The sequence below is a fragment of the Akebia trifoliata genome, chromosome 8 (genome assembly GCF_017979445.1).
Source record: "Akebia trifoliata isolate Shusen 1 chromosome 8, ASM1797944v1, whole genome shotgun sequence".
NCBI lineage: Eukaryota > Viridiplantae > Streptophyta > Magnoliopsida > Ranunculales > Lardizabalaceae > Akebia > Akebia trifoliata.
In genome coordinates, this window is record NC_141382.1 from 43,423,347 (window position 1) to 43,567,525 (window position 144,179).

At 34.5% G+C, this 144,179-nt stretch overlaps 10 protein-coding genes, 1 non-coding gene and 1 pseudogene across 14 annotated transcripts; 9 read left to right on the forward strand and 3 right to left on the reverse strand.

Annotated features, from left to right (window-relative positions):
- The first annotated feature begins 4,090 nt into the window (after window positions 1-4,090).
- Window positions 4,091-7,484, forward strand: LOC147396991 (pentatricopeptide repeat-containing protein At1g80270, mitochondrial-like). The gene is made up of 3 exons (XM_086452354.1): window positions 4,091-4,616; window positions 5,605-6,091; window positions 6,408-7,484. Exons 1-3 carry the CDS (start codon window positions 4,582-4,584, stop codon window positions 7,290-7,292), a joined length of 1,407 nt encoding a protein of 468 aa, XP_086308480.1. The 5' UTR covers window positions 4,091-4,581; the 3' UTR covers window positions 7,293-7,484.
- A 1,652-nt stretch (window positions 7,485-9,136) lies between these two features.
- Window positions 9,137-12,808, forward strand: LOC147396992 (pentatricopeptide repeat-containing protein At1g80270, mitochondrial-like). The gene is made up of 3 exons (XM_086452356.1): window positions 9,137-9,312; window positions 10,276-10,852; window positions 11,374-12,808. The coding sequence occupies exons 1-3, from the start codon at window positions 9,272-9,274 to the stop codon at window positions 12,619-12,621; spliced, it is 1,866 nt and encodes a 621-aa protein (XP_086308482.1). The 5' UTR covers window positions 9,137-9,271; the 3' UTR covers window positions 12,622-12,808.
- Window positions 12,809-15,246: 2,438 nt separating this feature from the next.
- On the reverse strand, window positions 15,247-42,254 carry LOC147396993 (DNA gyrase subunit B, chloroplastic/mitochondrial-like). Its single transcript, XM_086452355.1, has 21 exons — window positions 41,992-42,254; window positions 41,734-41,881; window positions 40,277-40,357; window positions 40,069-40,182; window positions 39,856-39,912; window positions 31,958-32,059; window positions 30,801-30,951; window positions 30,561-30,637; window positions 28,834-28,944; window positions 22,473-22,543; window positions 22,175-22,316; window positions 21,989-22,087; window positions 21,717-21,845; window positions 21,284-21,398; window positions 20,515-20,582; window positions 19,296-19,409; window positions 19,100-19,216; window positions 18,973-19,026; window positions 18,776-18,881; window positions 15,757-15,887; window positions 15,247-15,547 (listed from the first exon to the last, which is right to left on the reverse strand). Exons 1-21 carry the CDS (start codon window positions 42,147-42,149, stop codon window positions 15,479-15,481), a joined length of 2,214 nt encoding a protein of 737 aa, XP_086308481.1. The 5' UTR covers window positions 42,150-42,254; the 3' UTR covers window positions 15,247-15,478.
- Window positions 42,255-55,398: 13,144 nt separating this feature from the next.
- On the forward strand, window positions 55,399-69,496 carry LOC147396994 (uncharacterized). Of its 3 annotated transcripts, none has more exons than XM_086452358.1 (5): window positions 55,399-55,547; window positions 55,632-55,720; window positions 64,255-64,867; window positions 67,682-67,857; window positions 68,594-69,496. In XM_086452358.1, exons 3-5 carry the CDS (start codon window positions 64,259-64,261, stop codon window positions 69,078-69,080), a joined length of 1,272 nt encoding a protein of 423 aa, XP_086308484.1. In that variant the 5' UTR covers window positions 55,399-55,547; window positions 55,632-55,720; window positions 64,255-64,258; the 3' UTR covers window positions 69,081-69,496. The 3 variants fall into 3 exon arrangements, with proteins under 3 accessions (XP_086308484.1, XP_086308483.1, XP_086308485.1); XM_086452357.1 differs by having other exon boundaries at window positions 55,400-55,547; window positions 55,632-55,715; XM_086452359.1 differs by lacking the exon at window positions 55,399-55,547 and having other exon boundaries at window positions 55,554-55,720.
- Window positions 69,497-72,063: 2,567 nt separating this feature from the next.
- On the forward strand, window positions 72,064-81,381 carry PYD2 (pyrimidine 2). Its single transcript, XM_086452360.1, has 13 exons — window positions 72,064-72,271; window positions 72,359-72,514; window positions 72,691-72,742; window positions 74,085-74,354; window positions 74,481-74,692; window positions 77,554-77,674; window positions 78,896-78,983; window positions 79,073-79,151; window positions 79,613-79,700; window positions 79,834-79,874; window positions 79,952-80,004; window positions 80,591-80,747; window positions 80,925-81,381. Exons 1-13 carry the CDS (start codon window positions 72,110-72,112, stop codon window positions 81,114-81,116), a joined length of 1,671 nt encoding a protein of 556 aa, XP_086308486.1. The 5' UTR covers window positions 72,064-72,109; the 3' UTR covers window positions 81,117-81,381.
- A 2,895-nt stretch (window positions 81,382-84,276) lies between these two features.
- On the forward strand, window positions 84,277-84,988 carry LOC147396996 (RNA-binding (RRM/RBD/RNP motifs) family protein). The gene has a single exon (XM_086452363.1). It carries the CDS (start codon window positions 84,416-84,418, stop codon window positions 84,788-84,790), a length of 375 nt encoding a protein of 124 aa, XP_086308489.1. The 5' UTR covers window positions 84,277-84,415; the 3' UTR covers window positions 84,791-84,988.
- A 1,319-nt stretch (window positions 84,989-86,307) lies between these two features.
- Window positions 86,308-90,648, reverse strand: LOC147396997 (calcium-dependent protein kinase 2-like). The gene is made up of 8 exons (XM_086452362.1): window positions 89,805-90,648; window positions 89,108-89,251; window positions 88,843-88,995; window positions 88,339-88,454; window positions 87,923-88,090; window positions 87,675-87,802; window positions 87,418-87,517; window positions 86,308-86,692 (listed from the first exon to the last, which is right to left on the reverse strand). Exons 1-8 carry the CDS (start codon window positions 90,499-90,501, stop codon window positions 86,600-86,602), a joined length of 1,599 nt encoding a protein of 532 aa, XP_086308488.1. The 5' UTR covers window positions 90,502-90,648; the 3' UTR covers window positions 86,308-86,599.
- A 3,639-nt stretch (window positions 90,649-94,287) lies between these two features.
- On the forward strand, window positions 94,288-94,360 carry TRNAA-CGC (transfer RNA alanine (anticodon CGC)). The gene has a single exon. It is a non-coding gene; the product is annotated as a tRNA-Ala (tRNA).
- Window positions 94,325-99,817, forward strand: LOC147396999 (pentatricopeptide repeat-containing protein At1g71490 pseudogene; annotated as a pseudogene). Its single transcript, XR_015181129.1, has 5 exons — window positions 94,325-94,539; window positions 95,806-98,327; window positions 98,698-98,837; window positions 98,907-98,994; window positions 99,489-99,817. The product of XR_015181129.1 is annotated as a pentatricopeptide repeat-containing protein At1g71490 pseudogene (transcript).
- Window positions 99,818-114,152: 14,335 nt separating this feature from the next.
- Window positions 114,153-114,572, forward strand: LOC147397000 (sigma factor binding protein 1, chloroplastic-like). The gene has a single exon (XM_086450179.1). It carries the CDS (start codon window positions 114,153-114,155, stop codon window positions 114,570-114,572), a length of 420 nt encoding a protein of 139 aa, XP_086306305.1.
- A 4,172-nt stretch (window positions 114,573-118,744) lies between these two features.
- On the reverse strand, window positions 118,745-131,894 carry NUDT16 (nudix hydrolase homolog 16). The gene is made up of 4 exons (XM_086452367.1): window positions 131,569-131,894; window positions 124,110-124,224; window positions 122,595-122,678; window positions 118,745-119,256 (listed from the first exon to the last, which is right to left on the reverse strand). The coding sequence occupies exons 1-4, from the start codon at window positions 131,637-131,639 to the stop codon at window positions 118,957-118,959; spliced, it is 570 nt and encodes a 189-aa protein (XP_086308493.1). The 5' UTR covers window positions 131,640-131,894; the 3' UTR covers window positions 118,745-118,956.
- Window positions 131,895-135,200: 3,306 nt separating this feature from the next.
- LOC147397002 (uncharacterized) lies at window positions 135,201-139,287 on the forward strand. The gene is made up of 4 exons (XM_086450958.1): window positions 135,201-135,270; window positions 135,881-136,010; window positions 136,823-136,895; window positions 139,024-139,287. Exons 1-4 carry the CDS (start codon window positions 135,240-135,242, stop codon window positions 139,270-139,272), a joined length of 483 nt encoding a protein of 160 aa, XP_086307084.1. The 5' UTR covers window positions 135,201-135,239; the 3' UTR covers window positions 139,273-139,287.
- Window positions 139,288-144,179: the final 4,892 nt, after the last annotated feature.

Sequence of the window (144,179 nt, forward strand, 5' to 3'; positions counted from 1 at the left end):
CACATTATTGCCTATTATTTTTAATATAAATATAAGTAGAGACAAATATTTTTAGTAACTTTTTCATGACATTTTTGTAATTTTTCATTAGATTTAAAGGTTATTTTATTAATTTACTATTTAAAAAAAATTAAATATCTATTCATATCTCAAGAAAATCGAACGATTCTTAAAGCAAATAACAAGTCACATCACTCAACAAAATTCTCGTTAAATATGTTGAAGTGAAATGCCTTATAATTATTATATGATGACAACTTTGTAAATATTAGAATAAAAAAATATTTTTATATCCAAAAGTAATGAAATGATACATTTAAAAGTGCAATAAAGTATTTTGGTAATAAATGAAAATATGGGTAATTTTTGATAAATTATCTTTGAAAAAATATATATTATAGATGGTGCTAAATAAACTGATCGACATGTATCTCACGAGTTGCTTAAGAGTGAGGTGAATATCCACAATCAACTTTGAGGGGGGGAGGGGGACAAAAAGACGTAGGTTTGGAGGTCAAGAGATTTTTATGACCCGCATGATTATTCATTTACTCATTCTATTTTAAAAATACATCTTCGGACAGACGTGAAAACATACACAACAATGATGATAGGCAATTATTAGATCTAGCGTATGCGGACAGTGGAGATCTATTTTTAAGTAAACATGTTTTACAGTTGTCTCGCATGAGAGATATTGAATATTTCAGAAAATTAAATCTTAGTTTCTCTTTAACTTTTCATTTTAAAAATAAAACAAACTTACTAAAAGAAAATAAAAGCAACAAACCCTCTATCATTTCTTTTCTCTGTCATATCATTTATTCTCGTCTGATATAGATCCAATGAACCATCTTCTCTCTCTCGAAGTAAAACATATGTGCTCATAAAATTTGATCGAACCTTAAGATTTGAAAATTGTGAAAGTATCCCAAGTTCTCGGCAAAACAATTTAGATTTTCAGACCCTTCTTCACTTTCTCTATCATCCTGTAGCCCTCTAAATTTTGAACTTTGATCTAACCTATGATCTAATTCAATGCTTTTATTTAAGTGTATGCGAAGAAACAAAAACCATTGAATCATATAAATTAGATATATAAAAAAAAAACAAATTAATGTTTATCAAAATGGAAAACATCATCCTAAAATCCAATCAAAATGTTTAATACTTGTTGGGTATTTATTACATTCAAATAAGATATAACAAATAAAATAAAAATGTTCTAAATTTGAAACTTATGAGACTAAACAACTAACTAAAAATAAATAAATAAACTATCTTCGTTGATGATTTTGCATTTCTATTGTCCAACTCCAATTTCAATGTTCATTATCTAAATTTTTTTTCCAACAGAGTCAGTAAGCTAAAGCTTGTAAGAAAGTCAACACTACACTACACTAACATCTATGCATACATACATATAAATAAAAATAAGTATATGATTATATATCATTAAGTAATCAAGTTATTTTAAAATAATTAGTACATACAATGATGACCAATTTTCTCATCGACTTGATTATAACCATCATCATCAATTTTTCCTAGTCAAACTTTCTCTTTCAAAATGAAGAACTTTTCTCAGGGGTTTTTTGAGTTTTTCACCCAAGGACTTAAATCCTGACTTATTCAATTCATCATTCCAAAATGTATCAATGATTATGCAATTTCACATTCATATTCAAAAAGAACATTTCATGCAGTTTTAACATAAATGTTATTATGACAACTAAAGATTATCATCAAAATCTATCAGATATTTGTAACTCACATTATTTATTGATAAGAACATAAAAAATACATAATCATGTTATATACTTAATTTTTATTTATTACGTATATATAAATAGATGTGTCATGAGAACCTGTCTTAATCAATGTTGGAATCTGCTAATCAAATTTGATTCTTTCTTTTCTGTTTTCTATGTCATCTCGATGTTTCTATACCAAATAATTACATAGATACAAATTACACAATAACTACTGGTGTTCAAACTACTTTAATAAGATTTTTTAACGTCTCTCTCATCCTAAAGATCTTATTTTCCTAGAAAAAAATAACATAAAAATAAAATAATACAACATTAAAAAATAATAAAAAATTAACATGATATATTACATTACAAGCTGACTTTATAGAACATATATTTTATTTAAATTTTTTGATATTTTTTCTATAAAGGAAATTTCTAGATCTTGCTGACGATATATAAGTCGTCGCAAATGGACAATTAACCAACTTCGGCAAATTTTACAAATCAACACTATTGTGTTGTCTCGAAAAATAAAAACCTACAAAATAGGCGTGCATTGCATTACTATTTTTTCACATTAAAAAATATATATTTTTTATATTTTTAATTTAAAAAGAACTTCATGATCTTTCCAATGATATATAGATTGTCGAAAATGGATAAGTACGGAGTTGTCAAGAGATTTTACAAGTTAAGCCCGAAAATTTGCATCGAGTGACGACAATCATAGATTCTTCAATTGATATATTTCACCAAGAACAAATAAAAAAATAACATCTAAAACAAAAGTGTATGGATCAATTTGACCTAAATCGATCCACCCAAGTTGATTTTAAAACAATTAAAAAAACATACATGATTTTTCATTTATTTGATTGGACTTGCTACGGTAGAGTCTGAATCGTAATTTATTTTTCTTGTAGTTATTTTTTCCAAATAGAAGCTCTAATTCTAGCTAAGTTCTTCAAAAAAAGAAGAAATGAGAGATTTTCAATTTTTTTTTTTTTTGAATTAGTTCATAATAATTGAACTTACGGAGATTTCTTTTCCAAAAAAATATCTTTATTTATTTATTTATTTATTTATTTATTTTTATTGTTTCATACGAATGAAAAACTCTTTTTTTTTCTCCCTCTCTCAAATTTTTGGCCTTAGATTTTTAATCCAAGGATTAACTTAAGTAATAAGTGTTTTAATCAACTTAGAATTCTCCCCAAGAAACTCTTATACCTCTTACTTTCATGAATCTTCTCCTAAAATCTCTCATATCCTTACTTAGCTAATTACCTTAAAAGTTATCATTATTTACGTACCCATGTCATGGCCAATTAATTATAATGTAAAAACACAAAAATACCATTGTTTCTTATATTAAGTCTTCATATATATATTGAATACTAAATTTTAACCTTTATTAAAATTCATAATTATTATAGTTATTATTATTATTAAGGGATTTCACACATCCTCTCGACATCATTTTTTTATTGAAGATTATAGTTCCGTTTTTTTAATATTTCCATTTCGGAAGATTAATTTTAAAATTATTATTTTGATTTTTTTCCTATTGTATTTGTATTTAGGTTTCAACTTCCTGATCTGTAAATGGAAATGGGTTTCCTATTGTATTTATAGTAAGGTTTCAATTTTGTGAGTTGGATTTTTTTATTGATGAAGGAAGTGTCATTTTTGTTGATTTGGTTGTGTCTGTAGTAATCTACACTTTTGAGGCTCTTAAAACTTGTGCTTCTCCTACTTATTGGATTATGTGGCAATCATCTAATTTATTGACTTTTTTACTTAAATACCTAATTTACTTATGTTTGTTTCTTAGTACTGGGTTAGTGCAGGATGCCTGAATTGTTGAAGAATGTTTCACCACCCATGATTCACAACGTTGGCTCCAACACCACATATGGCACCAAGGCCCACCATGTAAAACACTACCTCTGTTAGTGAGAGCTTCTTTACTAGAAATAGACCTAAGGTCAAAGCAGGGTTTATGTGTCCGCCTGTCTAATTATTTGACACACACAAAACAAGATTAGTTGGTCCTTTTAGTACATAAGAACAATAATCTAAGGAGACCCAAGAGATATTAACAACAAAAGGAGCAAAAGTAGTATTTTTCAAGAAAATATCATTGACCTTATTCTAAGATGACTGTCCTCAATCTAATCAGGACATCCAATACTTTAACTCATAATTTGTTTCATGATTAAATGTTCAAATCCAAATGGTTAGATGTCATCAATCAAGTCCACCATACAAGCTTCTTAGTCCAGTCGTTCAAAGAGCATGCCACATGAAAATATTGTGCACAACTAAGACATGGTTAGATGCCATCAATTAGCTCCACGATACTTTCACTCATCATCTGACCATACTTAATCCAATGATTTAGTTGAGTTTGATTGAGAAGAGGGCTTTCCATCTACGTTGGGAAGCTCTGTCATTTAAAAAGAGGATTTACTATTAATGAATCATGTTTTCGTTTGGTCTTCTTTAAGACACGACTTTTAATACAATAGGTGAAGGAGAAGGCTCAGTTGAGTTCTTTCGACTATTTTGAATTCATTAGCTTCATTTTGTTTGAAAGTTAAGGGGCAGATCTCATCTTAGAGTTCGCAGGGGGTGACCCTAATTTTTCCTATCTGGCAGGGGTGATACATATTTACCCAATAGATTTGTAAGTTATTAGGGTTTAAAGGGTTTTTGTTGATATTTTTGGCTGTACATACTGACATGAACTGTAGTTCGAACATTTCCCTCTCATTTCAAGGTTTTAGGGTTTTAGATTCATTGTAGGAGATACAAAATTGTGATGTGGGTTCTTCGCAGAGCTGCTAATCCTCTCAGGTACTTCCATTTCCCGCTCTGTTGTTCCATCCTTGGTTCTTCTTTCTGGTTGAAATTATACCAAAAATCATCTTTTAATAAAGAACTCTGGGATGTATTAGTGATAATTTTATTGGGTTTTATCAATTAATGAGTACCCTTCGTTCTCTGTCTCTCTTGCATCCATTTATGAGCGCTTGTACCTATATATGGATATGTTAAAGTTTATGGAAGTAGTCGGTGATGGGATTTTTTTTTTAATTTTAATTTTAATTTTACGAATTTTATTTATTATTTTACTAAGTATCTGCTGATGATTTTGTTGGTTAAACTTCATGTTATGTAAACAAAAGAGTAAATATTCTATGGGATTTTTTTAATTATTGATTTTGTTATACAGTTGATTATTTTTAGTAAGCTTCTGCAGATAATTATCCTTATTTTTAGGTCATGTTATGTTAGCAAAATAATAAAAATTTCGTTGGATTTGATAATGTCAATACTTAATACCTGTATATATGCAAATCAATTGAGTCCATTCTGCGGCGACTTGGTGTTGGCAGATGGGTGGGCAGGCAACGTGGGAGGTACTAAGGCACACCTTTAAACCTTGATCGCTGTTCATATGCGTCAAACTGAAAAAATGAATAACCACAGTGTTGGATGCTATGTTCTCAACAATTGGAGGATGAGATTAAAGATGTTCTAGTACTAATGTGAAGATTGCCAAATATTATATTTAAATTTTTTATGTTTTAGGTATGCTTGTATTCTTTCTTTATGAACCATTTCCTCGCTAATGACTTACCCATTTTTTATTTTCAATCTGTATGTCAAATGGGTGTTTTGTGTTTATTTATTTATTTAAACAAAGTTTCTTTGGGTGGCATGAACATTTATCTTCTTCTTTAATCCTTTTTTCATATCTTTTGTTTTTTCTTTGTCCGATTACTTAATGGAAAAATTACCTATGCAATATTGTTTTGATGTATCTTTGTTCTATTCTCAGGATCCAACGATACCACCTAGGGGCATATCGAGCTTTTTATGCTAAATCAGACACTCTGAGTGATGATTTTGCACATGGAATCCGTACTTGTGAAACTAACCTACGTATATCTAGTAGATTCCATCCAGTGCCAAAAAGGTTTCACCAAAAGCCATCTATTGGCGTGAAATTATCTCTATGGAGCCATGGTCTTTCTTCACAAGCAGGCAAGAAAAACGATGAGGAGTCAATTTCCGAGTCAGAGCTCTCAGATGATGATTCAGAAGAGAGTGTAACCAAAACTTCTCAAAATGAGCTTGAATTGTCGGGTATTGAGAAGAAAAAGACCCACTTAGAGTTTATTAAGGTTATCATGGCTGCTCCTCGAGAATCCATTCATGGAGCTCTCGATAAGTGGGTTGAGGAAGGGAACCCATTGAGCCGATTTGAGGTTTCACAGGCCATGTTCAAGCTTCGGAAGCGTCTAATTTATGGGAAGGCTTTGCAGGTGCTCACCTTGATCTTTCACTTATTAGGATCTGTTTTGTTTAACAAGTTTATTCTCCTGAATATGTTCATGTGTTTGTTTTGTTGAATATGTACCCCACACATGTCTACACAGGCATATATAAGGAAATGCAGACTATGTTTAGCGATGTAATATACCTTCTTGTTTAGTTTCGTGTTAAATGTCCATACCATCTATTTAGAGCCTATTTTGAGAGCAAAAAAAAAAAAACAAAAGAAATGCGAGGGGTAGTGTGTGGAGGGAGCACTACGTTGCCTTTGTGTTTTAGTTTCTTATATCCATGTTTGATTTGCAGCTATCAGAGTGGTTGGAGGAAAATAAGCGGCTCAAATTCAATGAACGAGATTATGTTTCTAGGCTTGATCTCATTGCCAAAGTACGCGGCCTTGAGGAGGCTGAGAAGTACATCGACCACATCCCTGAATCCTTCAGAGATGAATTAATCTACAGAACCCTTTTGGCTAACTGCTCGATTGCCGCTGACATAAAGAAAGCCGAGGAAGTGTTCAACAAGATGAAGGACCTGAAGCTTCCAATTACGGCCTTTGCTTGCAACCAGTTGTTGCTTCTCTACAATAGGTTTGACAAGAAGAAAATAGCCGACCTCCAATTGTATATGGAGAACAAAGGCATCAAGCCGACTCTTGTCATGTACAGGTTCTTTATGGACAGCAAAGGTGAGTCCAATGACATAGAAGGGATGGAGAAGTTGCTTGAGACCATGAAAACTGATGGACTTGAACCCGACATTATGATCCAAGCCATGCTTGCTCGACACTATATCTCTTCAGGGCTCAATGAGAAGGCTGAGGTTTTATTGAAGGAGATAGAAGGGGAGAAGTTGGAAGAGAATCGTGAAGCGTGTAGGTCCTTACTTCGTCTCTACGCGGACTTTGGCAAGGCTGACGAGGTGGAGAGGATTTGGGCAATGTGCTTGCCAGATCCTCGGATTAAGGAGTGTGCAGCGGCCATCGAAGCTTGGGGTAAACTAGGAAGGATAGAAGATGCGGAGTCAGCTTTTGATAGGATTCGGAGAAAGAAGAAACACGCATTGGAGCACTACACCGTACTCTTGAAGGTCTATGAAAACCATAAGCTTTTGGACAAAGCGAAGGAACTTGGGATGAAAATGGGAGATAAGTTCTATGTGGAGTTGGGTGAGGTGGAGAAGGGGGAATGATTGTTCGTCATGTCCTTGACGGCCGCTGCTGGAACTAGATTATGGGCTCTTATCTTAAAATGAACTCAAAATCGTTCATGTAATATATTTTGATTTGGAACTGAGTGAGCTACATTTAGTAGCCCATTGTTGATGTTATTTTAGCTGGAGAATGGCTCAGTTTGGAAAGAAAATGGTAGGGTTGTCAATTGATCGGGTTTGGAATTTCATAGGAAATTTATTAGACCCAAATCCGATCGGCACCTGATAGGACGCCCGTCCAATACAATAATTATTGTTCCAGAACCGATCGGAGGAATCAATATTTTTTGCATCGATCCTAACCCAATCAGAATCCATTGATAAAAGAGTGTATAAAATGTGATCTCTAATATATATATATATATATATATAGGGAAATGTTCAGCACCCTAAGTTTTACCACACACTTTAACAAACGTTTTTTGTCCTACATGGGTTAGAAGTTTTGGAATGAGCTGATTTTTGGTGAGGATGATCTCTATGATTAGAAGATCATCCTCCCCAAAAATCAGCCCATTTCGAAATGTTTAGCCCCATGTTTACACGTTGAAAAATCGTGGACCGTCCATTTTTTGTAAATCAATTTTGATGGGGTTAGAAGTTTTGGAATGAGCTGATTTTTGGTGAGGATGATCTCCTCACCATAGAGATCATCATCACCAAAAATCAGCTCAGGAGATCATCCTCACCAAAAATCAGCTCATTCCAAAACTTCTAACCCATGTAAGACAAAACGCGTTTGTTAAAGTGTGTGGTAAAACTTAGGAAGCCGAACGGGACCCATATATATATTATAAATCTGCATTTATATAATTTCCAATTACTAAAAATAGGGTGTATAAGGTCTTGGAAAAATACTGAACCATGCCTCCCCCCCCCCCCCCAAAAAAAAAAAAATAAAAATAAAAATAAAAATAATAAGATAAAAAAAATTAAAAAATAAATAAAGAAATAATAATAATACAAAGACGATTTTATATCAGGTGTCAATGTATACATATTTAACCTGAACCATAATTGGTTTTGGATCCATATTTTTAATAACTGATTAGAGTTAATAGATTTGAAAGGAACCAAATCGAATAGGAATCATAATAGATATGTTTTACTAGATTCATACTTATGGGTAGTTAAAATTGATTTATTTTATCATTTTTTATATTATAAATAATTGGACCTTTTACAACCTTTTAAAGTTAATAGATAAAAAAAATCAACTTTCATATAAATGATGTATGTTGATTTAAAATGTCCATATCTCTGTAAGTAAAATTTTTGAAAAAGAAAAAAATTTAAACTTATATATTTACTAAAACAATTTGTAATTATGTTTTTAAATAATGTATAAATGATATTTTTTTTTCCACCATTTTATGAAGACCAAAAAACTTGCATTTAAAGATAATAAAATGGTTCCACCCATCGAAAAGAACCAAAATCGATGAGTACCCTCTGTTTTGTTGATTTTGATTTCACTAATCTTAGAATGGGAATTAGAATTGACAAAATATGATGGTTCAAATCTAAAATCCTTAGGAATCGAACCAAAATTGACCCCATCTTTTATATCCTTGGTTGAAGATAGAGAGGATTATCCCCTTACGACACATCATGCCATTATCAAATCATGTTAGAATCTGTAGGATTTACGCCCCTAGTTTTATGAATCTCATTTATTGAAAAAACTTTTGAGAAAAAAAAAAAAAAAAGAAGGGGGGAAGTGTGTGCCACGTGGCAAATTAGGCTTCTTTTCACGGGAGACAGGTGTTTGTGTTCAGCATCTAAAGTTTCCTCGGTTTGAAAATAGGCTCGGTGATTAGGGTTTATGGGCTTGTCGATAACTCTCACTCAGTAGTCAGTATTGGACGAGCTCGCATGAAGTAGGGTTTTATAGATAATCTCTCTATCATTTTCGAAGTTTTTAAGGTTTTTGATTTCACAAGAGCGACGAAGTAATCATGTGGGCAATCCGAAGAGCTGCTAATCCTCTCAATCTCAGGTACTCTTCTTTCTTTCGACCTATTTCCTGTTATGTCTTTCCATCCTTAAAAACGATACGTTAATGGAGAAATCTGGGTAATTTTGTTGATTTTTCCATAAAATAAATACCCATTTATCCGCAAAATATTCATTGCTTTTAGAGAGATGGGTATTTCTGCAAAAAATTCTCAATAATGGGATTTTTTTTGTTTTTTTTGTTTTAATTTCACGGTTGTTTTCTGCAAATTAAGATTTTTTTTTTTTTTTTTTTCACTTTTCTGCAAATATATATATTGCTTTTAGCAGGTTATGGAGACGAAAGGGTAAAAATGATTTTATGGATGCATTTATATGTATGAAGATTTTAGGAGCTTATGAAAGTAGAAAATGATGGATTTTTGTTGTTAATTTTATCGAGTTTATTCTGCAATGTTTTTTTGTTTACCAAGCATCTGCAAATAATTTTTTTTTTTGTTGTTTTTCTGCTCATTTTATCTATATAAAAAAAATAAAAAATAAAAATAAAAATCCTTGGTTTGTTATGCTGTCAATTGTTGTACTTATTGAGTCCTTTCGTAAGGAATTTAGTGGGGAGTGGAGGTGTAGGTAGGTGGCCGGATGAGGAGGGAGGTACTTAGGTGCATCTTTTAAATCTTGACTGCCATCGAACATGTATGGGGTTACTTGTTTTCAACCATTGGATGATGTGGTTAAAGGCATTGTAGTACACTACAGTGTTGATTGCCAAATATTGTTTCTTAATTCATATGTTTTAGGTGTGTTTCTGTTGCTTCTTTTTAGCTAATTTGTAAAACCTTTATGGCTAACGTCTTTCCCATTTTTGTTTTTCTGTTTTTTTTAATGATTAGTATTGTTAAAAAAAAATCATATCTTTCATTAAGTACTTGTCGGAATTTGACCATAAATGTCTGAAATGGATTTAGTACTTGTTGTTTTGATGTATCTTTGTTCTATTTGTCAGGAGCCAAGGTTATCACGTAGGGGCTTACCGAGCTTTTTGTGCTAAATCAGACCTTCTAGGTGATGATTTTGAACATAGCATCCCTACTTGCCACACCACCCAAATTTTATCTAGTAAATGCCTTCCACTCCCAAAGAGGTTTTACCAAAGGTCGTATGTTCGTGCAAAATTCTCTGTGTGGAGTCGTGGCCTTTCTTCACAGGCAGATGCAAATAAAAGTGGGGAGGAAGACAAGTCGGAAGATGAGTTTTCCGAGCTCGAAACGCCTGCTAGTGCTGATACGATTGAACAAACCAACACAGATGAGGAAAATGATGGGGAGTTAGTTTCCAAGTCAGACCTTTCAGATGATGAAATTTCTCAAAATGAGCTCGAATTGTCAGATATTACGACTGATAAAGTGTTATCAAAGAGGACACCTTCAGAGTTATTCAAGGTTATCATGGCTGCTCCTCGTCATTCCATTCATGGTGCTGTGGATAAGTGGGTCAAGGAAGGGAAGCCTTTGGGTCGAACTGAGATCTCACTTGCCATGCTCAATCTTCGGAAGCGTCGGATGTATATCAAGGCCTTGCAGGTGTTTGCCTTGATCTTTTTTCCCTTATAATTATTTTAGTATTCATTTTAAAATTTTCAGTTCAAACTAGCATACTGTCTCCTACATATGGCTTCTCATTTTTATAATGTGATCATGTGTCAGACTCTTTTTAGTAGTGGGTAGCTTATGTGACTTGGTCAGTGACAATGTGACGTGCTGTGGAGAGGGACTCACATGTCCTTGATGCCGACACGTCTCCATACTTAAACTGAAGTAATAATGAAATGCAGATTATGTATAGCGATGAAAGTATATTTCATGTTTAGCTCGGTGCGAATTATTTGTATCAACTGTTTGCAACCTATTTTGGGATTTGGGGGGGGGGGGGGGGGGGGGGGACGAACTATGGATATTGAATGAAAAAATGATAAGAAATTCCTTTTTGTCACACTGGGTCTGTTTTGCATCTTAACATCTGGTTCCATATTTTTGTGAGTATGAAAAGTGTATTTTGTTACCCCTTTGGGTTTTAGTTTCTTACAACTGTTTTTGGTTTGCAGTTCTCAGAATGGTTGGAAGAAAATAAGCGGCTCACCTTTGTTGAGCGAGATTATTCTTCTCGACTTGATTTGATTGCTAAAGTACATGGCCTCCATAAGGCTGAGAAGTATATAGAAAAGATCCCGGTATCCTTCAGAGGGGAAATGATCTACAGAACCCTTTTGGCTAACTGTGGGGTTGCTGTTAACATGAATAAAGCAGAAGCAGTGTTCAACAAAATGAAGGACCTGGATCTCCCAATTACGGCTTTTGCTTGCAACCAGTTGTTGCTGCTATACAAGAGGCTTGACAAGAAGAAAATAGCCGACGTCCTATTGTTTATGGAAAAAGAAAACATCAAGCCAACTCTTTTCACATATAGGCTCTTAATAGACACCAAAGGCCAGTCAAACGACTTAGCAGGGATGGAACAGTTGCTCGAGACCATGAAGTCTGAAGGTTTCGAAGCCGACATCCAAACCCAATCCATGCTTGCTAGACACTATATCTCTGGGGGGCTTCATGAGAAAGCCGAGGCAATATTGAAGGAGATGGAAGGAGACAACCTCAATGAGAATCGTGGGGCTTGTAGCGCCTTACTTCCTATCTACGCTGACCTTGGCAAGGCCGATGAAGTGGGGAGGGTTTGGATGGTATGCAAGTCGAATCCCCGGCTTGAGGAGTGTGTAGCCGCCATCGAAGCATGGGGCAAGCTTGGAAGGATAGAAGATGCGGAAGCAGTTTTCGATAAAATGATTCAGATTTGGAAGAAACTTTCGTCCAGATACTACACACCTCTCTTGAAGGTTTATGCGAACCATAAGTTGTTGACCAAAGGGAAGGATCTTGCAAAGCGAATGGCTGATAGTGGATGCCGCATTGGTCCATGGACATGGGATGCACTTGTGAAGCTCTATGTGGAGGCTGGGGAGGTGGAGAAAGCGGATTCGATCCTGCAAAAGGCAACTCAGCAGAACCAGACAAGACCGCTGTTTAGCTCGTATATGTGCGTCATGGATCAGTATGCAAAGAGGGGTGACATACATAATGCCGAGAAGATGTTTCATAGGATGAGGTTGTCTGGATACGTGGGTCGGCTCCAGCAGTTTCGATCCCTTCTCCAGGCTTATATAAATGCAAAGACTCCGGCTTATGGGTTTAGGGAGAGGATGAAGGCGGATAACATATTTCCAAACAAGGCTGTTGCAGCACAGTTGGTACTTGTCGATGCATTTAGGAAGACAGCGATATCAGATTTGTTGGACTGAGCTTTTGTTAGTGTATTTTTGTGCCTTGAGGGGGTACCTCTGGTTATACTTTTCTCTTGGCTATTCATGTCTGACTTTTTTCCTGTTCATTTTTAAGTTTAAATGTCTTTTATCTTTTATAACTGTATCTCACAGCTCATCTGTAGCCTCTTGATTGAAGTTTTGTTGTCTAGCTCTTTTAATCTGCTGCTCATTCTGTCACAACATTCTCTGTTTGATAAGTGTTGACAAAACATTTACCCCAAAAGGTCAATTTGATGGGGAAGGTGCAACTATGAATATAAGAGGGTCACGGGTCAAGTTGGAACATGTGACACACCTAGGAACAAAGAAGGATAACACATCACTCAACACTTCCCTTCATCCATAAGGGTGGAAAATACCTTTGAAAAGACTCGAACCTTCTTTGGCCAGATCTTCCAACCTTTTCACAATTACAGTTCACTGCGCGCGTAGGCCAGAACTTATGAAAATTTTCGGCCCAGCAATCAGGTTGTATGTAGTAGTTTGTTTTTTGAAAAAGGTAATAGGCTAGCACGGCTTGCTCATGAAGTATACGAACCTGACGCTCTGACACCATGTTGACAAATCATTCACCCCAAAAGATCGATCTGATGGGGAAGGCGCAACTATTGATATAAGAGGGTCATGAGTCGAATTAGAATAAGACATGTCAGCACGTGACACCCGGGAGCGGAGGTGGATAACACATCACTCAACAATAACAATATTGTAATCTAGCTTGCTAATTATGCCCTTGAATGCTTATTGAAGGACTTGGAAAATCTAACAGGACCTTGTAATGCTGCAGAACAAGGGCTGACAATGATCCAGTTTTTATGCTGTATCCGATCCAAAAAAATAGGGTTCAAGATTTTGGATGTTTGATCGGACTTGGATTGAAAATTACAGATCCGATCAATTTTTTGTTTGGTTTTGGATTAAACCTTACCCGAAACAATAAAAATGCGAACTGAATCTACTATATCATACATATCAGATATACTCTCCTCTCATACAGATTTTATTCTCCATCATCTCCTCCAGACCACAACCATAGACATTCACTCTGCCATCAACACCATAGACGGAAGTTGCTTGCATGGTTGTCGATTCTCGATTTCTGTGTCCGATTTTCAAGGATTGGTTTAATGTAGATGGTGATTGAAACCCTAATCCTAACTCACTCTAGTTCCTTCACCCACCTATTTTCCCCTGCAACCAGTTCGAACTCTGCTGTGAAAAACTTATTCCAAAAAAAGAAAAAAGAACTTTGTTGTGAAGAAGGTGACCAACAAGACTCCACGGCTCTCCTCGTTCATTTGTGAGTTCTTCATGGATTTCTTTTCGTCACTTGGCTTTCTGATGGGATTTAGTTGATGCCTGAGTTGCAATTTTAATGGGATAGGATAAGTTCGATTTTGGATTGACTAAACATGTAATCAGATTCAGTTAAAAACTGCATTGATCCATTCAGATCTGGATCATAGATTAAAAAAATTGGATTGGTATTTATCCGGTATCGATTGCCAGCCCCATGCAGAACCATGGGAATTAGGATCTCCAATTGAATCTATTAACAACATATTGATAACTATATTTTTCTTCATTGAAAGACTCTTTTTAATGTAGATTACTGAAATAATCTCTATTTGATAACACAAGATTCAGTGGTACAATTTTTCTCAAGTCTAAGAAAAACAGAATTTTGAATGTTTAAGACGATCTCATCTAAAACTAGTTAATTCTTCATTTCATCTCAATTACAAAAATCCTTCAACCATCTTTTCAATAAATAAGCCTGGGGAGTGAAAATTTCAAGAAAATGGAACTTCCTTCCAACTTAATAATTTTCTAAGGAAAAGATATCTGTGATTCTGTAATTGTAGACTACTCAAAACATTATAAAGACTGATCTATTCTCCTTCCATCTGAACATGCTCTACAAGATAATATTATTATGACAAATGCTGTAATTGAGCCCTTATAAACATCAATCCAACATGATGTGTTTTTATTCTGTGCACTACCTAAAATGCCATTGAAAGTATACTATATCTTCACTTCCAAGTCTATCTATCCATCTATTTATCAATCAATCAATCCATTTTTTTTATTCTTTTGAAAACCCAAACTTTTATCTTAGCCATTCCTATGGGAAAATTTGTGTATAAAATTTTGTTTGGTATGCAAGTAAGGAATATTTTTGCAAGGTTCAACAAGAGAAAGTGTCCTTTGATTTTCCTCATTAGTGTAAAAGGTACTTTGAAGCATTGGTATATATATATATATATAGAGAAGAGAGAGAGAGAGAGAGAGAGAGAGAGAGAGATCATCTCAAAGATTTCCTAAATGATAAATGATCAAAACAGCATGCTTTTATGAAAAAGTTCTGCCAAAGATTATATTTTTATAACACAATACATAAACAAAAGCCGAGTTGACTCAATTTTGTTGATGTGGGCAGGTTATAACAACAATAACAAAGCCTTATCCCATAGATTTAGGATTGGCTAAACAAATCCTGTTACCCCATTCTACTATTTCCAAAGCTAAGTCCCCCGGCAGGTTAGTTAGCAAACACTATTATAAATGAAATATCTAGCGAAGAACTAAAGAGGAAAGTTCAAAGACAGAAGAAAGTTATATTACTCTTTCATAAACATCTAAACATACAATGACACGTTTTCAATAATGATGACAAATATCACACTATGTGAATACATATAGCATTGAGATAAAAACAAACACTATTCAAACCAATGAAACCCCTTTTCACCAGTAAAACTAAAACTCACAGGTTACTTGGGGATTCTGTTACCGAATTATATTCATGAAAGAAGTGTGAACTGTATGCTCAAATATCCAGTAGGTCAAGATTGATCATGCTTGCTGAGTTCTGTATGAGTTCCTTCCGAAAATCGACCTGAAACAGAAAGTAAAAGCGAGATCAACGAGTAGTGTAAAATAAGACTAGTTTTCCATTTTGACCTGGCACGTGCTGGCCCTAAGAAACTGTGTCATGACACTGCAACGGAATTTGCCCAGACAAGCAGTGCCGTGCCATGAAGTGCTGTGTCATGACAGCAGTGTAAAAACTTAGAAAATGGAAGTGATAAAGTAGCATTTTCTTACACGGGCACCCATGAGTGAAGAGAAAACGATGTTTGCTTCCGCAGCATCCTCGACAACCAATTGCTTCAGAAGCCTTGATTCAGGATTCATTGTCGTTTCCCATAGTTGTAAAGGCATCATCTCTCCCAATCCTTTTCAGTGAACATATAGGCATGACAAAAATAAAACTCAAAAACAAAACGAATGATTGGCATTTGCATGAATCTACTTGTCATACAGCAGAGTTACCCACAGCACCTCATTATTTGTTTTTTATATTAGACATAAGCCACCAGTAATGAAGAGAAAAAAAAAAAAACCTTTTTCTAAAGGTACACACACGTACATTACGTACATAGATATAACAAACAAGAAGCAAAGGAACCACATGAGATACAGTAAAAAAGTTATGTGGGATTAAATTTTGAAGTATTTCCGCAGAAAATATTACCATTACCACAATAACTGAAAGGAAACAATACTGACATATTCCCTTTTTTGTAGAACATAGTTTCTACCTTACATATTTAGAAATTATAGGATAATTTATTTAAAAAAAACAATACATTAAGATTTAAGAGTACATAAGAAATGTAATGGTGGACCTATTACATCTGATTATAAATAATCAGTACTTATTCCAATGGTTGAGTACATGTATCATCTAATTTTTGTAATTAAAACTCACTTTTAATTACAGCACAGTTTTAGAAATTGGAAAAATAGGATACCATCATTTGCCGGTCAAATGTTGTTATGAACTCCTTAGTCATAAATCACCTACTTTTGATTTTGTCTACTTAAAAAGTGTACTTCCAGTTCTTCGCACATAAGTGATATGCGAGCAGTCTTTCTCAGGACGGACAATAAAAAATGTTGTCTGGGGCCTACGCATGCCTTTAGCAATTCTATGGCTAGTTAAAATTTCTTTGGGTTTGTTATTCCTCATGCTTCCCTCTGTTTGCTTTCTCCTTTTTCTAGATATGTTGATTATTGTCCAAGAGAGAGAATCCTTGTTTGGAGAATTCCTACTTGAGTTTTTGACCATGCCTGGATGCTCAACTACTTTGATTATGGTTTGGCGAGGAGGGGTATCATGGTATAGATTCTGGTAAGGGGCAATCCTTCCTGCAAATTTAACCTTTTGAGATCTAGATCGGTCAGGCTGAGGAACCACATCACAAAGTTTTGCCGTTGGAAGACAAGAATCCGGTGTTAGACAATGTATTACATCAAGGTGATCTCAGTGGTAGAGGTGTTGGTGGCATCCATTGGATTTCAGGTTGGAGTTTTACCGTCCAACTATTTAGGCCTTCCTTTGGGTTTGGGGTACAACAGGAAAGAAATTTGGGATCCGGTTATTGAAAAATTTGGAAAGTAAGATATCTATCAAGAGGCAGCAAGTTGACTTTCATCAAAAGCACGAGTTGGCAATCCCCAATTATTTTCTTTCTATTTTTTCCTTACCAAAATCAGTGGAATATAAGCTTGATAAACTAAGCAGGGATTTCTTTTGGCATGATAAAAATGGTAGTAGGAAATTACATCTAGTGAGTTGGAAGAAGTGTGCCGAAGAGATACGGAGGCTTGAGTATCAAAATTTTCGAAATGATGCGCTCAACACTTTCAGGAAAATGGTTATGGACATTTGGTAAGGAGAACGATAGTTTGTGGAGGAGGGTGATAAAGGACAAGTTCGAAGCTTCTACCAATGGTTGGGAAAGCAGCACCGTTAAAGAAGCTTATGGGTGTGGAGTGTGAAAAGGCATAATGAGGAGACTTCCATTGTTTCGTAAGAAGATAAAATTTAAAATAGGGAAAGGCGAAAGGGTGCGATTATAGGATGATTGGTGGGTTGGAGATCAGCCTTTGAACCTTTTATTCCCGGATCTTTACGAACTATCCTTGAAAAAAGGTAGTTTGATCTCTTCTTTTATTCAAGAGAGGTGGACAGGTTTAGTTTGGACTACGGGTTCAGACGCTCTTTCAATGATTGGGAGTTAGAAAGTTTAGCGAGGCTTACAAAATGTGTTGAGTCGGAGCAGATATTTAATTTTGGAGGTCAGACGGTTGTGGGATGGGTCGAAGGATGGCATTTTTATGGTGCGGTCTTTTTATTCTTTGGTTGCCCATGTTGGTGATTTTGTTTTTCCAAGTCTGACAGTTTGGAGAATAAATATCCCATCTAAGGTTTTGATATTTTTGTCGCTTGTGACGCTTGAAAGATTGCCGACCATAGATTTGTTGAGGAAAAAAGGTTTCTACTTAACAAGCTTTTGTAGCCTATGTCAATCAAACGGGGAATCAGCGAACCATTAATTTTTTGCATTGCTGTTATGCCTTTAAAATATGGAGCCATTATCTCAAATTGTTCAGGGTGGGGGGCTGCTTGCCTAATTCGCTGAAAGTGTTGATGGAAAGTTGGATTGAGTGGGGCAAATACTTTACCAAGGCAAAGCGGGTGCTGTGGGATTTTGTTCCGTTTGCTATGCTCTGGTTGATTTGGAAGGAAAGGAACAATCCGGTGTTTGAAAACAAAGCTAGGGATGAGAATGAGCTTGTGTTGGAGGTGTTAGCTTTGCTATTCTTTTGGTGTAAAATCTCAAGGTTTTTAGGGGCATTTTTTTCCGAAGATTTCCTTGTTAGGTGGGCGAGGGTTTGCAATTGAAGTATGGGGTAACTTCTGTTTTCCGATTGGTCTCCTCGACCTCCATTTTTTGAATTGAAATCATCTTTACTTAGAGAGAGAGAGAGAGAGAGAGAGAGAGAGAATGTGTATAAATGGAATTAGGCCCACAAAGGAAGATAGGCTTTTAAATTAGTGGGTGTGTAGTCATTTAAAAAAAAAAATAAGGAAAAAAAATTGTGTTAGTTTGATGGATGGCTGTGACTCGTTACTTGGTCATTAAGTAAGATGTTTAGGTCTATATTTTTCATACAAATGGATGTTAAAACAGCATTGCAAGGGAAGTGCCCTATGTGCACGCATTTGCAAGTATTGACATGAAAAGAATCACATCTCTATTCCATTTTATCTCACCTTTGAACCTTTGGATGTTATACGACGCGTTTGGAGAGAAACTTCTCTGGAGGGATACAAGCTCTTTATCATTGTAGCAATAGTGAACTTGCTTACCCCGCTCAACCTGGACATTTCGGTAAAAGTTAACATGGAACATTAAAACGTAACTGAAATACATGCCATTTGAACCTATACAAAACAGAACAAAGCCAAACCTTATATAGAGGTGGAACACCCACATAAATGCAACCTTCATCAAAGAGTGCTTTCTGCATCAAAAAAATAAACTCAACAATTATGAATATGACAATTTAGAAAAATGAATGAGCATTATTATTCTACCTGGTATCTAAAGAAAAAAGTCAGTAGAAGAGTTCGGATGTGGGCGCCATCCACATCTGCATCAGTTAGGATGATGATCTTATGGTAACGGAGGGCCTCCTTTTTAAAATCCTCTCCCTAAAACAGGTACAAATGTAGGTTAGTGCAATAAGCTGAAAGGTTCTTTCAGGAGCGAAAGGACATGAACTGAGATAACCTTCACTCCAAGTCCAAGTCCAAGAATAAGGTTTTGGATCTCTTCGTTCTTGTACATGGCGGCCTCGTCCTTCCTTTCAATGTTTAGAATTTTACCCCTTAAGGGGAGAATGGCCTGCACCAAAATACTTACAAAGCATTAAAAAGCAGAAAAACATGCTCAGCAAGCTCAAAAGGTCATCAGTCAATTCCTAGTTGGTTACAGAAAATAATTGTGGTTCAACAATATAATACTCTTCAAGATCACGACAGTATGTGTTAGTTGACAGGCTTTTTATATTGTTTGCTTCCCTAGGTAGGCCATCTTGACCTCCTTTGTCGTCTTTGTTTCCGCAATCAGACTCTTTCATTACTTGTGCAGTAAATTTTATGTTTAAAAAGCAAATTGTGCAGGCATGTATTTAAATTTTTAAAACATATAACATAAACAAAAAAGAAATATAAAAGGCAAGCAAACATATAACATAAATAATTAAATGAATAAAAAGGCACAGCAGATGACAACATTAAAGAAACAACAGTTGCCAGAAGCAAAACACTAGAAAGAAACCAAGAAATTCTTATAACATACTTGTATTCCATACAAGATTAATAATGATTGGAACTTGATTTAACACCATATTAGTGTTAACCTATTATTATTACTATACTTCTATTATAAATAAATGGCTGCCCATAATAGTCTGGCCATATACAGCTACCCGGGATATCATAGACACAATTGCAAAATACTATGGAATATATATTTCTATGAGCAATACTCTAAATCTAAACTATATCAGCTAATGTAACTTGAAAGTAAAAAAATTCCAACAGAACATCATAACGCAGATAAAAATACAGTAATTATACAACTGATATGTAGTTACAAACAACAAACAAATGGGCCAAAAAGTTGGAAGTGTTGTCTTAACAATCACTCTGACGAGTGTCTAACATGGTTTTCTTCTAGCAATACTTAAAGTGAGACATCCTTGCTCCACTCTGAGTAATGTAATTTCTATGATGCTATTCGGCAGGCATATGAATTGAGTCTTGCAGACATTGTTAAGAAACTTAGGCTGGACCCATTTCTAAGTTCAACTCAGATGAGTTAATGAACAAATCCAAATAAAACAAAATGACCATATAGATCATTAACAAGGTTTTATGTTGAATTCAGAATGATGATATATACAAAACAGAGCCTGACTGCCTATGGAAAGAAGCTGAGATTTCACCTGAAAGCGCCTATCACGACCTTGTTTTGCACTACCACCGGCTGAATCCCCTTCAACTATAAATATTTCTGCAAAATTTCAATATTGGAGTACACAAAATTATTGCCAAGAGCTATGTCACTGTTTCCTAGGAAGATGCCTAGATATATCATGGACAAGATAGTAACACCCAGGAACTGAAATGAAATAATTGACAAGAAAATATTGAAAATCCTAAAACTAGATACAATCATAATTTTTTTTCCTGATGGCTCTAATCCATTTTCTATATCTTGCCAAAGTCAAATTAAACTCTCAAAAATATCATCAATCCTTTGATGAGCATGATCAGTCTAAAACAATATAACAAGATCAACATCATCAAAGCCTTGTCACAAAAATGTGGGGTTGACATGGACTGACCCGACTAATTTTCCTCATATTTTTACAACAATAAGAAAATTTGCAAAGTTAAACTTTGGGCCTTTTGTTTTATTGTTCCAAGTTGTTTGAGGAGTTTAGTGGTGTCTTCCTCGAAGACTTTTTATTCACTTGGGAATCAGTTTACAAGCACAAGTAATATTTGCCAAACTTTGTACACATTTTGATGAGACAATTGTTTGATTTTAATAAAATATAATCCTACTTTCTACTTATCTTTATTTTGTTTATTTTTGTTAGCATTGTATAAAGGAAGAGTTTAGTTATATCCTCACAGTCAATAAACCAGATGAGATGTTGTCCATGAAGCTTAATTGTGATTTTCATACACATGAGAAAACAAACATACCAGATTCTTCAGGATTTGTGGATGAACAATCAGCTAACTTCCCAGGGAGAGAAGATGATTTCAGGACGCTCTTTTGCCTTACCAATTCCCTTGCCCTCTTGGCTGCCAGAGCTGCCTAAATAAGGAAACAGTAGATAAAATATCTAAAAAAATTAAATATTTTCAAACAGTGGCAGCCACTAAATTTTAACCCAATCCACTGATGCAATTTAATGAATGAAATAAATAATGTAATGTCCGTAGAATTCGATGTGCCTGCATAACTACAAAAACACATCATTAAAGAGTAACCAATCTTATTCCTTAATAAAGTAATAGCAATGATGCAAAAGTTGCAACAGAAATAGGGAGAAAATAATGAAACTTGTAAACACAAAAACATTGACAAAACCAAAACTCCCTATAAGCCAAAATAATGATACGAAATGGATACCTTAAGAGCATTAAGAGACTTCGAGAGAATTGAATCAAGTACATCTGGATGCAGCTCCAAGTACTCAGTAAGATACTCTTGCACAGATTGATCAACCACTTTTCGCACCTCCGGATTTCCCAACCTTGTCTTTCAATTAATAAAACAGAACAGAAAGTAGAATAACAAAATAAGCACTGAGTGTTAATGACAAAGAAGTTTCATTACCCTGTGAAATTTGAATAAAATGTGATGAAATCACTCATGAAACATAAAATTGGAACAGCCAGCACCTTTGTTTGTCCTTCAAACTCCGGGTTTGGAACTTTGACTGAGATCACACATGTTAATCCCTCCCTAACATGTTCTCCACTTAAACTAATATCCTTCTCCTGGAATGAAACAGATGCAGAATGAAACCACGGGAGATGCTGCAGATGACAAAGATTCCAAAGTAACAAGAAGACTGAAGGATGCACCTTTATGATCTTTGACTTCTTTCCAAGGTTGTTTAGAGTTCTGGTTAGTGAAGCCTTAACACCATCTATATGAGTACCACCATCAACTGTCCTTATGCTATTAGCATATCCGAGCATTGTATCTGAATATGCATCTGAACACCTGATAAAGATGGAAACAGCGACCGAATTCAAAATATGTACATTATACCCATGAATATCGACAATGAGATCTGCTTGAACAAAAGTGGTGTGAAGCAATGAAGATAAAATGAGAACTTAAGCATCTACTATAAGTACGATGGAAAAGATATATTACCATTGAAGAGCTAGATCAACTGTGATTCCATCCGACTCTTTTCTGAACCCAACAGGATCATGAAGCGGTTTCTGGAACAGAAAATTGTCATTCCTTTTAAGTACAAAGAAACAGTTACATTCAATGCTGAAAGTATCACAAAAGTAATTAGAACCACAGTTTTTTTCACTTTTAAAGCTAAGCATCAATAGAAAAATTACCTCCCATCAACATAGTTATAACTCTAACCAGACCCTCTATCAATTTTGGATAATGGCAATCCAACAAACTGCTGTCCATAGCATCACATATCAATTTATACTCAAAATAAGCTATAAGGTTATTAGAATGGTATTTATTAATAAATAAATAAGTGAAAAATATTATTCCGAAATATCCCATAAATGATAAACATTATAGCTATGTATTATTGTGTTACCCTGGCACACTTCAATTTTCAAGTTTTTACCATGCAGGCACAATACGATACTTCATGGCATGGCATAATATGCCTGGGCATGTTCCATTGCAATGCCACAAACTGTTCCTTTACGGTGTTGACACCTGGCATGCCAAAAATGGCCCTGCCAGGCCAAAAAGAAAAAAATAGACTTAACAGAATTTTCTAAAATTAGAAAGGCATTCCTCCATAGTAACCATGCAATTGAAAATCCAAATCAGCAATATCAACACAACAATCGCTTGCCACATTGTTGGAATACATTTTTTATGGAACACATTTGTGGTCAATTGAGCATATGGATTTTTAGGCCAACACTCGGTGGAAAATTAGACTGATTATGGGCTTAGACACATAGCTCAGTTGTTTGACAAATGCGAAGCAACTTTGAGATCGTGGGTTCAAGTCCAGCTTATCCACCCAAAAAAAACAAAGACTGATTGATGATATATAAAACTAACTTTTGGTGAGTAAGTCCATCAAAGGGTAAGGCCTAATATTCAGTCATTTTGTTCAACACACAATGTCACATTCCACTTTGACAGAGATTTTTCCATTCATTGGGAAACATCTTTACATTTCCCTAATTGCCCAACCAACATACAGACCCCATAGATGACTATTCGGACCAAAATTCAGCCATATCAAATGACAACACAATTATATTCATTTTGGATGACTAGAAATAAAAACAAAAATAGTCTCCAAGGAAGGCGTTCTTTGAAGGATATATAGGATCGTCAAATCAAGCTAATCCTTTGTCAATGTCTTTTCTTACATGGGGTCTAATGATCCAATTATCCTGATCAGCACAACAATGCACAAGAAGGATCATGTATTCCATAATATGGTAGAACCAGTTTCCCTAATTTTTTTTCCTCAAAAATTAACATTACTAGTGTGGGTCTCTACGGACTTTGGTAGCCAACCAACTCCGAGTTTCCTTCATTCGCCACAAGTTACTAGAGTACCACCTAAAAGATCTATTATACCACAAGTTAATATTTGTATGGCCATGCCACCATAATAAAATTTCCACCTTACGGCACCATGATAATTGGCAACCATGCCACATATCAAGGTAACATATATTATTTCGGTAAATTCTATGTATAAAATAATCATTGCTTGTTTAATATTACCATCTACCCCTAGTATTTTTTTATAGGTTCATCACTCCATGTACCCCAAGTATTTCAAACCTGCTTTTGGGGTTTAGACTTTGCTTTAATGTCCAAATCCAACTAGGCTTTGTAGAGATTATGGTTAAAGAAACTATGCAATAGATTGTTAAAGACTTTTTTTTCTATTCATAATAAGCAATGACAACGAATCAAGAAACTAAAGATTCAAACACTACTCTTGGGACAAATTCTTCAACCCAACGTGTTACCAGTGCCCTATTAGATGGTCGGAATTTTCAGTCCTAGTCCTGGTCCTGGCCCCGGTCTGTCCGACTTTATTTGGGTGGTAGAGGAAAATCTGGATTGCTTTTGGGCATCGTTACTGAGCAACCCCTTCTTAATCCTAAATTTGAATAATGAGAAATTGACAACTGCACTATTCTTAGATGTTTTTAATTTCATGGAGTAGCGGATTTATACTATATTTATGTATCATGAAACGGTTCCATCTTTGTGGTAGGCCCTCACTCAGACATATGTGCATGCTAGGAATGACTAAAGGATTTATGAGTTTTATTGAGACATTGCCCAAGTTACCCAAGGAACACAAAGTTTAGCTGATTATTTCGGGTTTCTTCAAAGCACTTGGAAAGACCTCTCTTATTATGAGTCTATGACTGAGTTATCCGTAGAAACAACCGGGTTTGTGGTTAAGAAGATTGCTCAACATCAGACATACCAGTTTCTCATGGATGTACGTCTTGAATTTGAGGCACTTCGGACCCAGATTCTTAACACCACTCCTTTATCTCCTTTATTTGAGATATTTGTGACCATTGATAGTGATGAGCGTTGTCATCGTATAGTTCTTTCTCAGGCTTAGGCACCTGGTATTCTTTCTGCTCCAACTACAAATCAAATTGCTCTAGCAACCAATTTGAGTTTTACTAACTCTCATACCCTGGGCTTTGGCGTGGAGGTTGTGGTCATCGTAAAGGGAGTGGTCTTACTTGCAACCATTGTGGGAAGACTAACCATGAGAAGGATCGATGTTTTCAACTCTATCCCCATCTGTTGCAATCTAATGCCACTCCTTTGGTACATTCTCGTCCCTATGCCATCACTGTGGAGTCATCATCAATTCCTCTCACTGATCCTCCTGCTTCCCTTAGCACTATTGATTTGCAATAGCTCCAGACTCAAATTCTCACTATTGTACGGGATCAGATTCATGCTCATACCCACTCATCTTCGATTGTGGCATCAGTTACCACACCTCCAGGTGTATCTTATGCATTCCATGTCACTCAGTCTGGTTTTGCTCCCCTGACAAAGAAAATTGCTTTTGGTGTCTCTAATCACATAACCGGTACGTCTAGCCACTTTACTTCTATTTTTCCTATTACTCATAGGGAGGTTCATCTTGTTGATGTGTCTCTTATACCTATCCACAATAAGGGTACAATCCTCTTATCTTCTGATTTTTCCTTAGACTCTGTGCTCCATGTTCCTCACTTATCTCTTAACGTTTTGTCTGTGAGTAGTATTACCAAATCCTAAAATTGCTCAATAACCTTTTTTCTCATTCATTGTATTTTTTAAAACCTGGCTTCGAGGAAGATTTTTTACAAGGAGTATGACAGTGATGCGTTGTACTTATTTGGATCCCAACCCACAACTATTCAAGCTTTTGAGCTTCCATCCTTTGGGAGTCATATTTTTTCATCTCATTATTTAGGTTTATGGCATGCTCGCTTAGGAAATGTCAATTTTCAGTACTTACGTCTTTATTTCCTACTTTAAAATTTTCTTCTAATGGATACAAATTTTAGTGCTCTACATGTGAGCTTTCTAAACACGCACGTACTTCTTATATTCCTCGAATGCATCAATTTAATGCAATATTTGATTTAGTTTATTCTAATGTGTGAGAGACTTCCCATGTTACTATTTTTAATAGTCATATATATTATGTTACATTTATTGATGACTATTTTCGTTGTACTTGGATTTATTTGATGCGTTATCGTTTTAAGGTGCTCCCTATTTTTGTTAATTTTCTTAAAATGATTCAAACCCATATTAAATCTTAGGTTTAATAATTGAGGGGGGGAATATATTTTTGATGGGATTCGATCCCATCTTCATGAGTATGATATGCTTCACCAGTTAACTTGTCCCTACATTCTTGGACAGAACGAGGTGTCGAAACACAAGAATTGCTGCCTCATTAACATTGTCTGATGTCTTCGAAAGAAATGCATGTTCCCAAGTTATATTAAGATACAGTAGTTCTCATAGCAACTTTTCTCCTTAAACGTGTTCCGAGTCGTACCTTAGGAGGACAGTTGCCTTTTCATGTTCTTCGACCTAATAGCATTTTTTTTCCCCATTATACCTAGAGTCTTTGGATGCACTTGTTTTGTTCAGGACAGGACCCCTCATCACATGAAATTAGATGACAAGGTCATTCAGTGTGTTTTCTTGGGTTACTCGTCTATGTCAAAGGGGTATCTTGTAATTCATTCTTTGAATGTCACCTTTTTTGAAAATATTTATTCCTTTCCTTTGCATGATCATCTCCTATAGTGCTACCCGCTCCGTTTTTCTCTCCATCTTCATCTTCGTTGCCTCTTAAGGTTTACTCTCATTGCATTTGCCCCTCACCAACCTCTTCCTTGGACTCAAGTATACCCTCTTCTACTCTTACTCCTATTCCTTCTATTTCTGACTCACTTGTCTATTGCACTTCGGGTAAGCGAGAGGTGTTACTGATCATCCTATTGCCCAATTTATTTCCTATTAAAAACTCTCTTTCTTATCAAACCTACCTTAACGCCACTGATTCTATTCGAGTTCTTCGATCTGTATCAAAGGCTTTGCGAGATCCTCAGTGGACTGGAGCCATGACTACTTAAATGGATTGTTTTGTAGAAAATCACATATGGAAACTTGTTCCCTTTCCTTATGGGGAGCAAACTGTTGGTTGTAAATGGATTTTCACCGTTAAATATCTCGCAGATAGCACTGTTAATCGGTACAAGACTCACCTCGTTGCTAAGGTATTTACGCAGACTCTAAGAAAAGATTTTGGTGTTATATTTGCTCTTGTAGCCAAACTCTCCATTATTCATCTCCTAATCTCTTTAGTTGCATGTCACTCATGACCCCTTCACCAACTTCATGTGAAGAATGCCTTGCTAAATGGTGATTTGATTGAGGTTGTTTACATGGACCACCGTCCTGGGTTTCGTTCTCAAAGGGAGTATTTGGAGAAGGTCTGTTGTCTTAACAAATTTCTGTATGGCCTAAAACAATTCCCGAGAATATGATTTCAACATTTTTCTGAGGTTATTTATCTATGGATTTTTTAAGATGCCACTCAAATCATACTTGCTTTGTTCGTCAAGGTTTGGATGGTCGTTGCACCATTGTTTTGGTTTATGTGAATGATATTATCGTGATTGGAGATGATGCACAGTGGATTGACATGGTAAAGATGCTATTGAGTCATGCTTTTGACGTTAAAAACTTGAGGTCCCCTCAAATACTTCTTGAGGATAGAAGTGACCCGCTCTCGCCATGGTATTTCATTATCTCAGTGCAAATACACATTGGATCTTCTTTAAGACACTGGGATGTTTGGTTGTCTTTCGCCTCCTCTCCTATGGATCAGAATCATCGTCTTCATACCAAATCTGATGATCTTTTATCTAATCATTTTTCTTATCAGAGACTCGTAGTCCATCTGATTTATCTTAACTAAAACTAGACCGGATTTGATATTTGCAATTAGTGTGGTCAGTCAATTCATGCATGCTCTGCGCACCTCTCATCTTGATGTCGTTTATCGTATACTTCGCTACTTGAAATCACATCCTAATCTTGGGATTTTCTACTCGTCCACTGTTCAACCACATTTGTCCTGCTTCACTGATGTTGATTATGTTGGTTCTCTTACAGATAGGAGATATACGTCTGATTTATGTACTTTCCATGTTGGTAACTTGATCTCGTGGAAAAGTAATAAACATAGTGTGATTTCCCGTTCTTCTACTAAAGCTGAGTATCATGTTATGGCCCTTGGCACTTGTGAGCTTATTTAGCTTAGATCTTTGTTGACGGAGCTAAGATTTCCTATCTCTAGTTCTTTCACTTTATTTTGTGATAACAAGTCTACCATCATGCTTACTTCTGACTCAGTTCTTCACAAAAGAATCAAGCATATAGAGATTGATGTTCACTTTCTCAGGAAGAAAGTTCGATCTAGTGCTCTTCAGACAGTCTTTTTATCTTCTTTAAATCAACTTGCCAATATGCTTACCAAGTTTGTTAGTCTTTCTATCACTAACTATCATCTTGTCAAGCTGGGCTTAATTGATATATTTTCCCCAGCTTAAGGGGGAGTATTGGAAATAATGTTTTTCTGCTTTTTTTTTTATTCTATTATTTCTATGTAAGGGCATTTACGTCCATTCACTCTTTTGTTAATATATATATATATATATCTGCCAAGCTCTCATTATGAGACTTGACAATTACTTTTCCATAATTCTTCTATATGGACTAATATATAAACGACACTGAAAAAAATTTATCAAACGCAATCACATAAGACTTACGCCTATGTCAAAGGTGTGCACCTTCTTTAAGGTGTGTTTCTTGGAGCAGGGCATGACTTTCCCTCAAAATCTTAGGGCACTTTATAAGAGCCTTGTTCTGATACGAGCCCCAAGGCATAAGCCTCTAATGCCTTTGGAAACGTTGATTCAAATAAAATGAAAACCAAATTACGTACCTTATCAGTATTTAACCATCTCACATACTCCATCAATCCACCAGCATAGCAGTACTCAGCATGTTGTGTCTTCTCTGGATCCTCATCTTCCTTCTTTAAAGTGATCGTGAGCTGTGAAAACAGCAATTTTTAAAATGTTAGGATGGCAAGAAGATTAAAATTGTATGAATTATTCTCAAAAATCAGTAAACGTCCGTCTTGAGAGAAATACATCAGGGATACATAAAAATGGCATACGTATCATTGGTTAGACACCAACAATGCAAGCCTGTTACCAAAGAACAGTGCTGACATAAAAGTAAGCATCGGCACAAAATTGACATGTAAAAGGAATCCTTGCATATACAGACATATATGGAAAATGGATTAAACGTGTAAGAATATAAGTATAAAATAAGATAGGCAATTATCATACTGTTTTCTGATCAGAAACTCATTTATCATTCTAGCAATTAGAAAAGAATGTGATAAATAAAAAATTATGTTTAGGTTAGACTTCGAACCGAGACCCCCCTACGGATCCATTATTTTTCCAAAAAGGAGTTATAAAACATCTCCTAGACAATAATAATCATAAAACATCTCCTAGACAAGAAGGAAGAGGCAAGCATCCTCTCAGCTGAGGAGAAAGCTCTTTGCCAAAACCTTAGAGCCCAGTTTCAAAATGTGTCTCTAATGGAAGAAGCGTGCTGGAAATAGAAGTCTCATGTCAAGTGATTGAAAGAGGGTGACAAGAATACTAAGTTCTTTCACAAGATGGCTAATTTCCATAACTGGGTGAATTTCATCAAGAAGTTGAACATTAATGGGGAGTGGCTTCAGGAGGAGGACAACGTTAGGGAAGGCATTCTGAAATATTACAAGACCCTGTATACCGAGGAGTATGTGACCAGATCCCTTCTTGATTAGCTGGACTTTGACACTATGTCGCAGGAGCATCAGGGGTGGCTGGAAAGACCTTTCGACAAAAAAGAGGCTTTCCACGTGATTTTGGATATAAGTAGTGATAAGGGAATTGTTGGCAGTCTTGTCAGATTTTACCTACAATGGTGTGCTCGATTATGGTTCTAAGAACACCTTTTTGGCATTCATTCCAAAGAAGAAGGCAGTGGAGGATATTTCAAACTTCAAACCAATAAGCCTTGTGGGTGCCACTTACAAGATTATCACAAAGTTGTTGGCTTCCAGGTTAAAGGTGGTGATGGAGGAAATTATTAGTCCATCGCAAGGTGCTTTTGTTAAAGGGAGACAGATTTTGGATGGTGCATATGATCATGTTACTTGGAACTGCTTGAGGTATTTGTTGGGCCCTATGGGGTTTGGGAGGAAGTGGATAGGTTGGGTGAAGAAATGTGTCTCAACTCCTTCCTTCTTGATCTTGGTGAATGGTTCGCCCGCTGGGCATTTCAGAAGCTCAAGAGATCTAAGGCAGGGGGACCCTCTCTCTCCTTTCTTGTTCATCGTCGTGGCTGAGGCCTGGGGGAGGATGGTGTATAAGGCTGTGACGAATAAAAATCTCTCTGGGTTCCAGGTCATCCATGGGGGTTCAGCAGTGTCCCACCTTCAGTTTGCCAATGGCACTTTTTTTTTTATGGATGCCTCGATCCACCAAAGAGATTGGAATATCATAATATAAACAAAAAAGCTTATTCAGAACATGATGAAAGATTATAACGATTCATCACAGACTATAACAACAACTACATTGTACACAGTAATAACTTTACCTCAGGGTTCAGAAAAGCCAACTCCCTAATACGCCCAGCTATTGTATTGTAGTCAAACTGAATTGTAGTAGTAAATACTGCACATAAATGTGAAAACAAATGAAGTAAGTATAAGAAATTATTCATAAGAGTACACCTATTGCCTTTGTACTCAAATAAAACTTATCATAACAACATCAGGAATGAACTAATAAACAAAGCACTGTTCTAAGAATTTGAAATCCGGAAGACAAGTAAGACCTTCTGTATCAGGCCAAAATCTGATGCGTGTTCCACGATGGGCACTTAATTCAGCTGGCAGTACGCGACACGTTAGAGTTGTCACTGGTTTTCCACGAGAATAGTTTTGTTGATATTCCATTCCGTCACGCCAAATGGTAACTTCTAATACCTGTACATAGGAGATGAAACAGTAAGTTCTAATGCCTGCAGACCAGCACATGACGCAATTAGCATTACGTCATAAAATATGGGTCTATGAAATACAACTTGTAATACAAAACGAGTATTTTGATCAATGAAATATGCACTTAAGATACGTGAACCTTGTTGTAATCGGTAAACCCGTTTCAAATGAGATCAGTAGCACGGTAATGGCAGGAATTGAACCCAGGTCTACTGTATCATCACCAATAGACTTTACCAACTAAGCTAGTTGGCGCACCTTCAAGAAACGAGAACTTTCTTGGCACATTCAAAAGACAGTACGTTAATAATTTTAAGTGGGAAATACAAAAAACCTGGTGATTTTTTTTTTATCATTTTACCCAAGGGAAGCACCTAAGACTGTCATGGACCTCCTGCCTTGACATCAACTCTATGTAGCACAGCCACAACCTAAAGTCATGCCAATGCATATGTATCGGAATGGTATCTGGGCTCGTCCCAAAATTGTGCCAAGTAAATTAGCCGAATTCAAGAGTCATTTGAACTTGGTTAAGGAAATAAGCACTTTTAAATCTCTATGCTCAAGATTTTGTATGATCATTTATACGCTGAAAATTAATTGATGTGATGTTGCTGAAATTTGCAAAAATATATAGAAAGAGATCACAATACTAATTCGAGTTTTATTTTTGCTTAGAATCATCCATACAAACTATGCATATATGAGGTTGCATTTGATCATGGACAAAAACCTATTATTCTAATAAATGTACACTATTCAATTGAGCATGTTCAGGAGAATAACGTTTTGTTCCCAATAAGAATAGTAATATAATACACATAACGATGATGGACATATCTAGAAGCATATTGAAAGAAACAAAAAACGCACAAAAGTGTCCAAAGCATTTTTTATGGTAACATTACCAAATCATTTAAAATCTGAGGGAAAATGAAAAAGAAACATTAGTTGTATCCCAAAAAGAGTTACATGAGTAGAAATAAAGCACCTCAGACAATGCATTAACAACAGATAAGCCCACGCCATGTAATCCCCCAGAGACAACGTAACCACTACTTGAACCACCAAATTTTCCACCAGCATGTAAGACCTGCACAATTTTAATCGTAGTCAAAAAATTTGCTAAATTTAATAAAATGGCTCGGAAATGACAATTCACTTTTAAACACAAATTTTTTTTTTCTTTTATTTATAGGTCAAAGAATTTGTTGAGAGATGGAAAAAAAAAAAAAGCGGAGGCGAAGGAGGCCACTTAAGGGAAAAAACAACCAACTCAACCTATATAAATGTTGTGTCATCTATACAAAAAATCCAAAAAAGAAAAAAAAAAAAAAAAAAAAACCTTTGAAAGCTTGCTCAAAGAGAAAATGAACAACAAGACCGTCTACAAGGAATTCACTTTCCCTACAAAAACTCTATTATTTTGTTCCATCAAGATTCCCCAACAAATGGGCAAAATGAGTAAGGCACCAGAGAATTCTTTCTTTCAAGTTTAAACTCAAGTGCTTCCAACTTTTGAATACCTCCAAGAGAGAATACGGAAAACACCGTGAAAATTTGAAAATATTTAAAAAATGAGACAAAATTTCTCTTGAAAAAGGGCTATGAATGCGCAAGTGATTAACAGATTCTTCAGTAGACTTAAAAAGAAACAAAAATTAACTAAAGTGATACCCCTAACATAACCTGGTCCAACATTAGAATTTCGCCAAAAGCAGCTGACCAAATGATAAAAAACAATTTTAGAAGGTACCACCGAGCCTTAAATCTCAACAAAGGGGAAAAAAGATGGAGATGATACAACAAGGGATTTGTAGAGAGAGCTAAAAAGAACATGTTGAAAAGGAAAGATTTGGTAGTAATATCACTGAATATTAGGAGTTTTGTTGGCTGTATTTGTTGTAAATAGAATAATTAGTCAATGTTGTAAATCAGGAAATTAGTTGGGCCAGCTAACTGTTGAAAATGTTGATTTTGTGCTAATTAGTTTGTTGATTTTGTGCTAATTAGTTTCCTGATTTTGTGCTTATATTCTCTCCTATAAGGAGAACCAGTGTAAACTTGTGAGAGAAGTGTGTCAACACAGAAAATTTTATTCCATATTTTCGTCCATGTCAAGTTCAGATGGTATCAGAGCCTCACTAAAAAAAAAAAAAATTCTGCATAATTTCTTTGCTGATCAGCCATGTCTGATGTTTCCTCCGAGTAAATCCTGTCTCTCACAATCAGGCCAACCAACTCTGTTCAGATCACCACTATTCACCTTAATGGTGACAATTATTTACGGTGGTCCCAGTCCGTTCGGATGTACATCAGAGGGGAGAAAGATCGGATATCTAACAGGAGACAAAAAGGCACTAGCACGAGAGGACCCAACGTTTGCAACCTAGGATGCAGAAAATTCAATGGTGATGACTTGGCTCGTGAACTCCATGGACGAGAATATTAACTCCAACTATATGTGCTACTCCACAGCCAAAAAACTCTGGGACAATGTGAATCAGATGTACTCTAATTTGGGAAATCAGTCTTAGATCTACGAATTGATTCTGAAACTTGATGAGATTCGGCAGGGAGAAGACTCGGTCACCAAGTATTTCAATTCATTGAAGCGCCTTTGGCAAGACTTGGATCTGTTCAATGATTATGAATGGAAATCCACTGAAGATGCCAATCACAACAAACGAACCGTGGAGGCTCATCGCATTTACAAATTCCTTGCAGGGCTCAATGTGGAATTTGATGAAGTACAAGGACGGATCATTGGCAGGACTCCACTTCCTCCAATTGGTGAGGTGTTTGCTAAAGTTCGAAGATAAGAGAGCCGTAGACATGTAATGTTGGAGAAGAAGACTATTAGCAGGCCTGTTGAGAGTTCTACCCTTGTTGTTGTCGAGGCTACTGCTAATAAAACAGCCAATTTTCAGCGAAAACCTGAAGAGAAGCCACAGGTCTGGTACGATTACTACAACAAACCGCGCCATACTCAAGAGAACTGCTGGAAAATCTACGGAAAACCAGCGAATTGGAAGAACAAAAAGCCTAATAATAGAAACAACCGTGTGGTTCCCACCTCCAATGAAGTTGAGACAAGTCCCTTCAGCAAGGAGCAGATGGATCACCTTCTGAAGCTTCTAAAATCTAATTCCTCATCTGGTATTCCTAATGTTTCTCTTGCACAAACAGGTAGTGCACCTAATGACCTTTCTTGTTGTTCAAATTCTACTCTATGGATCATCGATTTTGGAGCCTCTGATCATATGATCAGTCTTTCCAATCTTTTTAGCACTTACTCGCCATGCTCTGGCCTTGAAAAAATTAAATTGCAGATGGTAGTTTCTAACCCATTGCAGGAAAAGGTTTGACAAAATTATCTGAGAATATAGATCTTAAATATGTTCTCCATGCCTAAACTAGCCTGTAACCTTTTTTTTTGTGAGTAAACTAACCAAAAAATCTAATTGCAGTGTAATTTTCTGTGATTCTTACTGTGAATTTCAAGACCGGAGTTCGGGAAAGAAGATTGGCAGTGCTAAGATGATAGATGGACTTCACTACTTTGATGGTAACTTCTCTAATAATAAAAAGGCTCAGGGTCTTAGTAGTGTCAGTTATAATTATATTTATGAACAAATAATGCTTTGGCACTTAAAACTAGGACATCTTAGTTTTCCATATCTTAAACATTTGTTTCCTACTTTATTTAAGGGTTTGGATTGTTTATCATTCTACTGTGAAAGTTATCGCTTATCTAAGAGTCATCGTACTACTTATTTGCCAAAACCTTATACTTCTCCAAAACCGTTTTATTTAATACATAGTGATGTTTGGGGACCTTCAAGAGTCACTACCATCTCTAGGAAAAAATGGTTTGTTACTTTAATAGATGATCATACCTGTTTGTTTTGGGTTTATTTAATGAATGAAAAGTCTGAGGTGGAAAAACTTTTTAAGGAATTTTACACGATGGTTGAAACTCAGTTTCAAACAAAAATTAGTATTCTTCACACCGATAATGGAACCGAGTATTTTAATGAACTTTTGGGAAGTTTTTTTAAGGAAAAGGGGATACATCATCAGTCTACTTGTGTGGATACCCCTCAACAAAACAGAATTGCTGAAAGAAAAAATAAGCATTTACTTGAAGTGGCTCGTGCTTTAATGTTTTCAATGAATGTTCCAAATATCTTTGGGGGGAAGTTGTTTTAACAACCTCTTATCTGATTAACAGAATGCCTACACGTGTTTTAAAATATAGCATACCGTTATGTTCCAAAAAAAATTCCCTTATCAAGGATGTACTCGGATTTACCTCTCAAGGTTTTTGGTTACATTGCTTTTGTTCATATACTCAATAATACTCCGTCCAAACTTGATCCTCGGGCTGTAAAATGTGTTTTTCTAGGGTATGCTTCTAATAAAAAGAGATATAAGTGTTATAATCCCCAAACAAGAAAAATTTTTGTGAGTATGGATATCTCTTTCTTTGAAAATAAATCTTATTTTCACAAAAATTCTCTTCAGGGGGAGAATGAGGTGATGGAAGAAAATATTTGGGATTTAGCTCCTACTCCTTTACTAAATATGATTTTGGCTACTTCATCTCATTCTTCTCATCCTACTGTTATTCTCGAAATTCAAAGTCAGGAACAATGTGATAGAATCAATGAAAACAATGAAAGAAATCCTAGTCATAGAGTGCCAAACATTACTATATCTGAAACAAGGGGAGAATCACTACAATCGGGTCCAAACAATCCCAATACTGCGCCTCTGGTTTATACTCGGAGAAGACATCATCAAAAGAGTCAAAATCAGCCTATTCCTCTTGGAAATGATCAATCTCGACCTTCGGAAACTAGACCTCCAGATATCATAGGTAGTTTTGTTCCTAACTCTTATGTTCCTAACTCATCTTCAATTCACGTTACTTTTCCTAACCAAGAACCATCAAACTTTGATATTCCTATAACTGTTAGGAAAGGAACCCAAACTTGCACCAAATATCCCATTGCTAAATACCTTTCTTATAGAAAATTCTCTCATACTCATAGGGCTTTTACCTCAAAAATCTCACACTTGTATGTCCCAAGAAACATTCAGGAAGCTCTTGATAATCCAAATTGGAAATTAAAAGTGATAGAAGAGATGAATGCTCTTAGAAGAAGAGCTACTTGGGAGATAGTTGATTTACCTAAGGAGAAAAAAACAGTAGGCTGCAAGTGGGTCTTTATTGTGAAATATAAAGTTGATGGTAGTATAGAGAGATACAAGGCAAGACTAGTAGCAAAAGGATTCATCCAGACTTATAAGATTGATTATCAGGAAACCTTTGCTCCTGTAGCCAAAATAAACTCAATCAGAATCTTATTATACTTAGCTGTAAATTTCAACTGGCCATTACACCAATTAGATGTAAAAAATGTTTTTTTTAAATGGAGATCTTGAGGAGGAGGTCTTTATGAGTCTACCACCTGAGTTTGAGGGAAAATTGGCACCAAACAAAGTTTGTAGACTAAAAAAGCCTTTATATGGTCTCAAACATTCTCCTAGAGCTTGGTTTGAGAGATTTGAGAAAGATGTGAAAAGTTGTGGCTACTGTCAAAGCCAAGCTGACAATACCATGTTCTACAAACACAGTAGAAAAGGCAAGGTTGCAATCTTAATTGTCTATGTGGATGATATAATCTTGACAGGTGATGATAATGAAGAATTGGAGAGACTAAAAAAGAGAATTGTAGCTAACTTCGAGATCAAGGATTTGAGTGCATTAAAATACTTTATTGGAATGGAGTTTGCTAGATCGAAAAAAGGTATATTTTTTAATCAACGTAAATATGTTCTTGATTTACTTGATGAGACAGGTCTACTAGGATGTAAACCAGCCGAGACACCCATTGAGCCCAATCTTAAGCTACAACCTTCTAAAGATGAAGATGTTCTGAATAGAGAGCAATATCTGAGACTTGTTAGAAGACTGATCTACTTGTCACATACACATCCAGATATAGCATTTGCAGTCAGCATGGTTAGCCAGTTCATGCATTCACCTGGACAAGAACACTTTGATGCAATCTATAGAATTCATAAATACCTAAAGGGAACCCCTGGAAGAGGTCTACTATTCAAAAACCATGGGCATTTGCAAGTTGAAGCCTATATTGATGCGGATTGGGCTGGGAGTGCTATTGATAGACAGCTAACTTCTGATTATTGCACGTTTGTTGGAGGCAACCTTGTTACTTGGCAGAGTAAAAAATCAGAATGTGGTAGCAAGAAGCAGCGCAGAGGCCGAGTTTAGATCAGTTGCTCATGGAATTTGTGAGGTGTTGTGGATTAAGAGAGTATTGGAAGAATTGAAGACCTCAAATCCATTGCCTATGAAAGTGTATAGTCATAATAAAGTTGCAATTTCGATCGCTCACAATCCAGTGCTTCATGACAAAACAAAGCACGTGGAGGTAGACAAAATCTTCATCAAGGAAAAGTTTGAAAACGGATTGATCTGTATGCCACACATTCCGACAACTGATCAAGTTGCAGATGTGCTTACAAAGGGACTTCCTACAAGACAGTTTGACAAACTAATTGGCAAGCTGGCTATGGAGGATATCTTCACACCAGCTTGAGGGGAGTATTGAAAAAGAAAGATTTGGTAGTAATATCACTGAATATTAGGAGTTTTGTTAGCTATATTTGCTATAAATAGAATAATTAGTCAATGTTGTAAATTAGGAAATTAGTTGGGCCAGCTAGCTGTTGAAAATGTTGATTTTGTGCTAATTAGTTTGCTGATTTTGCGCTAATCAGTTTCCTGATTTTGTACTTATATTCTCTCCTATAAGGATAACCAGTGTAAACTTGTGAGAGAAGTGTGCTAACACAGAAAATGTTATTCCATATTTTTGTCCATTTCAAGTTCAGAGAACAAATTATCTTTGTTACCTTCTCACTCTTGTTTATCCTCTAGCGAAAGGTCAAAAAGAGTCTAAAAGATGCAAACTAAAATTTTGGCCACCACGTGGATCTTCCAATTATTGACGTCACATCTAAACCCAAGATCCCTACTCCTTAGATAACACCAGGAAATCTTTGACAAGGGCGTCTTTCATGAGAGAAAGAATATAAGTTTGGAAATCGAGATCTAGGGGGTAAGTTTCCACACCACTGGTCCTCCCAGAACTTGACTCTCGAGCCCTTCCCCATCCTGAATCTTACATTTTTCTTGAAATCCTGCAACTATTTATAAATCCCTCTCCAACAACCACACCCGAAGGAGGAAGTCACCGCCCACTTTCCCACCCAAATCTAACCACACCATATTTGGCTTTAATAACCTCTTTCCACAAGTCATATTTGAGGTTGTGGGTTCAGATCTAGCTTACCCATCAAAAAAAAAAAAAAATCTCCCCCACCCTATTGGTGTGGTTGTTCTATGGGCATACATGCTACTAACCTATATGTTGTTCCTCCCCAAGTCATTTTTATTCTTCCCTTTAAGCAACACTTGGGGAGTAAATCAGTTGTTTGCAAGAATCAATAGGAATTCACCACCAAACATATATTGCACCTTGGGGAAGAGAACAATTGAATGTGTTATTCAAACATTAGTCTAGATAGACACTTTCTTGAAATTCCCTAGTTGTCGCCATAAAGTCCTTTCGTATAACTTCTTAGAATAATTTGATGAAAGCAAGTACCCATATGGACATTGACTTTATATCCATCGCTCTAATAGTCACTGTGAAATGGTCTCTCCAGCTATCTACTTTGCTCAGAGGCAATGTTATCAAAGTGAAGCCCATCCAATAAGAGCTTGTCAAGATACTACATTAACTAAGGATTTTCATAGAACGTCACCACCTACCTAATTTGATCCTCCTTACCAAAACATCACCCCTCGTTACGATTCTATAGATATGATTAGTTCTTTTGTGGGCATTAGATGTAGGGTGGAATAACTTCTTACTTCCTATTTATTATGCAATTTCAGTTAAAATCCTTCTTTTACTAATTTTTACACTCCCAAAAGCTGCTATATTCCAAACTTTCAGCTTGTCTTGAGAGTCTTATGTTTGCACTTAAATTGATGGCATGCCCAAACCCTAGAATAAATGAATTACACCTGACTGACCAAATATTTGAAATTGGGATACTGTAGCCACAATTCAAATCGGAAGGGGGACAAGCATCTATTAGGCTTTCCAACATGTAACCCTTTTTGTTTTTCTAAGTGAATCAACAAACAAAAAATAATTTTCTGCATGATTTCCCATTGCAATCAACGCTGACAAAAGCATCACTGAGAAATCATTTGCTAGGAAAAACGTTTTCCTAAGTAAATGATTTTTCAGGCCAATGTTTTCCCTGTAATCAAACATGCCCTATGAGTTGAAATTCATGGTCTACATAATAAATTCGTCAAACAAGTCATCAAATCAAAATTCTCAAAACAATTTACATCAAGCCCCCTTCTCTGCCTTCAGTAGTCTAAAGATGGTGAATAGGATAATAATGATCCTTTCATTTCTTTTGATTCATAGGCTCTCTCAAAAAATTTAAGTAACGGATGCGTAAAGAACATTTTCCATGTAACCTAATGCCAAAGCACGTTCAAAATATAAGCTCTACATCATCACCTGAACTATGGATAAAGGTCTAATACACAACACGATAAGACCTGGATACAATGAGAAATTATGTATATGATGATAAAGACATTGTATACAACACGAAAGTGTGTTTGATTCTTTTGGCAAGAAACCTACATTGACAAAAATTGTATGGTGTTTTATTAATGAAACTTTGGTGCCAAATAAAAAATTCAGAAATTAAGCAAAGCCTGTTCAGAAATTTAGAGCAATTCAGTCATATGTGCAACAATACCGTCAAAACAGTCTCCAACGAAGATTTATTTGTAACTGGATGCAAGTCCGTTGGAATCTGGAAGAAGCAAACGAGCGAAATGGAATCAAACAAAAAAGAATGGCAAGGGCAAGCTTTACCACATTGAGGTCAAAAGATTCCAATTTGGTTCCACCATATTTAGGATAAAAGAGAAGTCTCAATTGTAAACACAAAAAGGAGAAAGGCCCATACCCCACGACCATTGTCAGTGATGCTCACAGAATTATCAGCAAGTAAAACAACCTCTATCTTAGATGCAAATCCCGCTTGAGCTTCATCAACGGCATTATCTAATATCTCATAGACCTGGAGAAGAACATGAACAATAAAACTTAGCAAACTATATGAGATAAAAAGTTGCAATGACATAGGCAGAAAGAGAAAAGAAATAAGAAGATACCAAATGGTGTAAACCACGAGGTCCGGTGCTTCCAATGTACATTCCTGGTCTTTTCCTGACAGGGTCTAAACCTTCCAATACCTGAATAAATCATGACAATAACTTACATCCACAAGGAAGAATGTGGTAAAAAACACAAAACCAAAAACAGAATACCATCTCAAGAATAATAACTGGCCCCTCCCCATGCACCCACACCAGTTCAGCCCATTAGAATGGGTATTAACTGGTCATAGACTTCAAGAAATGCAGTTGGCAGCAACATTTATTAACTGAATTTTAGCTTCTAAGTTTAGTCATGCTAGAAATTCACTATTTCAAGTCCTGTATTAGTGTCCAATTTAAAGTATAATAGTAATCTCTAATTGGTAAAAATATGTTGCTTTGCAAAGTTTGTGTGTTGTCTGTGTTCTAGAATTACCAGGAGCCCTTCTAGTTTTGAAATAAGTTGCTACATACGTAGGAAAAATTTAACCCAATATTCCAACTTATTTATAAATGCCAAGTATTCTCTTTATGTTGAAGATTAAATTAAACAGAAGTTAAAAATGTAATAACAAATGGAGTAGCTCTGTCCCTTCATGCACCCATACAAGAATCAGATTTTCTCTCTTTACTCTCTCACTCTCTCCTAATCAGACAACCTCAAAATGGGATCAACTGTGAGGGAGCAAAATGACTAAATTTCTTGAGGACAAAGTGCCCAACACTAAACTCAATCAATCTATCTCCCAAACCGATAAGTTATTCAAAGTTTCAAAATCCACTTTTGACTTGTTTTCAGAGTTTGAGCGCTCCTAAAATAATGCTACATGCGTTAGTTACTCTCATGTAACCTTTGCTTAAGCAACATAGCTTGTAAAGTTTGTATATCTAACTAAAAATCAAATATGCTATCTTGGCATCAATTTATTCTATGAATGAGCATGTGTAATCTAATTTCAAGTAATTGTTTTATAGCTAATTAGCTATAGAATTTCTTTTTTTTTCTTTTTTTTTCTTTTTCTTTTTTTCTTCGAGGGGTAAGCCAGATTTGAACCCACGACCTCAAACTTAAGTTGCAATATTTCAACCAACTGAACTATGGGCCTAAGCCCAAATTTATTTATTTTAGTTAATCTCTAGCAACTTGAAATTTTAGTGACACCCTTGTAAGAACTAAAGCACTAAACAAAAACTTCAAATTGTCAAACTTGCATCAAATGGTCAAGGGTTCATCCATGTGGAATCTGGCCGTTCCAGACCTTTCCCAATCGTTATCCAAAACCAAAATTGAATTCTATCTGAAAAATAAAAAATAAAAATTCTGCTAAACACAATCTCTGGTTTTAAGAAATGAAGAAACTCATTGTCCAATTTCACTAGTATTCAAAGAACATTAGCCATGAAACGGAGAAAAAATTATTTTTTAAACAAAATTATTTTAAAAAAAAAAACAAAGATAAAATGTTGTCTACCTGAATCTGTTCAGACCCATAAGCTTTAGAACCCGAATTCTCCTGGAATGCTTCAGTGGCAGTGCTTGAAGACATGAAAGCCCTAGGAGCAACTGCATTTCTCAACGAAAACCCACTCGAAACGAGCCTTCGCGATCGACAATTCGTCCTAAAAAAATAATGATAATAAGATTGCTTGGTTGGAAAACAATGCAAAAGAAATCAAACCCTAACTGAAACCGAAGAACCGTAAAAAGATTAGGTAAGAGAGAGACCAACCTGGTTTTGAATAAGAGGAGAGAGCGATAAATGGGAGAAGTTGACGACGAGGAGGGATTGTAGATGGAGAGATTGTGTGAATGAAAAGATGCAGAGATGAAGAAACGAGAAGCCATGAAACGAAGGGAGAGAGGAGGAGGTTTCATGATGAGCGCCATTAAACCTAAGGTTTTCTACTTCCCGCGTCTTCGAAATGATGTGATGCTCTTTCCCTCTACATAACATGGGGTTTTTTTTTTCTGTGTTTTTTGAAGTTTCAGATAAACCTCTCGCTGTTTCCCTCTAAAACCCTACATTTTGGGCAGGAATGTCAATGGTCCGGATCGAGTTAGCTTGGTCACGGCCCACGGACTTTAAACGGGCCAAAAAATTAGCTCATTTAATTCGGGCTGGGTTAAGGCTGTTTATTTGTTTAAGAAGTTCATTATTTAGAATCATTTGTGATGCATGATTTTTTTGTCTTGGACAAAGAGAAGTATTTTTTTTTTTTTTTTATGGTAATCTCAGCCGAAGTTTGTTTATATTTATTTTCTTACTTAAAATATTTCACTCGGTCTGTACTCGACTGACATGGCAAGGGCACATAACCATTGATTGTGTTTCCTTGTGTATCCCAAAGAAAAAAAGATCTATGGAAATGTGCCCTATCCACGTTAGTTGCGTACAAACCAAGAAAAAAATTTCGAATAAAAAAATCACGAGTCTTATAATAATTGTTATCTAGTTTATATGTAAATCTATTAAGGTTCATTGCATTTCCATTAACATAATTAAGAATAATGCTAAAGTGACCTCAATAGTGGACCTCACATTGCACAACCTGGCGTGAAAGTGTATGGGAACCATAAATGCTTTTCTTCAAAATACGAGTGAAAAAGTATATATGGTTCCCATCCACTTTCACATCAAGATATACAATGTGAGGCCCAATCTCGAGGTCACTCCATCACGACTCTATAAGTAATTCAAAATCATTATTCTTCATAGTATTAGAGCGAGTGCTTTACTGAGACACTATTTTTCGATTGTAGCGTCACTGTTGATATTGGATTTTTTTTATTTATTTTTATCTTTGAAAGTTTATCCTCTAAAAAAAATCCTATCTTAATATATTTTGGGACTCAAGAGATATTTTACTAGATTATATCATATAACACAATCTAAGATATTCGACATGTTGGCTTTTGATTTAAATAAGTAAATTTATATAATATTAAATTGAGTTTTAAATCTCTTTTTGAAGGGATGTATGACATGTAAAAATGAACTAAAAAAGTTTATTGTATCTAGTCTAAATTTAAATTCATAAACTCAAATTAATGGACCTAGTTGCATTGATCAAAATTCATGACATTTATGTTGGTTTATAGATCAAGATTTATTCATTAATTCTAAATGAATGGAATTAGAGATGAATCTAAGGTTGGGAGGTATATTTAGACATGTATTTAATAAATACATGTACAGTGCACCTTATTAAAAGGATTTGTGAGACATGTATTAATTAATTGTGATACATTTCCCCAAATTCATCTGTAACACCATATAAACCCCTAACCCCATTAGTTTTCATATCTCACATTTTTCAATTTTCACTATATTTTTTGTGAAATTTTTTTTTCTCCATCTTTATTTTAAGCATCCTAAAGAGACAAGGTACAAGTTCTTATTGAGTAGTACAAATTTGTAGAGGAACAAGATCGAGTCTAAACTAAGTTGAATCTCAGAGATAATGTTATCGTATTCCCTTGTACAAACGGAAGGTTCTGACTAGCTTTAAGATGCATTTACGCCTCTCTTAGCCAAGTTGATTTGATCAAATATTATAATTCTTTGTTTGTTTATTACAAATAAATCAAGTTTTGTGTGCTTGATTTCCAACACAACATAACATGCAAATAGAGTAAATGAAATAAAATATAAATTATGGAAGACATTAACGAGATTTATAGTGGACACTTCACTTTATCTTGACACTTGATCCAATCAGATTCATCGATTAAATAGGAAAAAAAAAATAAAAAAAAGGCTCCAACAATCATGCATAGGGTCTATTATTAGATCGGTCCCACTCAAGTAGAATGTTGACTATAGACACCCCAATTTGAACGGGCCACTACTCGAAAAGGCCCAAAAATACAGATTTTCCAAATAAATGGGCCAACGGGCCTTAAGGGCCCAAGTCATTGAAAAGTGACATTTTGACCAAACCGAGCTCCCTAAGACCTCTCAATGGTTTAGGAGGCCACCAAAAGGACTCGGCCTACCTTACGCTTTCCCAATATTCACCGCTCCGCTTCCAAAATCAAAAACGTCAAATTTTCGATAAAGTTCACCAACGGGCCTAAAAAGTCCAATTTGCCAACACGTGGCATCTCGATCAAACCAATGATTTCAAAATTTTCAAAAAAATAAAATTAAAATTAAAAAACGAGACTTGGGACGCCTACTACCTCCTATACCTTCCACCGCTCCATCTCCGAATCCAAAAAAATCTAAACCCGCCTAAGGCCCATAAATCCTTAATTCTTCAAAATCCATTTTTCTCACCCCCCCTAACCTAAACTCAATCCCACATCACCTAAAAATCTAATACCAATCTACACCCTCAAAATCCATTCCAAAATAACCCCCAACCAATTCCTAAAATTCAAAACCATTTCATAACCCAAGCCCAAAACACTCCAAAGCCCATAAGTCCAAATCCATATCCAATTCAGATCCACAACCCTAACCCATCAACCACTACCCACATCAACCAATCACCATCTTGATAATCAAAGATGACACATGTCATCACCCCATCTCACCTCCCTCACCCAACTACTTACCCCATTAATTTACTTTAAATCCCATCTATCCACACATCAACCCATCACCTTTTCTCTCAAATCAAACACATCTACCCACACCCCTAACCTATACCTCCCCTAATCTACCATCATCATTCCCTACAAAACCCACATCTACAATCTAAACATACACCATCCTCTCAAGTCAAACACTCAACCTCTTCCATCAACCTATCCCAACCCTTCATTTCCACCCACTTTAACACATGGCATCATCTCCTTCACCCAAAATATCATCTACCACCTCTTTAAATCCTCCATTCTCTTAAATCAAATACCATTTAATCACAACCACCATCTTAAACTCACCTCACCAAACACTCCACCCAAATGGGTTGGGTAGGATCCAAACCATTTGGGTCAAAACTCACCCATTTAACCCCCCTTCCCTAAATACCCTTCAATCTCCTCTAAATTACATCCACTTCTCTCTCAAACTCATAACCATTCTATCATTTTTCTTCACTTCACCCTATTTTATCCTTAAAATAACTCCTCAACATTTATAAATACCCTCCTCCTCTTCTAAAAAATGTCCCCCAACTTTCACTACAAAATTTCTCCCCAACTCTCTCTCTACTAACAACTATCACCCTCTTCACTAAGAAAAATCTTGTCAATTCCCTCACACTAATCCTCCCCCAAGTCTCACAAAAAAAAATCACATACTACACTCATCTCTCTCATCATCTCTTCTCTACTCCTTCAACCAAAAAAGAGTTGTATTTTCTTAAAATACTAAGGAATCAAGAAGACTCAAAGAAGAAGAAGAAAAGAAGAAAAAAGATACAAGGTGGGTGCAACAAAAATAATCCCCATCTCTTCTACACCCTCTCCCCCTCCCTTTTCTATCATCCCCCTCCTCTCTTCTCAAGGCAAAGGTTTATAAGGATCATCCCCTTCAATGGAATGATCATATAATCAAGCTAAAAATAAATCCCTATTTAAGGTATAAATGCACAACACGTGGCACTTTATTTTTCGTATTTTTTAAATCAAAATGACCGAGTTGAGTTGAGGTTACCACTATTTAGTGGGGAGAAAAAGGTGCCTAACATCTTCCCTTTTCTCTAACCGAGTCGCTTACCCCGTATCTCAAATATTTGATCTGTACCTTATCCATCGAGAGTCACTAAACGCCAAAATGTCACTTTTTCAAAAAATGTACATTGGGTGACCATTCACACCCACTTACAAAAATGAATGGTGACGACTCCAAACCATCGTAGATGTGGCCGTCGTAATGACGAAATCACGTGTCTACATTGACTATCCAAAATATCCATGGTGTTTATCCACGTAAGTGTTATATCACATGTCTATGGTGAAAATTAGACTTATTGTGTATAAGAATAATCAACACATTAGTCAATTAATTTTCTACAAATAGTAATGAATTACCAATTATACTATTATTTGATTTTTTTTTTATTGATGCTTTATTATACTTCCATGCATAATTTTGAAGTTGATATAGTCCCCAACATATCATTTACTAGTATTTTGAACATGATTTTCTCAAAAATGTTGAAATCGCATAATCTCGAACTCATTGGATAGGTAACCGATTTACCTTTCAAATGAGGTGAAAACCAACCTATCACGACATGTTTTACCTCTCAAAACAATACATGGAGAAACATAATGGGAATATTATTAAAAACAAACTCCTAAAATAATTAGAGCCAGCTCCAAATTAAACATAACTAATTTAAAAATAGAGAATTGCTATTGCCACACCAATTTTTACTAACGTCATATCAATTATATGCAATTTTGTGGTAATTTATATAGGAATTGGTGTGACATTAGTAAAAGTTGATGTAGCGATAGTAGCTCTCTAAAATAATTTTGTTGGAACAAATGTGATAAAGATGAATAAATATAGACCCAAACAAGATAACAGTCATAGTTTCTAATGAAAATTTTGTAACAATTTGAGTTGTCATTTGTTTGGGTCTAGATTTATTTTTTACCACTAGTCATGGGTTTCAAAAAAAAAATTATAATTATTTAGGTTTTCACTTATTTGATTTTAGATTTTTTTTTTTTTTTTTTTTTTTGCCACTTTGTCTTGTCTAAATTATTTTTTATAATAGTTATTTTGAATTGTCTTTAGGTTATTTTAAAAGTTTGTTTAGAGTCTAGGTACTATTTATGCCATTTTTCTTTATACCTTATTCTCAGGGGTCAGAACATGTTGTATTATATTGATTTTTTTGTCATTTAAAATGTTATTCAACTATCTATCTAACAAGATCGTAATTTTACGATTTTGATGTGTTTTGAGAAAGTTGTGGTCAGAATATTAATAAAATATCTATTTTAAGCGAGATTGACTTCTTAATGTCAAAAGTGTTACTTTTTAAATCATATTAGGACTATAATTTCGAGTTTAATACGAGATACCCTATATATATAGACACACACACACGCACACATACTAGGGTTTGCCCATGCCTACGGCATGGGCATCATCTTTCAGACTAACGAGATAAAAATGAAAAAAATAATAATTATAAAATTGAAGATGTATTATTAAAAACAATTGAGGTTAAGAAAGTAAAATAGGAAAAACAATCAAGTTTGAAATGTATTATTAAAAAATGGGAGATGAGGAAAGACAACAAAGTGGGTTAAAATAGGCAAAAGAATAAAAATAGTAAAGTCAGAGGGATATTATTGAAAAGGGTGTAAAAGAGGAAAGGTGGTGATTGGAGGGATATTATTGAAAAAATGGAGGGAGGAAGTCAAGACAAACAAAGTGGGGGTGGAGAGGAATGGTAATAAAGCGATTGTTGTGGACACAACGTAAAAGTTGGAATAGACATTCATCCCCATAACTATAACATATATATGGATAGCGTTCGGTAAACAAAATTTTGTCTTATATGACTAAATTTTTCAAAATGGGCTGATTTTTTTGTGATGATGATTTCTATGGTGAGAAGATCATCCTCACAAAAATCAGTTGATTCAGAAACTTTTATCCCCATGAAAAGTGGTTTACAAGCTAATTGTAAAAATTAACGGTCCACGATTATTCAACTTGTAAACTATGTTAGAAACTTCATAATTGACTGATTTTTTGTGAGAATGGTCTCCTCACCATAGAGATCATCTTCACAAAAAAAAAAAGGTAATTCCAAAACTTTCCCCCCATATAGGATAAAACACTTTGTTTAGTACTTTGTATACAATTTTCTTTACGGAACACGACCTATATATATAATTGGCTTTTAACAGTTTGTCAAATAATAAAAAAATATGTAACTCTCTTATTGAGATTTTTTCCATATTGGAATCATGGTATGAAACCATGGTACCATCTATCTCTTTATATATTATATTCTTTTTCATCTTCTCATATTTTTTCACTCTTTTTATTATTATTTTAGATTCACCCATACCCTATCAAAACTCGGTCAACTACCCTAAAACTTTCATCAAAATCCATAGCCACCTAATCAAGCTTTCTTGGTTGACAAGAAACCTATCCTAACAAATCTTGGATCTAAAATCTACAACCTTCAAACCCTTTATCCATCAAACCTAGTCTTATTTTATACCCTTGAACCTAATTACAATACAATAATGCAAAATATTGAATTTATTATTTCAACATATAGCCAATTGAGATTTCGAAAATATTTTTTCTTGAAAGTTTCAATAATTTTATTTGTACTTTATCACTATGTAATTAGCCTTTTCACCACCCTTCTTGAAGTATAATAACAACAAAATTGAACACATCAAGGCTATCATACGTCAATTTTTTTATTAGAGCTAAACCTGAAATAGAGTGACGTGTGGAAATGGTAATGGAAGTGAATACCAAATTTGTCTTACCTTCCAAAAATCACTTAGAGTATTTTGCAATGATGAATGTAAAGAGAACTTGGTTTTCATGAGTTATATGACAAAATCTTACAAAATGATGAAGATAAGACGTATTGTGGATATTGTGACAAAGGTTTCAATGTTCAATTCTGTCAATAATTTTTTGTCCATGGGGTTGAGTGCAAGGTGATCCCTCTAAAAATTTGTCATACAATGTTGGGACGGATTAGATATCACATGTACATATTACATTTTATTCAGAGCACTCTAAGCCCTAGTTAAGACCTAGCATGGTAAAGCCAAGGCAAGACCTATAAAATAAATATAAAAAATCAAAAATCAAAAATCAAAAGCTCCAATAACGGAACGAGACATAATCAAAAGCTGTCAAATGGTGGATGATCAAATGTTGAAGTATATAAAATGAAGTGATGAAGTAGATAGTGAGGTGGCTAATGGATAGGTGGAGAATAATTATGATGTGGTCTCCAAGTGGTCAAAAAGAAACTCGTCATTTTGATGCAAGTTGGTGAGAGGAGGTGAAAAAGATGGTAGAGTAAAACTCAATAAGGAAAGTATGAGTTCTTAGTGAATGTATGGATGACATAGGGATTAAAGAATCAATAAAAAAATGTATGGAATTCAAAGAAAATATAGAGAAGGGGGTGCTTGGGATGTGCATGGATGCACAAGGAAATGATTGGTTCCATGTCTTACCAATTTTTACTTGCTTTTTGACTTATTTTGAATGCCTCAAAAGTGGTGAGATGTTTCCATGTAGAAGCTCCAAGAACAATGGTGTATATGCATTGATAAGAATGATGTAATGGAGGAACGTCTAATGGTTATTTGTGACTTTCGAAGGAATGCGGGTCTAATGTTTAAAAAAGGACTTTAAGTAGGCTTGGGTAACTCATCTAAAACAATGGTTCATCTCCAATTAGATGGTGTCAAAGTACTGAAGGGCCTCCACAAGCCCATTTAAAGAAACTTGTAGATATGGGCATTTATCTCTCTCTAATAACCCTATAAATCATATATAATCCTCGAGATTTCTCCATACAATCACCTAGACTCTTAAATTCAGCTCCATCATGATCGTAGTCTCCAATATTAAGCTTCGTGATTAAGATTATCGTACAATTAAGAGAATTATCGCATAATGAGCATACTACAAATATCATTTTGACTATTAATTTGATGATAATGCTTATTATAATTATATAAATAATAAAAAAGCAAAATTTAAGCATTATCAAAAGGTATCACCATTCATTTTCTTTTTTATTGCTCAAAGTTCATGTGTAAAACAAATTGACTTCCATTGCAAGTCGTATAAACAACAACGAGATCACCCCTACAATATACAAGGACAACCCCTTTGCCACCAAGCAAGTCACGAAAAGATTCATTGGAATTAAGTTAAGTAAAACTGTGGAGAGAGGCATGATATCTTCAATTTCTTGGAGTTCTAATGGCAAATGCCACTTTTTTGTCCCAAGGGTAGAAGAAGCTTGTATTGAAAGCCAAATATTTAACACGTAAACAATTAGAATGTGCGATATGCATCCCATGTAATTATCTCAACTATTTATTTTGAATTAGTTCGAATAAAATATTTGTCATTGTACATTTATACCTCAAGAGACATATCGATTTGAATTTAATTAGATCAACTAACATAACAGTAAGCTTCCATCCCCATTTTTATAATAAATTATCCCTTTGAGTGGCCCTACAATATTATCTAAATAAAAAACATGAATCCATCTCGCAATGTTATTTATTTTTAAAAGATACAAATTCCCTACTATATAAAATTGTATGAGTCGATTGTTAAATTGATATGTAAACAAAATTATTATGTTGGGATACAACATTGTTGGATGGCTGAATCCAAGTTTTCAACAACCATTGAGACCGTAACATAAATTAAATAAGAGAAATATATATATATATATATATATATATATATATATATATATATGCAACCTTGCAAATCAATTTCAAAAATTGAAACTAAGAGGAAATTCAGTTCAATATTTTCTTTGCATGACAATGACATGCTGTAAACACCTCATTTTTACACTTGTCTAATTAATCAATTTGATTGCAACGGTTTCAAATGATAATTGAATATTCTAAAGTTTTTTATTTATTACTAGAAGTGTTTCCAAAGCTTGTATGAAATATTTCAAACAAGAAAACTTTAGAAACCACACTACGTTAGGAAAATATGACTCAAAAGATAAAAATCAATATTTTGATATTAAAATAAGCTTTATGAGAAAAATCATCAAAAAATAATCAAATTACCAAAATATTCTTGACACCAGAACATCCCTAGAGGTTTTATTATGCTTAGGAGAACCCTTTTGAACACGTAAAACAACGAACTTAAATAAAATAAAAAATTTCGTAAATTTTCACAAAATTATTAAAATACCTCTTATAGGGTTCACAATCATTTCATGCAAAAAAATTCAAAAGCGATACAAACCAATATTCTCATTGAATTCCTTACGAAAAACTGATTTCAAAATATTTCAAAACGTAAAAAAATGTCATCTCAGCTCAAAAGTCTTATTTGAGGGTAAAACAATAATTTTCCAACCCAAAAATTTTAAATCTAAACTAATAATTAATGTAAAGTGAAATTTTAATAAATAAAATTAAAATCGTCGAATAGATAAATTCAATTTATTAAGCCCATGGACTAAATTTCAAGTGGGACTCATCTGATGTTTAATAAAGAATCCTCCACCGGGAGTTTCAAAGAATTCAGAATAATTTAATAAAGAACCCTCTATTGGGAGGGAGTTCTCTAAAATTTAAAAAATTCATTCTATGTAAGTCAAAAAAATTTAATCCAAATAAAACTAATTGAAATCATATCTAAACCACTTAAAAGATTAGTTAAAGATATACTATATCTTTAAGAGATTTAATTAAACATTAATCTTATTAATAAAACTCTTTAAAAATAAAATCCTACTACATAATCTCGCATGTCTTAAGAAATCCTATAAAATAGAGGTTAAAAATTCTCAAAAACTTTCTCAAAACCTTAAATCTGGAATCCTAAGTCAACACCTAACCTCCAAACCCTAATTTTCAACCTAAAAATACTCAAAAATTCTAAAAACCCTAACCTTCAAAAGTTAGAAAAACATTGAGACCTAGAAGAAAAAAAATCTTATCTTAGAAATCGGGAGCAAATATAGAAGCAAAGATAAATAAAAAAGATTTATACGAGGAACACTCATCACTAGTTTATGAGGAAATAAATCATTGCAATCACTCAAGTAAAAACAAATGCAATTTTTTTAATCTTTATTATGAATTTATACTGTTTTTGCAATGTAAATCTTTGTGAAGAGTAGATATCGACTTTTGTTGGGAGGGATTGGTGCCTAACACTTTCTAATCTGGTAACCTAATCTCTGTACCCACAATATCTTTGTAGTTTCGTGTTTATTGTTTATTTAGAGTTTTTTTTTTTTTTTACTATAAAACTAGGTGGCAAATCAAAAAAAAAAAAAAAATCGGATCCGCACCCACGAATCGATGGCGTTTTCACATATATACTCTTTTAGGTAGATTGACCCATGAATCTTGTATCATCGTTTCATAGACATATACTATAAAACTTAACTTTTTAGGACTTAAAATCCATAAATCAATTTTAATAGTCCATGAATCTAATATATAGATATACAACGTCTAATGATATTGAACTTTATAGTGATCTTTTGTATCTCATATAATTGAACAAGTGATTAAATTGATTCGAGAGACATCTATATCAATCGAGGACATGAAACATTATAGTGCCCACTCAAAGAGAGAAGTAATAAATAAGTTGACAAAGTTGAGCGAAGAGTAGTTTATAGACTTTAAGGATGGACGTTTAAAAACTACTTATGCTTGGTGTTTGCCCATAAATGACCAATCAAGAAAGCGAGCTTATATTGGTGCACCATTATTTCTTACAAAACAATCAAATAAAAGTTACACACAAAAAGAATAAGAAGATAAAAGGGGCAATTGCAACCAAGATTTAAAATCCTGTCTAAAAGAAATGTTTTAGTTCAGAGAAAAATCAAGAGGACCTTGAATGAAATATTTTGAGACAATCCTAAACATCAATATTTCGGAGTCAATGTTTCTTTTCAATTTCGACCAAAACCAAAAAGTTAATCTGAAATGCCTCAAAACAAAATGATACTTCGAAACAATGTCACAAATCCAACAACCAACAATCGATTTCTCCCTCAACTATTCTCGAATTATCATAATCCAAATATTTGCTCTATGAATGTCGTATTTAGTTTCATTAGTTGATGCATTAATAAATAAATAAAAATTGATGTGACAATACAAGCACATTTATACTATAATTTAAAAGGCGTTTGCAGATGATGAACGATATGGGCCCCACTCTAAAGTGGGTCCCATAACATTTTGTTTTGCAACTTCTTTACCTCCATCTGCTAGTATTTTTCTAAGATGTTTGTTATGAGGCCCACTCTAAAGTAGGTCCCATAGCATTTTGTTTTGCAGCCTGCTCTAAAAGGCGATGGTAGTTGATGAACATTTGTTTTGCAGCTTTTTTACCTCCATCTGTCAGTATTTTTCTAAGATGCCATGGGGCCTACTCTAAAGTGGGATTTGCTTTTAGTGTTAGTCGATTATTTTTTGCTGAGATTGACTTTAAAGTGGGTGAGCCATTTCAAACTGGCAGTTATTCGTGCTTGTAACGCCTTCTTCTTTATTGAGATAGAAACACCTTACATTTTTTGGTGTTCAAAATTTGAATACAACTCATTTTCAATATTTCCTTCCAGGGCATTCTACATGCACCAAATCCTCATTTTGCAAATCTATCTTATCTTCAGGATTTATGGTTGGCTTCACAACCAAGAAAGACTATTTGCTTAACCACAATGCAACTTTCAATAGGTAATCGGGGCTTTCATCCTTGATCGAGATATAAATGGGTGCTCAATCAACAATAATTTTTCCCACTCACAACCAGCTCTGAAAGCCTATGTGTGAACCCATTTTAACCTCATACACGTGTTTCAACTTAATTTTAAATTTTATATCCATGCCATTCCATCTTTTTTAATCTGTCGTTGTATTTTATAACTCGTGAAATGGACTTCTTGATATATCTCATGAATAAAATGACCTAAATGACCTTATTTTTAAGTGTAAAGAACACATTGCGTTGCTTTTCAAAATCCATTGGGTATATTAAGGGTGTCAATAGGTACCCAATGTACCAACCGTTTAGTCAACCATTGTGGACCCAATCATTTTCAGGTCCGATTCTGAGTAGCTATCTCAAGGATCTGAAAAGAATCGAGTCTCAATTGGGTATTCGCCTCGTAATTTTTTATTTATTTATAAGAAAATTAATAGTCTAATTAAAGGCTAGTAAAGAGATATCTTGAATTAAATGTAGTTGAACTAAATTATAATAGGGTTGGGAGCCATTGACTCATAAGAATGACTCATGAAAAAAATACATGATCCCAACCCTTCAAACACAAAATCTAATGGTTGAGATTTACGAGTATCTTCATAACACAAATCTTTGAGATACTTATCCTGAGGATAAATCTCAACCATTTGATTTTGCATTTAAAGGGTTGGGATCATGTGTTTTTTTCATGAATCATTCTTAGGAGTAAGGGACCATGACTCATTAAAATATAAAGAGAATGTGGTTTTTTTTTTTTAATACCTTCTTCTTTACATGAACGTTCCTTCATTTTACATATTTTTATACAATTTCAACAACAAATATTGTACAAGTTAATTCTCAAGAGTTTATTTGCTTGAAGAACTCCTTGTTGATTTAACTTTCAATTGAGAAATCACAAGTTAAATTATTATATATATATATATATATATATATATATATATAAATAATTGTTTGCTTTTTGGATACTTGTCTTTTTTCCCCCTCATTAACAAAAATATTATATATCTTATGGGTACCCAATGGGTATAAGGTATTTGTAGGGTTAGGTCTGTTCCGAGGATCTCATACTCCAAACCGAAACCGATAAAAACCATAACCAAGCTTCTATTTAGGTTTTGATGGAATCGACCTAGAACTCACTCGTTGCACCCATAGGGTATACCTATTCTTCAAGTAGATTATTTTACTTCAACCTTTCAAAATATAAAAAAAAAATCATTCCTCTTTATAAAAAAAAATCATAAAAAAAAAAATTCAACTTCTAAGCAACTGATTGCATATTTCTCCCCTAAATAGGAATTAAGAAAAATCCAACAAATACGAATCACACAAATGCCCCCACTTTCATGTTTAAACTTTATTTGATCAAGGTCAATTTGATAAAAACCAATAAATTATAATCCCACAACCCTATATTCAAGTTAATTCATTTTATAAAGGAGACATCTGTTGCCACACCAACTTTCACTAAGATCACCCCAAGTCATGTGATATCAAAGAAGAATATAATACAAATATTGGAGTGCCTTTAGTAAAAATTTGTATGGCAATATAATATCTCTTTATAAAAATATAAAAATACTATCTTTTTCAAAAAATTACCAAAATCCTTACTAGTTTTCAATAAAAGGAAGTTACCAATTGGGGAAACTAAAATGCCTGTGTGCTATGAAAACGGTTTTGTTAATTTGCCGGGCTTGGAGTAACCTCTTAAAAGATAATAACTAGTGACGTGGGGCCCACCCTTTTAGGGATTTTTTATTTTTTATTTTTATTTTTATTTATTTTGAAACTGGTCTTCTTGAAGCGACGAACTATTGATGTGATCAGCCCCTCTTTGCTCCTCTTTCTCCTCTTCTCGTCACAGCCATGTAAGGAACTAACAATCTCCTCTTTCTCTCTCCCTCTCTCTCTTCCCCATCTATCTCTGTTATTCTAATGTTGTGTGGGCTCAGGTGGAGAAATCTGGAAAAAGTTTTAACGTACGTTTTCTCGGATCACATCTACACCCAAAATCGTTACTGATCGAGGAAATAAAGGTAAGGTATTTTTCCAACATTGGATCTCTTGATCTTTGATTCTATTTTATTTTTTATATTTTTTGATTATTTCGTGACATGTCACAATTCAAATTGATCTGGGGTTTTACTACATGCGTTGTTAGATTGCATAATTTCTTAATTTTTTTAAAGAGAATATGTTTTCTTTCGGAGATGGGTTTTGACCTATTTTGGATCTTAATGTTGTGATCACTTGTGAATTAGATCTAAACAGACATTGGGTTTACCTCAAAATCAAAAGGAGAAGAAAATATTGAAACTTTCCATCTGGGTTTTGTTTATTTGAGCTAATATATTGGTAATTTAGAGATGATCGAACTTTGATTTTACCCAAATTAAGGGCGAAGGGAAGAAATTAAGGACAAAGGGTTACGAGGCTATAGTGAATCTTTACTTAAAATCCCTCATTGAACACCTTGTGTTGAGTAGTCCCCATGCATGGTGAGAAACACAATACTAGATTAAAGTTTCATGTTTAGAAAAGCTTGCAATTGGGGAAGCTATACATTCTGCTGAGAACACTCCAGAATATTTTTCCCCTCTCTATGATCATCGATTGGTTAAAAAATATTAGTGCATCTCATGCGTAGTGGTTGAAGTGTTTTCACAATTAACTATACCATTCCATACCCAAACTAAATGGGCATGTGGAAAGCCTTGAGAAGTCATTTTCAAGAAGTAAGTGAATTCAAAGATAACTTTTCTTATACGAGACTGCGGAAGTAAGTGAATTCAAAGATAACTTTTCTTATATGAGACTGATAACTCTCCCTTGGTGAGACTAAAAACTTCCACGATCTCCCTAAAGGAGCTTTTAGAATTCTTCATTTCATATTTTTTTTTGATAGGTAAAATTAATTCATTCATTAAAAGAAAAACGAAAAGGAAGTATGAAAGGAGGCCGAGAAAACCTGTTTAGAGGCCCTTTGTAAGAAGAGCAAAAACGTTCCCAAGTAGAGATGCACTACACAATACACAGCAACCATCGACACTTGCTTACATCATCACAAAGTCCTATCTAGAGACAAGATCTTCAATAAAACCCACTCGAGCTTTTTTGCATTTTGGACCAAGAAAAAAAATTCCTTTGATTTCCATAATTGAGTTGCTCAGATTTCCTTCCTTTCCCCTGAACTTGAAAGCCTTGACATTTCTCTCCTTCCAAATACATTAACAAATTGCTAATGAAAGGAAACTCCAAAGGATTGTTCTTCTAGTTTTAAATGGAAAAGTGGACTAACTGTCACAAAGTGCCTTGGCAGAGTAGAGAAGAGTCCAATACACGCAAGACAATAAAAAAGGAAATTCAATCAAATAGGGATTGATCTGTAACAAGAATAAGAAGGTGGTTAGCACTTTTCCCATTCTCCCTGCAAATAACACATTAGTCGATGATAATTCTTCTTTGGGCAATAAGATGACCAATGGTTAGAATGTATCCAAATTGACTATCTGACAAAACCAAGAGCTGCTTCAGATGGAACTTAAGCACCCAAAATGAAAGCTCATAGGAAGGATTGCCTGGAGGAGTGAGAAAGAAACAAGTAAAATGATTTAACCTAGAACTTACCATCCTTGATTTTTAACCATTTACAAGACCCTTATATCTCGGAGCAAATATGAAGAAAACAATACAATCCATTAGGTTAGTAATCAATTCCACTTCCCAATCATTCAAATTCAATCTGAGGCCTAGGGTCCAAGGGACTCTACTCCCAAAGCCCCAGACATATCTTGAATGGTTGACCTTTTTGGCGGACATGAAGGATTTGAAGTTGAAAGCGAAAAGTCATGGCTGATCCAAGTAGAGGGCTCCTTCTCCCCTTCCCTTTTTTTCTTATTTAATTTTATTGCCTGTTTGTGTGTGCGTTGTCCCTACTCCAAGCAACAACACTCACATCATTGTAAACAAAGATACATCTCAATATAAATATCTGTACATTTATTTTTATTTTGGGATCTTCCTAATGAAATCAAGGCATTCTCTTTGATACACAAATGAATTGGAATTGTCTACAAGGCTTATAGATTGTAAATCAGTAAATCATTTCTTAATGGAGAATTTTGGAGCAACATTTATGATTTTGAAGTTTCTAGAAGACAAGTTCAAGTAGATTGCTACCCATGGCTCATGTTAATCATTCGTGATAATCAAACCAATCCAATCCTCGGGATATTTGCGTTAATGTTGCAGGACATGGTTATGGGTATTGGATCCAACTGTATGAGAAAGTATTAAAAATTAAAAGAAAATTATGACATATTAATTTATTAGTGTGTGCATATATGTATACTAGAGTTTGCCTATCCTTATGGCATGGGCATCCTCTTTAGGGTTAACGTGGTAAAAGTGTAAAGATAATAAAGTTTGAGGGGCATTATTGGAAAAAGGGAAGAAGAGAAAACAAATAAAGTTGGAGGGGTATTATGGAAAAGGGAGAAGAGGAAGGTAATATATAAAATTGTAAGGGGTATCTTTGGTAAGGGGATGGTAGAGGAAATGCAATAAAGGTTGAAGGGTATTCTTGGAAAGGATGAGAAGAGGAATGACAATAAAGTCAAAAGTTATTCCCGAGATTTGTATGGAGATTAAATCCCAACCTCTTATGTGAGGGATAAAGGGAGTAGGGTTCACCGTTTTATTTTATACATACACACATATACATACCTATGCCCAATGTTTTAGAAAGTGAACTTATGGGGTGTTTGTGTGTTTTTCTTTGTTTTACTTTCTATACTAGTTTTTATCATGTCTATGTACTTGATTGTGAGGGTCTATGTTGGAAACAAATTCCTTTTTGTTTTGAGAAGTGGCTCTAACATCAAAATTTCATTGTAAAAATGAGAAATGGAGTGCATTTACCCTAGAAGGTAGATAAAATTTTGTTTTCCATATAAAATTGAAAGTCTTAAACGTGAATATTAAACTTTAGATTCTAGAGGAAGCTTGTTGGATGGATTTGAAGTTCAAGTCAGTATTAGAAGAGATTTCGTTGCTTAGTAGATAGGAGGAGGTTAAAGGTATTTCCTTGGAAGAGAAAAGCAAGAGATCAAATATTAAGGCAGAGTATTGAAGGTTTGTGAAATTGGGAGAGAAAAGTTGATGTTAGAAATCTAGGGTGAAAATGTTTTAAAGATGACAATAATAACACAAAAGTTCTCTATTGTATGGCTCACACATAGAAGAACTCATAACATCTTTATCCTTATGATCAATCTTAACCTTTTTAGAGGAAGAGGATAACATTGGGCAAGACTGATAGATTTCTTCTCAATGTTGTATTTTTAACTATTTCATTTAGACCGCCTGGATGGTTTCTATTTTGATAGAATTTTGTTAGGCCAATGAGGTAGTTGGCTAGAGATACCTTTCGAGGAGGAGGTTATTGTCACGCCCCAAAATCCTAACACGCATCCCCATGATTGAGTGTTAGAATCTCGAGGTGTGAGATATTTCCCACACATTGATAAACACATATAACTCAATAATTTCAAATGATGATACCATATATTGCAGTTAAAGCATATAGTTATGCGATACATGAACAAAACAACAATCCTATTTCACAACTCCCTTTATTTATGGATAACAGAAGGAAATATTGGCACATACTACCTAGAATATACTAATTTGCTCTCTCAACATAAATTGGCCTACAATATTTATCGACGTTTAAAACATATAAGCCTACTGATCTCGAAATTGCAACATCCTAAAGTTGATCATCAATCACTAGAACTTCCTGAAACTGAGATGATTGGTAGGGTGAGTAACAAGGGAGTACTCAACAGGAAACATATATTTCTAAATCATAGTTCTAATATGTCGACAAATTCATTTGTAAACAATGTAAGTTTATTAAAACAAAAATCTGCCTAAAAGATTTCAATAATTGTGAAATAAAACATCGCCATAAGCCTAAAATACCAAACATACAACATCAACCCATAATATAACATACAATGATAGAGTACTATGATAGAAAATTGAGGGTCACGACTAATGTGAACACCTCGCATCAGTCAAAATACGATTGATCAAATACTTTACCGGTGTGGAATCCCACCGTTAGTTCCTGATTATATGGCCAGTCTCTACTATACTTGGGTGATTGATTTTCTGGCTCAGTTGGCCGTTGACCAAGTCCTTAAGAAATGGGCCAATTAAGTGGGTCATTCTTTCCTGACTACTCTAGACTATTAATGATCATTGACTAGTCTTCTTCGTTTATGCCAAGCTGGCGTACATGTGATCCTCAGTAAAACTCTATCATATATACTATTATCTTTACATGTTATTCTCCATTAAAGATAGAAAGGAAGTTCCCAGATTCCTGTTGCGATGTGAAGTTCTTATGCATCCCATACTACAGAAGATATCAGATATCGCAACTATTATCCTAGAATAACTTGTTGCTCTGAAAGTGATACAACACATTATTCTTTGTAGGCTTTCACTATCTTTTAAATAAATCACCAATATAATATAGAAGTAAATTTTTTTTTCTTCAAAACATGAAACTTCCATTTTTCTTACAAAGCATAAAACTTTTTCTTTTTGAAAACATAAAACTTTTCTATTTTCAAAAACATTAAACGAAAAATAACACATAAGCATGTGAGTTGAATACTTAGTCTATCACTCAACATAATATATCCATTTTCATTTTTTTTTCCTTTTCTTTTATTTTCATGTCTTACACGACGATGGGCCGAATCATTTTCTCTTTTTTTTTTTTTTTTGTCGTGCCTTACATGATTCTCGGATCGAAGCAGTCTCACATCTCTCTTTCGTGACTTACATGTCGTACGTCAAAACATCTCACCACCGGGCACTCATTCCACATACACACTCAATTGAGAATCACATCCTCAATAACATTACAAGTTTTCACATCTCTAGTGTGACTTTAATATAAAGGAACTATAATCTGTTTTTAAAATTATTTTTTTTCCATCATTCCAAAACTTTACTTTTCCTTTACAAAGTCAATAAAACCGTTTTTTTATATTATAAATCTCAATGAAATACACAAACATCAAATATCTAATTTTTCATAAAAAAATTCTCCTGCTCAGTTAATTAAAATCATAGAAAAACTTGTTATAATTTTTCATTATAAAATTCTTTCAAAAATCCCTTTTTTTTTTCCACAATAATATTTTTTTTCTAAATTAAATGGTTAATCAAAACAATTTCTGAATAATCATAGATTATGCTCGATTCGCTCAGAACCATACTTTATTATTCCAGTTAGTTTAATAAGGAGAAACATTATTGGTTTTTATTCAAAACCAATTTTACAATTAAAATATTTTGTTGCATGTTGTTGTCATCAACCAAAATCGCGAGTAATATAAATACAACATCGGCATATAAAATTTCTTATCTAACATGCACGAATTTGGCAAAATACATGTATTGAACATAAGTTTTTGAAATAATTCATCATTCATTTTTTTAAATACAAAAACATTTTTAAAATGAATCTACGATTACAATTAAGAAATTGGAAGTTCCCTACCTCATTGGATTCAATTCATAGCTTCAGACATCGACGTCTTGGATCTTTATTCAACTAGTCCAGCTTTTTATTCTCTTTCACTTCCTAACGAGATCAACACCTTAATTAAAAGTTAAGAGACAAACAACTTTAAGAGTCGACTTCTCTCAATAGGTTTGACATAAATGAATAGGAATTAGCTCTTTATATTCATAAATATTTTTCTAGAGTATCCTCTTGGATCAATTAACTTAAACCATCAAATCAAGTTCATGCAAAATTATGTTTCATGATAGTTCTAAACCAACTAACTATACATGATTGACTTAAAAAATCTATCTCATCACAATTATGATTACTAATCAGTAAAGTTCCTAAAATTTATTCCTTGAGATACACAATAAATATTCAGGGCATTACAATTACCATCACCATTAGGAGTTTGGAGGGAGACAAACCGTAGGCACCAAATGGTTTTCACCTTCCCCCCCCCCAAAGCTTGTTCGGATGTGATCGAAATTGATTTTATTGAAGTGATTTTAGAATTTGGGCATCTATTCTAATGGCACATTTATACCTATAATCATTATAAAACAAGGAGTGAAAGACATCTCAGATTATCGGCCGCAAGTCTGGTAGGTATGTGTACACTATTATTGCAAAAATGTTAACATCACGTATCCGTTCAATTCTTCCTTAAACGATTTCCATATCAAGGAGCTTCTGTAAAGGGTAGGTAAATGTTAAACGTGGTCTTAATAGAAAAAAAATGAATTGAATCTAAAGCTTGTTTGATGATCCCATGGATTGTAGATAACTTGTTACTTGTTAGGGATGGGGCTTTTGGTTATAAGTGGGATGTGAATTCAAAAATGTGTTTCCTTGGCTTTTTATTTATTTATTATTATTTGGTCAAAGCATTTGTTGCGTGTTTCTTTGGTAGTTCTAGGGGTTTGAGACAGGGGAACCTTCTTTCACCCTTTCAATTTAGTGAGGTGGTAGAAGCATTGGGAGTAATGATATCCATGACTGTTGAGAAGGGAATCTTTGGGAAAGGTTTACTATTAGTTGTGATGGACCGAATATGTCTAATCTATAGTTTGCAAACTAAACCTTGTTATTTGTAGGAGCTGCTTTACCTACTTGCAATTTTTGAGGGGTATCTTTGGTTGTTTTGAGGCATTGTCCGGGGAGCATTAATTTTCCCCAAAGCAAGGTATAAGGTTAGGGGTGTTGGCTACTGTGCATTGTGGAACAAACAATTTTGCATCCTTGTATCTTGGTTTGCCACTGGGAGCTAGCTATATGTCTAAGCTCCATTGAAAGATTCGGGTGTATATAGACTTCGTCGGTCTTGTTAGTTCTCCGAAGGTGGGAGGTTGCGTTCATTCAGAGTAGGTTGCCTATTATCCCTCTTTATTCATATTCTCATTTTCCATCTCCACATCCATTGTGAAGAGGCCTGAAATTTTGTTTAAAGATTTATGGTGGAACTTATAAATATCACTTGATGGAGTGGAAGACTGTTTGCTCTCCCAAAAGTAGAGGAGGATTGAGGGTGAGTAAACTTAAGGTTACAAACAAGTTTTTACCAGGGAAGTAGTTGTAGATGTTTGGAGTAGAACGATCTAATCTTTGGATAAGAATTTTCCGGATTAAGTATGGAATCAGAACCTTTTGGGATAATGATGAGTGTGCTCTATTTCTCGTGATTCTTTGTACGTTCCAGTAGGATTTTATTTCCTGGTGTATGCTTTCATGGTTTGGTCTGCAATGAGTTGTTATGGGATTTTGATTTTATGAGAATTTTCAACAATTGGGAGATAAAACTCCATTGCTAGTTTAGTTGCTCGCATCCAATGACATACCCTCCTTTTCCGTGGTTTAGGATAGGGGGTTGTGGTCAAAGAGACTCCATTGCTAGTTTAGCTGCTCACATTAAAGATGTCACCCTCTTTCCCTTCGTTGAGGATAGTGTCTGTGTTTGACGAATCTCGATGGCTTGTTCACAGTTAGATCCTTCCATTTGGTTTCGGATTTTATGCCCCTGATCTGTATGTCTTAGTTGTTTGTTCCAAGATTCTATCCAAAGTGGCGTTATTTGTTGGCCTGTCTTTTTGGACCAAATTCTTACCATTGACAATTTAATTAGTCATAAAATTATGATTGATTTTTGTTCCATGCATAAAGCTAGTGGTAAGACAATCAACCATCTTATTTATTGTGATGATGCAAGATTGTGTGGACTGATTTCTTTAGCCAATTTGGTGTTTTTGGGGACTTTGTCAGTTACTTTGGAGACTTCTTCCATTTGAGTTATGTTAGGACCTTTGGGAAAAACATAATATGAGAGTTTTTTAGCGTAAGGGAGAAGAGACCAGAGCCATTGTATTCAAGGTTCAAAATCTCGTCTTGAGGCAATGTCTGTCAGGAGAAAAATTAAGACTGTCTTGACCGCGACATTCCAAGACAATGCAAAATATTTGGAACAATCTGGAAAATTTCCAACACATTCAATATTTCAAAATCAATGTTTCTTCGAGGATTTTTTCTGTGGATAGTTATAGTAGATAATTCATTATTTTAAAATGAAGTGTGTGTACTGATTTTCTTTTGTATCTGGTTTAGGAAAAATCGAAGCATAAAAATAAATCATTGTTTTAACATGACAATGTGTCACATGCTTTACTTAAGGGTCAGAATAGTGAGAATCATAAGTCTTACCTGAATCATAAATCATAAAAAATTTCTTTTCATTTAGTTTGGTCTTCTCTACCACCTTTATATTGTTCTTCTTTTTCTGCTTAATCTAATATCTATCTTTTACCTATCAAATATATAAACAAATATGCATACCTTAGGAGTCTTATCATAAGGAATTCAGAACTAAGATTTAAATCTTCTGGCTTTGATTTGAATTTTAGGTTTCAAGACATAAGATTTTAAACATCATTTTCTATTTCCTTTCTCTCTTAATGAGTTTTTTTTTTTTTTTTTTAATTTATTTATTGCAGAAACATGCAAAAGGACCTTGAGGCATCCCTAAGATGCCTCCAGAGTAAGGCATTCCCTTACAATATGCAAGGCAACAGAAATTCTGTGGAAGGTTTTCCTGAGCTCAAGGATGATATCAGTGCCCATGCAGGAGATGGTATTGTAGGACCCGAAAGATCATTAAGCAGCGAACCCTCTGCACCTCCGAACGAAGGTTTTCATAGACCCATGCACCCTCAAGACTTTTGCATGTGGTCGACCTTGCATCCAGAATTTCAAAAGGTGCAGCAGAACCAATGGAATGCCTTCGATAGCTTTTATCCAATGAATCGCGAGTACAACACTTTTCCAGTAGAGAGAAGTAGCCAATATGTGCCCTTTTGGATGTTCTCTCAAGGTTATCCTCAAGAGTTACAATTTCAAGAGTTTCAATATTTTGTGGTAATAGACTTCGAGGCAACCTGCGACAAGGAAAAGAATCCCCATCCACAAGAGATCATTGAGTTTCCATCTGTTTTAGTGAATAGTGTGACTGGACAACTAGAAGCTTCTTTTCAAACATATGTGCGGCCTATATTTCATCAAAACCTGAGTGATTTCTGCAAGGAGCTGACTGGTATCCAGCAAATTCAGGTGTGGCTTGAATCTATGCTTCTAGTCTATCTTGTGAAACAATAGGCCCCAGTTCTAACTCTGTAATTAAATAAGAGAGCTTCTATTGCCACACCAAATTTTACGAAGAGCGCACCAAGATGTGTACTAATTCTTAAGGGATTTCATATGAATTGGTGTGGCAATAGAATCTCACTAGAAGTACCATTGGGGTTGATGCTAATGGTATACAACGGCATACAGTACATGTGATACTTATGCAGGCATTGGCATCGACCAATTTGATGGGTTTTCGAGGAGATATACTGCACTGAAACTTGACTGGCTTGTTAGATGATCTTAACCATCTGTTTTGTGACCATTTTTTTAGGCAATTGTTTTTTGGATGATGAGAACAATGTGATAGAATGAATGGTTATGAATTTACAATTATCCATTCAGTTGGGTTTTGAGGTTGGAGACCTTCTAGGAATGGCGGGGTTGAGTCATGGTTCCTAGCTTGCATGCATATCACAAATACTTGTATGTTATTTGCAAACCATTCTTAGGTTCCATAAAGCTGGAGTTTTAAATTGCCTCAATATTCATTGCGTACTGTTCATTATTGGCACTTTATCCAAATGCTTTACTATTATCAATGTTTCATCTCTGGGCACTTTCAGTCATTTTTGTCTTGCATCACTCCTGTACACACTTTTTTTTGAATCTCTATTCTGATTTGTGTGTCTGCAAGTTGAGTAGGAATTAATGTTGAGATATGCACAATTAAGGGTCTGTTTGGCTGAACTTTTTAAAGCTTTGCAAGACATGTTTTCAAGGCATTTGGGCAGATGTCTTTCGCAGAAGTTAGATCTGTTATCTTTTATAATGGCTGTTGCGTAAAGATAAATTTCGTGTGACCTGTTTTTCTTGTCCCATTTAAACATATTTTAGGACGAAGGTTTCTCACCCAAAAAAAGAAAAAAGAAAAGAAAAACTCTCCATATAACACCACCCTTGAATCTTGACCCTCCCTCACTGCCGACCTTTTGACTGGCATCCCCAGAAATTTGAGATTGACGATGACAGATCTGACGACAACTCTTAGCTGAGGCTTGCAATGGCGTCTCTCTCTCTCTCTCTCATACATTTTTTTTAAAGAGTCGGTAGGCGTACTTTTGAGTAGTCCGATTGTGAAACCAACTCTTTCATTATGCACTAACACCACATTTCTCACTTACTGATGGCCAATCATCTTAGCTGAGAAAAAAAATAAGACCAATAGTGATGCATGTGGTGTTGATGTATATGGAGTAGTGGTTTTGCAACCCAACTCCAGGGTGTGTAGGGTCCATATTTTTTATACATATTGGTGACTCATGGAAAGTAATTCATTTAATAACACATGATCTCATCCATATAAACATCAAAACCAATGGTAGGGACTTATGTGTATCTTAATAAAACATACCTGATGGATACAGATACAAATCCCCAAACATATTTCTTATGGGGGAAATGAATAGATTCCTAGATCAGCTAGCTATCTAATCCCCGATAAGAATATACTGCTTGGCAATGGTGGAAAAATAAGATGATTGTTTCTATGCGGCGAAACTTTTTGAATGATATCTTAAAGCTCTTGAAAATATTTTTGTCTGATGATAAAAGATAACAATTTTAGTTCTTGAATTTTTTTTCTTGGCATTTTTCATTCTGTTTCTCACAACTTTCTATGTTAAAACAAAGCATTTCGTTTAATGTTAATGGCTAAATGCTTTCCACCAACCGAAAAAGGTGAGGAAGGTGTCTCATTTTGTCAGATGGCTGCACTGATTTTATCAAGTTTTTCTTTTATATCGATGATATTGAAAGACTTCTCTCTAGAAATAGAAATTGTGTTACTTATCAAAAAAAAAAAAAAAAAAAGAAGTAGAAATTGTGTGTTTTTATGTGTGTATGTAGATGGTTCTGTAGAAAATTATATTTTTTGGAGTGATGATGTTCAAATATTATGTGATTGGATGAAATTGAACAATTTTATGTTAGTGGCATTTGATCTACCATTTATTTCTTCTTGAATGATCTAGGAATTTGTAGTGGTTTTATAATTTAGGGCATTTGTAGGGTCTAATTGAGTCGAGGATGTCCTGGGTATTTTCTTTCTTCATAGGTTTCCATGGATATTCAACATCTGAATTAACTACCCTTCACAGATACAAAGTTCAAATTTCTGGGCATTCTTTTGAAGTTCTTTATCTGTTTCAAGTGTAGAATGCTCATATTTGCTTTTTAATATGAGGTTTCTGAGGTGTAACTTGTAAGTCATTTGGGATCACAGGGTTCAAGAAAATGGGTTGTTCGAAAAGCATTGTGGGCTTGTTTCAAGCATGGTTCAAATGTTCGTGCTGTTTTGGCGGAACATTCCGGTTTCGGCCGAGACCGTAACAAAAGACCAACTCTGAAATGTTGAATATTTTGGGAATGACTAGGCACGTTTTGATTGCGACCATTTTGGGTTTTCTTCGTATCTGAACACTGCGTTGAAACAAAAAATTTAAACTTTGGTTTCAAGTAAAGTGAATTTATGTTTTTGAACCTCTGGTGTCATAAATTGGGTTGAATTTAAGTTTAGGAAGGAAAAACTACACATTGGTATATCCCCAAAATAGCTTCTCCTTTAAATTCATTTACACCAAGCTTTGGTTGGGAATAGGTAATTTCATTGTTACATATTCTTTTAAAATGTATTTTTTTTTCCACTTTTCATCCATTATTAGAATAGTTCTTATGGATATGCATCAGTTTGATGGCATGAACTCTGTAATTACTGTATTATTGTGTGTGGTGTTCCAGGTAGACAGAGGTGTTCCTCTAAGTGAAGCTCTACTTATGCACGACAGATGGTTGGAGGAGAAGGGGATTAAGCACACCAACTTTGCAGTTGTGACATGGTCGAACTGGGATTGTCGGGTAATGTTGGAGTCTGAATGCCGTTTCAAGAGGATTCGGAAACCTCCTTACTTTAACAGGTAAGGATGCTAAAAGTCACGTTAACTTGAATCCATTCCTTAGTTTGCAACTAGATCTATTTTTGAGAATGGTTTTCCATGATATAATAATGAGCTTATATTGCTGCACGAACTTTTTTATGTATTGCCAAACAATGAATTATATATCACACACAAAATAGTGGTTTTGAAAGTAGTGACACCCCAATTTCTTAAATTATTTATCACACCCCAATTAAAGATGAAACACACTCTTCAAACATTACAACAACTATGATTAAGCTCATATAAAATTCTAAACCCAAAAAATAGAAATCTAGAAAAACAATGAGAGAGCTTCTATTGGCACCCCAACTTTTACTTATTCTCAACCATTCACTTATTTTCTTATTTTTAAAAGGGGTGGATGTAATAATTAAAAGTTGGGGTGCCAATAGCAGCAATAAAAAAAGATGAGGAGGAAGGGAGAAGCTGTGATGGTATTCCAACAACACCCGACCTTTGATTTCCTTCTAAAAGGTCTTGAAGAGCTTTTTTCTCTTGAGTAGAAACCCAAATCGAAGAACTTCAGAAAGAAAACAATTGAAAGGGGTTGCTGTCATTAAAAAATAGATTGGTTATTAGCATCCTAGATGCCGTGTTTGATCTCATTGTTTGGTATGCTATTAGAAAAAAATGTGTGGTACCATAAGTTCTCTAATAAAATCACAGCAAAAAAGACTTACTGATTGTTTCTCTTTTGGACTTTATCTCACAGGTGGATCAACTTGAAAGTTCCATTTCACGAGGTTTTTGGTGGTGTTCGTTGCAATCTCAAAGAAGCAGTCCAGCTGGCCGGCCTACCTTGGGAGGGCCGTGCACACTGTGGTCTTGACGATGCCAGAAACACTGCTCGCCTACTTGCCCACCTCATGCACCGGGGCTTCAGGTTTTCCATAACAAACTCGCTAATGTGGCATACTGCCAACCCTCCATTGGCATGGCAGCAATCCCCTGATCGCCAATTGGGTCCCACCCATTACCCCGCTAAGTCAAAACAGATGTCGATGCCTCTCATTCAGTTCCACCCATCTCATATGGATCCTGGCAAAGAGCGTCTCATATATTGCTACTGTGGGGTGAAGAGCAGTCGATGCATGGTGCGGAAGCCCGGGCCAAGGCATGGGTGCTTCTTCTTTGGCTGTGGGAACTGGACCGCTACAAGAGGTGCTGTATGCCCTTATTTCGAATGGGCTTCTCCTTGACTTAAGAAGGAAGGATTCAGTACCCTTCTTGATAATATCTAAGGTCTTGGTTTAGAATCCCTTCTATGTAAAAAAAAAAAAAAAAGGTAAAAAATAGAAAGATGTAAGAGATGATGGTGGTCTCGTAAGGAAGCCGACAAACCTTTGCTGCTTTTCTGGGGTCGTTGCTTCTTACAAAATATAGTCTCAAGAGTCTTTCTCTCTTTCTCTCATTCTTTCTCTTTATATGTTCAATGGCTCAAAGAAGTCTACTAGGGAGGATCTAACTTGTAAAAACTGACTTCTTGTTGACAGTAGAGGGAAGAAGAGAAGTGAGAAATGGCTACTTTAGGGAGAATGCTTTTTTTTTTTTTTTAACATTTCAGACATGCTTAATTATATTAAATAATCTGTGAGGTAGGGACAGTTTGTTTTTCTATGCTTTTCAATGGGAATCAGCAAGCCTGTTTGCTAGTTTTCCTCAGATCGGTCATGGGTCACTTATGGTTCGACTTTCCATGGAGATCTTTCCAACTTAGTTACATGTTATGAGTTAATGATCTTCGTCAAAATATTTGTTGCAGTATACGATTATAATTGTCAGATTCAAAGATTATTTTTGCTGATGGATTGGTGTGTGAAGATTTGAAAAAATGAAGATAGAGAGCTTATATCGTTGCACCAATTTTTAAAGCACATCACTTTGGGGGAAAAAAAAAAGAGAGTAAATGAGACGATATCCAACCCTGACATAAAACCATTTATTTCTTCCTAGAATAGTGTTTTATTTTATTTTATTTTATATTATATTTTAATGGAAGGGTGTGCAGTCATTAGAAAATAAATCGGTTATCTGCACCCTTTCATTATATTTAATTTCATTGATTGGTTTGTTATAAAGAATTGGCGTGACAATGTAAATTCGTAGGCAGTGGTAGCAGATTTGAAAACATTCGAATTGAAAAAAAAAAAAGAAAAAGATTTTTGATTGAAACGCTATTGGCCAAGTGGTCCAAATGTCAAGGTGTAATCGCCATCCCAACCATGATGATGCAGAAACGAAGTCCAACATGCCATTTTTTCAATTCTTTCACTTTCGTTCCCTCGTCACGCCTCTCGAGAGGGCCCAGTGGTCCAAATTTCAAGGATTAGGGATGTCGTTTTTAGTGCAATATGTTGATTTGTTTGAGGTCGTGAATTCAAGTTCAGTTTATCCATTAAAAAAAAAGATAATTAAAAGAGTGCGAAATTTTGTGCTCATAATGCAGAGTTGCTTGTTTTAAGTTTTAAATTTATTATGTTGCATTTTATAACACGATAATTAAAATATCACTAATGCTGGAGTGACATTGGATTTATTACGATTTTTACATTTTTGATGTGAAAGTATGCACGTAATGTAGATGTATTTACTCGTATTGTAAGGAAACAACATCTACGGTTATGTGTGCACCTCCATGTCAGAAATGTAAAAATCGCAGTAAATCAAATGTCACACCAGTACGATTCTTAAAATATTTGTCAAATATTTGCAGAATTATCCAAGGGTTCTTGGTTTATCCATCTCTCAAGTAAATCTTATATTAATTAATATGAGTCAAATTAGATGACATTTGAAATTGCATAAGCAAAGAGGAGAAATAGACCATATATATTTGAAGAATTGATTTACACAAAAGGTTGAGTTTAAATAAGAGGACCAATTTTGTAATTTTGAAAAATAAGGTAAGATTGAGGAGTTTTCTAAATATATTAGATGATGGTCCTTAAAAGTTTGATTGTTTACATGTACTAATATTTTGTATCGTATTTTTGTTTTTTTAGTAAATTTTTAAATGAACTATTAAATGTATATTCTGAATCGTACTCAAATTAATTTCTTAACAAAATTGTACCATACATCAAATTGCTTATTATGATTTGGACCAATTGTGACGAGAATCATGAATAAGATGATGATTTAAATCATTGAAATGCATCAGACAATACGTATTGATATCGACTAAGATTGATACAAAACATTGACTCTAAAGTCTTCAATATTTTGAAAATGTATAGAATATGTATCGAATTACTGAGAGATTTACGTGGTTGACCTATCTTTGCATTTTTATTACAAAAACTTCATTTATTTACCAACTTAGTTACTCAACAAATCATAAGGGGGATTCACTGTCATTTTAAATAATTAAATACTTATAATATCCTCAATTTTTTTTTATCATACATCCATTATGGCACAGGGTATTATATATATTTAATAATTAAAAAAAAATGTGATTACCACTTTGAGGTTTCTTAAGAAGTTTTTTTTTTCCTACTAAGTTGATAAAAAAAATTACCACATCAATTGTTGGTAACTTCAAACATGATAATATGTAAAGGACAAAATTCTAAGAACTCTGGAAAAAAGTTAAAAAAAAAAAGAAGAAACTAATTTTATTGAATTTCAATTTTAAAATTGAGAGTTCCATGGGTGTCAATTTTCATTATCTTGGATTCAGTTCAAAAAAGATTTTATTTTGAAATGTTTTCTTTTGAATCTGAAGTTTTTCATAGAATATGGAAGGCTGTTGTGTTGGATTGCTAAATGATAATCCATGTGGACCCAACGACGCTTAGTAAGATTTTAAATCTTACCACGTATGTCAGGCTAGTCTGTTTTTTATTTTATTTTTAAGTAAGGTGGTTTTTGTAATATAATGCAAGAAATAGGTCTGTCCGGTAAATCTCTCAATTTTAAAATTAATTGGCCACAGAATTCAGGATCACGTTATCTATGGATCTCAAATAATATAAAATAAAATTATATTATTTACTCCTGCATATGAGAAACTACTAGATGCACGTGGCAGACATGGAGAAAGTGGGACCTTCTGACACATATTCTCTGACTTTGTGGGTCCAACAAGTTTGGCCCCACCGTTTCGTTTTAAGTAAATAACCCCTGTTAGTACAGGATACATTACTGGAGATTGATATATGAGGAGAACGCGCCCCATTTTCAAACCATCATCTCACTTCGAGTGAATTATTTGACTTCTCTACTGATGGCAGAGCTCGAGCTTCTTCTGAGTCTCTCATGGCGAAAAATCGCAGAAAGGCGAAGATCGATCGGTTCGAGTTTCAGAAATCACTTGTTTGATCTCTACTCTGTAATGTTTCTTCTTCTTCTGATCTTCCCGATCTCCAAATCGAATCAGATTCCAGGGGTAAGCCTATCGAAATCCATCGTTTGATATTGTTTTTTCGGATTATTGGGGTTTTGTTAGAGAAATTTTATTAAAAGAAATCTACAGTTTTGTGGAGTCGGATATGGAGATACGGAGTGTGGCTTCTCGTCTTCATCGAAGCTCTTGATCAAGGGAGGAACTGTTGTAAACGCTCATAATCAGGAAGTTGCGGATGTTTATGTAGAGGATGGAATCATTGTCTCTGTGCAACCTAACATCAACGTAAGATCGAAATTACTAATTTCTGCAATTTCGATCTCTTGTAGTAATTTCTGTGGTATTTTTGGCATTATTACAGTATTACCCCCTTAGAGATATGGAAAATATATAATATGCCCCTGTACATTTTTTAAGTAGTGAGAGCCCACCTTTACTGTTAGTCTCTTGGCCTGATACAGGTTGGTGATGATGTAACTGTTCTTGATGCCACTGGGAAGTATGTCATGCCAGGTGACATGTCTGAACTTTCGCGCATAAATGTATTGGGAGAGTCGTACTTACTGTTTTCATTTTGTAAAGCATAAAACACAGTAGCATTATCTCTTGAAGCATACAACTAATCCTACTAACAAAGACAATCTTTAAAATTCTTCTTGACTGAACATATATAATATGGGGGAAATTCCCAAAAAGTAGAAAAAGTGTGCAATTTTCTTGTTTCAGCACAGTATTCATTTTAATTCTGAAAACGGGAAATTATATTTTTAGAGTTAAAATATTTCACTTAAAGCAGGGGAAAAAATTCCTGTTTTATAAAACAGTAAATATTTCCCTGCCTTAGTTTTAGCTAAATGGTTATACAATTTCCGCTCCATAAAACAGTAAATTGTTTTCCCTGTTTTAAGTGAAATATTTAAATTCCAAAAATGGTAATGTACAGTATCAGAATTTAAATGAATAGTGTGCTGAAATGGGAATTTCACATTTTTTAGTGCATGTTTTGGTAGATCAGCCTATATTTTGAACTAAGTTGCACAGTTGTCAAGGAAGGACCTATACAAGTTGCTTGGTGACTTGGTATTATTTCCCATGTTATGCATATTGCTGTTGAAACACTTAATTTAGGATGGATGGATGTGAAGACGTCATCCATCTCTTAAAATTGTGTATAGGGGTTGCATCCAAAAATTCGAGCATCTGTCGAGGAGATTTAGAGTCAAGAAATGTTTATGCAAGATCTTGAAAATGGGTGGAGAAGAAAAGCGTATGGATTTTAATGTCCACAGATGGCCTTTGGAATTCTTTATGCATTTGTGGCTGTGTTCATCTCTATTTGTTGAGTGCATCTGCAAGCTTTTAGGCTTGAAGTTTATTGATGTTGCCTATGATTTTTTTAAGAACATTCTTATGGAGCTCATTCTCTGTTGGAGCTTGGAATCTTCAAATTGATAATTTTGTTGATTACCATGTGGTACAATTCAGTTTTAAATTGCAAACTCTTTGCTGGAGTTTCTTTTATGCAAGTGTTTGATGGTTGGGAACAGTAAAATAGCCTGGGAATTTGATTGGGAATTATTTCAAATTACCGTCTTTTATTAGAGCTGGCATCACTAAAGATGGACGAAGTAGGATGAGCCTATCGTCTGATTTATTATATATTGGGCTCTCACCCAATTTGCATTACTCCCCTTTATAACTGTTGATATCATAACACTGTACACATCAGAGTGGAGGGTTTTCCTCGGTAATTCTGTCTGATTACCATGAATGTTTGCAACATGCAATTTTTGTGTAGTTTAAATAAATCTGATCATGATGAGCCATGAATTTTTTTTGCTTGTAATGATAACAGGAGGTATCGACCCTCATACACACCTTTCGATGGAGTTTATGGGTACTGAGACTGTTGATGATTTCTTCAGTGGTCAGGCTGCCGCATTAGCTGGGGGGACAACGATGCACATTGACTTTGTTATACCAGTTAATGGAAGTTTATCTCTTGGTTTTAAATCTTACACAGAAAAAGCTAAAAAGTCATGCATGGATTATGGTTTCCACATGGCAATCACAAAATGGGATGAAGCTGTTGCAAGAGACATGGAAATCATGGTTAAGGAGAAAGGTTAACATGTTTTACTTGCATATTGTATAATACGAATTGTTTATATTAACCAAAAAACAATCTTATGTTGAAGGACCAGTTCTAATGGAATAATCCATTCTAAAGTTTACTGTTGCCAACTAATAGGTATCAACTCCTTCAAGTTTTTCCTTGCCTACAAAGGGGCTCTTATGGTCAACGATGACCTTCTATTGCAAGGCTTAAAAAAATGCAAGTCTCTTGGTGCCTTAGCTATGGTTCATGCAGAAAACGGAGATGCTGTTGCGGAAGGACAGGAAAGGATGATAGAACTTGGTATTACAGGTCCGGAGGGACATTCACTTTCAAGGCCCCCTGTGGTAATGCTCAAACAGTTTTCTCCTTTTACTAATAATTTGTGCTTGAGTTGTATTGTTTTTCCTACCATTTGGAATTTTATCAGAATGCCTTTTTAAATTTTAAATTGTTGGAGGCATGGGAAGTTTGAAACAGTTGGAAGTTCCCAGATTTGCCTGGAACTGTGTATGGAATGTTCACTATATCTTCTTATTGAAGAGAAAACTACACAGTTTCCTTATTGAACTGTTGAAACAGCTGCATTTCTATTTAATGTATTCTTGATTCATCTTCAATTTGGTTAGAGATATCCAAGTGATAAAACTGTTACTCTTTCTTTGACTACTAACGGAGAGTGTATCTGTAAATATGGATTATCTGCTAACTGTGGGATGTTGGGCAAACCAGAAATGGAATGCAGGTTTTTTCTCAATTTTTAAGGAGGTTGGGTGGTTAAATTGTTATCAACAAGGGTTAAATGGGCTCAGATTTTATGCTTATAAGGACTGATCTAAGGTTATGATGCAGGGACAGAATGTAGGGACAAAAGGAGTAGATTGTAGGGTGCTTAATTGGTCAATTGGGCTATTTTGGCCTTTTAGGGTTCATCTAAAGATGGGTAAGAATTCTAAAGGAAAACCCTATAGGGAGTAATATGGGTACTATGTAGAATTGCACAAAAAGGGTTAGGATTTATTAGAGGGAATCCTAAGGACGATTGGGTGCTTGATTTGACTGGTGGATAATATTATATGTTTAACAAGATTAGGGTAATGGAAAGAACAATAAAGCATACTTTAGGTAAGAGTCTCACTTACTGGTTGGTGTGTATGAAAACTAACCACAATCAAATTACGGAGTCACTCAAAAACCCAGTGCATCCAATGTCTATGGAATGTGTAGACAAATAATTCTTTCAACTTGTAAACTTTGGAGCATGAGGAGGCAGCCTTGACCCTTATAATTCCACTTAACCTTCAATTCCTAATGCCAATTAAGAATTTGAAATATTTGTCTTTCTAGAACTTGGTATAATACAATAAGTTCCAAGTAATTATAACCAATAATTTCTAAATTAAGTACATTTATGGACTAAAGATAGAAACTGACTATGAACTGCTCCTTGTTTGTGTACCGTCCTGGGGTTTTTTGGACTCACCAAGGTCATGGGTCTTTCTAGACCTCGCTGTAATGCTTTCTAGACCTGAATCAGGTGTACTCGTTGGTGTTGGAATGCATAGCTGAATGTCAAAGACAAAATGCTTTTCCTTTCATGTTTTTACGGTTTTACCTATGGTAGCATGCTTTACTTATATAGATACTATCACAAATGTTCTAAAGGAAACTCACCTTATACAAGCAACAATTTCTGCTTTTCTTGTCCTCTTATGTTGCATAAAAGACCTGTGGATGAAACCTAAATCAGTGACCTTTGTTCAAATAATGACGCTTGCTGAGAAACTTAATTTGTGAAGTTTTCCATGTTTTCGTGCGACTATTTAAGGACAACACAATTGGAGTCATATATGGTGTTGGCAGCCAAAATCCGCCATCTAAAATAGGGCAGATGATAAAAATGGTGGTCTGGTGTCACACTGGATTAGGAGGAATAATCCTTTCCCAAAACTACATTTGGTGGATGTTGTCATCAACCGGATGAGCACCTTTCTTGATTGCTGATGTCAACGGTTGGATGGCCTAATCTAGTTCCTAATGTCACCAAGCTAACCCAAATGCTAACATCAGCAGGCAGATGGGCTCTCTGAATCCGCAGAACTGGTCAGCTAGAGGGAGAGACATGTGCCTTATGATTCCTCAAGGCCAATAGAGGCCTAAAGACCATTTTACCCCTATAAAGGTGGTTAAAAGATACAATACATTGCACTAGAAAAGGATTCTTACTATTGTTACAATCCTCAACCAAAGATGGCCACATGGCATTTTTCTCACCTGTTTCACAAAATTCGATAAAATTGTCTAATGAAAGAAATATAATGAATCCTAGATTAAGTGAATAACCTAGGTGTCGGGGATAACCTCTCTCATTAAATGAGAGCGGCAAGTGTCCTTCTCTCATAAGAGAATGAAGTCTCTACTTCAGTCATTCTAAAGGAGATTTAGATATTTCTAAACAAGAGATGTGTTGTTCTCTCATTGGAAATATTGTGGTAACTCTCCTTGACCATTCCTTGGGAATAACTTCTCTCACATGATTGGTGAGGGGCTTGTTGGTTGCTTTACCAGCACAACAGCTACTACATCCGTTTCTATTTCAAACGGGTGTAGATTCCTGAAAGACAGCACATAAAAGACCCCTTTTGGCATAAGAACCACACATAATCTTACATTCACAAGAATAAAATAAGAAGTTATGCGCATCTCGAGGAGATGAAAAATACCTTTGGAACTTTTTGGCCCAAAATTGTGTATTTACATGAAGTGATGAGAAGGGGCTGCATTATTCTTCCCAGCTTGTAGAAATTTGACTTCAATCAAGTTTGTCTACATTCTTACTGGAATTCTTTTCATCCGATGCCCTACATTAGTTTGTGTAAGTTACATCATTACTGATGCGTAATTCTGACCCTCAATCATGAGAGTAAGAGCATAGACTTGACTATTTGACGTTTTTTTCTTTTTGAATTTAAATAGTTACTTAACATAGTATTAGGACTTTGTAATTCATTTTTGTTCTTGTTCAGCCTTTTTATGTAGACACTTCTATCCATGCATTTCCTAAATTTTTCTGTAGTTATTGCATTCTTCAGAGAGCAATGCTATGCTCAATGCAGACATTTCAATACTTGAACCCACGTTCAAGTGCCATTTGTTTTGCTATTGTGAGGCCAATTTGATAATAAAAAAAGGTTCAATGCTGATGCAGCTGGAAGGAGAGGCGACTGCCAGAGCTGTTCGTTTGGCAGGTTTTGTGAATACACCACTCTATGTAGTTCATGTGATGAGCACTGATGCGATGGAAGAGATAGCCAAGGCTCGGATTTCTGGTTAGGATTGCCTTACTTTTTCACTTTCAGATTTTTTTTTGTGGTAACTTTGTTTGGTGGCATTAATAATGTATCATTGCAGATTCTCTCAGTATAGGCTGAACATCACATGCCCTGCAATTGATTTGGAATTGGATGCATACTATGTGCACCCTAGCCACTAAGCTGATGCCTACTTTATTCAAGTATTTCTAAATCATGATCCTGTATGGTTCTACCTAGTTTGCACCATGAAGAACTAGTAGCAAATGAAAGAAAACAAATGATGCTGAAGAAAACAGATGAATGGGTTGAATATTACAACATTTTAAATTAATAGGATCCTATGTTAGAGTTAAGATCAGATTTCAGATTACAATATTTGACACCAAATTTAGAAAAGTGAATAGATGAGATGTAAGAAAAATTAATAGGAGATCCTGGATGCTTAAGAGATAACCGGTATATTGTGTCACTGATTCTTCATGGTGCTTGTACTCACAATGTAAAGATTTTCATGATTAATCTCCTTCATTTTAAACTTATGTTTGATGGTGGAGATAAAAATGAAATGTATGTCTAAAATCCACTTTTTGAAAGAATTCAAGGGGTTCTTTCCTTGACACCTGATGATGATTACATAGAGTCAACTTTATAGTCCTAATTTTCCACCTGACACCAAACTTCAAAGAAATCTAAAACCTTGAATTCCCAACCTTACATCCCTATTCCTGTCATTATTTACATACATCTATCTAACGAATATGATCTTATAGATGGAGCCAAAAAGGCATACTTAGGTTTAGCAATCAATAACTTTACGATAAACTCAGGTGTTATGCATAAAGGATAGTTATGGCTATAAGATGGAAGCCTAGATCCAGATACACTGCATCTTTAACACAGATGGGATGGTAAAAGTGGAGGTTTGCTTCTGGAATGCTATGTGACCGATACATCACAATTAAATTAAAAGGAAAATTTTATAAGATGCCAATAAGACTGACGATGCTTTATGGAGTGAAATGTTGGGAGGTGTCTAAGCTTTGTGTTACTTCATGCTTGGTGTGGCAATAGTATTTACTCCTTGTTCATATAGGTGAAGTTTTCTTATTTGTTCTTTTAGGATATACAACTGCCTATCTTCAAATGTTAAGACTTTAAACTGCTTGTACACCATACAGACCATTTCATGATTTGTACAGGAGATGTCATTCGTATGTTTTTTTTTTAAAACTGCAGGACAAAGGGTTATTGGAGAACCGGTAGTGTCTGGACTGGTCCTTGATGATTCTGGGCTTTGGGATCCTGATTTCACCACTGCAGCAAAGCAAGAACCCATATACCTTTCAGTTCCTTTTTGTTTTCTATCATTTTTTAAAGTCTTGCTAAGAGACATGTGACCTTTAATTGTTCCAGGTATGTCATGAGTCCTCCAATAAGGAAATCGGGACATGATAAAGCCCTTCAAGCTGCTCTTTCAACAGGAATTTTGCAGGTTTCTTTCTCATCATAGGAATGGATTTTTAGTTACACAATTGTCTTTTGACCATCACAAATATATTTAATATTTCCAAAAGTCTCAAGAGTATTTTTTAGATGGAAGAAAAGGGCATCAAACTTTTAGTCTCTTGCGATAAAGATGACTCATAAGTCATAACTGTTGTGTGAAATTTTGTAAACAAATCATTCATCATGTTTTCTATAAGTAGCAAAATTTTACTAATAATGAAAACGATTACAGTTGCACAGGGAAGAGATATCTAAATGTATATAAGGTATTCTATGTACTTAGACTTTAGCAAGGGAATCAAGTATGCCATTTGCTCTCCTATTAGTATGAGAGAATAGAATGATCTGACCTTTCGCCACATAAATTCTCTATTGATGCAGTTTCTATGAGTGTTAATATCTTCGGAATTGGAATTCCAATTAATTATTGGATTTTATGGTTTGCAGCTTGTAGGAACCGATCATTGTGTGTTCAATTCAACACAGAAAGCTTTTGGTATTGATGATTTTCGAAAAATTCCAAATGGTGTCAATGGTAATCTCAAGTTCTCGTGGTATCTGTTGATTATTTATGAAGTTAATTTCACTGTCCAGAGTAATTCAAATGACACTTATTTTGGCTGCAACTTGTTAATCCATGCACACTTGTCACCATCTGAGATTTCCAGGTATTGAAGAAAGGATGCATCTAGTCTGGGATACAATGGTGGTAAGTTTCAATTAATCAAATGACTTGTCTTGGAAAACTTATTTTTCTACGCTCACAACCAACATAATTTACTGCAGGAGTCTGGCCAAATATCTGTTACTGATTACGTGCGAATAACGAGCACTGAATGGTACTCTTTTGCTATCTTTTTTTTTTTTTTAATATATAATTTTTTTTATGAAAGCGTATATATGCTTTTGAGAAATTATTTATTAGTGCTTCCATTATACCAAAGAGCTTGTTTGTCTCTCATAATGTGGTGCAATAGGAGAGGCTGGTATTGTGGTGCACAAAATCAGATCAAATAGATGACTCTCATCATCCAAGATTCCATGGACAGCCCTAACCTCACGTGTAAGGGTAGGAATTTTGCACTGTGAGATCTTAAAGGTGGGACCACTAATTGAATGGTCGGGGTCTTACTTGCGTATGTGTTGGGTGAAGGACAGATGAGACATGGAAGTATGGCATTTCATATTGTGCCTCATATCATCTAGTCTTTTACTTTGTTCACCTCATAAACAAACGATGTGTTCTTGCTTAGTAAATAAACTATATTTTTATGCTCAAGAGGAAAGTGAGGTCCTGTTTTTAGTATGAATTGATGTGCTCTTGCTGAAAGATTTGTTTGCAATTGTAAGGTCAGGGGCTTGATCCTAACTTTCCTGTCTGAATAAGTACTCAGAAAATGATTTTACGTCGTAAAAAATTTGCAGTGCTCGGATCTTCAATATATACCCAAGAAAAGGAGCAATACTTACCGGGTCTGATGCAGATATAATCATATTCGATCCAAATTCAAGCTTTGAAATATCTACCAAGTCTCACCACTCAAGATTAGACACAAATGTGTTTGAAGGGAAGAAGGGAAAGGTAATCTTTACAAAACTGATTTCATTCATGTTTTGATAATGAGTTTACTAGCATTTCTCATGACTAAACTTCATTAAAAAACTATCTGGTCAGCAAATTGCATGAATTTGCTTCAATGATGGTGTATTTCCGATTTTGTAGAGTTCCTCTGAAAGCTTTGTATTACTTTCTTTACAGGGGAAAGTTGAAGTGACGATTGCAGGAGGAAGAGTTGTATGGAAAAATGGTGAACTCAATGTTATGCCTGGTTCTGGAAGGTACATAAAAATGCCACCTTTTGGTTATCTTTTCAATGGTATGGACAAAGCTGATGCTGCATACTTGTCTTCACTGCGTGCTCCCGTTCAACGCTTCAAAACTGCAACTTAAGTTACGTCTTTTATATATTTTCTAAAACCAGAATTAAAACTAAAATAGTTTATACGGTACTGTATTGTACATAGTATCTAGTTTTAAAAACAAATAAAAAAAAACTTGTAGAATTTGCATCCCAAGATTCAAATTGTATTTGAATCCTAACTTGGATGTGAAAGAACAATGACACATTTGATTACACGAATGTATCAGTTACTAGTAAGGTAGTCTGTACGGTAGCAGATGTTTTTTGCTGAATCGAAATATAGTTTGTGGTTCACGTCGACAATTTCGTTACTTTTTGGAAATTTTAAGCAAGAAATTGTCTGTTTATTATTTTTCTGTTTGAAACTTAAAAGTATTAAGCCTTATTAAGTAGCCTTGCGCTTTTAAATGCTATTGCAATGAACACATGTGGATGTATTTTGAGAAATAAAAATGCAGAAATGACTTGAAATAACACTGGGTGTAGCACTGAGAGAGTGCAGAAAACCGTACATATTTTTTATCGAGATATGAGTGTAAATACACTCGAGGAAAAATAACGGTTCTGCACACAATACTATGTTAGAGTGTTATTTTGAGTCACTGTAGTAAGCGTCTTTGAAAAATCAAAATTATGTCGTTGCACCCTTTTAGGGGTGCAAATTTGTTCGGTTTGGGGCCAAATTGAAATTGAACTAACATAGGTTGGTTCCACTAAACAAGAATCAATATTCAATCGAGTTGCCCATATAATCAAACCAAATCAAATTGAACTAAGGTTGGTTTGATTTAGTTTAGTTCTATGGGTTGTCGATATCCTATAAATGTTCTTGGAAGCAACATATATTTTAATGAAAAAAGAAGTAAAATAATAAGCAAGAAATATTTCATATAATACATCATTAATCTATGTCTCAAATCCTAAGCGATGAGCACAATAAAAAAAATCAAGCATCCTCCACCTTATTTCATGCTCCAATCTATAGTAAATTAATATTTATTTTTATGGATTTGATTCTATACAAGCCTTGAATTGAGAATCGAATAGAATTGATTGGTTTGACTTTCTTAACCCATAACCAAATCACAACTTGTTCTAAACCAATCCAAAACTATCGATTGGTTCGATTCTCGGTTTGAACAAGACCAAGTTGCACCACTAACTAAAATGTAATAGCGAATGTTTTCTTTTAAGGGTACGTAACAACCCCCCGGGGGGGGGATCTCCCAATAGAGGATCAATTGGAGGAAATTCAATTGAGATGGTTTGGTTTAGGGGTGTCAATTGAGCCAATTGACCCGTTAACCTGGTCTGGCCCGACCTAATTAAAAGGGTGAGGGGATGAGAGCCTCGATCTTAAGCCCACAATGCGTGGGTTGGATTCAAAAGATTTTTCAACTCGACAAATCTATACCGAACTAGAGTCTAATAATGTCCAACTTGACCTGGCCTTCTAATATATTTTACTTGTATATATTATTTATGAATAGATTTATGATTTTATTAATAAAAGAGAACTAAAATTTATTATAAGTAACAAATTTAATTTTATCCGTAATCATTTTTTCAATTAGGTTCCAGGTTGGTTCCTGTTTTGATTAAAAACAATATCAAATGATTCCAAACGATTTAAAAGAAAAATGCATGAATTTAATCTTTTTTCAAAATTCAAAATCAACCTGAACACCCGGTCTGTTAGGTCCGGGCATAGCTAATTTAGGTCCAAGAGGAGTATTTGATTAGTTAGGCATGGTTAGTTGGGTAATCCGGACTGGAATGAAACTGATTTACCAGGTTTTGATCCGATTTGGGGGTAAATTGAAACCTAGGCCAAATTGATAGGTTCTGGGTTCAAACCGGACCGATGGTCTGAAGGTGAACTCAAACCCTCTTGAAACTTGTGAAACCGGTCTGAATCCAATTCCAATTCTAGTTCGGGTTTAACTCGAAATCCATAAAAAAAAAATTGCATAAAATTGAGTCGATACTGTGTCATGATTCCCACGATTTTTTACTTTTTTATTTTAAAAAGATGTCAGAACTCAACGTTAAAACGGTCTCAAGATTGTTGAAGTGGTACAACGCAGGTCAAATATTAGGATAATGATTTCGGTTTGTATTCCGAGTTATTATTGGTCCGATTTCGAGTTTGGTCTAGTTTCAGACACCTAACTTGAAATCGAACCTATGAGGATTGAGTTGGTCACGATTCGAGTAAGTTATCGATTCTAATCCGATTTTCAGATAAAAAAAACCTGTCTAGGTTACTGGTTCCAGATTTTTTGAACACCCCCCTATGATTGGTCTAACTATGCTGTACCTCTTTTGGGCCTAGTAGGATCAACCAAATTCGGCCATATTTGCCCATATTAGCCTTCCTAAATTTTAATTTGGTTAGAGCATCTCCCATGCAACACCTTCTATCCATACCCATAAATGAGTCTTTTTAAGTATTGTGAGTAATAATTATGGGTATCCATGTGATATGCACTCCAACCGTGCTACCCATAAGTGTTATTCTTAAATTATTTAATAATTTTTAAATTCAATTCAGATTAAAATTTTTTTTATATTAATTAAAAAAAAAAATATAATTATCTGAATTTTTCCCCTCCAAAAAAGATGGATAATCACGGGAGTACTGTTTTTTGGGCATTGAAAATGTCTAAACCTAAAAAATGGTGAGGGATGGGTCCTCTATTCGAATTGAAAATTTTGGACTCCATTACCTATATCGACAAACATTACCTATGTCGACAATTGGGAGGTGATGGGTAGACGGAAGGGTAATGCATTGGAGCTCTTATAAGAGGAGAAGACAAATTTCCAGGGATGGGTTGCGATTTCATCCAGAACAAGATTCAACAATGAACTGATAAAGACGATAAATCTTTATGTTCTCATAAGAGTTGTGATAATCTAACTACTACACGTGACAAATTCAATTGACTATCTGGCATGATAAGTTTGGAAGCCATTGATGTGTGCTCCTTAGTGTGCACAGTTCCCTCGGGATGCATTTTTTATGGGGAAGTGCAATTGTATATGTCTAGGAGCACATATCTATGGTTCTCGAACTTGTCACGTCAGGTAATCGATTGACTTTTACACGTAGGTGGTCAGATTATCCCAATTCTTCTAATAATTATATGCCACGTGTCATCTTATTCTCTTCTCATAATAATTTTCCGCTTTCTTCCCTACAAAGTACAAACCCTAGTTCTGTGTTCCTTAGTAGTAATCTTTCGATCCAAAATCCAAATTTTACAACTTCTTTCAACCTCAAACCCTAGAGTTTGGTTATAGTAGTAAAGCAGAGTATCCATTAATGGCGACGATAAGTCTGCGAAAGGGAAACACTCGTCTTCCACCTGAAGTGAACAGAGTCTTATACGTTCGAAACCTCCCCTTCAACATCTCGAGCGAGGAAATGTACGATATCTTCGGAAAATACGGTGCCATACGTCAGATACGTATAGGTACGAACAAGGATACGAGGGGTACCGCCTTCGTAGTATACGAGGACATATACGATGCCAAGACGGCTGTCGATCACCTTTCTGGATTCAACGTTGCAAATCGGTATCTCATCGTATTGTACTATCAACAGGCGAAGATGAGCAAGAAAGTCGACCAGAAGAAGAAGGAGGACGAAATCGCAAAGATGCAGGAGAAGTATGGAGTATCGACCAAAGATAAGTAAATTTAATAGCTTTTATGTTTGAATTTTTAGGGTTTTTTGGGGATCTGATCTGATTTGGGGTTTGGGTCTTTTAGTTTTTGTTGATCGAAGATAATTAGATAGATTTCGGTTGAATTAACTTATATTGTGCACGGTGATTAGATGTGACTTGGATATTGTACAAGAATCAAGATTCTTGATTTAGTTTTGTTTGTATAATTACATGAATTACTTGTTGGTAATTTTTTTCAGTGATCATAGCCATTTAGAATCTAGATGAACCTAAAACAACAAAATCCAAACCAACCACCATAGCCTAGGGTCCTAAAGCCTTGATACTAGACGTTGGTAAAATATTAAACTAGGGGGTGTCAATGGATAGTCAAAATTTGTATTCGATTTGTATGATGGGATACTATCCAAAATTTTGGAATATAGGATTCAAATTCAAATAATTTTTTATATTCAAATATTTTTCCGATGCGTATTCGAATATTGATATATCTGCTCTGATAACATTCGATTCAATATATTATATAATAATTATATTATTTACGGAGCCAAGATTTTGTTTATGTGGGGGCAACTAAGACCACCCTTATAAGTTTGGAATTTTTTTATGAGGGTAATATAGACGGTTTTTTTTTCCTCCTCTGTTATCTATTAAATCCTTAGAAATTTTAAAAATTCTTGTGGGGGCAAGCCCCTACTTGTAAATCTGTATTGAATATATTATATATACTTCGATGTCTAATCCATGGAATCAAATAGGATTGGATTTCAGATATTGTTTGAATCTGTTTCACTTTATTGGATGAACCAGATATTTGATTAATTAATTGGATTTGAATTCGGATACTAATTAGGTGGAATTCAGATATTGGATATTTTTTCGAGATATTCATGTTTTGAATCGGATTTGGATATCGGGTATGCTCATATTTGTGTAATATCCATTGACACCCCTACCTCCAACTGTGGCAATCAGATTTGGTAATCCTCTCTTTTTTGCTTCTGTCTATCTTCCTTCTGATATTCTTTGGATGGGGAGAGAAATCATCTACTCTAGGCATGCCTTATTATATGAATTAATGGAATTACATGCAATCATATTTTTTTTCTTGCTAAACTGGAAACCCACCTAAAATTACCCCTTAAATAACTTTCACGCATCAAGAAAAGTGGTTCCCTTAAGGAGGTCATGAATGTGGTTATTTCCTAATTGTTAGCTACTAGTCCTACCAAAATTAGAATTTCTTTAGTGGGAACAATTATCTTTATCTAAAACCCAATTATATATTTTTTTTTGATAAGATAAACTTAATTACTATTTTGTTTTAAATTATAAAATGTAGGCTTAACTTTATAGGAGGCTAATATGACAATGTGGGCCACCTCAGTCTCCCAAAGAAATGTGTACAACATAGACACGATGAACTAACAAGAAGATTGAAATCCACACATAATCTAGCTTCTCATTGAAAAATACTCATTGATTCTACCTAACAAAAAAAAAAGTACTCATTGATCCCTAGGCATTAATAGAATTCATTTCTTCTGACTTGGTTATAATGTTTCTTGTTCACAAAGGGAGAGAACCAACTCCACAACCTTCAAACTCCATAGACGATTGGAGTTGAATTATCTCCCAGTTCACTTTGCCATAGAGTGTACAAAGACTATTCATGAAATATTTAGTTTCATGAATACTTGAAATATTTATACCCTTCAGTGTCTCCACCATGGAAACACAGCAGGATGATATACATAATTTTACACTCCAAAACGCTTTGTCTGATTTTTTGTTTCTCGTGATGGATCAATACCCAATCAGACAAACACGTCGCGTCTCTTCTTTGGGTTCACTTCTGGGTTCCCTTTTCTCATCATCGCCACAAACTCGTCGTAGTTGATTCTTCCATCCTGTGATTGACAGAAACATTTAGATCATTGTCATCATTTTCCAAATATCCCAAAGTGACCACTTCCGTGATTTAAGTACTATTATATCTATAAAAGTGGAGATTGGTAAGGATGTGATCGAGTGATCAGTGTTGTTGAGTGGCTAAAGAAGAGATTTACTTCGAGTATTATGATATTGATATGTATTAGCCATCCTAATATAGACTTTTACCAGACAATCATGATTTAGATATACTTTATGGAGCTGAATATTGGACTATTAATGAAGATCTTGTTCATGGACCAAGTATGAAAGTTCTGCAAATGTTTAAGATGGATGAGTGGTGACACTAGGAAAGAAAAAAGTAGAATACCTCGGGAATCTCATAAACTCAAACAAGAGAGAAAATGTGGGGAAGTTATGTCCATAGGGGACCAATATCGGTATCAATGAAAGGATGGTCTCACACAAGGCAAGGGGAAGGATGGAAATGACTTGGATTGAACTAGTAAGAAAGATCTAAAGACACTAGTCTTGTCAGAAGATATAAGTCTAGATGTTGAAATAAGTTTCATGTTGCCAACCCTAATATTTGTAATAAGGTGTAAAGGATGATGGATGAAACAAAATGCACTTTGCAAGAAGTATTTTCCCATATTAAAGATATTAATTTTCGAAATAAACGTTGGTAGCAAATATGGAAGAAAATATATGCAATGTTTTCCACTTTTCTTGGGTTTCTTACATTGTCAGCGTCAACTTCGGAAAGGATTTCTTTGATGTCTCTCCCATCATGCATGCCAAACTCCCTGAGTGCTTGTTCGAGTTCCTCTGTTGTAATATACCTGAGATGAGGAGAACCAGTGAAAAAAGCTGAACTACTGAACTCTATCAAACATAAAGATCTAATGAAAGAAACAAAGTGTGGTTTGTAATCTTGCAAATCAGAACTCCCATCTTTTTCTCTAAATGATGATAAATTATTTTACCATTATTACGTACCCGCTATGATCTTTATCAAAGTATTGGAACGCAGTATAGAGATGCTCTTCTCTGTCCATTCTATTCAAGTGCATCGTTGCTGTGATGAACTCGTCATAGTCTATGGTCCCATCGCCATCTGCATCAGCCTATTTTCAACAACACCACCAAAAAATAAATATTCATAAAATAACCCCGAAATAAATTTGAACTCTCACAAGAGGGGTAAATAAATAAGATGGTATTTGTTGGAACTATAAAGAACTTACAGCTTCCATTAACTGTTTAACTTCATACTCAGATAGCTTTGTTCCTTGCTTGGAGAGCCCTTGCTTCAGTTCTTCAAGGGTTATGGTTCCACTATTGTCAGTATCCATGTTCTTGAACATTGATTTTAATCCTATTATTTCTTCCTCTGATAGACAACCTGCTATCACCTATCCAATTCAAGGAAAGGAAACAAGAGTTCAGTTTGACAAAAAATATGAGTTCTTATGCTTATTGATCTCGTATGGAGTTCTAACAATGAACAGTGATAATGCTAAGACTATTAGCAAAATTATATGTTGAAGTTAAAAGTATTATTTACGAGATGAACACAACTGAAATTATCGTAAAACTAATAGGATTTAATGATTTTTTCCCCCGTTAATATTGACACTTTTGGGAAGGCTAGGAAGTTTACCCTAAGAGCAACTTTCTTGAACTTATTCATTGCTCTGAACTGTTTTAGCCTGTTGAAGACAGCATTGTCAAGAGGTGTATCAGGTGCCTCTCCATCTTCTTTGATCCATGGATGATCTGAAATCAACATATGCATTATTAGCAAAAATATACTATTTAATGTCTCATAGCGATAGAAAATTACAAAGTTCAATCAGTAAAACAGATTAGTAGAAAAAAAATTCAAGCAGTATATACAATTTAGCTGGTACAGCAAAAGCCAATTATGGTCCTAGTTAAAAGGAACATGCAAGTTGAACATTCTACAAGAGTGAGCGGAAGTCCAAAAAGAATGTAAACTAAGGTAATGAGAGCAGATATGAACAAACACACTTGAATTAACAAGCGGCTTTGGAAATAATTGATCCAAGGAACAAGAATCGTTTTGCCAACCTCAAATTTTTGGGATAAGGCTTTGACAATGATTATTCTCAATTTCTTTTTCTCTTTCGATTAAGTTACTTACCGAGGACTTGGAATGCTGTTAACCTCTGCTTGGGGTCTGTATTGAGCATCTTCCTGACAAGATCTTTGGCCCCAGACGAAATTGAAGGCCATGGATCACTCGTGAAATCAACATGTCCACGCAATATTGCATTGAAAATTCCATGCTCTGATTCTGCACATAATTTATTTATTTAAACATTTCTAGTCAGTTCACACACTTAATTCTATATGTGTTATGGATAGGCAGTATGAGATTGAACAGTGTCAGAAAAATAAGAAATTACCAGCCCAAAAAGGAGGAACTCCGCAGAGAAGTATGTACAACATGACACCAATACTCCATATATCGACTTCTGGCCCATATCTTCTCTTCAAGACTTCAGGTGCGATGTAGTATGCGCTACCCACAATATCTCTGAACATTTCGCCTGTTGGAAGGAAAAAATGTTAAAACTCTTCTAGTACTCAATGGAACTGAATTGGAGCAGAAAGACGTCTTTGAATTTAGATTACTAGTGAAGTAAGAGAGCCAAAGGGGATATGGATTGAGGTAGTAAAAAAAGATCAAGAAAACTCAAAAGTTTGATTGAAGTTACAACTCTAGAAAGATTTTGAAAATGGAGAAATGGGATTCATGACGCTGAACCCAAAATAGCTTGAATAAGACTAAACCAGTTAATCTCATCTCAAGTTATTTTAGAAAATTTAAACACCACAAATCCTTCAAATTTTCAAAGACAATCACAAGACCTGACAAGAAAATTAATCGAGATTGAGTTTGAATCGTGAAATAAGATTTATGTTGCTGACCCCAAATAGCTGGGATAAGGTTAAATCAGTTTATCTCATCCGGAAGTTATTTCAGAAACTTCACCACCACAAAACCCTTAAGTTTTTAACAAAACCTGACAAAAAATAGACATAGGAAAAAAGCCCAACACGTATTAGATAGGATAGCAGAGACTTAAGGTTCCAACTAACCTTGCTTGAAGAACACAGAGAGACCGAAATCCGTAGCTTTGAGGGGAGCATTCTCATCCTTGCTCAACAGAAGGAAATTCTCTGGCTTAAGATCTCTATGTACGACACCCATCGAATGGCATGTATGAACAATTTGGACGATCGTCCTCAACAATGAAGCTGCGGCTTGTTCTGTATAATGCCCTTTTGCTATAATCCGATCAAAAAGCTCTCCACCGGCACACAATTCCATCACCAAATTAACTGATTGTTTATCCTCGAATGCTCCCTTCAATTCAACAATATTAGGTTGTCCTGTCAAATGGTGCATGATTTGAACTTCCCTCCTAACATCCTCAATATCTTCCTTGTTGACGAGTTTCCGTTTAGCTATTGTTTTACATGCAAATTGCTCCCCTGTAGACTTATGGGTACATAAATGAGTCACACCGAATTGGCCACGTCCGAGTTCTTTCCCTATTGTGTAAACTGATCGAACATCTTCCATGGGTCGACCCAAGACGGGTCCAATTGGGATAGGCTTGGAAGGCTTAGCTGTTGTTATAGAGATTGCTGCTGCAGCGCCAGGTGGCTTTGGTGGAACAGTATTGGTGGAACCCGGATACTCCACGTTTGCGTCGGGTTTGATGGAAATTGATCCTGTTTTTTGGGTTTTGGGTTCTTGGTCTGGGTTGGCATGGGAGCAGCAATTACCCATGTTGGTGGAAGGAAGAACTTCAGGAGGAGAGATCTGAGAGAGATGGGTTGGTTTGGAGAAGGAGATGCATCTAGAGAGAGAGAGAGAAAGAGGGACAGAGCAAAGAGAGAGAACAAAGATTTTAAGTAGGGAAAATAAAGGAGACAGGTTGGATTGATGAGAACAATTTAATTTAAGAGGAGAGAGAAAGAGATTGAAATATTTTGAAAGAGTCAAGTACAGGGAAGGTTGGGAGGAATTGGTGGGAAGCAACGGTTTATTAAGTTTTTTTTTTGGGGGGTTGTAGGATTGAGAATAACAGGTTTGACACGTGGACGATTGGGAGGGGGTGTGTAGCCTGTCCTATGATCTGTTTTTTTTGATGAGTGGTCACATGGATTACCACATTGGCAATCCAACAACACAACAGTCTGCTAGATTTCATGGAAAAACCCACAATAAAAAAAAAAAGGAAAAAGAAAAAGAAAAAGTAAAATAAAATCATTTTTTATAGTTTAATCTGAATTGTTAAAAACAGTACGGCTATAAAACTCCCAAAGACTCTCGTGCTGATTTTCTAATTCAATCCGACTGAACAACTCAAAAACTCACTGATGTGGTATGTGAAAAAAAAAATTTAGATTTTTTCCTTCGGATACACAGTTGCACATGTTTATGGGGATGTGCAGTTGTGTATCGTGAGAGAAAAATCTACGGTTCTTTCACATGCCAAGTTGGCGAGTTTTTGAGTTAACCTGTTAGAGTTGAGTTATAAAATCATTGTCGGAATTTAAAATTCAACTTTTTCGTAATTCATTTTTGAGTCGACCTGGAGTAATATTGAAATTGACAGCCTTTCACGCATTGGTGTGCACAGAACCATAAATGCTTTTCATCGAGCAATGTTTGGAATGATGTCACTTTTAATGTTACTTCAGCATTTTCCTTTTTTTTTTTCTCAAAGTTCATATATATATATATATTATATATATATATATATATATATTATATATATATATATTATATATATATATATATTTTTTTTTTTTTGTTGAAGTTAATATGTGAGCTCACAACCCTAAGATTTGACATCTTACTAAATTAAATATTGCTGGAATGACTTTAAATATAAAATGAGCAGTAGACGGATATTGACTGTCATACAACATTCGCAATGACTCATTTGATATTTAGGATAGAGTTGTGCTAAAGTGATTTTAAAATTCACTATGTTTCACATTTTGCTGGCGGGAAGGTGAGCACAAAACCATAAATGCTTTTCACTCCTATTATTTGGGTAAAAACAGTCTATGGTTCAATACATACGTTCACGTTAACAATGTGTGTACCATAGTGAAATTTATTAAAAATGTAACTTGACCTCTCCCTTTTTGAAGAGTAACTCTTACCATTGTACTCAACATTTATTTAATGACGAAAGATAGTCTAAAAAATATAAAAGTATTATATTATTTGAATATAAGTGGATAAATGGATGAATTTTATCCAACTTGGGTCAAGAGACATCAATCTATATTTTAATTCGGATATGCTTAAAAGAATCAAATCCGTTAAAATTAGATTCTAATTATTCGGATTTCAAATAAAATCTAGCCTATTTTTAGTCCTACTCCCCACATCGTGGTAACTATTAGAGATACCTTACCTTTGTCTTCAACCCTTACCATAAATGCCTTCATGAAGAGAAGAGACTAGATGACAAATCAAGTTTTGAAACCATGCTCAAGAACTGTCATCTTGGGTAAAAAAAAAAAAAAATCACCCTACTCTTTAACCAGATTCTATTTATTATAACCTTCAACAGAAATATATATATATATATATATATATATATATATATATATATATATATATATATATATATATATTGTCCTCTTCAAAAAATTTGCATTGTAGATATGTTAAAAAAATGATTTCTTTGGAAAATAATTTTTTTTCGGCGTTTGATTGCATATTTTTTGTAATGATTTTTCCATTTTCTAATGCTATTCTCTCACATTTTACCCAACGTGGAAACCAAAAATCATAGTTCTCAAACTTGATTCAATTTAGATATCTAGTGAGTTGAGTCAAGTAAAACTTGCGAGTCAACTTGAAAGAGTTAAATTATTAATATTTTATAATGAACCCAACAAAAATGTTATATATAGTTGAACAGCTCGATTGAGTTTTCGACAGGACCCGGGTTGACAAGTTGACTTAATAAGTTAATTCCAACAAATTTTAGGTCGAATCACTTCAAAATCTAATCAAGTAAAGTCAACTCAGCCGGGCTTCAAATTTACTTAATGAGTTTTAAAACTATGCGACAGTCTATATGATATATCCTTAGGTTCAATTAATTTATTTTCAATAAATATGAGTTGCTTTTGCTTTGATTTCCTTTTAAAAACTCTTGAACATCTTATGTAATTTTTATTTTTATTTTTTATATTACCCTCCAATCAGATTCTATCTGCTATAACCTTAAGAAATAAAACAAAAAGATTTACATTCCAATGCTCCTTAAGATTCTATTTATTTTAGAGAATTATTTTTCATCATTGAATTTTAATTTTAAATTTAAGAGTTTAGTAACCGTGCATTTTCAAAATCCATAAATATAAGATAATGGTATTGGCACACCATTGTGTTCTAAATATGCATCCTAAATGATTTTATAATAAAATCACTTGAAAGCATGTTACCTCATTTATTAGGCATAAAATACATTGAAATTTATTTGAAATCAAGTGATTCAAAATCTAAATTTAGAAGGTTTAGACTCTTGGAGTGGATATATTTAAATAAAAAATGAATCGAATCTGATTTCACGTCCCTTGATCCGAGTTGGATCTAAGTCAAATAATGATCCATACCTATATCCACCTAGACTCGAATGATAGATTGTTTTGAAAGCTGTAGATGCACGAAAATGGCTCTACACTTTCCTTCTCTTTTAAGCTCGGGGGACCTGCAAAACAGCCCACTCCGACGATCAAGTTAGCCAAATTGATCAGTGCAATGTGCTTAGAGAAGAAGAATTCGAACCTCTTTTACTCATAATCTTCTTCCTTATATAGGTGCTCGACTTGTTCGTTTTCTGTGCCACCCCTTGAGGTGACTTGGGGTAGTTAGCCTACTCTCTGACATGTCAGCTGCAGGAGTTGTTGCAACTGCCCTATCACTTCTGAGAAAGTCAGATTTGGTCTGACATGACGTGGGTGGTTAGAACTGGCTGTCTATTGCAGGCTCATCTGTCAGACCTGTCATACCGACCTACGAACTGATGGCTCAGCTCCGAACTCGGAATGCATGCATTCGTCGGGATTAATAAACCGAGCCACGACCTCAAATCATTAATCTTGGCCCCTGATCGAGCCACGTGTCCGTGCTCAAGAATTTCCCCCCACAAAAGCTATATTTTAAGTTTTTAAAAGTATCATTTTCTACTTATTTTGATATAACAAGAATTTTTATAAAATAAAGAGATTATAATGATAAAATAGAATAAATATAACAATTAGCAAAGAAATAAAATAGAAAAAATGTTAAACGGATCGGAATTATTTGACCCGACTTGACTTGATTGTCAAGCAATTCAACTCGGTATGGATATGGTTTAAGCCAAAGTGGACTGATTCAAATAAGGTTTTATCTCATAGGGTCCAGGTTGGGTTTGGATCCAAATATAAAAAATTTCACATTTGAGTAACTCAGATCCGATTCCTACTCATTTAAAGTCCACTTATATTACCATTGTTTTTATTATAAATAAAAAAAGTAGATGACTGAAAGAAGCGAAATGGGGGTGTAGCTCATATGGTAGAGCGCTCGCTTCGCATGCGAGAGGCACGGGGTTCGATTCCCCGCACCTCCATTTAAAATTTTAGTCATAAATGAAAATGATGATTTTTTTATCGTTGTAGTATTTCGATCTTGTTATGTAGCTTCCATGGAAGCTCTGCTCTGCAAGTGCAACTCGTTACCTGGCTCTGGCTATGTTCTAAGGCTTCGAACTGAAATGGAAATGGCGGCGCTGAAGAGATTTGTTGTTAGGTACTTTACCCCCTTTTTCTTCTTTGGATTCATAACTAGATTGAATAAATTTACTTTTTCTCAACAAAGGTTCTGCTTGTTATCAAATCGCCGAAAATGGAAAGTTTTACGGTAAGTTATGAAAGTAGTGGTCTCCCATTGTTAAAGTGTCGTAAAAAAGAAGAGAGAGACATTTGTTTGTTCGAACTCTTCTGAACATCAGGTGTTCTCTCCCTTTTGTCTTCATCTCTATCGTAAAAATCATAAAAACCCTAGTAGAGTAGAGTAGAGTAGAGGAGAGGAAAATTTTGGTATTATATGGGAGTGGGACTGGATTATTGTGTTGGTTGAAGTTTGAAGTGGGATTGGGTTGGTTCTTTACTTGTTGTTGATCTATCTGATAAGGGTAGGGTGGGAAGATCTTCTACTCCTCTTCTTCCTCCATCAACAACAACATCTAGTCTAGGGTTAGCTCAGAAACAGTTAGTTGCAAAAGCTGTAGATTATGACCAACCCTTTGGAAATATAGATAAAATCCATACCCAACCACCAGACAGAAATCCCAACTCTTGGAACATACACGACAAATTCCTCTACCTCAAAAAAATCCTCAAGCCCATACCAACCTTTACAAGATCTCTCTCTCTCTCTCTCTCACACACACACACACACACACACACACACACACTTTCCACCCTTTCATTCCTCTGGAATTATTTTTTTTGCCTCATTTTCGATGACTGCTCCAAATCAACTCTATCATCCCACTCCGCCAAGAAACAAAAAATATACCTACTAGCTCCAAAGTCCTCAAACTTTCCAAGCTGAAATAAAAGCTTTAATAAGGCTTTTGCTTCTCTCATCTTTTGTTATAGAAGAACCCACACAAAATCTATGATTTTTTTTTTTCCATTTTCCTTGCAAAAATTTGTGGGGTCTTTATATTTTTTAAAATATTTTACCAAGCATTCAATCAATAAGACATTCAAAACATACCCATTAGTTGCAAAATACCATAAATGCAATATCTTGCATTTTACAATGTTCCAAGCAGGGCCTAAACGTCTAGAATTTGATGGAAATGTGTAATCTTGAAAATGTGCATAATCTCAGTGCTTTGATGGTTCAAAGAAATTGTTGTGCTGTGTTTAGAAATATATTCAGGAATTACAAAATTTGAAAAGAAATCCTTAGAATTATGGTTTGAAATCTTATTTGTTTTCTTCATGTTTGTTTGATTGATTCTTGTCTGAGATTGTTTATCATCTTCTTTTTTTTTCTTTTTAGGTGCTATAAAAGGTTCAACCTAGAGCCCAAAACTGGACTACCTCAAACTCTGACATCAACAAGCATCAGACTGCATGTCCTCCCCTATCCATCTCCTTTATTGTAGGTGGCTACCCTGAAATTAGTCCCGCAGGGTAAATAACTCCACGCCAACGTCATCACCTTTTTGTTTTCATAGAATTCAAGTTATGTGAAGTCAATGTCAAAAAATTGCAGCAGAAACCAACTTGATGCCCTCTTCGTCTCCCATTTTTCATAGAAACCTCTTACAACTCCAAAAATTCATCCCTAGAAGGTGGAAACAGGGCACCATCTTAGAATTTAATCTCCAAAATAATAATTACCCATCAACATCATCATCTTCTTCATCAATATTGGAACAATACATTTTGCACAAATCCCAAGATACGCTCATAGAATCCTCCCTTAAAAAAGTTTCCCCAACATTTGGGAAAGAATCTCTCATTGATTTCATTCAGTCATCCCTCAAGAGCTTTGCAAGCCAAGGTCAGTTATCTGAGGCGTTTGAAGCCTTCTCTCTTTTACAATTCCATTCCTTCTCTACTTCTTCTTACTCTTTTTTAATCCTACACTCCGTTTCCTCACTCCTCTTGTCATGCACCACCCTTAAATCACTCTCACAAGGTAAACAAATCCATGCTCACATCGTCACTCTAGGTCTTGAACGACACCCTTTTTTGGTTCCTAAGCTTGTCACTTTCTATTCAACCTTTGGTCATCTCATTTCTGCTCATGTTATTACCGAGAATTCGAATTTTGGGCATGCTCTTCCATGGAACGTATTGATCTCTGCTTATATTAGATATGGTTATTGTGAGGAGGCTCTCTCTGCCTATAAACAAATGGTTTCCATGGCCGTCAAACCCGACAACTTCACCTACCCGTCTGTTCTCAAGGTTTGTGGTTACAAATTTGATCTAGATTTTGGGAGAGAGGTACACAAGTCCATTGATTCTAGCTGCCTTGAATGGAGTCTATTTGTACAAAATGCTTTGGTCTCAATGTATGTAAAGTGTGGGGAGGTCAACGTCGCACGTAGTCTTTTTGAGAAAATGCCGAAGAGGGATGTTGTTTCTTGGAATTCTATTATATCTGGCTACGCTTCCAAGGGTATGTGGGAACATGCCTTGGAGTTGTTCGATAGGATGCGCTTGGGGAATACCCAGATGAATATTGTCACTTGGAATACCATAGCCGGAGGGTGTTTGCAGACTGGAAACTACTTAGGGGCGCTTGAATTGATATCTCAAATGAGAAATCATGTGACCTGTTTAGATTCTGTTGCGATAGTGATCGGCTTGGGTGCTTGTTCGCGAATTGGATTTGCAATTTTGGGGAAAGAGATGCATGGTTATGCTGTTCGTAGCTCTCTTGATAGGGTTGAGAATGTTAAAAATGCGTTGATTACAATGTATTCAAGGTGTAAGCACCTTAGACATGCATACATGTTATTCCAGTTAACCGAAGCTAAGAGTCTAATTACATGGAACTCCATGATCGCGGGTTACACCCACTTGAATCGATTTGAGGAAGCCTCAATCCTCTTTAGAGAGATGGTATTGACTGGGCTTGAACCCAATTATGTCTCAATTACTTGCATTCTTCCCCTTTGTGCCCGAGTGGCAGACCTCCAACATGGCAAAGAGCTCCATTGTTACATCTTGAGACACAAAGTGTTCAAAGATTTGCTTTTACCATGGAATTCTCTTGTGGACATGTATGCAAAATCTGGGAAAATCTTGGAAGCCAAGAGAGTGTTTGATTCTATGAGTGAGAAGGATGAAGTCACCTATACTTCCTTGATTTTCGGGTATGGGATGCAAAGGGAGGGACAATCTGCATTAAAGCTCTTTGAGGAGATGAACATGCGTGGGTTCAAACCGGACCACATAACCATGGTCGTTGTCTTGTCGGCTTGTTGTCACTCTGGTCTTGTATCTCAAGGCCAATTTCTATTTGAAAAGATGGTTAGCTTCTACAAGATAAACCCCCGAATGGAGCACTTTTCTTGCATGGTTGATCTTTTTGGGAGAGCTGGTTTGATAAGAAGGGCAGTGCAGATAATCACAGAAATGCCATTTCAGCCTAGCCCTGCCATTTGGGCAACTCTTATAGGTGCATGTCAGGTCCATGGGAACGTTAATATGAGGGAGTGGGCACCTGAGATTCTCAAGCTGAGAAACTATTGGAGATGAAACCTGAGTAGGGATTTCTAAAGTGTTGTACAATCCTATCCTTTAAATCTCTCATAAATCATATCCATCATCATACCCATTCTCTCACCTTAACTGAGCTGAGTTTTTTTCAGAGAAAGTGCACAGTGGTGGCTTCGATGGATGAGCCATGTTGCAACTTGTTCTGGATACATATCATCATATGCGTAGCCCTTGTCACATTCGCTGGCCTAACGTTTGGTCTTATTCTTGGATTGATGTCCCTTGGCCAAATCGATTTCAAAGTCTTCATTAAGGCTGGTTAGCCCCAGGACAGGAAGAATGCTGGTCAGTGTTTAGTTTTTAATTTCTTTACTTTGTTCTGTGAGTTCTGTGTTTAAATCCTTCTGTTTTAATTCTTTTCTTTGATTGGAAAGGTAGTAGAGTAGAATGACAAACCATATATGTTTATACAATGTTTAGTTTGCTTCCCTGACGGTTGGGATGAGGCTTTCAAGGGAACAATGAAGATGATATAGTTTAATTTGCAATGGCCTACAATTTACATGACTTTACATGAATGATTGGTTCACGAAATAGTCACAAAATTATTACCAGAGGTTTTGGTGTTTGAACCATATTCTAGAACTAAACTGACGATGAACACATCTTGGATAACTTAAGTTGCCAGTCTTGACATTCTCATATACATTTTTAGGCAGGGAATGGTGGAGAGTTAACCCATGATTAAACAACTATAATTGCTGGAGCTTTGGATTGGACACAGAAGACAGTTAAAGATGCTATGGCGCCCATATACAAAACATGTTCCTTTGATATAGACTCCAAACTTAACATGTATGTATGTCAGTTATTTCTGTATCTAGTATTTACTTCTATGCAACTCTAATCCGTGGCTCTTCTTAGGCATACAATGCATTTAATAATGATCAAGGGGCACAGTCATATACCTGTTTAGACTGGGAGCCCAACAAATATTATTGGCCTTATTTTGGTAAGAAATTTAGCTTCTTAATTTGTCTGACAATTATAATTGTTCTTTAAGATTTAAGGATCTGAAATGATTATAACTTGTGCACTTGGTTCGTGTTTCATATTTGTTCTACATACACCTATTTTTAAATTTTTTTTTGGTAAGCTACATCTTTATTTTAATATATCGTTTCTTTATTTTAGTATTATAGGAGCGTTTCGCTGTTGTTTTCCTTTCTTCTTTGTTATGTCGTTTTTTTTTGTTTTGTTTTGTTTTTGGTTGGTCCCCTCGACCCCCCTAATTTTCTTTTTTCAATAAACTCATCTTTATCAATAAAAAAAAATTTGATAACTACATAACTGACGTGGCATTTTTGGCAGTGAGTTCCTTTATGTTACCATTATAAACAATTGTATACATGGTTCTCTATCTACTCATCACTTGTGTATTTATCATCAAGTTTACAAAATAGGGTTGCAGCATTTTGTTTGTAACTGCTAATTTTGTGTGTATAGGGCTCTCGAGAAAGATAATGATCTTTCTTTGGACCGAACAAGGATAACAACCATTAGTGGACATTATTATAATGGAGGTTGAAGCTTGGGAAGATTTTTCTGATGACGGAACAGCTTTGGAGGTTGATTTGCAAGATGAAAGATGAGGAACACATTTTTCTTATATAACAAAACATTTGAGATCTATCTTAAATTGTTGTTTCTGGCTATGTATTTATGTTTTCCTCTGTTCAAACCGAATGTATAGATTTTTGTTCTTGTTTCAGGATTCCACAATCTCTAGAACCATGAAAAGGAAACACACTAATATCTTGGTTTGATTGAATGGACGTTAATTCATCATTGTTTGAATAAGATATTGATCAAAATCATAACATCTCAGGATAGAAGATGAAGGAAAATATGTAAGGTTTTCTAGTGAATTCTATGTTTTCGATTGAGGGAAGGGTCCTTTATATATATATATATATATATATATAGGGAGCGTTTGGAGGCACTAAAAAGAGCCAAATATTTTTCAATGTAGGGGCTAAAAGTTTCGGATTGAGATCATCGTCACTTAAAATAGCCCATTTTGAGACTTCTAACCCTAATTTACAAGTTGAAGAATCGTGGACTATTGATTATTTGTAAACACTTTTTTATGGGGTTAGAAGTTACAAAATGAGTTGTTCTTTTGTGCAGATAATCTCCTTATCTTAGAAATCATCCTCCTCAAAAAAATCAGTTCATTCCGAAACTTCGAACCCATACGTTGAAAAATATTTGGCTCTCTTTAGTTTAAGGCCTCTGAACACTCCCCATGTATATAGATTTTGGAATCTAATGAGTGCCTTACCAAATTTGTCCATATGAGCCGATCAAAAAAAAGAATGGACTATTAGGCCAAAACAGACATGTGAGCGCATGGTCTTGTGTAGTTACCATAATCCTTGTTCTAACTTTAACTTTATGAGATTATGACAATTGGAACTTATAAATCATGAGACCACTATTTTCTTGATGGAAAATACTGGAATAACATTGAAATTGACATCGTTTGGGACATTGCTGATGTGGATCATAGATACTTTTCATGGAGATACAAGTGAGAAGCATCTATGGTTCTGTGCACGCTAATGTTCAAAACGATGTCAATTTCAATGTTACTCTAGCACAACTCTTTCTTGATCTATATAGGATTAAAATTTTGAACAATAGAATAAAATACAAAATAATAACATGGAATATATTTTTTTTTTGCTTTGATTTTTCAATCACCATAATATTAATCTACAAACTACATGAATCTCATGTTACCACTAGATAGAAGTAGAACTTACAAGTCCCACTCATCACAAATATAAATGAGAATAAATAAAGTTATGAAATACGATTAATAGGGATCGCATGACCAATAAAACTTTCACAGTTTCACCTCCCAAGTTATGAAAATAATAAAATTCCTAACGGAAATGTAAATTATTCATATAACCAAAGTAAAATATTAAATGAAATAAAAAACTTGGATTTTGATTTTGATTTTTTTAATTTTTTTTTGGCTTATCGTGGGTATCCCTACCCTTCGAGTGAGTCTAATCTCACAGTCACATGCACCACCCCTTTCAAAAAGTCCTATGTGCAATTAATTTAGTCAAGGGTCAATCGGATCCTGGAGGGTGCTCCTAATGAATTCATAATTTCGTGAGATTTCAAACACTTGACCTATCCTTCCTAATAAACTTCCTTTATAACCTAACCCTAATCATATTGACAAAGTCAAACTCAAGAATAATTCGGGTAAGGAAAATATTTGAAATATTTTTGGGAAAAATAAAAAGTACACAAATATATATATTATTACTTTTGGACAAGAAATTGGGATTAAATCCTGGGTTGAAAGAATTGCAAATTAATTGTGACTTAAAAAACAAAAAAAAAAAAAAAAAAAATTTGGAGAATGTTGTCACAATGACCCTAATTGATTGAATTGGTGATTTCATGGAAGCGCGTGGAGGAATCTACGAGCTAGCTGTTTCAAGATTCTAGAAGGTCTACTTATTAAAAAGAAAAGGATTTTGTTTGTTTTTAAGGTTCTAACAGATTTACTTATTAAAAAGGGGAATTTAGAAGTTTTGTTACTGTAAAACAGATTTGTTACACCAAAGCTGAGCTTCCACGTACGTCAAAGTCGCTGATCATTCTTGGGCCCACTGACCTGATTAATTTTTGTCCATTCGATGATGGCCTTACATCGACTTCAACATCAACAATTGTAACAGAGGCAATCTAGACATTTTGGATGTTGATCTCGATGATTCATGTTTGATCGTCATGATCGATTATTTATAATCTTTGATCTTCATGATTGTAAAATTTCATCGAGATGATTGGAATAAAGATCTATCTACATAGGGCTGTCAATGGATTGAATCCGGCTAAGTATTAGATGGAACAGTTAACAAATTGGGTTTTATTAGATCTCAATATTAATATCCGAAACCTGATCAAAACAATCGGCCTTGATCAAACCTAATTTGATGTATAAATCCTAAATAAGCTACATATATTTAAATAGATATATCATACAATTTACATAATTTCTAACATATTTTTAGATAAGGTCTTTACCGGATCAAGACATAGTCAATCCAGATTGGATCCTAATTGGAATCCAAAGCATCGATCCAGACCCGAAGTGCTTTGTTAAAGAAATACTCAAGTGATATCGAGAACGTACCTAGTATCGCACTTTCTTGACATGGAAGTATAAGAACCATAGATGCTTTTCATCGAGAAATGAGTGAAAAAGCATCTATAATTCTACAGACTTCCACATCAGGAAAGTGTGATATGAGGTACAATCTTGAGGTAACTCCAACACACTTTGTAAAAAGTCTAAAAATGGTCTCGTTAATCACTTGTAAAGTACGGTAAAACATCATAATTACAAAACGTCAAGATTGTTCTTGGTGCAATCATAAATAATTATAAGAGTCATGCTGTAGTGTAGATCGATTCTCACATCGCTGATGTGGATGTAGGTAAGAAATCATAGATGCTTTTCACTCGTATCTCGATGAAAGCATCTATGGTTTCTTACATACATCCACATCAGTGATGTGAGAATCGATGTACATTTTAATGTTACGTCAGTATTTTTCTAATTATAAATAGATGTAATGTTTAGAAATTATCACAATTCTTCATATGCCTAGACAAATTTTTTTAAGCAGTCACAAAAACCTAGTTATCCAAGATCACAATGAACGACACTAAACTTTGGCAAGCATGGCTTGGTATGTTGTAAAACTTAAAATTTGACAATTACTATTCTTTAACCTTATATATTGTCGACAACAAATTTCATAATTATATCTTGAGATTCGTAAAATAAGATCATAAATGATTTTATATTAATTTTGATAAAAATGGAGATACAAATCTTAGTGTTTTCCTTTAATTAAGAATCAAATACAAAAAATAAAAGTGGTAACTTGTGCGTAGTTTTCTTTTCTCCGTGTTTCGCGCGTGATCGATTGAGAAGATTGCTTTGATGGTGATTTTTTTTGTACTTGATTTTCTGTAGATTTCTTCTCTCCAGACTTTGCGCTTTATTAGTTGAGAAAGATTTCTTGACTTTCAAAGAAGGACTTTAGCTTGATCTTTTCTTTAATAGGAGTAATAACTTATTGCTCCTAACACCTAACAAAAAATTTAATAGTAAATTGTTTATGTTGGTGTGATTTAGCCATTTTTCAGATTTTGAGAGTTGAATTCTGCTAGTAGTATCTTATTTTGGAGATTGGGTAAGTTTCTAGGTTTTTTTACTATCTTGGGTAAAGCCCTATTGTAGTAGGAAGAGTCAAATTAGGAGCTAAAGCTTTATTTAAACTATGAAAATTTGAATTTTATTTAAGTTTCCATGACATTCTTTTGTCATCATCCATAACCTAACTAATCCTTGTTTGTATATGTATGAGTGTATGCTCTTTGTATCGATCGATTGGGCCAAGTTCGTTAAACACGTATCAGTTTTGTTTGGTGAGTCAAAAATTTGCATTTTGTTTGTGTTCCATCCATGTTGATTTGATAATTACCTAGTTGACGAGGCATGTTTGGCAGTGAGTTCCTTCATGTTACCATTATTAACAATTTTATACATAGTTCTTCTATATCTAGTAATCACTTGTGTATTTATCATCAAGTTTACAAAATAGGTTTGTAGCATTTTGTTTGTAATTGCTAATTTTGTGTGTATAGGGCTCCCGAGAAAGGTAATGATCTCTCTTTGGACCAATCAATGATAACAACCATTAGTGGACATTATTCTAATGGAGGTTGAAGATTGGGAAGATTTTTCTTTGATGGAACAGCTTTGGAGGTTGATTTGCAAGACATGAAAGATGATGAACACATTTTTCTAATATAACAAAACATTTGAGATATATCTTAAATTGTTGTTTCTGGCTATGTATTTATGTTTGCCTCTGTTCAAACCGAATGTATAGCATTTTGTTCTTGTTTCAGGATTCCACAATTTCTAGAACCATGAAAAGGAAACACACCAATCCCTTGGTATGATCAAATGTACATTAATTCATCATTGTTTGAATAGGATATTGATCAAAATGATCAGTAACATCTCGGGATAGAAGATGAAGGAAAATATATAAGGTTTTCTAGTGAATTCTATGTTTTCGATTGAGGGAAGGGTCCTTTATATATAAAAAGGGAGCGTTTGGAGGCCCTAAAGAGAGCCAAATATTTTTCAATGTAGGGGCTAAAAGTTTCGGATTGAGATCATCGTCACTTAAAATAGCTCATTCTGAAACTTCTAACCCTAGTTTACAAGTTGAAGAATTGTGGACTGTTGATTATTTGTAAACAATTTTTTATAGGGTTAGAAGTTTCAAAATGAGTTGTTCTTTTGTGCAGATAATCTCCTCATCTTAGAAATCATCCTCCTCACAAAAATCAGTTCATTCCGAAACTTTGAACCGATACGTTTGAAAAATGTTTCGCTCTCTTTAGTTTAAGGCCTCACACTTCCCATGTATATAGATTTTGGGATCTAATGAATGCCTTACCGAATTGTCCATATGAGATGATCTAAAAAAGAATGGATTATTAGACTAAAACACATGTGAGCTCATGGTCTCGTGACCTGTACTCGGCTTGGCATGGCATGCATGCTCATGTTAGTAGTTACCATAATCCTTGTTCTAACTTAACTTTATGAGATTACGACAATTGGAACTTATAAACCATAAGACCGCTATTTTCTTGATGGAAAATACTTGAGTAACATTGAAATTGACATTGTTTGGGACATTGCTGATGTGGATCATAGATACTTTTCATCGAGATACAAGTGAGAAGCATCTATGGTTCTGTACACACCAATATTTAAAACAATGTCAATTTCAATGTTACTCTAGCACAACTCTTTCTTGAGCTATATAGGATTAAAATTTTGAACAATAGAATAAAATACAAATGTAGATTTTTTTTTCTTCTTTGCTTTGATTTTTCAATCACCGAAATGATTTATTAATCTACAAACTACATGAATCTCATGTTACCACTGAATAGAAGTGGAACTTACAAGTCCCACTCATCACAAATATAAATGAGAATAAATAAAGTTATGAAATACGATTAATAGGGATTGCATGACCAACTAAACTTTCACAGTTTCACCTCCCAAGTTATGCAAATAATAAAATTCCTAACGGAAATGTAAATTATTCATATAACCAAAGTAAAATATTAAATGAAATAAAAAACCTGGATTTTAATTTTGATTTTTTTAATTTTTTTTTTTTGCTTATTGCGGGTATCCCTACCCTTCGGGTGAGCCTAATCTCATGGTCACATGCATCGCCCCTTTCAAAAATTCCTATGTGCAATTAATTGAGTCAAAGTTCAATCGAATCCTGGAAGGTGCTCCTAAGGAATTCATAACTTCGTGGGGTTTCAAACACTTGACCTACCCTTCCTAATGAACTTCCTTTATAACCGTACCTAACCCTAATCATAGTGACAAAGTCAAACTCAAGAATAATTTGGGCAAGGAAAATATTTGAAATTTTTTTTGGGAAAAATAAAAAGTTTATATATATATATATATATATATATATATTGTAACTATTGGACAAGAAATTGGGATTAAATCCTGGATTGAAAGAATTGCAAATTAATTGTGATTTAAAAAATAAAAAAATAAAAAATTGGAGAATGTTGTCACAGTGACCCTAATTGATTGAATTGGAGATTTCATGGAAGCGCGTGGAGGAATCTACGAGCTAGCTGTTTCAAGATTCTAGAAGGTCTACTTATTTAAAAGAAAAGGATTTTGTTTGTTTTTAAGGTTCTATAAGATTTACTTATTAAAAAGGGGAATTTAGAAGTTTCGTTACCGTAAAACAGATTTGTTTCACTAAAGCTGAGCTTCCACGTACGTCAAAGTCGCTAATCATTCTTGGGCCCACTGACCCGATTAATTTTTGTCCAATTGATGATGGCCTTACATCAACAATTGTAACAAAGTCAATCTAGACAGTTTGGATGTTGATCTTGATGATTCATGTTTGATCGTCTTGATCGATTATTTATAATCTTTGGCTTTCATGATTGTAAAATTTCATCGAGATGATTGGAATAAAGATCTATCTACATAGGGCTGTCAATAGATTGAATCTGGCTAAGTATTAGAAGGAACTGTTAACAAATTGGGTCTTATCAGATCTCAATATTAATATCCCAAACCTGATCAAAACAATAGGACTTGATCAAATCTAATTTGATGTATAAAATCTAAATAAACTACATATATTTAAACAGATATATCATATGATTTATATAATTTCTAACATATTTTCAGATAAGGTCCTTACCAGATAAAGACGGTCAATCCAGATTGGATCCTAATCAGAATCCAAAGCATCGATCCAGACCTGAAGTACTTTGTTAAAGAATAATGCTCAAGTGATATCAATAATGTACCTAGTATCGCACTTTCTTGACATGAAAGTGTAAGAACCATAAATGCTTTTCATCGAGAAATGAGTGAAAAAACATCTATGATTCTACACAATTCCACATCAAGAAAGTGTGATATGAGGTACAATCTTGAGGTAACTCCACCACCTTTGTAAAAAGTCTAAAAATGATCTCAACTCTCGATAATCACTTGTAAAGTATTTTAAAACATCATAATTACAAAACGTCAAGATTGTTCTTCGTGCAATTATAAATAATTATAAGAGTCGTGCTGCAGTGTAGATCGACTCTCACATCGTTGATGTGGATATACATAAGAAACCATAGACATTTTTCAGAAATTAGCACAATTCTTCATATGCCTTGACAAATTTCTTTAAGCAGTTACAAAAACCTTGTTATCCAAGATTACAATGAACGACACTAAACTTTGGCAAGCATGGTATAGACACCTCAATTTGAACGGGCCACTTCTCGAAAGGGCCCAAAAATATCGATTTTCCAAATAAATGGGCCAACGGGCTTTAAGGGCCCAAGTCATTGAAAAGTGACATTTTTACTAAACCGAGGCCCCTAAGACCTCTCAATGGTTTAGGAGGCCCACCAAAATGACTCGGCCTACCTTACGCTTTCCCAATATTCACCGCTCTGCCTCCAAAATAAAAAAAACGCCAAATTTTCGATAAATTTCACCAACGGGCCTAAAAAGCCCGATTCGCCAACACGTGACATTTTTTATCAAACTAATGATTGCAAAAATCTAAAAAAATTAAAAAATTAAAAATGTGAGACTTGGGATGCCTACCCCTCCTCTACTACCACCGCTCCGCTTCCGAATCCGCAAAAACCATAGGCCCACCTAAGGCCCACAAGCCCTTAATACTTTCCTAAATCGATTTCTCATTTTACCCCTAGCCTAAAATCAATCCCACATCACCTAAAATCTAAAACCAACCTATACCATCAAAATCCATTCCAAAATAACCCTCAACCAATCCCTAAAATCCAAAACCATTTCTAAAACCCAAGCCCAACACTACAAAGCCCACAAATCATTAACCATATCCAATTCATTATCCAACCCACAACCCTAACCCATAAACCACAACCCACATCAACCAATCACTCTTTTATCATCAAAAGATGACACATGTCATCACCCCATCTCACCTCCCTTACCCAACTACCTACCCCATTAATTTTATTTAAATCTCATCTACCCACACATCAACCCATCACCTTTTCTCTCAAATCAAACACATCTACCCACACCCCTAACCTATACCTCCCCTAATATACCCTCATTATTCCCTACAAAACCCACATCTACAATCTAAACCTACATCATCCTCTCAAGTCAAACACTCAACCTCTTCCATCAACTTATCTCAACCCTTCATTTCCAATCAGTTTGACACATGGCATCATCTCCCTCACCCTCCCAAAATATCATCAACCACCTCTTTAAATCCTCCATTCTCTTAAATCAAATACTATTTAATCTCAACCACCATCTTAAACTCACCTCACCAAACACTCCACCCAAATGGGTTGGGTAGGATCCAAACCATTTGGGTCAAAACTCTTCCATTTAACCCCCCTTCCCTAAATACCCTCCAATCTCCTCTAAATTACACCCACTTCTCTCTCAAACTCATAATCATTCTATCATTTTTTTTCACTTTACCCCATTATATCCCTAAAATAACTCCTCAACATCTATAAATACCCTCATCCTCTTCCCAAAAATTCCCCTAACTTTTACTACAAAAATTCTCCCCTCCCACTCTTACAAAAAAAAAAAATACTACCAATTCTCTCCCCCAAGTCTCACAAAAAAATATTATTATACTCCACTCACCTCTTTCATCTCTTCTCTACTCCTTCAACTACAAAAAAAAATAACATTTTCCTAAACTACTAAGGACCTTAGAAGACATCAAACAAGAAGAAGAAAAGAAGGATTGAAGCTTCAAGGTGGGTTCAAGGCAATCCCCCCCTCTCTTCTACACCTTCTCCTCCTCCCTCTTCTATCACCCCTCTCCTTTTCATTTTATTTTTTAGGATGAATGGACCCCAAGGCTAAAGGTCTATAAGGGTCATTTCCATCAATGGAATGACCCTATGATCAAGCCGAAAATGAACACTTATCTAGGGTACAAATGCACCCACGTGGCATGTTGTCTTTCACATCTCTTTAAATAAAAAATGACCGAGTTGAGTTGAGATTACCACTATTTAGTGGGGAGAAAAGGGTGCCTAACACCTTCCCTTTTCTCCAACCGAGTCGCTTACCCCTTATCTCAAAGATTTGATCCGTACCTTATCCATTGAGAGTCACTAAACGCCAAAATGTCACTTTTTCAAAAAATGTACATCGGGTGACCATTCACACCTACTTACAAAAATGAATGGTGGCGACTCCAAACCATCGTAAATGTGACCGTCGTAATGACGAAATCACGTGTCTACACATGGCTTGGTATGTTGTAAAACCTAAAATTTGACAATTACTATTCTTTAATCTTATATATTGTTGACAACAAAATTTCATAAATCTACTTTGAGATTTGTAAAATAAAATCATAAATGATTTTATATTGATTTTGATAAAAATGGAGATACAAATCTTAGTATTTTCTTCTGATTAACAATTAAGTACAAAAAATAAAAATGGTAACTTGTGCATAACTTTCTTCTCTTTGTGCTTCGCATGTGATCGATTGAGAAAATTGCTTTAATGGTAGTTTTGTTTGTACTTGATTTTTTTATAGATTTCTTCTTTTCGAACTTTGTGCTTTTTTGGCTAAGAAGGATTTCTTAGCTTTTGGAGAAAAGGCTTTAGCTTGATCTTTTCTTTAATGGGAGTTCGAGTTTTTTGAAGAATTTTGCTTCGTTTCTGAATGAAGGCTTGAGAGCTTCTTCTTCTTTAGAGGAAGGGCTTCTGTCTTTTGAAAGAAAATAATCTCAGTCCCTTTCAATTGAGAGATGTTTTATTATTTATAGACTTAAAGGTAATTTAGCTTTCCAATTATTTTCCGACTTAAAGAGTTTTGATTGTTTTGTCTAAATGCTAAGCTTGTCCAAATCCAATTTCAAGGATTGTATGGATTGTTATTTAGTCAAACTCATTTATTTGGGTGTAAAGCAGAATACTTAATATGTAGATCACTTGATTTTGTTTAAATCATCGATTTTATCTGCAAAAACCAAGACACAAACTATAATAAGTCTATCCCAATCAACGGCTCAAATTTATGTAAACCTAATTTGATTTTTATGAACTTTTTCAATAATTCAGAAAGTCACATAAATTTTTTTTCTTTTAATTTTGATGCCAACATATACAACAAGTGTTCTAGCAATAGTCGTGTTGTCTTACTAAGAACAACTCATTACAAACTCTCTATTTACCCTCCTTACCTATATTTTGGGTGGGAAAAAGAGAAAACCGCTCCCTTATTAATAAATAGACTGTTGCAACAAATAATTTATGGACTCCAAGAAATGGAGGGAAAAATTGATGAAAATAATGGAAAAGTATAATACATACGACATTTGTCTAATTTGTTCTAATCTTTCTTTAAAATATAAAGGGTATTTAATTGAAAACATGATATTTTTGTAATAAATGAAACTTTAACCCAAAAGAAGAAAAGACCGCTACAACAAATATTTTTTTTAATGTTCTCATATAATTTTTCTTCCCTATACTTAGAGATAGGGAAGAAGACACCATTAATGATGTTATAAGTAATCAAAGTTTATATATATATATATATTATATATATATATATATATATATATATATATATATATATATATATATATATATATATATATATTTTTTTTTTTTATGTGAATCAATATATAGTAATCAAAGATTTCACTATCTTTGGACCATTATAGTGACTGGTTCCTTGAATTTGATATAAAAATATTTTTTTGTTGGAATTTCCTGGAACTCTTGTATGGAGATGGACGTGAGAACAAATCCGATTAAATGTAGACATATTTCTTCCCAGCTAAACAAATAAATAAATAAAAAATGGTCAAACATGTGTCACAACTATTTGTAGGTGCGTACTTTAAGCCATATAATGCACTAGGCGCAAGTTAACGAGACCTTAGATGGAGAAAAGTGGATCTCTTGTTGGCTTCTTATGAGGAAATCAAAATGATAAGGTTCTAGTCCACCACAAAACAACCCAAAGTGTAGCTTTCAAGCTTTTGGGAGATTTCAGATACTTTCACCTCCTTCACATTAATTGATCCTATAAAACTCCACATATCAAAAAATTTGATAGGGAGTTGGCTTGTTTTTTTTTTTTATATTCATGAAGCCATGGCTTCAACTTTATTATCTTATTTTTATCTTTTAATCTCTATTTATTATTATCTTTGTTTAATTAATGGATTTGGTCTACATATTAAAGAATCTGGTATTAAATTATTTTTCTTATCAAGGAAAATACTATAAATGATTTCATCTAATTAGGCCAGTTGGTGGGCCATCTCATTGATCTAGACTGTTCGGTCTAGGCTTCATTTCTATATTGGTACATAAATTAGAATATCATTTCGTTTGGATTTTCTTAATTATCTTTGATTTCTTTCACGATGGTCAACAATGGCTCCTTCGTTGTATGTTTGTGTGATTCACAATTTAACAGTACTTTTTTATTCACCAAAGTAAATGTGATCAAGTGAAAAGTACAATAATTAATGGGCATGTATATGTATGATTGAAAATTTGTTGGTCATTTTATTAAGAGTCGTGATTTTGACACAACTGGTTGAGTCGATGGTCAATCGGACCCTAGAGAGTGATCTCAAAGAGTTCATTGCTTCGTGGGGTTTCGAACACTTAACTCACCTTCTTGAGGAGTTTATTTCTGAGGCTCAACTTATCACTCATAACGTGAAAAGGCCCATATTCGACGGTCCCAAGCAGTTGATTTTTACGGGTCAAAATTGTCTAATTAATGGAGTATGAGAGAAATTTGATAGCACTAAGCCGTTGAAGTTGGGGAACATAAAAATTTTCTACGGCCATAGACCGTCGAAATTAGATTTCTAAAATTCATGGCACTTGGACTGTCAAATTTTCCAGTTTTAATGTAGTGACTAGGCCAACCCCTTGGGGTTTATTTTTCTGCATATTAGATACCAATTTCGTCACAACATTATCACTTATTATAGCTTATATCTATTGAAATTTAGACCCAACTTCTCTTCCTCATGTTTTTGAGACATTTGCATGTGAATAAAAATTATTTCAAAAGAAAGTTAAAAAAAACATTTCAATTGCGTCAAGTGTTTTTTGGTGACACATCGAAAAAGGGAATGCATCTCCCAGCATAAGATCTGTAATTATTTCTAGTAATAGATCTCATGTCTCACAATGGTAGAAAAAAAAATAAAAATAAAAATAATCGTAAGATTATGGAAGGCAAGAAGATACCTACCACCGAAAAAGAGATTTTTCTTTCAGTATGGGAATGCGATTTGTAACAAAAGAATAAATGCGTCATATTTGTAACCAACAGCAGGAATTGAAAAAAAGAAGATAATTAATCAAGATTATCGAACATCCATGGAAGAGATAGATCACAATTACATACTAATGAGGGAAGTAACCAAAGACAGGAATAAGCCTGTATACACGTATCGATCATTCATTTAGTATTTTATGTGATTCTAACTAACATAGGATGGTGAATCTGACTTGGGTAGATACCACACTAGTACTTAAGAAAAGGGAATATGAGGGAACGGTTGGTGTTGTTGTATATCAAAGCGAAGGGAGAAAATCACCACACAATCAAGTAGATTTTAGCAAATCTGATAAAAAAAACTGAAAACATGGTTGAATGGCATTATATTAATTGTACTAATAAAAGGGGGTCTACCATATAATCCCATCAAAATCACCTGAGTAGCCTCACTGTCATAGAGATTTTAGATATAAAATCCAACATCATTGAAGCCTTCTTTGGAAGAAAAAAAAAAGTGGTAAAATAGATTATGGTCAAAATATTTAGTAGATAAGATTTTATTTTATTTTATTTTAATAACCATATATCCCTGCAGACAAAGATCGGGTCTGTATCTAGGTTTTGCCAAGTCCATGGACCGTGGTCTTGTCCAAGGATTATTCCCTGGGCACATGAGACCCACACATCACATGCACCAGGTAAGTGAGGGTGCGTCCTCGCGGGTGGCCTATAAGGAATTAATGCTCACACTTGGATATCTAACTCATGACCTACGAGAATTAATCGCTTATCAATCTGAAATTGCTATTGAGCCAAGCCCTCAGGGTTATAGATAAGATTTTTGATGAAAATATATTATAATCCACGATAGCTTTTAAATCAAGAAAACTTTTATAACATTTTCTTGAGTCAAATGATCAAGAAATTAAATAGTAATTGTTGCAAATCTCAATGTACTTGATTAAATCTACAAACTAATATAATATTAAGGTTATATTGACTAACATTACAAACTTGTTACTTATAATAAGATTATGGTTGTTAAGCCAATCTAGATCGTCCATTTTGATAGAAGATCTTCTTGATTGTCCAAGGAGATGATGTTCATGTGCTAATCTCATTTGGAGTGTTATAAATAAATATTGGTATGGCAATATAATCTTCATAATATGTAATCCGTGGCGTAAATGTCTACCACAAACGTTTAAATATCCTCTTCAGAGTAATGTTCCAGTGCTACTCGCTCTATTATAACCATTAAAGACTCTACTGTATACTACTGAATATCACACCTAATTGTTGGCCCACATACACAGATCAGATAATCAATTAGTTGGCCAGTCTATTATGACTTATGGCCCAAGAAACAAACCAACAAACGGTGGTGCAGCAAAACTTCGAATTCGATGTTACAGTGGATCCAACAACCTTATTTAACTACAAAATTAAATTTTGGTCCTGATTTTGTCCTTTCCCCGAGCCGAATCCAAGCCGAAACGAGCCGTTCAGCTAACTACGTCATATTTTTTGGGTTCGCAAACGTCAAAGGGTGACGTCATCGAATCAAAAGAAACATTTGCTGTGTCATTGATTCTTCAAGACTTTAACGTTCCCATCCAAAAATGCTACGTGGCATAATCTCCATGACAAAAGCCCACAACTCGACATGATTAATGATTTCTCCACTGTTGGATTCGAACATTTCTAGGCCTATTCTCAAGCCCATAAAAAAGATATTTTTATAATAGTCTGATTTGATGTTTATCAGATGAGATCAGTTTTGGGTCTGATCCAATTTTTATATGATTGGTACTAAATTGACCTGATCCGGCCCAATGAAGATGATCCATTTAGTATATCTTATTGACAGTCTTAGTTCCACGTGGAACGACCAAAGCCAGGCTTCGACGAAGGTAGCGTGGCAGAAATTATTGAAATATTAATTACAAAGCTTTTCTTTTCTTATAGAACCTTCTCTCTTCTCATTTCTCCTTAGCTTCCATTTACTCCATCAAAACTCCCTCTTTTTCTTCTTCTCATCTCTCTTCCACGAAACAACCTTTTAACCTCAAAAACCCACTTCCGTACACCTATAAAAAACCGCCCCTCACTCTGGTTTTCCTTCCACAATCACAAACCCATCAACTTTCTTTGATACTCTTTAGTATCTATCTATCTATAGATGGATAAATTAAGTGTTCATCAAAGAAAAAGCTGTAAACAAGCCAAATCAAAGAAAAAACCAATCAAAGTTGTTTACATCTCAAACCCTATGAAGGTTAATACAAGTGCTTCAGAATTCAGAGCTTTAGTTCAAGAGTTAACTGGTCAAGAATCAGATTTAGCCGAAACAACTAGATTCTCTAACACATCTCATCATCAAGTTTGTGGCCTTCAAACAGTTCCTGATCATGGAGTTGTAAAGGAAGTCCAGACTGGAGTGATGAACCCACATAGGGATTCGTATTGGAGCTTTGATTCTCATTTTGAACCGTTGGAGGATGTCTTCAACTCTCAAATTCTTGAGACTTTCAATGGGTTTTGTCCTTCAACTTTAATGCGTGATGCTCATCATCAAGTAGTCGATGTTCAGAAGCCTTGATGCAGTGTAAATTTGTGTTTTTTTTTTTTATAGGTATGGAGTTGTATCTTTCTTATCTGTATCAGAGATATACATCTAGTTAGATTATTATAAAGTTGAATCTACTTTTGGGTTGCAATATATTTATATACATAGTATGTATGTATGTATAATGTAGTTCTCTGTTGATTCTGAAAAAATGTTTTCTTGAGAAAACCAATTTTCCTGAAAATTGATTTTGAGAAAATAAATTTTCTTTGTTAATGTTTGATTTTGCACCTTCGAAGATGTGGGCTCTGGACAGAATTGAAGGGAGAAGCATAATTGTTAAGCGAACCACAAATCTTTGGATAATCATGAACCCTCTCATGCCGGTGTTTGGATTAATTTCCTACTTCAATCCATACATTCAGGTCGAGAATTTTGGTTTTTCGCATTCTTTAGTTTCGATGAAATGGGTTCTGTGACCCAATTTCATAGGGTATTGGGTAGGAGAAGATTTTTTGCAAAAAAAGAAAAAATGTTTTCTTGAAAACATTTTTTCATGAAATGGTGTATGATGCAATAAGATTAGCTTTACACTATCAGTGTTCCCTTACTTTTATTCTTTGTATTGGTTTTAGATGCAAGTTAGGACTTTCTTCTAGAAACAATGGGTTGCATTGCAATCTAACTACATTCGTAAGTTAGCATATATCACCAAACTAGGAAGCCTGCTTTGGTTTCTAGAATCTGATTCTCGCTCATAATCCTGACTCTGATTCCAGAATTAGATGTTACATTTTGGATTGGATAATATAATAAGTGATTCTCCTATAATTAGAACAAAAAATCGACTCAAATAAAAAGCTAGACAGGATCAATTTCTAGTGATTTTAGGATTAATTTATTAGTATTCATTTTAAGATGGGACAGAAACTTGGTTGATCAAGTTTGAAAGCGCTTTTCAGTTTTTTTTTTTTCTATTCTTTTTTCGAAAGGACGACCGTTCATTGTGAAACACTATAGCACGTGTTTCAAAGTACTGTTTTACGATGCCTTTTTAGTTTATTTATTTATCAAAATTCCAATCGATACACTATAAATGCCTTCAATGCGTTCGTTGTCTGAGTCACCCAAGTGTTCTACTAGCGTTTTGATCTCTCTGATTAATGCTGTCAATCATTGTCACCAATCAAACGGACTGATCAACGTCAGCGAACACTATCAATCCTTGATCAATGTCTCCGATTGAGGTAAGTACTGTGTATTTTTTTTTAATCAACAACAATTGTAGACGAAGTGATTTATCACCAATAAACACTCAAATAATGTGTGCTTCATCCACATGACACGATAGCTTAAGCAAAAAACAGAACTAACTAAGCTATCACACTATTCAATCTTTTTATGGTCATACAACCGTGGGGACAAGTCTCATCCCTAATTAAGTGTGATAGGGATCGATCAACGTTCATGTCTGACATTGAATTTTAAGCGTAATATGGGGAAACTAATTTTTGTATATATAATGCAAAAAAAAAAAAACAGATTCTGGATTTTGGAAATCAATTTTTTGTAAAATCTGATTCAAAGTAAGGGAGATAATGGCATTCAGCAAAATCTTATGTTGAGAGCAGCTATGGTACATGTTCTGTTTTTGGGATGGGTATATTGCATTGCTTTCTAATTCTTGTATAAAATTTGATGGACCCATGTATACAAAAACTTATGCACGCTTCCCCTAAATGCCATGTGGATTTTTTGGGCCCACCAATAACTTTTGATCGACCTCTCGATGGGCCTAAAAATTGAAAATCAGATCGGTTGTTAATTTGCCTGCTAGGTTTGAAACAGCATCAGTGATTAAGCATAGGGAAAATTACTTAATGCACGGGAGGTAGGGAAGTCTTTTGAAATGCACCCTGAGTTTTGGGGCGGTATCTTAATTCTTAACAATCCAGTCAGTAAAATATTTGTTTCTTAATGTCCCCTCACTGTAATGATTGACAATTCAAATTGTTGAGATCAACCATTCAAATAGTTGTTCTTGATGATTTATGGGAAAACGTCATGATCCACGATGGAAACAAAGATGATATCAACAATTTGAATGTTGATCTAAAGATTCAAGTTCAAACCTCAAGATCGAAAATTTACAATCTCTGATCTTGATAGTTATAAATGACCAATTGGACGTTACCAATCGAAAAGGGGGCATCAAGAAAGAAAAAATGTTCACAAAATGGACCCATCAAGTTACCAAGGAAAAAGTAGGGGTGACTTAGAAAGAAGTAATTTTCCCTTAATAGTATTACCCATCATACACTACAGAGTTCACATACTGTGTGGGTCGAATCTTGAAATATTAAGTGTACAGGGTTGGCAAAAAAAAAAAAAAGGTGGGCTAAAAGTCTACAGGTTGAGTGGGTCGAATCTTGAAATAGTGTGTCACATGGCACATTTGGCATAAATAACAAGGGACGAGCATCTGTGACGAAGTCGTGCGCGGCCTAGGCAGTGTGTCGTGCGACCTGGGCAATGTATCTAGGTGTGCCTAGGTTGGAATTCACATATCATATGATGTCATTTTCACTTTTTGATCCATTCGTAAGTCAACATCACGCTATCTTATCACATATTCAACTTGCCAAGTATATACTTTGTATTGCTTTTTTTACTTTTTCTTTTTCAAATGACCATTTTTGTTATTACTTTATCCTAGACTAAGCTAATGTCCTGCCTATTCTTTGCCTTGTTTTGCCCAAAACAGTTTGTGCCCAGCCCGCGTGCGACCTGGGCAGCAATGTTAGGGGGAACGCTCATGTTGGATTTGAAATATCAGCCCTGCCTTGGCCAGAGATTTTGATGCCATCCCTATGCCAACATTGTGTCTGTTTCTAACCCGTCTAGTGCAACCCACATCCAACCATTCCCTATCTAAACCTTGCATTATTCAATTTAACCTTTGTAAATAATAGTAAACACTTCAAGATGAATAATGAATATACATCTTGTTTTAATCCACAACACTTGTGGAGACCAAATAAGTTGAATTGAGAATGAAAGAAAGGTGGTAGGAAACAAAAAAGGGTTTATCGATTTTTGTTTTTTGTTTTTTAATCTTTGAATTTGCCATGAAATATGATCTAGCATCAAATACATAGTTTAAAACAATAGATGGAATATCTAATTAGCTTCAAAAGTGGAATAATAAGTAAAATTCAGACAGATTTTTTCTTTAAAGGAAAGAAAATTCCCGGGCTATGGTATCATCACCTATAGACTTTACTAACTAAGCTAGCTAGAACCTGCTATCAATGTGTGCATTAAGAGAGAAACGATGGACAAAGATAAATTATGGCTAAACATTAAGCGGTGGGACCTGAAACAATGTCTTCAAATAAAGATTGATAGACGAATAAATGTAATGTTAAGATGCATAAACTACAATTGTGTGTGACAAAATGACAAATTACTTTAGAATGAAGTGAATCTCTTATCCAAAGCAAACCCTCTCAATCTAAAAATAAATAGTTCCAATTGATATGAATCTCTCAAGTTGGCTTGAATAACAAAAACATTGGTAAGAATCCAATGAAACCCCGAAGACTCTATGTTCAAAAATAAAAGTTCATCTCGAGGCGTTAATACCCCTGAGCATTTATTATAGACGGATTACCTGATACCCGACTAAACCTGAACTTGAACCAATTATCCCGATTCCTAATCTACTTTTTTGTTTTTAATACTGACATTAGAAATCTGGCATACCATATATTTCTTCCTAGACAAACGAACCATATCCATTTATATATATAACGTATCTATATAATAAAACACAACAGTGGACCCCACCCCTTTGTCTCAAGATTTATACCACCAAAAACGTATCTCGAGGACACTTGTCCCTCATCTTTTGTCTTCTCTGTTCTTCTCCTTCCTAAGAATACCCCCAACTTTATTGTCTTTTCTCTTCTGTCCCTTTCTAAAAACACCCATACAACTTTTTATATTTCTTTTCCTGTACTCCCCTTTTCCAATTATACCCTTCCAAAGTTATTGTTTTTCCTCTTTCGCCCCATAAACCCCAAAGAGGATGCCCGTGCCGTAGGTATGGGTAAACTCTAGTGTATCAATATAGAAGGCAAACATTATGGCATCAAGAAAGCAGTGCTAATAATATTAAAGGGTGATAGATGGATTCAATACCCTAGAATGTAAAATTTCTCTGAATCAAATATATTAAAGAAGTCAGTAAAATAAAGAACATGTAGAGGAGAAAAAGGAAAGCAAAGAGAAACATAAACAGAAACCAAGATGAATGTAAAGATCAAACGCCTATACTTCTTGAACCAAAGTTTGTGGCCAAAGAGCATCAGATGTGCATGGATACGAGTATACACTTACATGCTTGTGCATCCAATCACTGTTGGTCCATTGGAGAGAGAAGTGTAGAACCAAGATGGTCGTCCCCAGAGCTCATCATCTTATCTTTGTACCAATTGGAGAAGCCTTCCTCAAGGGCTTCTCGCATCCATGGATGTCGGCAATGCTTTGCAGCTTCAGGGATAGTTAACCATTTACGAGTGCGGGTGCTTTGTTCTGGCCATGAATTCAGCTCTTCCTTGACAAACAAAGCAAACATTGCAGATTTACACAAACCTTCTGGGCAGAACTCATCTTTATGAGTTTTGCTTTTGAAATGGTAATCACCCAGGAATCCCTGACACAGGAGGAATGGAAATAAGAGTTTGTCTGTTGTGATCCAAACATTGAAAGGAAATACAAGGCCAAAATATACGTTGTAAACATTCTTAAATAAGAAAATAAAACTCAGGAGGAGATCTCAGAGAGATTCATTCATTCAGTATTGACTATCTAAATAACTACTAACAAAAAATAAAAATTTGATGCTGAAAAGGGAAAAGCCATACAAACACATTTTGACATGCATGAACACAAACATACAAACTTCAGAATTGTAGTGATTACGGGTCTTCGAAAGCTAGTCATTTAATCGTTTAATAACAGCCCTTCCAAGTATCACATGTCGGGAAAAATACTATTCCACCACTTGGGTCTCATGGTCCTTGAATGGAAGCATAATGTATTTCACATACATGTCTGAGGAATTTGATGCACCATAGAGCGAGGACATAGAGGTTGGGAAAGATCAAGAATTTAACTAATGTTCCCAGTGGAAGTAGAAACAAAAGCAATCTACAAATATTACTAATATACAATCCTCAGCTGATGATTCAACATCCCCGTTGGCGTTTTTATGAGATTTCCTTTACAAAATTTCAATGTCCGCACATAAACCCCAATATCATCAACAATAATTGCAAGTGACCAAAGATGCATGAAAAATACCCGAACCCCAGAAATTTCAACTGTGCATTAGGTAAGAAAATATTCTTAATACTAGAGAAAGGACTTTATCCTTCTTGTTGGAAACTTATTACAAGTGAAAGAAGAGAACACCATGAGATCCAAACCATTTGGGCCTCTAGAAATGTCCCGATCCTTGTTGTCCTGTGATTACAGACGGGCATCACCCAAAATTTAACTTCAACCATCCTTCTTAAATCTTCTTACAGCATGGGGAATTTTTTTTTTTCTTTTGATGATATAAATTCGAGAAAGGCTCCTCAAATGATGCTTCATTTATAGGTCTAGTGTGAAGGTGGGGTTTTGATTCTAGCAGGAGATAAGGTGGACCATAACAAGAATGAACCAAGAGCTTTCGGAAAGAGAGAAGCATCTCCACCAAATACCCAGTAAAAACACAATGGTTTAGGACAGACCTATCTGGCACTTGGTTTATCAACAGCGGGGATTTTCTCACAAGTCAACACAATAAAAAATGCCACAGTTGGCAGAAACAGGGCATCCCACACCTTAAAATGGAGGAAGACCAATGTCTCATTACAAATAAGTAAATTGTAGAAGAAAAGAATAGAAAAGGATCCCTACACATTCTTCAAAGAATTTCTATCCAGGACTAGTATCCTACGCCCTCCGGGTCCATACAAAACCTAAGGCAGCACTCACACTACCCCCCAAACCAACATCCCAAAGACTTCCTTATAAAAAGAAAGAAAGTGGTAATAACGAGTCATGTCTCCATACCGAAAGTCCTTCCAATTTCCATACACATGATCGGAGAGTAAAGATGACACTAAAAAGACGATATCATAAGACTATTGCAGATGAGTTTTTGTTCACCAAAGTAGTGATGCCACTTAACATGTTGACTTTAGCCATTATAGAAGGGCTCAATAATGGATCAAAATAGAAGAAAGTGTAGTAGACCTTGATAGCATTTTTTTGGTGGAAAGAATAAGCTACCATGTAGTTTTGATCATCAAAATAGCATTAGATATATTGCCAGTGATTTGCTTATTTGCAAAGGATCACCATAGATTTCACTCGACATAACTCTCAGAATATATGAAAGAGCTCATGGAGGATTGGATCATTCTCCAAAATGAAATAGATACTTCATTCTCCAGACATTGGGCTATGAAAGTAGGAAAGATTTCATGAGGATCCACTCTAGTGATGAAGTTTCAAGTATGTAGTAGATCTAACAGAGGAAGCTTTTAAAATGAGTGCACTAATAAATAGATGAAGCCAATGAGCAAAACAAGTCTAAGTTCCACTTTTGGGTATTATAAGCAACATATTTAGGTTTCTACAATTCACTGAAATGGATGGAACCTTCATCCATAGGATCAAGTCAAGGACTTCCAAGAGATCACAGAAGGAGAAGACTTTGAAGAAAAATTGCTAGTAAGAGATGTGCTGAGTGAGCATGTCAACAAAGCTCTTGGGTCTTGTTTAAAGTGAAATACCATAATGTAACGTATTAAATTCCCATCGTAAGTAACAACGACATCTCCTTTTCTAGAACTTTCGTGCTGTTAATCACGTCCTCCTCAAGTGTTGAACACATGCTAACACACTTTTTCAATTTCAAACAAATACTATTCATTCAAATATTTATTTTGCTACTATATATTTTCTTTTTTGATAGGTTTAACTGCGAACACGGGGTTTTAATCCTGGGTCTGTGCTTTTACCACAGACTTTACCACCTCACCAAGGTCATGCCTTAGAAATTATTTATATTCTGGTTATATAAATTTAACATAGATCATATTATCTTATATACATTTTATATAAAAAATAACATATGGAATACTGCGTACAAATAACAATGTTGTATCGGGTTTGTGGGGTCAGAGTATGGAACTATGTAACAGCGTTGAACATAGACATGCCGTTGCCTTTGTTGCATAGGTCCCATCAAGGATACTAAAAATGGATATCTTTTACCTTCTATCTTGATCAGGATTCAACCTTCTCGTATTAGGTTCGAGTTAGAAACTTCAGAAAGACACAAAACAGCTACAATTAATTATTCTGACGGTTTATCTTTTTTCACTAGTTTTCCCTTCATTGATATACAAGACAATACACTTGACAGGGTAATCTAGAACTACTTTAAACATACGAAGTACATGGTAAAGTGACATGAATTCACATAAAGTACTATAATAAAAATAACTCGCATGAATGGCTAAACAAAATCTAAACATATGCATTGAAGATGTCGTTTCATAGATCTAAGGCTTTATGCCTTCACTTTTATCTCATAGAGTATGATCACCTTTTGAAAGAAGTCAAGAATGGCCATCACATGCTCTGATGGTATTTGTACAAAAAACACCCATCAATCCTTTTGCACCTCACATATCACGTTGGAATTTCCTCTTATATAAAGGGGCATATTATATATAGATCAATCCAAAAACATATAATGAAAGGAAGTATTTCTAAAGCATTCTAACTCGATACACCACTAAATTATTTTAATCTAGCTACATATGTCATGCTGTAAATGAAAAATACAAAAATACTTAGATTTGGTCACTGTTTTCAGGACCTTAATCCAAAAAAAAAATCAAGTTCTTCTAATATTTCTTATATACTCCAGAAAGATTATCCACAAAAGGAATTAAATAAGTACATATCAAATAAACACTGAATTTTCACCATTATATCCCCTCGAACTCCAGCTTCTTCTAAAGCTTCCCGTGCTGCTGCCTCCTCAACAGTTTCATCGTTTTCCCAGCCTCCCTACAAGGAAACAATAGCATAGTCAAAAAAATTGAAATATGTCAAAATCCAACACCATGGTCCCAGGTGCCAGTTATCCAAATTGGGAGTTTTCTTGTAGAAATTTGCTTAGAGATTGGAGAAACAGCAGGCATTGGTGATCGTTGGACGTTCACTTCTCTTTGTAAGGAAGTTTAGACTTCAGATAGATCCTTATACTGGTGTCAAAGGCAAACTTCAAATTGGTTTCAATAATAAAGATGTTTGTAGTTTGAATTTATGAACATGGTTGAGTTTAATAACGTAAAATTATATTTCATTGAGGTATAGATTTGGGACTTGGCTTTGATATACATATAGAGAATGTACTGATATAAATGAGGATTGATTACGAAATATGTGTTCATCATTGAACTCTGAATCCCTTTATTACCAAGGCTAAGCAAGTTCCATGCCTTGCTCTCACACCCATTGATCGACAGTATCATAACATAACCAACTTCAGATAAGTTCAACCATACAAGTTAGTTGTTCAATGCTTCGTAGTTTAGTTTAAGCTATCAATTAGCTCAGGAAACAGATTACTTAGTTGCTAAAAATATGTTGGCTTAACTTGTTAAATAAATATCTCACCTGAGACAAGTTCATATTATGATTAGTGAGTACAGTTGACCACATATACAGGTAAATCTATATTGACATATCTCACTTTGAAATAGTTAGTACATTAGTGGTCATAATAGGATCATTTTACCCATTTTGGCTTATTAGTTTCTCTATAGGGGCGAGAAGCCTATATTTTGGTTTGGATGATCATCCTCACTGAAAATCATTCCATTCTGAGGGTCTTAATATATCAAAGTTTATGGTCTATTTCACAAATAACTCTGAATCAACATTTGGTAAGGTTAGGAATTTAAACATGGCCTATTTGTTGCACTCATCAGAAATCAGCCTCAATTCATCTTGATGTGGGCTCCACAGACTCATGTAAACCAAAAACATAAGAATATCCCAATCCCACCCAACCTAGAGACAAGCCATGGTGGGTAGAATGGATAGGCGTGCACTTATGTGAGGGGTTAGCATGGATAGACAAACCATGGTGGGTATATTATCGACATCATTACAATGCTCACTCAACACAAGTGCCATATCCAAATGGCCTTCAACTTGTACAATATGAGCAAAACAGTTAATCACATAAAACACATCAGATTTCAACCGACTACAACAATTAAACAAATGCAATGAATCTCAGGCGCCCCCAACTGCAGAATGAGGAGTTCTTTGTTAAAAATAAGTGAAACTAAACAAAGCCTAATATTTCTTTAATAAAATTTCAGTCTGAAGTATATAATGAATGGTAATCATAAGAGCTATGCAAAATAATTATAAATAAAAAAAAAGAGAGAGATAAAGGATAAAATCACAACTTTCACAACATCATACCTTTGGGAACAAAAGACCTGGCCCACTAGTTGAGTTGATCATGAGCACCTCAACAATCTTCTGAGACTTGGCATCACTACTCTCATCGGAATTTCTATATTGAAATGGAATACACCTGCCAAAAAATCCCAATGCATTAGGCAAAATAGTAATCTTGAAGATCAGTTTTCTCATTTTGTTTGTATCAAATCTGACAAAATTTGAGATAAATTGAAACTTATTAAATAGAGAAAGTGGGTACAAGTTGTTACGTAACTACCCTAACCACATAAGCATTATTTGTTGCATCTCATTACACCTTAATACATAACAACATAATTCATACTCTAATACCCTCCTGCAATCGCATGTCCTTTGAATAAGGAACGTGCAATTGGTTACATTCAATATGAACATCCTTGAGTCGGTGATTAAATTGTTGAATGTTGACAGAAAATGTCTGATTGTCCTTTATGAAAATCATCACTTGTATGTTCACAAATCTGTTTGCCAATTGCATTTGCTGGTTAATCTGAGAGTATTATAGGAGAGTAGTAATGAGGAAGATGTGAACAAGATCAAAGAGGAGAAGAAACCAATAGGAGTGAAGGTGCAGAAATATGATTTAAATTTTTTTCAAAAAAACAAACAAAAGATTATTAGATTAGGATTTGAACAATAAGATGGTCTTAGGCTTAAGAATAATTAAGGTGAGACAAGAAATTTTGGATTGAGACAAGTAAGGAGATTTGTCAACAACGATTTTTAGAGAGAGGGAGAGCGATTAAAGAAGGAAAACAGGGTTTTAATGAGAATGTTTTAATCATGAAGAGTGAAAAGAGGATAGACATGATGGGCTTCCTAGGTGAAAGATTTGGATTAGATGAGATCAAAAAAGTTGATTTGGCCAACCAAAGGGAACAAAATTTGAGATCTTGATGAAAGTAGCTGTGGAGATTGGCTAACAATGCATAAAACTGACTCTTGATTTATCAAAAACCCTTGTTGGTGAAAGCAACGATATTGGCAAAGATGATGACTCATGGAAAATTTCAAACAAGTTCCTCCACCATATGTTTAATCTTCATGATCTCGGAAATGGAGAAAAGAAAAGTCTTTGGATCCAAGCATTTGATAACATGTTTAGAAGGCAGAATTTGGAAGAATGAGAGGAGATTGGACTAAGAAATTGGTTTACCCATCAAATAAATTAAATACATGAAGAAAGAAAGGAAAGAAACCCAATTTATCATTGGGATCAAACAACTTGATACAAGAATTGAAGATAAAAGCAACAAGAACAGGAAGAAAAAAGATCTAAAGAAACTAATGGTAGTGGGACCATTGGTCGATCGGATTGAGAAAGAGGTTGGGATCCAACATCTATAGTAGGCATCACAGCGGGTGCCTTGATGATGATCCATTGAAGAGAAAGAAATAGGTTTGCAAAAGTTTGAATAACCTGGATGTAGGAGTGGGGAGCATGGCCGGCATGATCGCAGGATAAAAACAGGTCATAGCTCTGATACTATGACAAGATTTGAGATAAATTGAAAACCCAGATCAAATGATCTTGGTGTAAGTTTCTTATTAGATAGAGAAAGTGGGTAGAAGTTGTTACGTAACTACCCTAACCACATAAGCATTATATGTTACATCTCATTACACATTAATACATAACAACATAATTAATACTCTAATAAAATAAAAAATCATAAGTTGGATCTGGATCCATTTTTTTTTTTTTTTTCATTTAATGAATATTACATTACAAAGCTTAATCTTTAATGGGCATTAACTTGATGTTGACAACACCCAAGGTTTAGAATCTATATATTCAAATTCCTGTAAGTAAATGGAATGTAACAGAACAATACATTGGAAAAGAACAATATGACTCAATAGACAAAGATACAAAAATATTCTAAACTAACTAATTTTGATGCTCATGTTAGCTTAAAAAAACAATGTTGTCTAATACTACCTAGCATGAAATTAGAGATGTTAAAAAAGATAGTGAGCCTGTGGCCTGGTCGAGGCTTGGCCCAGAATCCAGCAGGCCTAGGACAAGGGCTTCAACCTGATTTTTATTTTATTTGATTAAATTTTTTTGGTCAAATGATGTAAATGCCCTTAATTTTTTTTACTGTTTTTTGATAGTGAAAAGGATATTATAGGTCATTTGACCTCAAAGGCAAAAAAAGATCTAAAACCCTTTATTTTATAACTGTTTTCTTGATAGTTGAAAGGGCATTTTAGTTCATTTGACCTCATTTTTCAATAAATAGCTCCTAAGCCTCTTACTCTCATTCATTCCTCAAAAAATAATATTAAAATGTTTAAAGGAGAAAAATAAGGAGTAATTAATTAACTTAAAAATAATCCTAAAATTTTTTGTTTATCTTATGAGATTTGAGCAACTTAGAAGCTGGGGGATACAAAATAATTTTTTCAATAATGAATTACCAAATGATGTTTTAGCATATTATCTTTGCCAATTAATACCCCTAAGTTAGAATGGGTAACATTTTGATGTATGCTGTTGTTGCCGTTGATGTTATATTCTTAATTTAATTGTACAAGATTGTTTAGAATTAATTAGTGTCTTTAGAACGAATTAAAAATGTTTTAGTATATATTTATAGTTCCTAATCTAGATATTAAGAAGTTCATAAGGTGTGCAAAACCTCCAATGTAAAATGTAAAAATTCCTGATGGATGTTAGAAACTGATGGAATTATACATATTTAATGTTAGACGTTGTAATTCCTTATCAAAATTTAATTAATCTATATATTGTAGAAAAATATAATTTTGAACTATCACACAATGATTGGAGTTTGGCAATAATAATTGGAGATTTTTAATGGTTTTTTATGAAACAACAATTTATTTTTCTTGAACTAATTACACAACTTCATTAGAAGATTTATGTCCTTCATTGTTTTTCAAAAATATCCAGCATTACCAGTGTTAGAATATTAGGGTTAAGGAGAGAAGGGGGAAAATAGAAAAGAGAATGAATCGGTCACTACCAATAGGGTTTGGCCTCTCTTTTATATTAAAGACATGTGGTTGGTTGTGTTGGCTTAAGTATTAAGCCCACATGACTTTACATTAATGAGAAATAAGACATAGGTCGTAGGCAACACTAGTCCAAATGATGAGGACATCACAAGCATACCTTTCAGAGTGTTCCAAAGGAGAAAAAGACACTTAGATTCATCGTGGATGGACGAGGTATGGACGTGGAGTTCATGGACGAGCACTGTTGGAATCTTATTGGGTCATTATATTTCATGTTTTTATTTAGTTTATTTTTATAAGTTTATTTTAGTGTTTAGGATGAGTATTTGATGTTATTTTCATATTTTATTAGCATATGGTGTTAGTATAGGTGCTTAGGGGCAATTTGGTAACTTTATATTGATTTATTAATGAGTTTCATTTACTGATAATTCAAGGGTAGTTTTCAGCTTTTATTTTATTTAAGTTGTTTTATGTTTATTTACAACCATTGGATCTCTTTATTTTAGTTAGATGGTTGAGATTAGATTTAGGGTCTAGAGAACATTATACATACATGTTTCTTGCTATAATTTTCTTTAATGATGAATAAAATTGAGATTGAAGCTTTGACATTCTCATTAATGATGTGATATGAGCCATTTTGGAGTGAAGCCAAGGTAACATTTGTTTTCTCAATCGAGGTGGATATTTTCTTTTTCTTAACATCTTCTTTCTCACTTTCTCTATTAAATTTTTGTTTTGAACCTCTAAAACATCCATAAACCCTACACAATCCATTCTATAAACCAAAACCCCATCGACATTCTCTACTCCATTGAAACCTAACCCTAATAATCATAAAAATCCAACCTAACCCTTCCCTAGTCGAACCACATCACTTTGTACCACCAGAAACCCTAATCACCTTCCGTTTTTTTAGCCTACAATTGCGTCAAACATTGTTAACTTGCTGTCCCCATAAATCAACACCACTTATTTGGCTATTTTCGCATTAAAATTGAGCCTAGAAATCTGTTTTGAACATTTAGCTGAAACCCTAGGCTAGAGGAAGGCTTGTCTTCCATTGGAACCCATTGTTAGTACTTGAATAGTTATTACTGTAGGATTGTGACGAACCTTAGGACTATTTTGATTATCGTTTGGATTCTCTTAGATATTTATGAATGTATGAGCTAATGATTTATATTTGCATTGCTTATGTTAATTCGATCTGATCTCAGATTTATCATCCTAGGGTAACATTCACAATCCTACATCACCAATCTTACCAGAAGCAACATATCCAGATGACTGCTCCATATATACCTCTTCTTGCAAGTTTCCATGTAGAAAGACATTTTTAATATCCAACTGATACAGGGGCCAAACATAACACACTGAAATAGAAATAAGAACTCTAACAGAGTTTAGGAGAACTACTAGAGAAAAAATCACTATAATCAACCCCATAAGTTTGTGTGTAATCTTTGACTAGCCTTCAACCTCTCAACAGATTCATTGGGAAGATACTTGATTGTATACACCCATCTACACCCCATAGCCTGCTTCCCAGGTGGAAGCGGAGATAGGTCCCAAGTATGATTAAGATGAAGGATTGCAATCTCCTCATCCATAGTTAGTTTCCATGCAGAGGAGGATAATGTTTGCGTATAGAAAGTAGGAACAACAATAACAAACAAGGAAAGTGCAAAGTGGCAAAATGAAGATGACATCTGATGCAAAGGCACAAAATCAACAATTGGGTGCTTAATGCAAGATTTAGTACTTTTCCTTAAAGTAATAGGAAGATTACTAGAGGTAGAATTAGATGCTGGTGGATGTAGAGGAACCTCAAGAGAAGCTGATGAAAGATCTGGGGTTGGCAAAGAAAATGAAGGTGTTCGAAAATGGGTGTGTTGATGTACTTAAAGAGGTACAGTGGAAGGGTCACCTGTAGGAAGAATTGAAAGCACAGGAAAAAAGGAAACTGTATGAAACAACTCCCCCTAACGAGAAGACACAAGATTCAAGTCAAATGAGACACCAACAAAAGAAAAATAAGATGTAGACTCAAAAAATGTCACATCAGCACTTACATAGTAATGTTGAATAACAAGACAATGACACCTATACTCTTTTGTATACGAGAGTAACCCAAAAAGACAAATTTGATGGATCTTAGGGAAAGTATATCCAATCCAGACTCAAATGAGTAAATAAAACAAACACAACCAAAGACTCTAGGAGTAATAGTAAAAGAGTGAACTTGAGGATAAACTACAAAGAAAGGTGATTGAGCATTTAAAATTGATGATAACATGCGATTAATAAGATGCCAAGATGTGAGGACAACATCACCCAATAAGGCTTAGGTACATGCATCTGAAACATAATGGTGCTAACAACATCAAGTAAATGACGATGTTTTCGCTCAGCAACACCATTTAATTGCAAAGTATTCAAATAACTGATCTGATGAATAATTCCATTATCTGAACAAAAAGACTGAATAGAAGATTGCATGTATTCAAAGGCATTATCAGAATGGATAATTTTCATAACTCTGTCAAATTGGAATGAAATTTCTTTATAAAAAGTAAACAAAATATGAGGTAATTCAGTGTGATCTTTCAATAAGAAGAGTCATGTCATACGAAAATAATCATTTACAAACATCACAAAGTAATGAAAATCAGATAAACTTTTTATTCTTGACGAACCGCACATATTTGTATGAATTATTTAAAAAAAGACTAGATTGACAACTCTCAGTACGACTAGGAAAACAACTATGGTGATGCTTGCCCAATTGGCAAGCCTCATATTCTAAAAATGACATTGAACTCAACTTATGAATAACATGACGTAAATTAGAAAAGACACATGACCCAACCGATAGTGTTATTGAAGGGGTGAAACTGAAGCACTCAAGGCAAAAGTAGGCACATCATGTATTAAATAGTATAATCCATCTTTCTCATATCCCAAACCGATCATCTTCCTCGTTATCAATGTCAACTACTCAATAAAATAAAACAAAACATCATATTTAACGTTTTTAAGTGATACTTTAGTTTAACTTTACATAAGCCTCTACCTTTATACTCTCACTTTATTCATACAAATCGTGCATTGTGTAGATTGTCTTTTATGGATACACCATACAAACTATTAATGCCATCTTTTTTGGTAAATCATATAACCATGGTTATCCTAGATGCTAGCCTGTAAAATGCACTCATGATGAGGAAAATGCCAGGACAATGATGGGCTACCTAGTAGGTAACGTGTCGGAAAAAAAATAATTGTACCAACTAGTGTTAGGGAACACTTTAACATCCATGCTAGATGTCGAACCACATACCGACACACGAAAAATAATTGGGTTAGGAAAAAGGCATTCCCGTCCTTTCATATAATACACATCTTGACTCAAAAACAAATTTTGATTAAAGGACATTTTTGTCCTTTCACATCTAATCTACCTATAAATAGGGGGTCTTGGGCATGGTGAAAAGGTTGTATGATCAATCATGAATCCTAAGCTCAATCTCCCTCTAACTCTCTTTGTTACAACCCTAGCATTATGAACCACTTTATCCATATCTGCTCTCATTCTTGCTCTAGTTCCTTCGCTCCTCTTATCTCTCACGATGCAAGAACGACAAAATAGCCATCAACTTGGTTTAGGTAGAAGTCAGAGCCCACCCAATAGTATATCGGATCTATCCAACAATGCCATTGAGTCTTAATCTGGACCTTTATAATTACTTAAGGAACACATAAACCACACATGCATTCCCGTTAATCACTATTAATTAATTCTTGGAGTGTTTATTACCACATTATGCATTTTCTATAATTAGTAATGATAGTGTAGTTTTTGATATTCTAGATATACCAATAAATACACAAACCCAAAAAATGCAACTCTCCCTATTTCTTAAAATACCCAGATCGAGTTTTAGTTTTCCTTTCTAATCCCCATCACAACTTGTAATTCATACCATCTTAAAACGATCATGAGATTTATCGACATTTTTGTATCATTAAGATTGTTCCAATCTCAAAATCAGACCCATAGATCTGGAACAATGACCCCACATTGAAATTGCAAATTATTTTTTGATCAAATGGTGGTATTACATCCCCTCAATTTGTTGTTGTTTAGGTTATATAAACAACATCCTGATTAACATGAATTTAAATGATACAAAAAATCTTAAAGCGATTCGATACTAATATTGGTCAATGCTACAGGATCAGATGGCAATGGGGGTACCAATAATTAAGTCAACAACAAAAAAAAATCAAATAGATTGAAAGCGAAAGATCATACATTATTCAAGAAAATGACCAATAACTTGGAATTTTGTTAATAATAATAAAGATTGTGATTTGTAAATAGATTAAGTGGGATTATGAGGATAACATTATCCTCATAAACAAACAGGTAGGTTAGAGAGAGTACCCAGCGACAAGGCGACAACCAGCCTTATAGCGCTGCTGATGTCGACCCGTGCGGGCCACCAAATCAGACATGCTTCAATGGGAGTAACACGTCTGCTCATCTTCTCTTGCAATCATGGCCACTAATCTCGTTGATCTTTTTAACGATGGAGAATGCTCTACCGCACGATTAGATGACCGCCCCCTTCGTCGTCTACTTCTTGTTTCCAATGTTCCTGTACAACAGTACTATCCAGCGACGAACGACGATGTTAACCAAAGAAGAGAAACTAGAAAGAGAGAAACCTAGCAACAAAGGAGAGCGAACTGTGATGCGAAGGGATCGTCACGTGGTTGTGATGCGGATCACGTGGATGATGTGTTACATTTGTTTCTAAAGATGGGACCCACGTGGATGGAGTCAGTCAGAGGTCGTTATTGACTGCCTACGTGTTTATCGCATTCACTATCGGATTGGATCAGGACTGGGACCAATCTCATGTGGATCAGATCAGACCCACCACTTGATATTTATTAGGATCCAATTCCCACCCAATAACAATTGGATCAAATCCAATTTGATATTTAAAATATAAATAAACTTAATATATTTTAATTGGGAATACTAACATCCAATACTTTTTAGGGACATTAGAATTGTCCACCACATTTATTTTTTAATAACACTTCTTCTTATTTTGTTTTTTTATATTGAAAATGTATTGATTTTTTACATGATAAATACTTGTTTATATAATAAATGTTATGACCATTTAAGTATTTTGAATTAAATACTTTTTTTGTAGTAATTATTTTGATAATCAATATCAATATAATAGATACATTTATAAATTACTTAATAAATATATTTATTGTGTAAAAAAATAATATACCCTTCTCTTTTTCACTAAAAGATAAAATAAAGATGATTGTTATTGAAAAAAAAATGTTGGACAATATTAACGTTCCCGTGAGATCTTGGACGTTAACATTCCTCTATCTTTACTCACCAAATTCATTTTTCAAAATACCCTTCTCTATTTTATCTTTTAGTAAAAAGGATAAAGGTATGTTGATTTTTTATATAATAAATATTTGTTCACATAATAAATGTTAAGAGTATTTTAGTCATTTGATTTAAATATATTTTTTGTAGTAAATATTTTAGTAATCAATGCTAACATAATAAATGCATTTATTATTTAAAAAATCAATATGCCTTTGTTTTTTTCATTAAAAGATAAAATAGAGAGGGGTATTATTAAAAAGTGAATTTGGTGGACAATGCTAACATCCCTATAAGGTCTTGGACGTTAGCATTCCCTATATATATGAAGTTGATTTAAATTAGTTAAAGGAGAATACTAATGTCCAAGGCCTCATGAAGACATTAATATTGTCCAACACTTTTTTTATTTTAATAATAATCATCTTTATTTTGTTTTTTAGTGAAAAAAACAAGAATGCTTTAGTTTTTTATATAATAAATATATTTATTAAGTTATTAATAAATGCATTTATTATGTTGGCATTGATTACCAAATCATTTACTACTAAAAGAATATTTAATTTAAAATACTTAAATGGTCATAACATTTATTATGTAAACAAACATTTATTATATAAAATATCAATACATCCTTGTCTATGTTAATAAAAATAAAATGGGAATAAGTATTATTGTAAAATAAATGTGATGAACAATGTTAACGTCCTTATGAAGTTTTGGACGTTAGTATTCCCCATATATATAAAGAGTCATGTTGAAATGATCTTAGCAAAGGACACACGGGAGACACCTTGACGTGGTGGTGTGCCTATGTCCGTACCATGTCAAGATATCCCTCATGTGTCCCCCATTGAGGTCACTCCGACATTAATTATATAAAAACTTTAATATAATTTAAACACTTTCTCATGTTTTATCAAATCAGAACATGATTGATCCGATATACAATCTTTTGTTAGATGTCTAGTATTTCTATTGGGCTTCAGCTTTAAGATGCAAACCAATATCAAAGAGGACCTTTTTCAGTCTTTGAGGTTCCTTGCGGCTGAGAGAGTTGTAGAGGATAGATGGTGTGCAATTTTTATCATTGATAGTGGATTCTTCTTTCCTCCATGGATGTAGGCAATTTGCCAAATCACATAAATCTTGTGTTATTTGTGTGATTGTTTCATCTTTATTTATTTTTTCTCTTGTCACTCTACCACACAATATTATCAGATCAAAACTTTATCAGAACCCAAATTCCAACCTAAAATGAAAGTTAATGGACTCAAACAGATCAGACTTCACTATAAATCTAAAATCCATTGATAGACCTAACACATGCACAAGAACAATACTTTGGGTAGACGTGACAGACTTTGTCACTAGGAATACACAAATTTTATCATCATTGTTCAATGCACTTCCAAAAGTTTTAAAATTTAATTTAACAATGACAATGATGCCATTAAAAAAAAAAATTGGATAACTTTCTAACAAGTACTTTCGAAAACAAATGATGACTTTGAAGATTAGTAACATTTAACGCTTGAGTTGGACATTAGTTTCTTTCATATATCTCATGATCATAATGGAAAAAAAAATAGTTGAGAAAATTTTATTTAGATGATAATTGCATCAATTATTGTTCTAATAATTAGGATTCAAGTATTAATTAGTATCTTCTTGTTCATAAATGTCTTCTTGATTATAATGTTCTTTTATTTCAAATGTTTTTATGCTCCTAATTAGCGTTTCTTTTCTACTCCGCCTTCTCTCATTATAATGGTAAAGATTGTGAGAGAAGGGGGAATTGCAGTGGTTCCACACCAAAAAAATGAGTTGTCATAAGTGCTCCCATTTTTATATTCAAATGTAATATAATCAATGCCATTTTGGTTAAAAACCAAGTAAATTGCAACGACACATTGCTTAGTTTTCAAAATTATAAAAAATCCATTTTGATTACCATGTAATTTTAAAAAAACCATTAATCTATATTTTAAATTACAAATAACCCACTTCGATCAATGCACGTTTGCACATGCCACCTTCTAGTATGTAAATGAGCCATTATTGATATAGGCAAACTTTCATGGTGCCCACTAAGAACGAGTTTGTTTTTGTCGGTTGAGAAATCAGACATGTTGGCTGTTAATTGCTCCGCAAAATTAATTATATATCCCAAATCTCTTTATTGATCCTATTCATATATACCAGGTCCTCGAAGCTCTCGACTGTTGAGTCTTAGAAACGACAGTCTAGCTAGAGATAATGTTTCCAAATGCAGCTTAATTCCATTCTGACTTGCCGCAATCAACTCAGAATTGCCGACTTTTATAACCAAATTGGTGGCCATTCTATGTTGAACGTTGCAACATAGGCCATAGACTTGTACTTGGTGTTTAAGCTACCATTGAAGCTTTGATAAAACTATATATTATTCTTAAAAGAAATAGCATCCTCTATATAGTCTAATTCACTTTAATAGAATTCGAATTGCTTCCTTACTTAACAAACAGCACCTCATATTCCATAGTTCAAGGATTTGATGCAGTCTCAGCTTTACCCCCAACAAAACTTTGCTTATATTCAAAGAAAAGCAAATATTCTTCTCTTTCCCTCTATAACTTCATAGTTTTGTTATATTTTTGCATCTAACTCACTCACCCTTTACAGACATTTCTCACAAGCACACAAAGATGGGGCAATCCATGAACAAGTCAGCAAATGGTCTCTCTCTCTCTCTCTCTCTCTCTCTCTCCATTTCTTAGTTATGTGAGTTATGAAAAATAAAAAACAATAAATAGTTCTTGACATCTATATATATGCATGGGCTGTTTTTATTTCTGGGTGTTTTACAAAAATGGCCGAATATTTTGCAAATATTATTAAATCAGCCAATTTTTTTTAATATCTATGAAAACTCTTGTATACCCAAGTTCTCCATTGTATCTTTTATGAAAATGTTTGTGTAATGGGTTAGGCTCCAGTGACTCATGAAAAATGACTCAAGCAAGAAAAAAAAATGATCCCAACAATGTAAATATAACAATTGAGATTTATACATATCTTGGTAGCACACATCTCGAGATCCTTGCTCAGGATAAATCTCAACCATTGGGTTTTTTACATGAGTCATTTTTCACGAGTCCTTGGAACGCCTGACCCGTTTCTAGTAGGAAAGCTGGGTTCCAAGTTATAAATTTTGGGATGAACTTGATTTTCTATTGATAGAGCACATTCATCTCTTATTATAAACTTTGTAACCAAATTAATACACTAGAATTGGCAATCGGGCCATGTAAGAATCTGAACCCTTTTGCTCCTAATTAACTTGTAGGACGAGTCGACGAAAAGAAGGCAAAAGAAATTGGTCCCATAATAGATGAGTGCTATAATAACTTCTTTGAGGATCCTAATAAAGTGTGCACAATGGCTAACTTCTACCGTGCAGTGTGTGATACTGTCGAGTAAATCCTCTCTCTCTTATTTTCTATTTGTACGCATATTTTGTTTATAGGTCTATATGGACCTAATTATAGAGATGGTTGAGAGCAATGTTTTAAAATCCGGATCAATCAATGGCTCCGATAACTGGCTGAGATGGTCTCGACTAGTCCAACCGACAGGTCAAACAAGTCCAACCGAAAATTGAAATATTGAGTAGACTGTCTGATTTCTTCGCAAAGTTAGGCATCTTCAACCTTTTCGAGTAAAGTTTTATACTACTTTTTTTTATTATCCGTAAGCTGGGGTTAGAGGATCCCTCTCATTTTTATTTATCACTTCAATCTTAGATAATTTCACCATTTATACATTTTATTGAATAAAGGGAATCAGAACTTGCGAGAATTTAAGGAAAATTCTTCCTTTTTGCCACCTTCATCGCTTCCAAAATAACTTGAAGTTCAATGGAAATAATATCATCTGCATCCATGTCTGACCATCCTTTGGATGATAAGATTCTACTTTTCAACCTTAAGATTCTATCTTAAACATTCAAAAACATTTTTACCATTTTTTTTTTCAACCTTAAGATTCTATTTACATTTTCAACTTTCAAATCTCATGAACATCTTCGGATTTTTGAAATACAAAATGATAGAATTTTTGATAACCTAGAGTTTTCTACCGGGGCCAAATTTAAAAAAAAAATGATTTAAGGGCAAATTATTGTCCTATTAGAAAAAATATTTGTTTGTCCTGAATCTTGTCTTTAATATTATTCTCAGTTACATGGATTAATTTGGCATGAAATAATTGATTAATTTCTTATTTCCAGAAAAATCAACTCAAAGCTTGGGGGGAGTCATTTTAGTACACCAAGCATTGAAGATCTCGAAAAGGCATTCGAAGTAAGGATAATAAATTCTAATCCCAAATTTCTCTCTCTCTCTCTCTCTCTCTCTCTTTTAATATATTTGTGTATGATATAGTTGGGGAATGCATTTGTTGGTTAAATAATGCCATTGGTTAGTTTTTTTTATGAAAATTTTATTTTGGATAACAAGATTCTTTAAAATGGAAGTAATATGCATAGATAAAATAAGAGTGCTTCTATTGGCATCCCACCTTTTACTTATTACACCCCAATTAAAAAAATTGAATGGTTCAGAATAAGTAAAAATTAGGGTGCTAATAGTATCTCTCTCTCTCTCTCTCACTTTCAGATTTCTATTTTTTTTTAGGTTTAGGATTTTATATGAGCCTAATCTAATTGTAAACAACTACTGAAATTTGATTAAAATGAGTGTTATAATGTTCATTAATAACTAGAGCCAAATCTTTGTAATGCTTGACTTGGGTGTTTTAATCTTTAATTGGGGTGTGACAAATAATTTAAGAAATTGGGGTGCCAATAGAAATTCTTTAAAATAATTACATTATTTTTGCAGACCTCATTCTTATTGTAAACATATCAAAGGTTTTTTTTAGAATATTGTAGAAAATGTTATATTAAAATTAATATAAATGATAATTTTATATTTGAAATATTTAATGATGTCTTGGTAGGTGATAAAATAATTACTAATAGGAATAATTATATGGATTTTAGTAACACTAGTTTAATCCAAAAATGAATGATCAATTGGGGAAAAAAAAATTAAAAAAGACCAATGTCACAAGGGTTATACCCTTTATATATACAATATGCACCTATTTATGAAGTCGCAATTCTATGTACATTAAATGATCTTGAGGTTTAAAATCAGTGTATATAAAAAGGTTTAAAATCTCGTTCCGATGCAATATTTTAATCAGGAACAAAAGTGATAAAGGTCTCAATTGGAACATTTCATGTTTTGTGGCAATCTCGGCCAAAACCAAGATGTTCCATCGTAACATTCTGCAATGATGAAAAACTTTGAACCTATGTTATCCAATTCGTCAGCTCATTTGATTTGAATTCAGATTTGCCATTCGTCGCTCTAGATTGATGAACCCGGTTTGTAGGGGTAGGCAGAAAGAAATCGATTCTTAGTTCCCTTAGATTTGTTAGTTTGGTTCATTTGTTCCTATACATAAACTCAGGGAATAGGAATTGTTGGGTTCACAAATTTGATTTACTTCGTACCAATTGTAAATATTTTTTCTAACCTTGTAAAAACAATAAAACCACTCAAATATTTTAAGTAAATTATAAAATTAAAAAAAAAAAAATTGAAAACTAAAATAAACCTTATAACAACAAGGATTAATTATTTATTTAATTAGTGAGAGATAATGAAATTTGTTTTAAGTATATAATATAAAATTTGGATGAAATAGATTTTTTTTTCCAACAATTTTATTTCAATAGGCCACCTCCCAACACTATTCCATTTATCTAAGTAGCCCTTGAAGAAGAAAGATGATCGTGAATTATACTTCTGGGCAACCATTCACACGCATATTCCACATGAAATATCATTAGATCCACAGGTACCTTTAATTATTTTGCTTCAACATTTTATTTTTCTATGCCATATATAAGAGTACTATTCTCAATTTTATATATAAATCTAATTATATATATAAAATGTTGAAGCATATGTAATTCAAGATATGGGCTAGAAGTTTTGGATTTAGCTGATTTTTTGTAAGGATGATTTCTATAATGAGAAGATCATTCTAAAAAAAATCGGTCCAATTTGAAACTTTTAACCACATCAAAAGTGATTTAGAATGTGGACCGTCGATTTTTTACTAATAATTTGTAAATCACTTTCAATGGAGTTAGAAGTTTCAAATTAAGCTGATTTTTTGTGAGGATGATATTCTCGTCATAGAGACCGTCCTCAGAAAAAAATCAGCTCAATCCAAATCCTCTAACCCAAATTTTGAAAAATTATTGTTTATATATATATATATATATATAAGCATGAGTTCTATAACAAGAGCCTAAGATTATTTTGTGCTTTTGTTTATATTATTTTTGTAATTATTTGGTTAGTCCTTGTATTTGAAAATATGAAAAAGACATTATTTTTTATATTCTTGCAGGGTCAACATAAAGAGAAAGGAAAAAAGTTGACAAAGGAAGATTTTGGCAAGATACTTCAAGAATTGATTTTTAAAACCAGATTGTCAGGCACAAGTGCAAAGGATATACTCCTTTATATATTTGGTGTTCCCATAACAATACTCTTTATTAAGAACCAATTGATCCCAACAGCAATTCCCAATGATGTTTTCATACCTGGTGTTACTTCTGCCACTGTTCTCATTCTTGCAAAATTGAACAAGATATGATAACTTTTCGTTTGGCTAACTAATCAGCTGGGCTCTTATGAAAAAAATGTTGTTAGTATTGTGTTGGCTTTTTTTTATTTTTTTAATGAATCATCCCTACAATGTTTTCTTGGCAATTAATATATGTGTGTTAGTACTACATGTTCTTGCAATAAATGAATGTGAATTGAAATATTGAAAGTGGATATGAACACATCTTTGGCAATTAATCTTGGAATACTATTCGTTTAGTTGACTACAAATCTTTGGGATAAATTTTTTTGTATAATACTTCTGATGATGATGGATCATAGGATTCCATTTTACAAGACATGTAATTAAAAATAATTGATCGGATAAGTGATTAGTCAAATTTGAGCTTTGTAGAACTTTCGTGATCGGGGATTAGTTGAAACAACTCACTTGTTTGGCAGACAATTACCAGTGTAAGGTGTGTTCTTAGTTGTGGGCACGTTTGGACTGGGCTACTAAATACTCAATTGCTAATGAGCCTCAAAATCCTAACCGAAAGCCAGTCCATCTAATGCCCTAGCGAGCCCAAATAAAAATCACCATAACTTATTAACTTGGCCCAGTAACTCTCTAATTTGGTGGGGGCAAATAGTAACTCTAATTTACTAAAAGTTGTGTGGCAATAGCAGCTCTCTAAAATTATTGTGTAAGTTATAAGGAGTTCGACTTTGAAGTGGACACCCCCTTCAAATTTTGAAGAAACCCTCCTATTTATAAGACACGTGACATTTTGAATTTATTTCACTCCCTACATTTTCGCAAAATTTGAAACACCTCCTAAGAATGCCACGTGTAATAATTGGAGACGGTTTCTTCAAAAGTTTGAAGAGGGCTTTCCGCTTCAAAGTTTTTTCCGGTTATAAGTATGGGCTACTCAACGGCCTAGCTCCCAGCCCGAATCTTGTCCTAAATTTGAATTAGGTTAGGGCCTAATTCTACTGATAACTAGACGGCCGAAAACACTACACAAACTGGGCCCACCGTGGATCTGACTGGGCGAAGTTGGCTCCTCTGACAGCCTCACGGCCCTATGCAAACGTGACTCCACCAAAAGGAGAAATGCTACACTGACTTACTACGACACTGCCCCCACCTGCACTGACGTGGTAGTGTTCACAGACCATAGATACTTTTCCTTGAGACACGAGAGTTGCATGCTTGAGGATAATCGATGGTCCTCCGTATTCAAACTGTGGTGTAAGATGTCACATTGGTATCTAAGAATGCCCTATTTAGATTAGTAACAATTAGATTACAACATGATATTATGCATAACATAAATATATACTATAAGTGGGTGAAAAATCACTCACAATTTTTTGTTGGTGCTTGGTATTTCTTTTTTACCACTTTAAAGATTTATTTATTCATTTATTTATGATGGAGTGACTTCAGCGGGGGATATCGTGATGTGGTGGCGTGCACATGCCCATAGATGCGTTTTCTTTGAAATACGAGTAAAATACATCTATGGACATGCGCGCGTCACCACGTCAAGATGGCCCCTGTGTGTCCCTCTTTGAAATCACTCCAGCACCACTATTTTTTATTTTTTTTTGGATGTGTTTGATTTGCATGTGAAAAATGGATGAAAAAGCAAATTTTCATGGAAAGTCATATTTTCCATATGGATGAGTGGATTTTTACCATTATAATTTTTTTAGCAAAGGTTGTACTTCATTTTCCCAATTATACTCATGAAAAAAATGAAATCAAGCTCCAAATCAAAATCCTAACACATCCTCATTCTTCTTCTTCCCTAACAATCATCACTATTGTTGTTGTCGTTGTCACCACTGTTGCCACCCCCATCGGCCATGATTCTTCTTCTTCTTCTTCTTCTTCCTCTCTCTCTCTCTCTTCTTCTTCTATATTTTTTTCTTAGTAATTTTTTTAGATGTAATCAAACACCATAAAATGATTTTTTCGCCCTAACCAATTTCCCATGGATTTCAAAATCCTTGACAAATGAATTTACATGTAATCTTATTTTTTTCAAAAAATTATCAGACTAAAAAAAAATAAAACTTGTCATTTTATTCGAACTACGCATGATCCATCAAATATTAGATGTAATATTCTAATATTAAATAATTATTTTAAAGGGTAGATTGATAATTTTAATTAATTAAATATATTTAAATAAATAAATCTAGTGGGACTTATTAAATAAAGACCAATAAGGTAGTTTTGTCAATTTGGTTGAATTAAATATGAGTATGGTATTAGGTTATATAATTAAATAGAATTGTAGGGTATTTAATTACAGGACTTGAGAATCCTATTTTAGCAATTACGTAGGCTACAAAAGATGAGGGTTTTATCCAACGTAAGAAGGATTTTACTATTTCAAAACTCATTTTTCTTGGGAAAGAGGTATGTGGCCATCAAAATCTCATGAAAAATACTTATTAAAAATCCTAATCTCATTGTAGTTTTTTACTTTCATAAATTTCTTCATCTCTAGCCGCCATCTACTTTCGTCTTTGAAATCACACATTCTACAAAGGTTTATCAAGATCTAAGAAATGAAATTGAAGAAGGACTCATTTCGAATTTAGAGAAGACAATCTGAAAAATTTAGGAAATGAAAAAGTAGATCTAACCTTCTTATCATAAAGAAAACCCAATTTGAGGAGTTTTGCGATCTAGGTAAGGAAAGTTTTGTTGAATCTTTTACAATTTATATAAAAAAATTAGTTTAATACTTTATTGTAATTTTTCTTTTCTTTTTAGTAGAAATTAAATTTTAGATCTACGACAAACATGATTCTAGGATTAATAGAATTTTTTATTATTTTTTTGTATTTTATAAATGAATTAGATCAAATAGATTTACTTAAATAATTATGATTATGAGATCCGATTGAACTTCCTTTGGGGTTGGTGAACTCGTTGGAGTCTGTCGGACGAGGTCGAACTCCTAAGGGGTCCATGAAAGTAATAGGTCTAATTGGTATTCACAAAGGATTGATGTGAATTGTGAGGAAACGCCTAAATCTCGAGTTTGAGTTAAGTCGAAAGGTTGATGCGGTTTATTTCAAAACAAGGTTTTTTTTTTGATGATCGGTAGAAGACTTGAGTGGACTAGACCCTACTTGTACCCGGGTCTAGGGGCCGATTTGGTTAGTTGAGGGACCTACTTTAGTCCCGTGAAGAGCAATGGGCTTGCTTAAGGCTCAGTGACAAGCGAGATCTTAGTCGATTTTGATTCAGCTAGTCGAAAGATGATTGAATTTTCTCTTTTTCTTAGACATCATGGGTTAAGAAAAATCATTTTGTTTAATTTTTCAAACCTCAAGATTTTCTTGGCGTTCTCAACTGTTGTGTTCTTTTAAAAGTGACATTGGGCTTCAAAACAGTGGCTTGGAGTCCTCTAACCTATGCTCATTCCACGTTCTAAATCAGTTGTAGTCCCTTCTTGGAGTACGGACAAAATAAACGTTGCCTCATCTGTGCTTCAAGTACGGATGAGGCATGTATTGCTCCATCCATTCTTTTAGTACGAATGAAACACTTCTCTGGCCATTCGTGCACTAAAAAGAAATCCAACTTTCTAGAATTGACAAAAATTGGTTTCCTAGCCCCTGTTTCGAATGTTTGCCCACTGATCTTTGGTTTTTCATGTCATTCTCTGTTTGTTTGTTTGTTTTTTTTTTTTTTTTTTTTAACATGATGCAATGATACAGAAGTATGAAAAATGAGATTAAAAAGTTTCATGCTAATTAAGGATGTTAAAATCAAGGAAAGATTTGGATAATCTTCGCAAGGAAGATTTCTTGGAGAGAAAAGGAAACTTAAAGTTCTAAGAATACAAAATGGCATAAAGGTAAGAGATTTTTTACTCATTTTCTAATTTTTTTTTATATATATTAAATCTCTTTCTGATATATTCTAACTCAAACATAAGAGGGTCTTGAGTGGGAATACCTACCAATTCTAAAACTTGTTGCAGGGATTAGAAAGAGGATCATTATCGAGACATGGTTTGAGGGAATGAGTTAAAGATTTGTTACCTACAATGTAATATATATATAATAAAATATAACGGTAGAACCTACTTGGGAGAGATAAACATCACATCTTGTTACAGTGACCCCACTTTATTGCTTTCCTCTCTATTCTTCAACTATATCTTCTTTACTCTCCTCCTCCCCCACCCACTTCCTTTTTTCAATAATACCCCTCTAACTTTACTCTCTTTCCTCTTTTTTCCCTTCAACCCCCAAATAATTTTTAAAAACACTCTTCAAATTTTATTATTTTTCTTCTTATATCACCTTAACTCCCAAAGAGGATGTCTGTGCTAGAGGCATGGGCAAAGCGAACTCTAGTATATAATATAATCGAACATTTTAAAATATCTATTAAGATAATCGAATTCGAATATCTTATATTGATTTATAGTATCCAATGGATTTTGGATTTGAATTTTGATATCAAATTTTTACTCAGTTTTGGATATTCATATATTCAATGTAATTAATATCTTGTCACAACTGTTTGTTTGATAGTGTGCTTTAACCTTGGGTTGAAGCTTGAAAAGTATGAAGAATAAAATCCATTGTACAGATGAAAGAATAACAATGATTTCCTAAGGTTTAAATTATTAATTTCCCAAGATACTTATGATCCTTAGAGAATATTCTATCATTTCAAGTTCCAACATAATCAAATTAGGGTCGATTTGGTACCAACCCTATAAGTATTGGATTGGACCCATAACAAATCTAATAATTATTAGATCGAACTCTTAATTCGTATTTTGTTTGAAAATAAAAGGGATACACATTATATGCATTTTTTTCTCATAGGGATTGAAGATGATGGTTATTTATTTATTTTAAGTTTAATTGCCATTTGATCATTTTCATTTAGATAAGGCCCAACTCAAG

Excerpts from the sequence above, each read along its gene's own strand:
- LOC147396996 (XM_086452363.1), top strand. The coding sequence starts at position 84,416 with ATGGCGACGATAAGTCTGCGAAAGGGAAACACTCGTCTTCCACCTGAA.
- LOC147396997 (XM_086452362.1), bottom strand. The coding sequence starts at position 90,501 with ATGGGTAATTGCTGCTCCCATGCCAACCCAGACCAAGAACCCAAAACC. Across the intron at positions 89,252-89,804 it reads CTCTGTGTTCTTCAAGCAAG|GCGAAATGTTCAGAGATATT; the intron begins GTTAGTTGGAAC and ends TCCTTCCAACAG. Across the intron at positions 86,693-87,417 it reads CCGAAGTTGACGCTGACAAT|GATGGAAGAATCAACTACGA; the intron begins GTAAGAAACCCA and ends TGTCAATCACAG.
- LOC147396994 (XM_086452358.1), top strand. The coding sequence starts at position 64,259 with ATGCAAAAGGACCTTGAGGCATCCCTAAGATGCCTCCAGAGTAAGGCA. Across the intron at positions 64,868-67,681 it reads CTGGTATCCAGCAAATTCAG|GTAGACAGAGGTGTTCCTCT; the intron begins GTGTGGCTTGAA and ends GTGGTGTTCCAG. Across the intron at positions 67,858-68,593 it reads AAACCTCCTTACTTTAACAG|GTGGATCAACTTGAAAGTTC; the intron begins GTAAGGATGCTA and ends TTTATCTCACAG.
- LOC147396993 (XM_086452355.1), bottom strand. The coding sequence starts at position 42,149 with ATGGCGCTCATCATGAAACCTCCTCCTCTCTCCCTTCGTTTCATGGCT. Across the intron at positions 30,952-31,957 it reads TTGTTAATGCATTGTCTGAG|GTATTAGAAGTTACCATTTG; the intron begins GTGCTTTATTTC and ends TCCTATGTACAG. Across the intron at positions 19,027-19,099 it reads CTTTTTTCTTTAGATACCAG|AAAGCACTCTTTGATGAAGG; the intron begins GTAGAATAATAA and ends TTTTTGATGCAG.
- NUDT16 (XM_086452367.1), bottom strand. The coding sequence starts at position 131,639 with ATGTCTGATTTGGTGGCCCGCACGGGTCGACATCAGCAGCGCTATAAG. Across the intron at positions 124,225-131,568 it reads GGTTGTCGCCTTGTCGCTGG|GTGTATTCCATTTCAATATA; the intron begins GTACTCTCTCTA and ends ATTTTTTGGCAG. Across the intron at positions 119,257-122,594 it reads GAGTTCGAGGGGATATAATG|GGATTCCTGGGTGATTACCA; the intron begins GTGAAAATTCAG and ends CTCCTGTGTCAG.
- LOC147396991 (XM_086452354.1), top strand. The coding sequence starts at position 4,582 with ATGTGGGTTCTTCGCAGAGCTGCTAATCCTCTCAG. Across the intron at positions 4,617-5,604 it reads AGAGCTGCTAATCCTCTCAG|GATCCAACGATACCACCTAG; the intron begins GTACTTCCATTT and ends TTCTATTCTCAG. Across the intron at positions 6,092-6,407 it reads TTTATGGGAAGGCTTTGCAG|CTATCAGAGTGGTTGGAGGA; the intron begins GTGCTCACCTTG and ends TTTGATTTGCAG.
- PYD2 (XM_086452360.1), top strand. The coding sequence starts at position 72,110 with ATGGCAGAGCTCGAGCTTCTTCTGAGTCTCTCATGGCGAAAAATCGCA. Across the intron at positions 79,152-79,612 it reads TTTCAACAGGAATTTTGCAG|CTTGTAGGAACCGATCATTG; the intron begins GTTTCTTTCTCA and ends TATGGTTTGCAG. Across the intron at positions 79,701-79,833 it reads AATTCCAAATGGTGTCAATG|GTATTGAAGAAAGGATGCAT; the intron begins GTAATCTCAAGT and ends TGAGATTTCCAG.
- LOC147396992 (XM_086452356.1), top strand. The coding sequence starts at position 9,272 with ATGTGGGCAATCCGAAGAGCTGCTAATCCTCTCAATCTCAG. Across the intron at positions 9,313-10,275 it reads GCTAATCCTCTCAATCTCAG|GAGCCAAGGTTATCACGTAG; the intron begins GTACTCTTCTTT and ends TCTATTTGTCAG. Across the intron at positions 10,853-11,373 it reads TGTATATCAAGGCCTTGCAG|TTCTCAGAATGGTTGGAAGA; the intron begins GTGTTTGCCTTG and ends TTTGGTTTGCAG.
- LOC147397002 (XM_086450958.1), top strand. The coding sequence starts at position 135,240 with ATGGGGCAATCCATGAACAAGTCAGCAAATG. Across the intron at positions 135,271-135,880 it reads CATGAACAAGTCAGCAAATG|GACGAGTCGACGAAAAGAAG; the intron begins GTCTCTCTCTCT and ends ATTAACTTGTAG. Across the intron at positions 136,011-136,822 it reads GCAGTGTGTGATACTGTCGA|AAAAATCAACTCAAAGCTTG; the intron begins GTAAATCCTCTC and ends TCTTATTTCCAG.
- LOC147397000 (XM_086450179.1), top strand. The coding sequence starts at position 114,153 with ATGGATAAATTAAGTGTTCATCAAAGAAAAAGCTGTAAACAAGCCAAA.